This window comes from Vidua chalybeata, chromosome 10 (genome assembly GCF_026979565.1).
Source record: "Vidua chalybeata isolate OUT-0048 chromosome 10, bVidCha1 merged haplotype, whole genome shotgun sequence".
Lineage (NCBI taxonomy): Eukaryota > Metazoa > Chordata > Aves > Passeriformes > Viduidae > Vidua > Vidua chalybeata.
In genome coordinates, this window is record NC_071539.1 from 11006130 (window position 1) to 11149004 (window position 142875).

At 48.2% G+C, this 142875-nt stretch overlaps 3 protein-coding genes across 6 annotated transcripts in view; 1 reads left to right on the plus strand and 2 right to left on the minus strand.

Annotated features, from left to right (window-relative positions):
* Positions 1 to 14405: 14405 nt before the first annotated feature.
* On the minus strand, positions 14406 to 77281 carry P3H2 (prolyl 3-hydroxylase 2). The gene is made up of 15 exons (XM_053952258.1): positions 76826 to 77281; positions 29220 to 29366; positions 27961 to 28150; positions 25130 to 25261; positions 23894 to 24036; positions 22352 to 22441; positions 21846 to 21886; positions 21268 to 21362; positions 18465 to 18592; positions 17854 to 17949; positions 17611 to 17761; positions 16970 to 17087; positions 16733 to 16808; positions 15675 to 15815; positions 14406 to 14613 (listed from the first exon to the last, which is right to left on the minus strand). The coding sequence occupies exons 1-15, from the start codon at positions 77279 to 77281 to the stop codon at positions 14521 to 14523; spliced, it is 2097 nt and encodes a 698-aa protein (XP_053808233.1). The 3' UTR covers positions 14406 to 14520.
* Positions 77282 to 117123: 39842 nt separating this feature from the next.
* On the minus strand, positions 117124 to 128662 carry CLDN1 (claudin 1). 2 transcript variants are annotated; one of them, XM_053952249.1, is made up of 4 exons: positions 128392 to 128662; positions 120108 to 120272; positions 119568 to 119652; positions 117124 to 119079 (listed from the first exon to the last, which is right to left on the minus strand). In XM_053952249.1, exons 1-4 carry the CDS (start codon positions 128612 to 128614, stop codon positions 118917 to 118919), a joined length of 636 nt encoding a protein of 211 aa, XP_053808224.1. In that variant the 5' UTR covers positions 128615 to 128662; the 3' UTR covers positions 117124 to 118916. The 2 variants fall into 2 exon arrangements, with proteins under 2 accessions (XP_053808224.1, XP_053808225.1); XM_053952250.1 differs by lacking the exons at positions 117124 to 119079; positions 119568 to 119652; positions 120108 to 120272 and adding an exon at positions 127134 to 127455.
* Positions 128663 to 133706: 5044 nt separating this feature from the next.
* Positions 133707 to 142875, plus strand: part of CLDN16 (claudin 16) — a 15849-nt gene continuing 6680 nt past the window's right edge. Inside the window, exon 1 of one of the 3 annotated variants that reach the window (XM_053951907.1) lies at positions 133707 to 134036. In XM_053951907.1, the coding sequence (XP_053807882.1) occupies positions 133974 to 134036 (63 nt within the window). In that variant the 5' untranslated portion in view covers positions 133707 to 133973. Of the gene's footprint in view, positions 134037 to 142011; positions 142129 to 142875 lie in introns of those variants that run through there. The other 2 variants (XM_053951908.1, XM_053951906.1) reach the window with 2 other exon arrangements.

A 142875-nucleotide genomic window follows, 5' to 3' on the forward strand; every position in this document is an offset into this window, starting at 1 on the left:
AAAACACATGGCAAAACCCATGGGAAAACCATGAGGGCAGTCCAGCCCTGCACCGAGTCAGAGCGTGGGCTGTTTGCCCTTCTGATTTACGGAGCTTTGGAAAGTGTGCCTCTTGTCATTTGCTGGGTGGGGGTTAGTGGGGAGCCATGGCAGGCCCTGCAGGGCTGCCCTGCCTGGCCCCTGTGGGCCGTGCCTGAGCTGAGCCTGTGCAACAGAGGTTTGGCAAACAGCTCTCTCTGCCTGCCAGGCTCCAGCTCGTGGTTTCTGAGTCCTGAGTTGTTTTGCCTCTCTGTGACCCATGGCAGAATTGTCTTCCTGAGCACATAGCAGAAGGTGGATGCTGGAGTTTTGGAGCCTTATTGTTGATATTTGGATACACTGGCCATGAAGGTCAAATAAATAGGAAGGAAGCTAATCTTTATGCTCTGCTGGCAAGGACTGGCTGTAGCTTTCTCCCAGCTTGCTTCCCTAAGATGAAGGAGCCAAAATTTTATTCAGAGGTATATGGTAATTGTCCTTTGTCCTGCTTCTGGGTGAGTGTTGCTATGGACTTTCTTGGCTCAAACTGGTCAGTCATTTTTTTGGGGGAGGGTTTGGAGGATTAACAGGTTTTGTTAAAATGTTTTTACTTCCTTGCAAACACTCCTAGTGTCTTATGTTTTATTCTTAGGAACGTCAGCTCTGCCTTCATGAAATAAGCCAGGTGCCTGGGCCCACAGGTGAGTAAAGGAAAGACTTTGTGGGATTAGGGGGCAGGAGATGCAGGAATTGGGGCAGGATAAGGGATCTGCAGCTACAGGTCCAAGGCATGGATGAGCACTGAGAGGTATCACTGAGGGTGGTATACAGTGGCTGTGTACCTGTAGCATTGAAGCCAAGGCCAGAAGTGTCCCTGCTATGCCTGAGGACATTGATTGTGCCCAGCATGCTTCTGCCTTGGTGGCTGCAGTCACAGCAGTGCCATGCCCCACCCTGCTCCCACAGCAATATCTGTAAGAGGCCCATGGATCACTGGATTTCGATTTGAGTGCTCTAAGATTGTTTGGTGAGGGTCTCTATGGACCTTTCAGCTGATTTTCTCACCAGTGTTGCAGTGCACTGCCCTTTGCCTTTGTGGTAATGTGGGCACAGCAGCCAGTGGCTTTTTGGCTGTGCCACTTCTCCGGATGATGGGGTACGTGCTTCAACAGGAGGTGTGTGCCTGCTGGCATGCTCAGCAATTACTCACCAGCAGCTGGGCTGATACCAGCCATTACAGCATGCAAGGCAGATGCTTACATTGTCTCTCCCAACAGCCTAGGGAAGGAGATTAGGCTCTCTGCATCATCAGTGGCAAGAAAGTCCCTGGGGAGCCATTCAGGGCATATTAGATTCCCACTCTGAATCATGCCCTGGAAGATGCAGTCTCATTATTACCTGCATCAAGGCCAAGGGAAGACTAAGCTTGTTTGTTAATATTTAGCAGTGTGGCTGTGTCCGTGCAATCAGCTTTGCTGAGCTCCAAAAGCTTGTGGCTGTGCTGCGAGAGACACTGTCATGGCACAGCCGTGTGCAGCAAAGAGACTGGTGTGAGGCTAAGGGGAAAAGGGGAACAATGAAACAAATCAGCAGGCCTGGGGAAGAGATGGTGCTTTTCCTCTTCTGTTCAGCTGCCAGCAGTCTCACAATGAGTGTCTTGGAGCAGGAGAAGAGAAGAGAAGAGAAGAGAAGAGAAGAGAAGAGAAGAGAAGAGAAGAGAAGAGAAGAGAAGAGAAGAGAAGAGAAGAGAAGAGAAGAGAAGAGAAGAGAAGAGAAGAGAAGAGAAGAGAAGAGAAGAGAAGAGAAGAGAAGAGAAGAGAAGAGAAGAGAAGAGAAGAGAAGAGAAGAGAAGAGAAGAGAAGAGAAGAGAAATCCAAACTTGTATTAAAAAAAAAAAAAAAAAAAAAAAGAAAGAAAATAAACAATTGAGACAAAGTGAGAGCTGGCTGCACAGAAGCCAGGACTCTCCCGTGTCCATCGTGTCCCGCCGCGTGGGTTCCCTATCCAGGGGATTTGCGGAGAAAAAAAATCACAAAAATCACAAAAAAGAGGGAAGAGCCCAAAGCGCTGCCGGGCAGGCACTGCCCCCCGGCGGCCCCGCGCGGCCCCGCACCTAGCGCGGGTGCGGGGCTCCGCTCCAGCCCCGGGAGCCGCGTGTCCCCCGGCCCCTCCGGCGCTCACAGCGTGGGCACGCGTTTGTAAACCCGCCTCTTCTCTTTTCACCCCCTGCACCCCACGTCCAAGGGCGGCAGCAGCAACTCCTGTTTGTTTATTTTAAATGGGAGGAATAAGCAAGTGGCTTGGTGTTGCGAAACCAATCTTCTGCGGCCGCCTCTTGGGAAAGCTGCTACTCTCCCGCCCTTTGCTGTGCACACAGGGAACCCCCCAGTGTTGTGCCCATCCCAACCTGCTCCAGCACAAACGAGAAATTCAGAAGATGAAGACCAAAACCCATCACCTGCCAAATCAGGAGAGAGGACTCTTCTCACCCCATGCAGCCCTTAGGTGCAAGAAGCCTGAAGCTTTGCCCTTAGTTGGTGAATCTCTGCCCAAAGATGCCTCCAGAGCCAGAGCCCACCCACCCCAGGAGGCACATCGGAGGCAGCAGCCCCGCATGGGTGCCCCGTGCTGCAGCACCCCCCAGCCAAAGCCAGCGTGCAGCAGCGCCCTGGGCTGCAGCACCGTGCGTGCCGTGCCCGAGGGCAGGAGGGCTGCTGCGCCTTCCCTTCACGCACACACACAGAGCCTCGGCTGCAGAAGCGCTCCCTGCCAGAGCGATACACATCGCTCTTCCAGCTGAGAAAACACCACCGGCTAATTGCCGAGAGCGCACGCCGCAGCCAGGAACTCCCACGGCAGCACCTGGCTGCTGCTCCCACGGCACAGCCGGGCTGGGTGGGGAGCCCGGCACCCCGCCAGGCCCGGCCCGGCCCCCGGCACCCCGAGCGCACCTGTGCGGCTCCGGCTGCTGCTGCCGGGGCTCGCCCGGGGGCTGCTGGCCCGGAGGCTGCGAGCTGGCTGCGCCTGTTTGATGGTGTGTCTTTGAGAGCTCGCCCTGGCACGTGTGGGTCCTGCTCTGGGGAGGCCAAATGTGAGAAGAGCCCCAGTGCTGGGCAGGCACCTGCTGCAGCTAGGGGCTGTGCCATGGAGACAGTGTGCAGCCCCCAAGGAGAAGCAAGGATGGCACCCACCTTGGCTGGCAGGTGGAGAACGGTGCTGTGCTGGCAGCTTGTGTGGAGCAGTGCTTGTGTGGGGCCACCTCTCTGCTCGGCAGCAAGTCACCCCCACTGCTCACCCCTGCCCCAGTCCCCAGGTCCCAGTTTTCCTGGCTGGTGTTGCCACAATGTTCAGGGAGCCTGGAAAGAAGTACCCATTTGCACTCCGAAGTGTGGGAGAGCTGCTCCAGCTCTCAGGTGTGGACAGGCGTTTTTCAGGCACTTCTGTTCAGGTGTTCAGCATTCGGCCCAACCATCTTTACCTGCACTTCGCTTTTGCCCATCAGCAGCACCAACATGAAGCTGGGCAGAAGGTTTGAAGGGGAAGATGTTATGGTGGCCTCTTGGAAGGGATTTTCAGCTCTGTCCTAGAACAGTGAACTTTAGCAAAGTGTTTCCCAGTTTTTTAGGAGATTCTCTGATGTTCTCCAGTTTTTCCTGAGCTTCCTAAGTGAAACCCCAGGAAATTTGCTAACTTCTTCCTGTTTTCTTCCTGAGGCTGTTTTCATTTGTTGGCTAGTTCTTTTTTATTTCTGTTTTGTTTTCCCAAATCTCTTTGTGAAGCTCTGATTAATTCAGCTTCTGATTCCTTGGCAGTCACCTCTGGAGACAATGCTGAAGATTTCCACACATGTGATCCATCTTCTTCTTGGCTGTATAGCCCTCAGTGCTGGAATTGGGTAAGAAATGTTACAACAGACCCTAGTACACCAGAGCAGGGACATTAGGAAATAAAATATTGCATAGTGCTGCGTGAAAAACTCTTTGATTAATTAAAGGCGTGGGCAGCTACACAATTGCATCGAATTATCCACGCGCCGTGGCAAAATGTGAGATAAGCATTGATTTCTTATTCCCAGGACATGGTCAAGCAGCCCTTGCCGAGCCTGCGGAGAGTTGCTGGCCTGAAGGTGAACAGGAGTATTCCCACTGAGATGTTTTCCACAGAAACAGGAGGTAAGGGATGGCCTCCACCACCAAGGTGCTGCAATGCTGTGTGTAAGGAGCCTGGCCCCGGAGCAGTGCCCAGTGCCCTCCCCTCAGGGCAGTATTTGCCCTCTCAAGGCTGATGCTGAGCAAATACCCAGCCCTGAGCACTGGCCTAGTGGGGGCTCAAACTGGGGAGCCTCAAACCCACAACATCCTTTGAAAATCCTGATCTGGGCTTCCCTTAGCTGGAGGAGCAGCCTGTGGTGGTTTCTCCCAGCCACTGAGGGTGATTTGCTCTCCTTAGAGAAAAGTTTTTATTCCAGCTTTAAATGACTGGGTAGCAATACAGTTGCTTCTATTATGGTTTATATTCTAGTTTTCCTGCTGCTTAATTAGTGATTGAACAGGAGGAAGTCAGTTGTTTAGGAGCTATCAGTGGGCAGGATTGTGCTGTGCATTGGAGGTTTAGGGCTCCCAGTAAAAATGCATGCACCAAAACCACACACAAACTTAATTTTGCACAACTCTTACTGCAGAGACTCAGTTTGCCCCGAAGATGAGATATCTGAATGTGTTCCACCTGGCCCAGAACCTTATCATTTCACCCAGGGGTAAAATATGAGCAAGTAATCATTAAGCCAAGTATGTTAGTCAGGCCATGGGCAGCAGCTGTCTCAGATGGTTTCAGCATTGCCTCGGAGGTGAGGAAGTGGGACATGACTGAAAGCCCTGCCAGGGCTGCCAGCAGCCACATGAAGATGGGCAGGTGAGGAGGTGAAGGCACCCTGGATCCTACACAGGCAGTGACCAGCTGCTGTCTGTAGAGGCTCCAGGAACCAGAGAGCTGAATGAAATTGGATTTTGTTTGTTTGTTTGCTGCTGTTTTTGTAGTACTGCCCCCACGGCCAGGAAGCAGAAGAGAGATGCCAAGGTGTTTCACAGGAGATGAAGTCCATGGAGAGAATCTAACTGTAAAGAAACTGTAGCTCTTGAGTCTTACATCTCCATTTGAAGTGTGGTGGTGTTGGGCCCAAGGAGCACACAGATTAACCCTTGCATGCCTGGTTAGGCCAGGACATCTGGAATGGCTTTGACAAGGTTCTCAGCTAGTTGAGATAGGCAAATCAAACCCAGAGAGGCTGCAGAAAAGGATGCCCAAGACAGACATCTATACTAATTCAGGCAAATTTCCTAAGCCTGATTTTCTTCCCATTCATGCTGCTGTAGCATCCCCCCTGCAAGTGAGAGAAGAGCAGTGCTGACTGGGAGGGCTAGGCATGATAGAGAGAAAAGGTCAAGTTCCCAGGCAGCACTCTGCCCTTTTCCCCCTTCCAGGGTGGAACAGGATGATCCCTTTGCTGCATTTATCCCTGTTTATACCAAGTGTGCCTGCAAGGCAGAGCTGCCTTCAGACTACTGTGGCCTGGGACACAGTAACTATTGGCTTGCAGAGCTACTGAAGGAAGGGAAAACAAAAAGTCCTGTTGGGTTTTCTCCAGAAGCTGCAGGTATTTGGAAGGAGTTAGCAGCATCCATGTCATTTCTTGGGAAGCATGGAAGTGCTCAAAGTGAGATGAAGTTTGAAGGCAGCAGGGGAGAACCCAAGGCAGTGCCTGGGGTGTGCAGCACGTGGGTCTCCCCAGTACCATGCAGTGCTTACAGTGGGAGTAAATTGGGATTGCAGCTCTTCCCCATAGCCTGGAGCATGGGCTACCCAGCAGGAGCTTCTGACCTGGAAATTTCCTTTTGCTGCTAGGCCCATCACAAGAGCAGGAGAGATGTTTGTTATCTTTTGTCTGGTGGCGCCAGCAGTTGAGCAAGAGGAGTGGGAGGCTGGCTCTGGTTCCTGTACCCATGCCATCAGGAGCTCCCACCTCATCCCACTGGGTGGGGGACTCGCAGGCTTGGTAGCATTCCTGGTATGGTGCATCTCCCCTTTTGTTTCAGTGTAATTAGTCGGAAAAGGGAGAAAGGATGTGGCATCTTCCACCTCAAGGGGAACTAAAGACTCATTAGCAGGGTGCAGGTCGTGGCTGCAGGGGCAGCACCGCGGCGAACAGGGAGGGGTGCACAGTGCCAGCTGAGCAGGGCAGGGTGTGTGCTCACCAGCCAGGATTTCTCACTCCCTGCAGCGCCTAGCTTTGGTGCAGGCACGTTTACTTTCCCTGCAGCCTCTCAGGAGGCTCCAGAAGGGTGGGCAAGCCCAAGATGCCAGGAAAGCCTTGTGGCAGCATCTTGTGGGCTCGTGGCTGGCAGGGTGGACCTGGCAGGTTGCTGGGCACAGAAGAACACGGCACATCATTTGCTTGTGGCTGAACTTTTGCAAGACGCACATGAACATCTGTCTCTTCATAGCCATGAGCAAGATGGAAAAACCCTCCTGGGCTGGGCTGCTTGCAGAGATGTTGTGAAGGCTCTGTGAGTCACCTGGGGAAGCACAGGTTGCAGCCAGGCTCCAGAGAAAGTCCAGATGCACTTCATCCCATCCCTGGGAGTCACTGTCTGGGACACAGTTTGGTGTGGGGATGGGTATTCTGTGTTTGCTCAGAGCACCTCAGGGTGTCAACCACACATGGCTCAGGGCTTTCCCTGGGCACTTCAGGGACAAACCCCTTCCCTACAGCTGTGCAAAATGAGAGCAGCGATCACCCCACTGCTGCTGAGGAGTTCATAGCCTGCCCTATCCTCTGCCAGGGCTATGGGCTGACTTCATTTTTCCTTTGATCTGCTGGTCAGAGAAAGGGAGGAGGGGCTCACACAACAGCCTTTTCCAGTGTACTTGGTGGGGAGAAAAATGCTGTGGGACGTGGCTGAGAGCTCTCCCTGAGACAGGGAGACCATCCACCCACACCCAGTTCTTCTGCTTGGAGGAGCCAGGCTGTGCTGTAGGCAGGTAACTGTCACAGAGTAGATAGACATGAAACTACTCAGCTTCTTCCGCCTCACCCAGGGCCAGAAGGGTTTTTTTAAAAACAAAAATAAAGGGGAAAATACAGTCTCCACCCTTCCACCCATTTTGGTTGGCAAATCAAATAAAACAATCTCAGAGCTGGCACCACAGGAGCAGTGAATGCCAGCTCCCAGCCTCTCACATGAGGTGTTGAAATGAAAGGAGCTGAACAAACAACCCCCAGGTGCCTGGGGGCTGCAAACTGGTTTTAAGATGCTGGTGGGTTTTTTTTTTTTTCCTGTGTGGTGGTGGGAGCAGCTCCCCACAATCACCGCATGACTGGGAAAATGTCCCCTGTAGCAGCTTGGTCACCCCTGGGCTATGGGCACACGTTGATTTGGCTCAATGAAAAGGGCTGAGTGAGAAATGCATGTCACCACAGATGGTTTTCCTGGACATCCCAGCCTGGGGCAATGCAGCCAGTGACAACATGGTGAAGAGGACATCAGGCTCAGCCATCACATCAGGCTCAGCCATCACCTCAGATATGCCCAGTGGTGGCAGGGAGCCCTGCAAGGATAAGCCAGGTGCCAAGGTGCCCCACAGCAGCTGGAGCTTCTGCCCCAGATGGACGCACTTGGCCCACGCTTGTTTGGTTGCTGTAACTAATACAAGTCTTTAAAATACAGGTGAGGGGATTTCAGTGGTTTTACAGACAAAATTCCCCTGCTTAGGGCTATGAACACTCAGAGGTGGCTCTGGGTTTGCCATGAACAGACCTTGTCATGGGTGCTATGAAGATTTTTTTCAAAATTTGTCATGGGATCCACATTCTCCTCTCAGGTAGGGGAAATGATAAGACAGCTTCTTCTCCACCTTTGCTGCAGTCCAGTGAGAGCACTGTGAGCAGCTAGGAGATGCTCTGCAGGGCAGTCACACTTCTTCACAGCTTCTGCCACAACGCAGTCAAATCAACCACTCTCATTTCTTGCACTGGGGCTGCCCAAGGCACATTGGTGGCCAAGTGGTAGCCTCATATCCCAGCAGTAAGGCAGGGACAAGCGTTTAACCTGATGCTTTCAGCTGACATCGGGTGCAGAAGCACTGCAAGGAGGGGATGTGACACTGGGCTGCCCAGGGATACCAGCACCACTCCTGGCACTGCCAGGATCAGGCTGGCCAGGCCGATGCAACATTTTACCCCTGAGCTTAGGACCGTTGCAAAAAGGCCCTGTGTGATGGAAGGGTGGTTTTCCCTGCTGTTCCACCCCCCCCCCCCGCCTTGGCTCAGCTGCTGGGCTGGCATGCAAGGCTGGGCAGGAGATGCTTATCAGCTCACACCATCAGAGCAGCAGGCGAGGGTGCCCCGCCATCTCTGCTGCTAATCTCATTACAAATAAAGGAGGAGTAGGAGCTAAACTGGGCTCATATAAATTTCCCCCTGCCCTGCCCTGCTCAGCTTCAGGAAATACCTACTAGAATTGCCATTCTCATTATCCAAACCATCCCTGGAAACAATCATTAGCTGACTTGCCCCTTTGCCAAGTGTGTCTGCTCACCAGCCTGCTCTGTTTGCCCACAGGGCCCCCAGAGTGCCCGCTCCCAGCACGGCTCCCACCAGGGCTCCACACACTGCAGCTCCTGCACTTGTGCTGTGCCACCACAGCCCTGCACGCTGCTGCCCGGCCGGACCACAGCTACACCCTCTCCCCTGAAATTCAGGGGTGCTTTCAACCAGAAACAAGGTGAGGGTGGCCAGGCAGCTCTCTGAGTCACCTGTTTAGCTTTCTCAAGTTCCTCTGGTGTGCTGCAGTTATTTTTGGTGGGGTTGGATGCTGGCCAGGTGGTTGGGACGTGCTGACATTTATGATTTTTTTTTTTCTGCATAACAAAAGTTTTGCTAAATGAGAAGGAAACAAACCCAGTGCCAGCTATCACCATGTGTTTAAAACAAGATAAAAGCAATTCTGGGCTGGCCGTGGTATCCTCTAGACCTGTGGAGACAGCAGTTTCCACTGGGGGGATGGTCAGGTGCCCACACACGCTGGGCTCCCGGAGGATACTGGGGAGCTCTGTCAGTGACATGTGTTGGACCTGTCCACATGGAGCCCCAGGCCCAAAGGGAAGGCAGGGCTGTGCTTGGGGTGAACAGCAGTGCAGGATCTGACTGTGCATGGCTGCACTCCGTGGGTTCTGGTCCTCTCTCACTGACACCAAGGCACCTCCTCCACCTGGGTGCTGGTGTGGAAATGGAGTGGTGGGAGAGAAGCACACATGTGTGGGGCCATCCACACGTGGGGAAGAGCACACTGTCTTGGAACCTGGCCTGGGTCATACCCCCAGTGCACAGACAAGCAGGAACACCTCCCCCAGGAAAAAGTGGCTCTTACAGTGGGGTGTAGACATAAGGAGCAGTTGTGGAAACAAAAGACATACATACTTCTTTCCTCTTTTTATATAATTCTTCCCCAAAGCAGGACTAGCCCATTTTTATCTCACTGCCAGCTGTTTTGTTCTTTTTTCCCCCAGGCTGGGCAAGGGTGTGAACAGGAGGAAACAACTTTTTTTTTTTTTTTTTTTAATGACAGTTTTTCATGGGAAGATGTTCAGCTGCCTGTGAGTGCCCAGGCTCTGGCCAGGTGTAAGCAGGAAGGATGAGCAGGGCTCAGTGCAGACCCCATCTCCTTGCTTTGCCCACTCTTTTCTCTGGCAGAGCTGCTGCAGCTCTCAGGCACTCAGCAGCTGCAATGCAAAGCTGACAGACCAGGGCAGGCTCCGCTTCCACCCATGGCCACAGCACCTCTGAGGTGGGGACACCCTTGCACAGGGACTGCCAACCCCACGGTGGGGATGGTGCCACCCAAATTGTCCATCAGCAGGTCAGAGAGCCAGCAGCAGGGTGGGGATAACAGCAGGAGGGACACAGCTGTGGGGTGGGATGGAGTGGCAGCAGCAGAGGATTTTCAGCCAGGCTGGCTGCTGGCAGAGCTTGTCAGTGGGGCTCACTGGGTGATCAGGGCTGCTGTATCTGTTTCCCAGGCTCTATCAGTCTAGAGCCTGGGAAATAAAGAAGGCATACAAAAAGACTAAATACACCATATTTTATAACTAGCTTGGACACAATGGGGATTGGTCATCATCCAGTGGAGTTGTTGGAGACTGACTGTCCACATAGCCCTAAGCCTCCACAAGAACATTGGCAAGGTCCAGTTACTTTAAATTAATGCCTCAGAAAGTCTCTCAGGCTAATGCCTATGGAATGTCGAGGTTCCTTTAGACTGTAGTCACTGGACATAAAGAGCTTTAGGTATTTCAGCCTTGATTATGGATCCAGAAATTTTTAAGTAGCCACAAGTCTTATTTTCAGGTGAGGTTTCAGGGGTGAGCTTTTGGCTGCAGAGAATCTTTCAGCAGCCACTTGGAGTAAGGCATTTACAGCCTAAGGGGGCTCAGCCTTAGGCTTTCTGCTGGCCTTTCTTGGAGGTTCTTTGCTTACACAAGGTGTTTTCCATGCTCCTACCCTCTGCATGAGCCATCAGGTGCCTTGCTGGGCTGTCATGAGTCCTGTTAGCCACTGCTCCCCAAGCCTTGGTGCTTTTGCTGCCACTGGCTCTTCACACTGTTGCTGCATCCCTGACTACAAAGTGCAGTCTTGTCCTTAATGAAGGCATCATTTCATCTGTATTGTCCTGAAATAGGATGGACTTCCCTTTGCTGAGACATGCCTGTGGCACAGAGCAGGCTGCCCCAGTGGCCCCACAACCTGCAGCAGCTTTGTGCAAGGGGTGAGTGAACTTGGCTTGGGCCCACTTGGACATGAAAGCAAAACAAATCTCCTTGGGAGTAAAGGTCCCCTGGCATGGATTAACAACACACAGGCTTCACTTTCAAAACCACATCCACACCCAAACACACACACACAGAACCACCTCAGTTGTTGTTTTAAATACTTTTAAATTCCATTACGTTTCCTTTATGGGTAGGTTGTTTTTTTCCTCAATGACTGTCATAAATCAACCCTGCTAATCCCACTCTACATATATTATTGTTATTATTATTATGGAGGGCACAGCTGAGTGAACAAGGAACTAAGGCATGGTTCAACCACCTCCATCTCCAAAAGGCTCCTGTTGCTGGTGATAGAACTGGGGAATGTACAACACGTGGCCAACACCTAAGTGGGTTGTGCTTCCCTTTGGTGGGCAAGCCTTGGAGCTGGCCTGGGAGCCATGAGGTGTGCTCTGAAATGCACATCAGTTTTGAGCTCGGTGCTGTGACTGCAGGCACTGCCTCCCTGGGGAGCTGCTTCATGATGGGGCTTTAGGAAGCAGCAATTACCAGACTGGCAGGTCAGGAGAGGAGTAGCAGCATGAACCAAAGTAGGAGGAAACAAAAATATAAGTGCACCAGGTTGTCCCTGGGGCATATTTAACCAAGGAGGAGTGTATACATTCAGTATTGTTGTCAGTTTTCTTTTAGCAGGGATGCAGGTGCCCTGCAGGTACTCTGGATGTGACCCTGACAGCTCTGGCAGATGCCAGGCCCCTACATCAAACCCAAGAGTTAAAATCACTTCTCAGCCCAAGCCACCTTGGTGGCAGCCCATCCCACTTGGATACAACAAATTCAAAACCTACATTGTATTTTGGTACAAACCCCAAAGAGTTCTGCAGCTTGATCCTGTGAGGCTACAGAGTGCCAATAAACTTGGCACCCACCTCTGGTGTTGCAGCAGAAATACAAGTCCACTTCTGAGCTAGACTTTGCCAGAGCAGAGATCTGGAAAAACAAACAAACAAACAAACAGGAAAAGTGCCTTTGACTCACTGCATTCCCACGTTTCCTGGCTTCAGCGTGGTCCAGGCTGCCAGCAGGTCTCACTGGCAGAGCAGCATGGTGAAAGGCATGGCCCAGGCAGCCCAGAGTCTTCTCCTTTCTTGGGGCAGGTTTGCAGTGAGTCCTGCAGTGATGCATCCCCCCGAGGCTGCTCCGTGGCTCTGCAGCAGAGCTGTTTCACCCGAGGTGGCCGTGGCTCTGAACACCCAGCAGTGCACAGGGGGCTGTCCCTCCTGCTCACCACATGGAGCATGTCCATGGAATGGGAGTTACTGCACAGCTGGATACACAGCTAGGCAGATGGACAGGCAGCCAAAAGCACACACAGTCCATGCTCCTCCAGCATGGAGAGGGGGCTGTGCTCAGGTCTAAAGCAGGAAACCCCAGAGGCACAGGTACCATCATGAAGCAGACGCCAAATTCCCCAGTCTCTCCTTCTAATACTTGACTGAAGAAAGACAAAGACAGGCCCAGATGTGTTCAGTTTATTTTCCCTGGATTTAGACACAGCTCTGGCTAACCACCACAGCAACAAACAAACCATGACCTGTGCCAGCCCCTGCACCTCCTTGCAGCAGAACCAGCTGGTGGGATCCCTGGGAGGGCTGGGGCTGCACCGAGGGGCAGCTCTGCAGGATGCACTTGGGCAGTGGTTGTTGGGGGATGGCAGCACAGGCCCACATGGAAGGTGCAGCATTCAGAGTCAAGCCTTGGATGCAGCAGCATGGTGCAAGTGGAGGGACAGTGAAATGGGGGTCAGCTCTCCACAGTGAACAGCTCCCCTCCCCTTCTTCTCCCCAGCTTTTCCTCTGGCTGTTTTGAAAAGGAGGATGGAGTTTATTATTTACAGAAGAGGCACTTAAAGGAGGGAAGGCTCTTCAAAGGCAGAAACCTGTGGATAGTTCTTTGGGGAGCCAACTTGATGAATCTTTTCAACAATATATGAGGAAGGGAGATAACAACAAAGGAATAAGCAATGCTGGTAGCTTAAGAATGCCCAGAGCCTTTTCCTCTGCAGATGCAGCATTGGAGGAGATGCAGCAAATAACTCTTCCAGCATTTTCTGGGTGGTAATATTTCCCTCTTCACAGTCTGAGCGTTTATTTTACCAGATGCAGAGTTTCCCTCTATCTTGCCCACGACCAGCTTTTGAGGAAGTCTCTATAGAAGGACAATCTTTGTCTACAGCCTTTGCAGTGACTGGCTGGGAAGAGGAGGCTTTGGAGCTGCAAACAGGCACAAGCTACAGGAGCAAAGAGAATTGTCTTTCCCTATTGCAGATTTTAAGTCCTGGGAATGCCAAAACTCACAGGGGGGAGCAGAAAAGGACTGACAAAAGAGCCAATGCAGCAGGGAGCTGAGCAAAGCAGCTCAAGGATGTGAACTCCAGCAAAGGTCCCTGTAGTGTTTTCTGGGACAACCAGAGATTGCAGCCATGCAGTAATTTCTAGTGAAGATTGCTGAAACCTGCCTTTTAGGAACTGTGTTCCAGCAGCAGAAGCAACTGATGGGTCAAAATAAAAGCTGCCCTTATGTCTGGGACAGAAATCCTGTGACTCAGTGCCTGTTCTGACTGAGATAGGGGTTGCTCTGATCTCACATACAGGACTAAATTTAATGGTTGGGGAGGAATGATTTACTGGCTTAGCAGCAGTTACTTGACTACTTGCTTTCACTTCAACATCCTCAGGCTGGGTCAGAAATACTCTGAGCAAATAGATAATACCACACCATGAACATCTGCTGCTTCTGCACTGCCAGGATGGGAAGATGCAGCCAGGACATCCAGAGTGCAGAGCTACACCATGACCATCCAACACCATGGCACCGTAACTTCCTAAGCTGCTTTCCAACGGGACCCAGAAATTATGACTATAAACTTTGGGTTCTACCAGCAGCAGACCGGGCTGGAAGCTCAAAGGATGCAGTGTGAAGCAGCATCCCTCATGCTCCCAGGCCATCAGCAAGAGAAGGGACTGAACATGAGTGACAGACCCTATTTCACCAGAGTCAGCTGCAAATCACACCCCCTCATGCCTGTGCACAGCTCATGCCCCTGCTCAGCAGCTGATTTCCAGAAGCTCTGCTCAGAATGAATGCCCAAACACCAGCTTCACATGGCTACAGAGAAATCTCCATTTTGCTAGAACTTGGGTTTTCCTTTGTTTTTTTTCCCCTAAAAGGCATATTTCAAACGGTGAGAGACAGTCATAACACCAGTTTTTGTGCTCCAGTTTCCCTCAGCAGGAAGCAGGAGCAGGAAGACTGGTGCATTAGGACACCTGAGACTTTTCTCCAGCAAATGCTAAAGAGAAGCAGCTACTTTTGGCTGAGAAAGAAAAAAAAAAAAAAAATAGGTTCTCCAAGGGGGTAGAGTGGGCCTGAATGAGTCCTGAGAAGTGCTAGAGAAAAACAGGGAGTGCTGGAAGCAGAGGCAGCCCCACCAGGAGATGCTGGCACAGGGATGAGGGTTCCAGCAAAAGCTGTGCTAAACACAGAAGAGGCATTCCTGAAACTCCACAATCATATTAACCTGTTAATTTATACAGCATCTCTGTACAAAAATAGAAGGGTTCTAATAAGATTAACAATATTAAATAAATATTTAATAGAAAAAGTCTTTGGCCTAGTTCATAGCTCATCCTTTGGGTTGATGTTCATTTCACTGGGTCCTAGATGCTGCTGGTCCAGCATTGCAATCACTTCATCTGCCTGGATTCGTTCCTGCAAGAGGGGAAGGGAAGAAATGGTAACACAAAGCTTCAGGGCCTGCTCCAGCTAATTCAGTGAGGCTCAGGCTGCTGGGAGGACACACAGCAAGGATTTTACCCCAGAACCATCAGGGTAGGTGAGAGGATGGGGGACAGCCTGGGACTCAAGCTAAGGATTTGCTGGGCAGAATTAATCAAATCCCTTTCCACCTCAGTGCCTGATTCCCTCCTCCCTGCAGGGCTGTGGTTGGGCTGATGTTCTGTAGTTCCCTTATCACACTCCACTAGCAGCCACTGCCACAGCACACCCTCCTCCTGTCCCCTCTGCTTGTTGTTGATTTCCAGCTCCCCGGGCAGGGCTGATCTCCTACCATACAGGCACCAAGCCTGGAGGAATTTCTGCTAGTGCAAAAAAACTGAGAGACACTGAATTACATGTCTGAAAATAAGCTTTTCCCCAAACCTCACAGACCACCTTCATCACAAGGCAAAGGAATGAGGGTTTTGCATTCTCCCTGCATTTAGTTTTGCTCGGTCTTGTATCTTTTATTTTTACAGAGCAGAATTGCTACCAAAGGGAAGCAGGGGCTGGTACAGCAGCTTTAAAAAACAGAATGTGGAGGGTGTTTGGTGAAAAGCATCACAGCCCAGATCTTTCAAGGCATCTTGGGTGCCCAGAGCCATGGACTTCAAGTTGCTGAAATGCCTATGAGAGGACTTAGCAGCAAGACTCACACAGCACTCTGAGCTGCTCTGGAGGAGTTCCCATCCATCAGGCTGCTGCCACTAGGTGTCAGAAATGGCCAGCCCAGCCCTGCACGGAGCCCTTCCACACCCCACTCAGCACCCAGCCCGGCACTGCACCCCACTGGCCCAGGGCAATGGGTGCCCAGGACCAGGACTGGCAGGAAAAACCTGCCCTGGGGCCACCAGCTCATATCATGGGAGTGCTGCTGTGGGGCTGTAATGGGAGGAAAACAGGTGAACTGGGACTGGAGAAAATAAGATGGTCCTGGTTCCTGTGGGATGCTGGGTATGCCCCAAGTCCCCTCACATCACGATGGAGCGACTCACCAGCTCTCTGTACAGAGGGTCCAAGGTGAACCAGAGAGCCACAGCGCAGCGCTGGCCTTTGGTGACCGCCTTCACCCCGTGGGGGTTCTCGCCGCCCGACGAGAAGCTGATCATCCTCCCACACTTGGGCTTGATGGAGGCCTGCAGGGAAACAGCACAGCCAGGCTGGCAAGGGACTGCACACGCTGGCTGTGGCTGGGCTCACCATGCTCCAGGGCTTGGGACCTCACTGGGCATCCCCCTGCATCGCCCCAGGACCTGGTGAGCTGCTCAGGGGGGGACATGTAGAGCTCTGGGCACAGCTGGCAAAATGTGTGGGGTAAATAGGGAGGTGTGCAGCTTGCTCCTGCTGTGCTGACATCGTGCAGAAAGGACATAATGGCATGGAGTCTCTGCAAAGCCTACAGGTGACCACCTAGAGCAAAATGGGGCCATGGCATAACTCCAGGGAGGTCCAGTGTAAGCCTGGCATGGCTGTGAAACACCTCTTTCTTCTCTTGGCAGAGTTGACAAGAGTCCTGCAGGACCTCAGGAGCAGAATTGCCAACCAAACCAACCCTCAGGCACTTAAGTAGACACAATCTACCCTCCAGCTTTTCCAGAGACCCCAGCATGGTGCCCAGACCTCTGTCCAACCACAGAGTGGGTGCCCAGCTTCCTTAATGGCCCCAAACAGAGGTGAGGGCTCATGCCTAAGCCACATCCCTCTCAGGGTCTGATGTCCATCACTGTGACCCACTCTGGAACAAGAGACTTGCATCTGTATGGAGACACCAGTTCATGTTTGACCACGAGATGGGGTGGCAGCTCAGCAGTCCTCCAGGCCAGGGACAATGACCAGCCATCCCTCTGCCTGCACTGGGGGTGGGGAGAACCCCTAACCCACAGCTTTACTGCTTGGCACGGCCTCTAGGGAGGGAGCAGATGGTCTGTGCACCTCTGCAGCAGGATTTTGTATGGGCTGTTTGCAAGGTAGGAGCCACAGGCTGCCCAGGGAAGCCCAGAGCCCTGAGCATGGACTGCTGAGGAGCAGCTTTTGACCCACAGCACCAACTCACTGTCACAGTTTTGGCGTCCATCTCGGTGAAAATGAACTCGCCACCTTCAAAATCTGCGTTCATGTACAGGAGGGCACTGGGGAAGGAAGTGGGAAACCCCAGTTAGGGGAGCACTGGGGAAGTCTCAAGGCTGATCCCCACCTCCTGGACAGATCCCACATTGCTCCACTAAGACATGGGTGGGGGACAGCCAGAGGGAGACAAGTCCCTAGAGAGATTCCTTCCCTTCCTTCCTACCTGTAATCCCGAAAGGTGTAGGCAGGAGGCTCCTTCCAGCACTCGTTGGCTTCGGGGTCCAAGAGGCAGTTGTCAGCATGGATGGGATGGCTCAGATCATTCCTGCGCTCCTGCTGGCCTAGGCAGGACCATGTGGAGGAAGGGGGAAGGAGAAGGGATGGATGAGATGGGAATGTCATGCTCTGTGGGGTCCCATCATGGGGTGGGAGCCTACCCTGACCCCACTCCAGGTGGTGTTCACAGGTGAGGAAAGGAATGGCTGGGGGGGAAAGGCAACATCCTAATGGCTGGGGAGAAAAGGCAGGATCTGCACAGCTCCGCCTGTTCCTGACTGCAGGGAAGTGAGATGGAGGGCTGGGGCTGGGGTGGAAAGGAGAATGGACAGACAAGAGGAGGCAAGAGAAAAGGGAGGAGAAAATAGGAAGAGTTGCAGATATGAAAACCCGTAGACATCCCAGAAATCACTTTTTTGGGGACAACAGTGCCCACTTTTTGCTGCTGTGGGATGCTGACTTTGCCCAGGCCTTGGCCATCAATTTAAGCATTAAGCAAAACAGAGCTACTCTGAGCTCATAAACCCCCCCACGGAGGGCTGAGCCCCTCCCATGCTCCCTGCTCCACTGCCAGCCCTGACTCCTCACCGGAGAGGGCGGTGCGGCACACCAGGTGGGTGTAGGAGAAGTAGAGCGTGGAGTTGAGCAGGAAGTAGGACTCGACGATCCTGCGAGCCTTCTCACTGATGTCGTAGAACAGCCGGGCACTCTTCAGCGGGACACGGCCCTCGTAGCCATACTGGGCAAGGAGAGGGGCAAAGGGAGGTCAGTGTCACGTGCAGACTGGGAGGGAGGGCACAGGAGAGGAGGAAAAGAAGGAGGGAGCTGTACCTTGAGGGCTTTGAGGACAGTGGCTCCTTCAAATCTCTCATTCGGGGTGTGGGGGGAGGTTTTGCCCCTGTAACCATCTCCAGCCAACATGATCCCCTGGAAAACATGAATACAGATGAGGGGTGAACTGGTTTGTCAGGAGAGAGGGATCTGCAATGGAAGTACATGGCACCCTCTTACCAAATCCCCCAGGGCTGCATTCACTGGGCCAGGTGAGTTGGGGTGGAAAGGTGCTGCAGCTCTCTGTGAGCACAGATGCAGGATATCAACCACCCACCTCCTTCCTAACTGGGGATGTTCAAGCACCCTCAGTCCCTTCCAAGCTCAGTTAATGGTGAATGAGAAGGCTCACAGACTTGTGGAGGAGCATCCTTTGGGGTTGTTATAACATGGGGAAAGAGCTCTTTCTGCACAGGCTCTGTCCTGCAGCCCAGGATGGAGCAGCAGCTCCCGTGCTGCAGTTATGGGTGTGCATTAGGGACAAGCATCCACCTGCTCTCCACAGGCATCCTGCCATCAGCTGTAACACTCAGCAAGGCATGAACCCATGGTCTCCAGAGGCTGATCACACATTCAGCTGTCCCACTCAGCCCAGGGCCATTGCCACTCACACTGGCCACCCTGTGCAGCTCCCGGCACTGCTCCTCTGAGATGACGTTATCCAGCAGCACTCGCTGCGTGCCGTTCAGCTGCTGAGAGTTGTAGACAAACTTCACATCGCTGTAGAGAAGAGGGCCCCCTGAGGAGAGACACAAAACCATCCTGCTGAACTTGCCCTGGCCTTGTTGACATCTTGTACAGTGGCTGGAGGCTGGCTGAAGTCACCCAGGTGTGCTGACAGGCAAAGAGCTCCACAGCAGAGAGCAGAGTGTGGCCTCCCATCAGTAACAAAAGAAACAGAAGCAATGGGAACACAAGGAGATGAAATCAATTTGCTGCAGGAGCATCATCATTTTCTACCTTCTCAACAGCTGCCTTGCAAATGCAGGGACCACAGCCTGGAAACACCAAACCCCAGTGGGACACAGGGAGAGACAGGGACAGTGGCTACCTTGGCTCTCCAGCCCAGCTGTCAACACCAATGTAGGTTCCCATTGCATTTGTGCTGTGTGGATGCTGCTGGCTTGGCATGCAAAGCCACCCTCTGCAACTGTCATCAGTGTTTTTTGTCTGATATACACAGAGAAAACCTCACATGGTGCTGAGCTTGCAGCAAGCATTGCTCTCCTCCAAGAAGGAGGGCAGGGAGTGGGTGAGCCAGAGAACTCTCAGGATAATCCTCCTCCACTGAGGCAAAGGAGATGCCATGGCTGTCCCTGCCATCCCTCACATCCTGCCTCTGAGCTGCCTCCCTCTGCCTGCAAGCTTTTTATGAGAGGTTTCAATCCATCCCCATCAAATTTGACTGATTAAAAAACCAGAGCAAGGCCCCTAAACCACCATCTTTTGAAGCCTCTTTCACACATCTCCTCAAAGAAAAGAAAAGAAATGGTAACAATAAAAGCCTAAACCAGATGTTTCTCCAGGAGAAAAATGTAATACATCTAAACTGTGAAGAAAATTATTTGTTGTCAGAGACAAGCAAGGAAATAGAGGAAACAGAGCTGCAGAGTTCTTCCCACCATGTGGCACAAGGAAACTTCTCTGTGACAATGCTTTTGTAACTTTTACTTTTCCTGTCTTTTGAGTCAAAACTGTGTTCTTGGCAAGTCTCCTTGGCCTATGGAAGACACGTAAGCCCCACCAGCCCTGTCATTAGCTCACAGCTTTATTTCAGAAGAGTTATGTTTCTTGGAAATGGAAAATATGGGATGTTTCTGGTGTTCACTGTGCTGATTTTGTGTTTGATAACCACACTTATTGCAAATGCAGCTGGATCAGAATCAGAATTCTCAAATCCAAACTCCAGGCATGCTCCAGCACAGGGCTGAGTTTTCCAGCTCAGCTGTTGCTCTTCCCCAGCCATAAGCACATGAGGGATGAACATGGAAGGCATTGCTCAACACTTCCAACATTTCTTCTTGTTCCTCCCAGGGAACTAGTGGGGCAGCTCTGTGCCATGGACACTGAACCCTTGTCCCACACTGACAGTGTGCTCCCACCTGCTTTCCTTGCCTCTGCCTGCTCTAAGCACCAGCAGAGAGACAGACCTGTTTCCTGTGTCTGTGCTCCATGAAAAACACCCCAAAGAAACTGAGGAATTCTTTGGACTTTTGGGAGCGAAGGAATTAGCAGAAATGAGGAAGGGGGCAAGGACAGAAGTACAGAAGAGTACAAAAATAAAATAGACTTTTCTCTTTCAGCCTTTTCTTTTTCCAAGTAAAAAGAGAGAAAGAAAAAAAGACAACAGAGAAAGGCAGCAGCTAGATGGACAAAAATCACAGTTTCTTTTTGATGGTTTCAGTTTTCTTTGTAAACAAAAACATTCTGCAAGTAAACTAGAATAAGAGCATGGAAAGAAGTAAAAACAGAAAGAAGGACTCTGAAATTACTTGGTTATAAACAGCAAACAGGCCAATAAATATAATTCAACCAGCTCTTGGCTTAAGCAAGATCTTTGGTATCTTCTGTGGTATTTGCCTATTTTATGTACAGCTAGAGAAGGGATAACAACACTCTGAACACAACACTGAGCAGATGGACACAACTTGGGCTGGGGAAAGCTGTGAAATTCCGCAAAAAGAGCTACCACCCATTGCATTACAGGGAGGTTTAATTGCCTGCTGCTGTGGAGCTGGCTCACTAGAGACACAAGACACCTCCTGGCTTGAGACCCTGTTGTTTTGCAGCAAGGACTCTGCTTTGGTGCTTGGCTACAATATTGTTTTTCAAAATTGTTAAGGGGAAAAATCCTGTCTTTAGTAGAAGATGTGATTCTGTGGTTGCTGAAAATGTGCTGAAATCAGTTGAAATGTCTGCTGACAGGCTTATAAACAAGTGATTTCATGCGAGCTAAGACACAAAGTCATAAGCTTAGTCTGCAAAGAGAAGTGGTTGCTAGTATGGTGTGATCCAACACATCTAGCAAAGCATCAGGACAGGCTGCTTCCAGCATCCATCCTTCTGCAGCCTGGACAACAGGGAACACACTTTTCTTAAAAGCACCTGCACAGAAGACTACTGTTTGCTGTTTTGCTTTCCCCATGGTGAGGAAGACCCAGCCTCCCAGCTCCACATCTCAGGGCTCTGAGTAGCCCAGCACGTGGAAAAACAAGTCCAAGGGCGCAGCAGTGCCCTGGGATCCACAGACCCAGAAATGCTGTAGCAGCACTGAAGACTTGTCTCTTAAACAAAACTTGAACTCTCTTACATAGGAGTGGCCCTCATTGCTCAGTGGCCAGCCTTTGCAGTCTGTAGTCTCTAGCAACAGGAAAAAAAATCCCAGTTTTGTTGAGACATGTTTATCAGCCCTACCCTCCTTCAGCTCTCGATCTGGCTTTGGCATGGGTTTCTTTGTCAGGGACAGCCGGGGCCCATCCTCTGGTTCACTGCTGATACTTGATGGGACACTGAGGAGCAAAAGAGAAGAGGAACATCATGACTTTGGCCACAAGTTCTTCAGCTTGCACTTTTGCTCCCTTTGAAACTAATACACAAAACCCCCTAGTAAATCAGTACTTTGTACAAATGTCACAGCCATACAAGTTGAAGGCCTCACACTGTCCTGTGGCAAACATTGCTTTTCTGGTAATGTGAGCAACAGTTGCCACCAACAAAGCACAGACACCAACAAATTTGACCAGCACCACTTGCCTCAGCAATCAAGTTCCCCCTAGACCATTGCTGGTTTTGAGGCACTCAGCTAAAATAAGGTTCTTGTGGCAATGTTTGCAATGGCAAGGGGCAAAGGGCCCTAATTCAACCAGGATGGTGTGCTGGGTGGGTGGGCAGTACCCCTGAGTGGCAGGCTGGTACCCCACCATGAGCACATCCCCTTGATCCCACCGTGGGAATGGTGAAGCTGCAGCTCAGCTGGGGGGACTGTGGCTCACCTGTGCTCATCCTGGCGGGCACCGTACCTGTTCCAGTAGTTCTGTGGGAAAAGAGAGGACAAACTTCTTAATTTAATGCTCCAGGGCATTACCTGCCCTGCCTGACCCCCAGGGACATCAGCCAGCCTCTCTGGCTCCATCCCACATAACTTTGGGCAATGGCCTGAGTTCACAGATTGAAAATGTGAACCCAAGCTGGCACAGTGTGGTGAGCACCTAGGAAGCCCAGCTTGCCCAGGCATCTGTGTCTCACCCCATCACCACGGCATGGCTGAGACTCAGACACCAAGGCACGAGAGCTGGATGAGGCTGCCTGTGCCTCTCCTTCACCCCAGGAATGCCTTCTTTGCTTTGCCATCACTGTTTTCCTACAGGGAACACACCAGGCCAAGACCCAGCACCTGAGTCACCTCCACAGGGCTGGATTTACAGGAGAGGGGCAGGGGGGAGCTGGTGCTACAGCTGTGAACTCCTGAAGGTGCTGGGCACAGCACAGCAGGCGTTACCGGCTCCGTGTAGGCGTATCCCAGGCCGGCCGCAGCCACCTGCAAGAGGTGAGACTCCAGCTTGTGGCGCTGCAGCAGCGTTTTGGCCTCCTGGAAAGAGAAGGAAAACAGGAGCAGTTGCACATGGCCCAGCTTTTGCAAGACAGTGGCAATGCACCTCTGCCTCAGAGGGGTTTGGTGTCCATGCAATGCTGCAGATTGCTGTGGGCTGAGGGGCGCTTGGAACAAGCCCAGGCACAAGGCTGAGCCACTCAGTACATGACAGAAGGTGTTCCACAACCCAATTAGGAAGCCTGAATCCCCAAAACATGTCCATAGCTGGCAGAAACTCCTGAGCACCTTGGAGAGCCTCAAAATATCCGGGCAAAAGGCTGGCCAGAGAAACCCCAGCTGCAGAATGAGGGCAAGTTCAGGCTGGTGGGGCGGGGACCCTGGCTGGGCTGTGCCTCAGTTCCCCACATGAAGCCCATGGCCTGGCCCTGGGATGCACTCAGAGTGCTTGGATGGGGGCCACAAAGCATAGCCAGCTGGAAACTGTCCATCAAAGGGCTTTATTTTGAATGAAAAATCTGCAAACAAAACACTGGTATTTCTCCCAGAAAACTATGGTGCAAAGCAAAAATAATTTTATTTTACAGAAAACTTCAAAACACTGTAAACAATTAAATGTTTTTGTCAACTTCAGGGTTTTTTTTTTTCCTAGATTCATTTTGTGAGGGAAAACGACATTTTTTCTTGTTTTCCTTTTTATAATTTTGCTTCTATTTTTTAGTACTTTACCAAATTCACCTTGATTTGCCTGGAAGTCAAGGAATTCCCAAAGGAATGGAAAAACCCGTTCCTGCCAGTTCCAATGAGCAGGGATGGGGTGGGATGGGATGGGATGGGATGGGATGGGATGGGATGGGATGGGATGGGATGGGATGGGATGGGATGGGATGAACTTCTGCATGGTGATTAAGGCAGCCCCAGGGCCACAGATAAGGGCTGCCCAGACTGGAGAGGAAGCCTGTCCTGCTGGGTGAGGGAACACACACTGTTTGGTATTTTGACCCCAGCCTAACCCTGTGATAGCAGAGCTACTGCCTGCAGAACAGGCTGAGCCCTGAACTCCAAGCTAAGAGACTTGAGAGTAATGCTGAGATCCCAGCCTCCCCTGGGAAAGTATTTCTCAGCCCTGTCTGAAGAGATGCTGCCCTTTGCTCGGTGTTTCATTGCATTCCTCCTCTGCATGTCCGCCGGAGCACTGGGCAAGAGGAGGGTTTACACTGCTGGTCACCGCCCTCCCTGCCCTTGCTCAGGCTTTACTAGGCTGAAGTCCCCATTTAAAGCAAATCCTGTCCACCAGCTTCTCCCCCACACCAGCGACTCTGAACTTGCACCCTGAAAATCACCACCTCAGCATCACCAGCAAGCCCAGCACTTCTGCTTCTCTGTTGAAAGTGGTCCCACTGGGGGAAAGCTGCCAAGCTGCTTTTATTTCCACCAGATTTCTTCGCTAAAGCCTCCCACCAAGAGCTCTGAGGTGTCACTCACTCTCACCTTTCTGGGCTTGATGGTGGCTGGATCCACTGTACCTTCCAAGAGCCCCTCGTAATACCCTGCATTCTCCAGGACATCTTCATCGTCCGGGTGGAAGAGCAGGTAGGACTTGGCACACTCCAGGGCTTTTACGTAGTCACCAACTGGGGGGCAACACAACAGTGGTCAGGGGGGCACAGGGGCAGAAGAGGCTCACACAGAGCCCAGGAGGGGATTCTGCAGGGAGGGAAGCACAGCCTGAGCTCCCCGTCAGCTGAAGAGGCAGCCCAGGACTTCACAGGGCTCTTTTGATGCCACTTTGTCTTAACCACTCCACTTCACCAGCAAGGAAACTGAGGCACAGAAACAAGACTTTTCTACCATCATGCACAGACCAGATGGTATCCAAATTGGATCCAGCTGGATGGGCATCAAACTGCTTCTCATCTGTGCAGCATCTCTCAGGGCCCAGGCTTTTCACCCTAACCTCTAACTGAGAAGAGGAATAAAGAAGCCTGTACAACATATATGGACTCCTCCTACTTTCTTCCCATTGTGTTGATGAATGAAGAATCTTAATGTTTTAATAGCAATTTTGACCCTTGCACAATCTCCCCTTTTCAGTAAAGAGTTATTAGCAAAAGCCTGAGAGAGCAGATTTCTGCAGATTTCTATTTTCTTTTATGCAACAGAACATAATAAAATAGCACACAGAACCACACAACTGGCATAATTTTTAGCACTGCCAACCCCTGACATTTTGCCATGCTGCTAACTCCTGCAACTTTACTGTAATATCTTAAAATATTTGGTAATTGGCAAAAATTGGCACTTTGGGATAAGCTTGACCTAACTCATATATCTGTTATATATTAATTTAGAAAATGTATCAGTTCATTTCAGAAAATGTGAAACATATAAATCTCAAGAATTTTAATATCAAAAGGTAAATGAAAAGACCCTAAAAAAAGCATGATTTATTTAAAGAATAGTAATGTTTAAGCTAGAGGTTGTGCTTTTAAAACCTGACTGATGATCTAAAACACCTTCATAAAACTACTTAATTGTATCTCAGTCAACCTGACTTTTGAAGAGACAATTTCCAACGTCCTTTGCTTCTCTTTCAGACCATGCCTCTGCATCACTGTAGTGTCGACATCAGGGGAAACAGCCTTACTCCCACATGGAACAATTTGAACTTGCACAAAATGAACAGAACTCAGCAGGAGCTATGAGGAACAGTCCAAGAGCCTTTACCTCTGTAATAGGCAAACTGCAGGTAGTCGTAGTGGAGGGGAAGGAAGTTTTCGATGGGCGAGATCCGGCCCGAGCGCGTGGCGAGCTCCCGGACACAGTCGTGCTTGCAGGCCAGGACCTGCATGTAGTGGTCTGCCAGGAAAAGAGGGAGAAGGTGGTCTGAGCTGAGAGGGATGTGATGGTGCCTGGACAAGGACAGACAGAGGTTCAAACTCCTGAGCTGAAGGATGTGCAACTCACACTGCTTTGGCCTGGCAGGTGAGTGTGCACTGAGGGAAAGAGCTCAGGTGCCTCCCCAAAGCCAATCTGACAGAGTTGTAGTTACATTTTTGCCCCCTATAAGAAACGCCTTCCTCCTTCCTCAACTGCAGAGGGAGCTTGAGCATCTCTTTGGTGTGGCAGGAGCTGCTGCAGCGTGCAGGGACTGCAGGTGGCAGGTAGCACTTCAACCCCAAGAGACAAACCCACAAAGCAAGCAGAGAGGTGAAGACAAGGTGGGCCACATGTGCTGCCACATGAAATCCAGCTCCAGAGTCCCTTCCTTCAGCTCATCTTTAATCCTCTCCTTTTGCAGCAAGAAAGCTCTGGAGGGCACAGGGAGGTTTAGCTAAGAGGGGGTGGTGCAGATTCTCAGCACGGCCAAGCAAGGCCAGTCTGAAAGGTCTGAGGTGCAAATCTGGGCAGCAGAAATCCCCATTTTTGCTGCTTCTCAAAGATGAGGCATCCCCCAGAGCATCACAAGCACATGGTAAACATCTCCCATTAACAAAGTTTCTTAATTACTGGGACTCCACAATATAGGCATTGTACCAGCTGTACAATTTCAAAGTCAACACTGACATCTGATTCCATTTTGGAGCCTTTGCTGCAATGTACTTACAAATCTAATTTGCTTGCCCTGTCTCTGCACACCATTAAAAACCTTAAGAAACAAACAGAGGCTTGAAAATAACCATGTGCTCAGCTACCAAAGCATTTCTTAGAGCTGCCATAAAAACCGCCTTAGGAATTTGCAATGAAATCAAGTGGAACCTCAGAACAGTGCCTATGTGCTCTTGACAGGTAGTCTGAGTAGTTATCTGACTTATCATGCACATCCAGGGAATTACATTAGGAAAAGCAAGAAGGGAAAGGACATAAATCATGAATCATATTGTTGTAATTTAAACCTGTTTAAGCATCTTAAATCCGAAATAATCAATCCATCACTGAGAAGCACTACTTTTTCTTGGTACTGTAATCAATTCACTGAAATGTATTTGTCCTTGGGGGGAAAAGGTGAGAGTGTTTCAACCCCAAGCAGCAGCACAGCAAATCAGTTTGGGATTAAAAAGAGAATTGAGTTTTGAAGAGACCTAAACTCTCTTTTCTTGGTATATTACGTGCTCCCACTCCCTACTGAAACATCTGGGCCTGAGTGCCTGGACTAGGGGTGAACTTTGGATTATGCTGTCCTGGAAGGAGCCACCTAGTTTCCTACAGAAAAGCAGTTGCATCAAGGATCTTATTTTCCTCCCTCAGCTCCATGTCCCTTTGGGTGCCTGAATGGTCCCAGGGTTTGGGGCTGTTATGGCCAGGCACACATGGCAGAGCCACAGCGCTTGCAGGGACCATCTGGCTGTTGTCCCTCCCAGGTGAGGTCCTGCTCTGAGCACCACCACGCCATGACCCTGTCTGTGCTCAGGAAGGGCCAGCACAGAAACACCTCAGCTCACTGGGGCTGCACTCGATTGCACAGCACAGGAACAGCTTCTGTTTGAAGAGCAGCAGATTTCAGTGAGAGGATGCTGGGTTTGCTTTGCCACTGAAGGCTGCTCTTGTGATGGGTGTCCTGGTGTCCTGGTCAAGGCTCTGAAAGCAGGTCTGATCAGCTGAGAGCCACACTGGCACCAACCAGCCGTTCCAACACTTCTATTTTTTTGCATGGGTAAACAAACCCCACCAGGGCAGCTTCCCATCCGGTATGCTGGTGGTTTCTCCTCTTGGTTGTTTCAATTAGATTTCCTGTCTCGACACAAACAGAATTATGCAAACCCAAAAAACATTCTGCATCTGAGTGAAGTATTTTCCACATAAGAAGCAAGATTTCAGGGCTTGATGCAACTCCAAGACCATAAGAAGATAAATAAGATTTCTGTCACCAAACAAACCCTTATTTATTGCTCTTCCTTCCCTTATGACTAATTAAAAGTAATCTCATTTCCACTGAGAATGAACTGTTTTAATCCTCTCTGGCTCAGAGCCACACATGCAAATCTGAAGATTAAACGGCAATGTTCAATTCTCTCCAGAGATTTCAGTCAAGATCATAATTAGGTGGGCCTCCACTAATGACAAATCCATGCTTTTGGATGGGGAGAAAATCCATGTTACGAGCCTTTTTGGCAACTTTCCTGGCCACCAGGAGCATGGCCAAGAGAGCTCTTCTGCTCTCTTCACATGCCCTCAGAAACAGAAAACATAAACAAAGGCCAGCAATGTCTAGATTCCAGGGAGGTGTGCGAGACTGTGTACAGGGGAAATGGAAGCAATTTATGATAAAGTGCCTAAACTTCCAGCTTGAACAGAAAGCTGCAAATGCTTCACACATCTGGAAATGTAATTCGTCTACCCCAGCTTCTGTTCAGGACCAAAATGAGATATTCTAGTTCACTGTCCTCTGAGTTTGCACTTTCTGGGCTTCCAGGTGCCTCCTGCAGCATTACTCACCAGCAGCAGAGATGGAAGGGAAGACACTTCAACAAATCCAGCCAAAGGCCCAAACTCAGTAACTAAAAACATTTCAAAAATGGGCCAAGGGTGAGAACTCTAAAAATGCAAAAAGATCTCACCTGCAATAGCTTCATAGAGACCAGCCTTGTAATCCAGGTACTCGTGCTCCTCAAACCTCTGTGGTCCCTCGCACATGACCTGGCAATCCTCATCCTCGGAGTAGTATCCTTTCAAGGCACGCTCCAAGAGTTCAATGGCCAGCTCGTACTCCTCCCTGTCATAGTGCCTCACCCCAGCACTGTAGTCCTCCTGCAAAGCAGGCAGGCAGAACACAAACCATGAGCAGGCCATGCTGCCTGGAGCACAGCATCCTGCCCTTGCCACCTGCAGATGCTTCTCAAAAGGAGGTACAAGGGGACTGGGACAGGGACAGAACTGATATCTTCATATCAGTTGCATCTGATATGCCTATCAGATATAACCACTTGTACCAAACCATGCTTAAGCCATCAATGGCCTTTCGGACCAGTGGAACCTAATAACTTGCCTAAATGCCCTTCTGAACTCCTCCATACTTAGAGAATCCTCAGTGCCACCCCTAGATTATGCATTATATTAAAAAAAAAATATTTTTTTGTTTTTGGTTTTGGTTTTTTTTTGGGGGGGGTTTGGTTTTTTGGGTTTTTTTTGTTTTGTTTGTTTGTTTGTTTGTTTTTGTTTTTACCTTCCCACCAAACAACAACACTGAATGCCAAGGGAACAGACTGGTCCTGACCTAGAATGTTTTAATTTGTTATTAATTGTTTCTAAGAATGGCCCCTAATGAGCACCTCCATTAATTACACCCAACAGCCACTCCTGCTCCCCTGAGTCTTGTGAAATTGGGAAGTTGGGGGTGGCCCTGGCATTTGACTTGGGCTTTTGCTTCATGGAGGTGGAAACAGCTGACACTCTCCTGCCTGCCACTTTGCACCCTCACCACCACAGCCACCCATATGCTTGTACCCTGCCCAGGTGGGAGAACTCAGGTCAAAAGAAACACACAGGAGCCAAGATCTGCCATGGAGGAAACACAGAGGATCTGAGATGTCCTGGAGGCTTCTATCAAAGCTGTCTGCTGGTGTGTGTTCACAGCCATGGATAACCCCAGAGTTCTCTGAATAGAGGGACCAGGCTGAGGATGTAGCAATCAAAGAGCAGAGTGCCTAGAGAAGGCAGGAGCAGGCTTGCCTTAAGGGAAAATACTGAAAGGGAGAGTTTGTTTTGCTGTATTGGTAAGAATTTCCCCATTCATAGATTAATCTCTTTTGGCCTCCTAATCTCTCCTCTCCAGACTTCCTGATACTTAAGCTGGGCACCTCTTCAGCCTCACACTCACCATGTGCTGCCTGGCCTCCTGGTCAATCAAGCTGACCTTCCCTGACATGGTCTTGTAGTTCTCGAGGTCCTGCTGTATCTCCATGTGCTCAGGGTTTGCCATGAAGAAGGTGTGAGCTGCATTTGCTGCCTCCTCCAGCTTGTTCAGCTGTAACAAGGTGAGAAAGACCAAGTGAGATTGCTGATGTAGAAGGTGAACACAGCAGCTTATGCTGCATCCTCTGACATCCTTTTGGCACCATTGGATTGGGAAATGATGGGATAACCAAGGAAAACCTGAATGCAGAGGCTAAAGAAAAAAGCTGAATTGAGAGGAAAGCCCCATATAAGTGAAATGGAAAGAGCTGGAGCTCCTGAGAGCCAGACAAGTCACTGCAACAGGGTCTGTTGGTGATGGGATCCAGACTGTTTTCCTCTTAACTCGGCTACTCCAACCCCCTGCACAGTCCCAGGTGGAAAGATGCTCTCATGAGATATGAGATGGAGAGAGGAGGGGAAAGCAGCTGCAAAGACTGCTCTCTCTACAAGCCTTGGAGGCTGAGCTATGTCCAGGCTGAGGGCTTCTGCTTGGAGACAGGGACTGAGGACCATTTATTAAACTTAGCTGTGTATAGCTGCAAAAGGCCAGACTCTGCTGATGGTGACAGAGGTATAAAGAGAAATTTATTTTGATATACCAAATTATTTTGGGTTTAGAGATTCAGAACTGAGACCAGACATCAGTTTCACCCTGGAGAAAGCCTCATAAACAAACAGAACTGTTAGTGCCAAACACATCCATGGCAGCTGCTGGGAGCATCAGGAGCAGGACAGATGTTCAGGTGAAACCACTACACGAGCTAGCAAGAGAGAAGTCACTAAAGCACTTGCTTCTGAAAGAAAGCCAACACCACTGAGTACCAGCAAGCTGCAGTCAGGTCCTTGGGAAACATCAGCGGTCCGACCCAAACCTGTCAGCCAGGACCAGGCTAATGCTAGCCCAGGCTAGCCTGTGTCCAAGTGCTCTCCTTGACAGCAAAACCCACACCAAGCCCTGTGCCACTGCTGCAAGGCTGCTCCTGAGGCACCAGAGCCAGCAAGCTCAGGCACATCCATGTGACATGTACAGCAGCTCACCTGCACTGCACCCAGCAGACAAACCCTGCCAGCAGAAAGAGAACAGAGACCTGCAGGGAAGCATGAGCAGCAGGGCAGACAGGCTCCAGGGCAGAGCTAGCCCAGGAAGCACACAGGAATATCCCCAAAAGGAAGGTGAGAGCCACAGCATCCCAGCCTGCCCCAGATCTGCACACCAAAGCACAGCTGGGCTGCAGTGCCCACAGAAATGCAAAAAATTTGCCTTGTGTAAATTTCAGAAGTTTTTAAGGATTATCTCTGTACTGACAACATGTCCAGGGAAGCCAGATTTTACTGCAAAAACAACATCTATTCCAGTCTTTCATTTGGAGTTTTCCAAAGGACACCACTCTCCATAATAATCCCTTGTCTTTCCAGCAGGCATGAAAAATGACTATAAGAAATTTTGACCCAGGACAGCACATACAAAACCAAAACCCCTTCAGAGTAGAATTTTTTTTGGTTTTTTTTTTGTTTGTTTTTTTTTTTTTTTTTTGTTTTTTTTTTTGTTTTGTTTTTTTTTTTTTTAAGAGACATTCCTCTTCAGAAACATATGTTCCATTTTGAAATGTATCATTTGAACATAATCCTACTCTGGAAAAGTTCATTGCAGCTGGACACCATCGGATGTGGGAAAAAGGACTGACCAGAGCATCTCACAAAGGGAATTTTCAGGTCCTGCTGAGTGTCTGTGGGAATGCCACTGCAGCTGGTTATTAGAGACAGTCAAGATGGACCAAAAGGTTTGTTGGAGTTGTGAGCTGCTAACCTGACCCAGAGGACTGCTAAGAAGTCACTATTTGAGCTGCCTGGGGGAATTGCATTCTTCCACACCACAGATTTCTATTCACAAACAGCACCCTGCCTGTGCAGATTTAAAAGGGACTAAAGACCTCTCAAAAGGGGAAGTGGTCCCTCAAGGACCGACCTGCAAAAGTCTGCTGTGGGATGTTCTTTTTCCCCTCAGCTCTAGATCCTTTTCAGAAAGCTGTCAAAAATTGTCAGAGATCCCAGGATGGGCTTAGTTCTTCTGGATAACATCCACCCCTGTGAAACAGGACAAGCCTGATTTCTAGAAAACAGAAAATCCCTTTCAAACAAGGCTCACTCTGTGTCTAGTCCTGCTGGCTCTACACAGCAGAGATGACCTTTGGTGTTTGCTAAGTGGACTCAAAGCAGAACATTTCAACTCAATGCTTTTCAATTTATCATGTTCCATATTTGCCTTAGAAAAATACAAATAACACAAAGAAGCCAACAGCTGCTAAGTTTGGGGGGAGTTTTTAAGTCAGTGAGCGTATATAAAAGCAAAATTCCTAACTGGTAAGACACGTTCAGCGTCTAGCTCTGACATTAGTTACGAAACACTCTGGGGAAACTTTTACCAAAACACTCTGAATTAACAAGGAGCAGGATATTTTGGTGCTTAAAGGTCTGGGCTGGGACTCAGGACACCTGGACTCAGTTCCTGGCCCTGTCACAAGCTCACTGTGCAGCCACTGGAAAAAAAAAATTGTTTTCTTTGTGCCTGATTTTCCATTGTTTTTGACTAATAACAATAAAAACAATAGCATTTCTCCCACAGAGTAGTAATTTTGTTTATTTGGATGGAAAGCAACTTGGGGGCCATAAGCATGTGCAAGTATGTAACACAAGGAGATTCTCATCTTTGCACAACAACTGCTGAATGAAAATCAGCAAGGAAAAAATGACAAATGTAGACTCACAACCTCAGTATGTGCTCTAAGGTCTGCTTGCTCACCCCACTGGAATGAGATCGCTGGACTGCTGCTGCAGCTTTGCACCAAACCCTGTGTACTTCAGCCAGAGAAGACACAAGAAATCAGAGCATCAGCACAGAGAGAGCCCTGGGAACACCCTGCCCTGTCCATTTTGATCTTAACATGCCAACACCTAGAGCTGAGAAGGGGAAAACACAACACGTAAGTGATGCTGGGTTCTGATGCTGGAAGATGTTTGTTTTCCTCAGTGATATTTAGGAGTGGTTCATTTCACAGAAAAATAGGAAAAAATATTTTAAGCCGCAGAACCTCAGATGAAAGAATTTCAGCAAACTGCACTTGTTCAGTTTCACTCCCAGCTGGGACAGTGCTGGCCTGGGCTTCAGTGGGATTGTGGCTTCCAGCCTGCAGAGGTGGCTTGGACTAGGAAGGCTGCTGTAACTGGAGCATTGTGCAGGAACAAACACAGGCTGGAGAAAGGACCTGGAGTGAGCATCTTGATCATCACTAAACAATTGAACCCAATTCTCACTGATAACCATTGAGAAAATCCTTTATGGAGCCTTCATGGGCTGCATGGTGACACATAACACAATGTTCAGAGACCCTTACTATTCATTGTCATTCTGGTACCTGTCAAGGTATATTTAAGCCAGCAAACTCCATGCTGAGCAACCTGATTTGTACCTGTGATGCTACAGTCACCAGCCTGCTGGGCTTAAAGAAAAAAGCTGTCTCACTGAAACATGTGTAACTTGCTGCTTGATTTTACCCCCACTTCAGCTGCTGGGTCCCCTAAAGAGAAACAGAGAGGATTCACCTCATCACTGACACCTGCCCCAAACACCTCAGACTGGTTCAGCTCTATGTGCAGGCACATGTTCTGAATTCACACTTGCCTTCACTCCTTGCAGACAAATGAATTCTGACCAAAGCCCCTCTCGTGCCAGATGCTCAGAAAGTTGGCACAAAGTCCTGTCCCCTTCCCTAGGGAAAAGGCCTCGCAGCAGCACCATGGCTTCAGCTACAATGACCCAAAACTCGCAGTCCTTTAAGTTTGCTCTCTGGAGCTTGGCAGTGGGGATAAGGAAGTGGAACAGGCAGGGTGCCAGGCCTGTGAGACAAGCACTGCACAGCTTTACAGTCGGCTCACGCAGCCAGGACTGCCCTCCCACCACCACTCTGCTTGTGCTGAACACTGACACTCTGCAGCTTATGGGGGGAAGCAGCTGTAACCAGAGCAACTACAGGTATTCAGCTGCTTCCAGCTCATCCTGAGCTTTTCAGGGCAAAAAACAAGGATGAAAGAGGTGTGAAAGTCAGAGGATTTCAGAGAATGTAGCCAAAGCAATACAGATTCTGACTGCCTGAGAAAAGAGGTCACAGGTGTGATATAACCAAGACCTCAGACTATTTTTCATACTGAGTTCCCATTGCATTGAACTTAATATCAGATATTGGCAGCTGTCATGCATTCTGTGCTGACTGTCCTAATCCTATCGGTTTCTCGAGGTCAGGATTGAAAGCACTTGAGACGGCATTCCATGTTTGGACTCAGGTGTTTATTATTTCTTATCAGTGAAACAGTCTCACAACCATGAGTTCGGCAGCTTTTCATTAGCAAGGCACAAATAGCTATCTCTTGTTACAAGGTCTTTCTAAGACTAAACTATCCAATTAAAAAATGACACCTAGATTATTTTCCCTTTTAACCCAAAAACTGATCCCTCAAAGCTCACAATGGGGACTTTTCTGTCCAATCACAAAACATCACCCAAACCTATGAAGAAGAAGGAAGAAGAAGGTAAAGAAGAACCTGCCTCCACCCTAAAACCTCCATCTTGCTTCATATTTATTTTTATATTCTAAAATCCCAAACTCTAAGTTTTTCACCCTGTGATATTACACACTTCGAACCAACTCCACACCCGTAATCCCAGTGCTATTAATCAATATCAAAAGCCTGTTCCATTACTTCAGGTGAAATGCAGTGCTCTCTTGTGGGTCTGTGCCTTTAAGCACTGAAAGTTTAAAATTCTCAGCATCCCGGATTCCAACATAATCAAGTCTGCTTCTACATTAAGGTATCTTCATCATATAAAATATAGTTTCAATTAAAACTTTTCTTTTGAGGGGAACAGAAGTAAGGTTTATATATTGGAAAACATGTCAGATCCCTCAGCATTTCTTGCCATGCCAGGACTGGACCTACCTGCACATAACCTCAGTTAATTGCAAAGCATATGAACCTGGCATGGAGCTTGTGATGAAAAATTTCAAACCATTCAGCTGACCTAGAAACCAAAGGTTCCAGCCTCGCAGACAATCCCTGGTTTGCTGAACAGATCATGTTTTTCAAAACTTTTCCACAGCTCCACTGCTGCTGTGTTGTATTGAAGGCTTAGTGCACTGGGCTCTGCAGAGGAAGGAGGCTCTGGAGCCTGCAAGCACAACAAGGGAAATAAAAGGTTCAGTGTCATGAAGGATTAATCTCGTTGTGTCTGTGCAGAGCTTACTGCCCAGGCGAGAAGGAGCAAGGAGCGGTGAGATGGCTATAAATAGCATCTGACCTTGTCTCAACTATTTTATTATTGCAAATAAGAAGGAAGAAATTCTCCAGAGAAGTTAATTAGGAAATTTTCCTTCTGCTGATGGGTCACATTTTTGCAGAATGATGCTTGAAGTGTTTGCAGCTCACTATGGCACCAACTGGCCCCACAGAACCACCAAAATCAGAGAGCAAGGCAAGCACACAGCAGGAAAGGACCTTAATCAAGTGCAGGGAATAGGTACCAAGAGCCAAAGGTGTGAGGCCATGTCTAAGTTCAGTACCACACTGTCCCCTGCTCTCCAAACCTTTTACCAGTTTCTTGTCTTCCAACTCAAGATAAGCAGGGCTGTCTCCTATCCCTGCTACTGCTGTGATGGAGGGCAATAATGATGCATTTCTGGAGGCTTGACATGTATCCTTTCAGAGGTTTTTTAATTTTCAAAATGAAGACAACCTCCAGCCTGCTAGCCTGCTTTGGACAGTTCCTCTTAGACCACCCCAGCTTGTGTGTTGCTGCCTACCAATCACTCTGGTAGACCCAGATCCAAAACAGAACAAATTTGCAGAATTGGGTCAGGGAAAATCTCTCATGAGAAAAGAAATTTAGAAACGGCTTGGGGTTTTTTGGTATTCCAACAAGCAATTTTCAGGACACAAACATATGTGGATTGGTAGGTGCGTGGTCAAATGAGCTAACTAGATGATGAATTAAGTCTCCAGGAAGTGAGAGATTCTTGGAAATCTAAAACCAAACACCACTTCAATATTCTTTATGGAAAAAAAAATTCTTATAATTAATGAAGACATAAATCATATTTCTTAATGAATCTCTCACTTGAGGCCATGCTGGCATTATTTTATGTGTGCATGAGTCCATGCTGAGCAGACTGACTGGATAACCCTGTCTGAAAGGGCCATTTGACATTAAAAAAACAAATTAGATTGACCCTCACATTCTCCCTTCCTTCCCTCTCTGACATGCTCTTCTTGAACTGTTCCCAGGCATGTAAGAATGAAGATTTCCACACGTTGCTGGCTGTGCATTATATGCTTCAGTGCCCACTTGTGTAACAAATCCTGCACAAGGAGCAGGGCATTTACTCACAGCAAAACCACTTCCCAGCAGGAAGGACCCTTCCCATATAAATCTCTCACACACTGAAGCACTGCAGGATTCATTTGCAGAGCAAGCAGTGGGAAATGTGTTTGTGTTTACTGAACCTTCGATGTGACTGATTGTGAAATACACTCTGAGCCACATTTTGTCCTGTGCAGACACTCAGTTCTGCCTAACAAACTCTGAGAGCAGCTAAGTTGTATGTGAAACAGTATTTTCAGTGATGAAAAGGTGGGATACATTCAGCCCTCAGGAATTTGTGCAGATGGTTACCCATGAAGTTCCTACACCCCTAAGTTTTCCTTGGCCAGGTAGTTAACCAGTTCCCTTGGAGATGAGTAGCATGGGAGAAGCAATACATTCACACACTAATGGCAAGAAGCAGGGCTTGGTACTAAAAGGTGGAAGTATAAAACCAGCCAGGCTTTCCACGTCAGAATTTTTTCTTACATGTCCTTCCTCCTGGTTTCCTGGTTCCAGATTGTTCACCTGGAAAATTATCAAAGATTAGCCCATGCGTTTTAAGCTAATGAAATCGAGCAGCTGGGAACAAGCAGGATGTGACCATCCCCTCCCCAGGGATCACCAGCACTCCTGTAGGCCACTGCCTGTTAGACAAATAATGAGCTTTCATCTGATATTATGACTGATAACTGAGATGCAGGTGGTCCCCAAAGTCATGGAAATACCTGGGAGAAGAAAGGTGAATCTTACTGAAGACACTGGTGAGGAGTGAGGGAAGCCTTAGCTATCAACAGAGGAGGGTCTCATGCTTTTAGAGGAAAACCAGAACAAAACAAACTTGGCAGGCAGTTAAAAGCAGCTTTGCAGTTTAGATGTGAATTTTCTCCAGCATCCTGCCTCCCTGGACACTGCAGCTAATCAAGCTGCACTGACTGATAACTGGGTCAGACTCCTAACCCAGCTGTCTCCACATGGGTATCTCTATGGAAGTAATTACTAAAACACTTAAGAAAAACACAACAGAAAAATCTGAGACAAGCAGAAAAATTCTTACAGCAGAAACTTTCCTCCCTCTCTACCATTTAGCAATGGCTCAGCACCTCTTAGAGGAGTCAGACTTGATGAACTGTTGAATGCCCTTTGGGAGCCAAAGTTTCCTGTGCAGATGTATATGCTTGTCTGCTGCTACTTAACAACATCCAAACAGCTACGTGTGTCCCTAGAAAACGCCCTTCTCGGAAGACACATGGTTTTCCACCACCATCCTGGAGCCAGGAAGCCACAGCGACCTGGTGATAAATGATACTTGTTTTTTGCAGCCCTTTTATGCTGTAAATGGAATTTTGTCAACAGGCCTGTACCAGCCTGAGGACTGCCTCCCTACCTATCCCTTGAGCAATAGAAAGGTCTTCTCCTGAAGAAGGTGCTGGCTGACTCGGACAGTCACCATGGTTGGTTTATGGTATTAGCACCAGAGCTTCAGTTTGAAAAGCAGAGTGCAGAGCCCTGAGGGTGGGCTGCAAACAGGATTGTCCTATCTGAGGAAGAGGTTATCTCTCCCTGCCCTAATCTGTGATGGGGCAGCAAAGGGAGAAGCAAACAAACCATAAATTTCATGAAGAAAACACACAGCATATCTATGCATTGTCCCCTCACCCAAAACCCTTGACAGTCTTCAAGGAAATGGTTTTAATTCACGTTTTTTCCAGACACAATATTTCTTGAATACCTTTTCCAGGGCTCAAGTCATAAACCAGCAAATAATGACTGAGAGCTGCTGAATTCATGGAAACCATCATGATGGTGATGGACATTAGGGCACTGCAGATCTGATTAAATAAACCATCAGATTCCAATCCAAGCATTTTGCAAAGTCTGTAGAAGATCTACAGATTGAAGGCGGGCTTTGCTTACCATGAGGGGAACTGATAACACCAAGGGAAGGCAAACTCAGCTTATGCCAAAGGTGGGTTTGAAAAACTGCCATATTTGAAAAGAAATTTCAGTGCTGATTGGCCACTACTGGGCCAGCTCAAAGGCACTGGAAACAAAGTTTGCAGAGAAAGGGAGAGAGTACAAGGAAGAAGTGAAAATATATCCATAGTTCTGCAATTTAATCTTGGTTGGTCTGAAAAGCAAAGGAGAGGTCTTGCCAGGAACACTACCTGTATGGGTCGCCAAGTTCAGTCCAAAGGTTTGATTATCGCAGGAATCTTCCCCCAGCAGGGGCCAGGGGTGGACACTTGTGGGCAAGCCATAAGTACATGGCAGGTACACAGTGACCCTCACACACAGGGCATTGTCAGCAATGTCCACCAGCTTACAGGCTTCCTGAACCAGGATTTGCCTCTGGACCACTGTGCTTAAAAGCCACTGATGGCCCTGTCCTCCTGGGAGTTGTGTAATCCCTTCTGGAACTCATTTATACAGGCTGCAATAAACAAGGGATTTGAGAGATTTTAAGACATCAGTATATTATTTTCACCAGAGCATACGTGTGGTAGAGAAAGACCTACCACGAGGCTATGTCAGAGTTTTCAGAAAACGTGGAACTGCAGAGTACACATTGACTCATCTGGAAGGCAAGAGGAATTGCAGCAGCGCTGCTAAACTCCTCAGTTTCTCTAACGCTCAATGTTCATAAAACTCAAACCCATCTGAATAAAACAGGGATATGGTTTCCCACCAAAAGGCATCTTCTGAAATTAAGGGACACAAAACAGGGCAGGGGAAGAGGTCCACAAAGCACCTTCTCATCCAGAACACTGAGAGCATGTCAGGTCTCAACGGTTGTTGACAGGATGAGTATGCTGGTATGGACTGTGTTGACTTCACAGCAGACTCCAGACATGTTCCCTGCAAAATCTGACCCTGAAATTTCTGGGGGAGAGGCTCCCTTTTTTAAGGGTTGACATACAGAACAAAAGCATGCTGAAGAACCCACCTTCCTGCATTGCCACATTCAGTTTAGCCAGCACCACTGAAGAATACACCGCGTGTATTTAATTTGGACAGGATGTAATTCTACCCTTGCAAATGTGCTTCTTACCCTCCTCCAGCTCCCCCAGCTTTGATGAGCACTGTTACTAATTTGAGAGAAGAATTGCTGGCTTTGAGAGCAGAGTTTTGACACCAGTCCCCAGAATGACACCTCTGACAGCCATGGGGCACTGTATGGAGATGTGTGCTCTGCTCTCAGGCTCTTGGTGCAGCTCCAGAGGCTCCTGTGGATTTACACCAGGGCAGATTTGGCTCGTGCTCCAGCGAGCGAGGCCACATACCATTCGGACAATTGTCTGCATACATGACACACACCACAAGTCTCAGCTGGATTTGCTGCTTCTGAAATGAAAACACTTTGCTTGCTTTCCCCAGCCTTGGCTTGGTAATCATTACTAAACACTTATCAGCTAGACAGCCTTCATTTCCTGAGAGCCTGGACCTAATTACACCAGGAAACGTGCCGCTTTTTCTTCAGACACTGAGAAATGCTGGTTTCTGAGCCCTTCTACTACAAAGTTTAACTTTGTTCTGATTAGTAGAGGGTAGGGGAGGGCAAAAACACAGCCAGATCTCAAGAGGCAAATGCAGTGATCATTCAGAGAGATGCCCTAGCTTCACTCCACATCATTAATAGTAACAACAAAATGCCACAGATATTTCATCTCCCCTCCCTCCCCTGTTAATCTTAGCTGAACCCTGAGAGGCCCCTGCAAAGAGGTATCATTTTCCCTGAATTGCAGGTAAGGAGTCTGATGTCTCACAGCAAATCAGAACCAGACCTCGGGGCTGCTGGCTCTTAATGTCATTCCTCGAAGGAGTGAAACAAGCCCTGCAGCTCCATCCCCTTATCAGGACATTCGATCCAGCGGTGGGATGAAGGAGCCTTTGCCAAATGTGCTGCACACAGAGCAGCGCTTTCAAACCCCTCCTTTGTGCCACGGGGCCCCACTGGGATGCTGAGTTACAATTACTCACTTGTAATAGGGCCCAGAGTATCGGCATCAAATCAAACTGTTGGTTAATTAGTGTATAAAAAACCCCCCTACGAATGCACAGTAATGGAGTGCCATTAGCACCAAATCACAAGATCTGCTGCTGCAGCATCACTTTTACCCTGTGAGCTGCCCAGGAGCTGCTGCTCATCCTGGAGGGCTGCCAAACATCCCCATCCAATGGAAGAGACCTATGGCAAACCTGCTTGGAGAACAAAGGCAAGGAGACTTGAGCTAAGAGGTTGTGCTTCCACCAACTGAGGCTTATAGGCATTTTCACTGATTCTATTATCCTGGCTTGGTAAAGAATCTACAGAAATGCAGAGTGGGTCCTCCCAGTGGTGCAGGTTTCCCTTCACAAGAATTAGTAGAATGACATGGATGGGATGTGTCAGCTCCCAGTTTGACCAGTCCACATGTGGCCAAAGGAAGGAGTGAATGACCCAAGGGAAAGCAGGTGTATGTCTGTCCTTGAGAGCAGACAAGAGATGTGCCCTCTGCCAAGGGCTGATCAGTGGCACATCCCACATTTCTGACTCTGCGTGCTCTCCTACAGGTGCGTACCTTCACCCTTCCTCCTCACAAGCTGGAAATAAGACACAACCACTACCCTGGGCAAGAGCAGTGCACAGACTGGGCACTTGGTCTGCACACATTCCTGTACTGGGGCCAGGTGTGGATAGAGCCAGGCCACAGCCTGGATGAAGTTAATCACAGACAGTGTTAAGCTCCATCTTCTGACACTCTTGTGGCCCTGCTTGCTGGCAATCCTGTACAGACACACCCCTCCACAACCTCCCACACATCAAGGGCTGAAAAGCATCTGTGGTGATGGATGACCTTCACCGTTCTCCTACCCAAGCACCAGCTCCTCAGTTTCTCAATTCTCAACTGGCACCGGGAAGCAACATCCTAAAGGATGCACGTGTCACTTGAGGCAGGACACAGGTGTTTATTCCATCACTGCCTGCGTTGCTCTGCCTGCCTGAGATGGAGAAAGCATCTGCTTGGTGCAGCTCCAGGGAAGGATGGCTCCCTCCGCAGAGGGAGCCCTGCCAGCCGCTGCAGGACGATCCGCAGCCCGGAGCCCGTGGGGAGCTGGACAGGAGCGCAGCAGGATACCCTGTGTGTCCCACAGGGATGCTGTGGGGACCCCCCTGAGCACAGGCTGTTATCACTCACAGCACTGGCACGCTCTGTGCCCCTGCTGCAGCCCCAGCACTGACGTCACCCCGAGAGACAGTACCTGCTGTCTGGGGCAGAGCTGTGCTCGACTATGCAAAAAATGAGGAGCTGTGTGCCCTTGCTGAGGAACACATGAAGTCATGCTCCTGTGAGAAGCCAGAGTTTTCTAAGCACTGGGGCTCTGCTTTCAGTTGCTGGCCCTGGGTCTGATTTACTGAGAATTCTTCTGCTAGGCACTAAGTACCCCCATGACTCAGTTTCCCTGTTAAACAGGAGCACAAACCTTTTGGCCCTGACTGCTGGGAGGCTGAATGACAGCATTTAAAAACCTCAGATGACACATCAGGGCTTAAGACATTGCAAGATTTTTCTGTTGATCTGAAAATTATGCAGTGGACTCCTGTGAGTCCACTCAGTCCTTATAAGTGGCTCTTTGTCACTGTTCCCATCCACACCCTGGTTCCTCTTTGAAAGGCAAATACTATAAAAAGCTGTTTATAGAGACTGAGATCTAGAAAAGAGAAGTCAAATAGGGTCAGGATCTCTATGGCTTTGCTGCCCTGAGCTGTGGCCAGGGGCTGGCTTCCTGCTCCCACCCGTGATTGCAGGGAACACTGACCCATTTGTCTGAGGAGCCTCCGTGGGTGGGTGGGTGTCTCCTGCCCCTCCACAAAGAAACATTTCATCTCCACTGGAAATAGTTAAGACGGAAAACGTGGATGATGCCAAGATTAAGAAATAGAATTAGGGAAACAGCAAGCGTCCCTAATCAATCATGCTTGGACAGTGAGGGTTTTATGTGCATAAAGGCTTCACTTGCATTCTTTTTTGCGTTTATCCACAAAAAAGAACAAAAAAAATATAGTGGCTAAGGAAGTTGCCAGATGTTGATTCACCCTTTTGCTTTCTGCAAATGTTTCCATTTTGTTGAAAATCCTATCAGCAAACTCAGGAACCCTTAAAAATTATTTATTTAGAAAATAAAATCTGCAAGCAGCTCCAACGGCAGCACATGACCTGGATGAAGGCAAAGGAACTCTGCCATCTAGCAGACTTCATGCCACTAACTTTTTTCTGGCCTGGAGCAGCAGAATCGAACTGGCCTCTCTCTCACTGGTACCAAGTCTGATTTTCCTTGGCGCAGAAAAGATAAAGCTTGAAGAAACAGGTATGTCAGTGCAGAGATTTTTAAAAGAAAATATAGCTAAGTATTTTAAGAAATCTTCTGGTAAGGATGCTTATCATCATCTGGTTCACAAAGATCCTTTAACTTGGTTAAACACAATCCAGGGTGACAACACAGACAGGCAGAGACAAAGTCACAGAGGGCATCGAGGCAGGCAGGATGTAAAGATATCCTATGGGACTCGCCCCAAACCCCTGAGGGGAAACTACAAAACCTGAGAAATCCCTCACAGCCAATGAGAAGGATCTGCCACCACACACCTCTAACAACAGCTCAGAGCATCCCAGCCAGCGTGCAGGAGCTGCAGCACTTTCCAACATTTCTGTTCTAAACAGAGATTTACAGCCAACTATTGATGGATTAAATAGGGTGAAGACTAAGTCACAAGTCTGTTGTTACATTTACTCAGCCTCTGGCACGTGCACATAACCATAATACCGCATCTAATTTTGGTTTTGTTTTTTAAGAGAATCAGTTTGGACTTAGTTTCCACAAAACTCTCCTGTTTGACTTAGTGAACAACAGCTGTTCATTTCAAGAAGCTCTTGGAGAAACATTAATCTGCTCCCAGATCAGACTACCATTAAAAAAGCAGAGCATCCTTCTAACACCACCAAAAAAAAAAATTTGTACTTTAAAAAGTACAAATATGAAGAACTTTTGAAAAATGTGTTTTTCAAAAGTGTTTTTGAATCTAATTCAAAATGTGTTTTTGAAGCTAATTCAAAACATAAACCCCTGCAGGTGTAACTTCACTGGAAACATGTGGCTTTCCATCCAAAATAAATCTGGGGCACAGAATAAAATCTGCATGACCTAAATGGTGACTTGGCAAACGGAGGCATGGGCAGACTTGCAGAGTTTCATCAGTGCTGCATTCAGCTCTCTGGGTTATTATTTACAGATGCTGTCTATGACAGCAGCATCCCTCTCCTCCGGCTCTCCGGGAGCGCTTCCCTGGAGCTCACGGTGCCGGACTGTGGCACAGCCACTCGCAGCAGAAACATTCCAGGAACGACGTAAATGTAAAAAAGAACACTGGTTTCCAGTGACAGCAGCAGAAAGTTCTCTGCTGCCAGACCACAAACAAGCTGGAGGCGTTTTCCTCCCTCATCCTACTTGACACGAGACCCGAGCCAAGCTCCTTCAGCAGCTCTCCGAAGGATTTGCCATGAGACCGCCCATATGTCCGACTGCAGCTGCACAGGCCTGTCCCTGCCCTGGTAAAGGGAAAACGTTCTGCTTTGCAGGACACCAGCAGCAGCAAAAGCTCTATCTTGTGATGGGGCAGGAGAGACAACAACTTCCAATTTTCCATCAGCTGGATTTTACAGCTGGATTTTACACCAGACCAACATCAACAGTAGCAGCTTTCGACTGCTGGAAAAAAATAGTTGCTCTGAGTGAAGCACCAGGGAGAACCAAAGCCTCAGGAGCGTCACCCCTTGGTTTGCCCAGGACAGGATGGGCTTCTCTCTGCAGCTAGAGATTCAAACTCATCTTTGGGTATGGGCTGAGGGCTTCCCACCATGTCCAGATGCTCAAACCAGGGCTGTAAAGCAACTACTGCTTCCCAAGTACCATATCACACTTTTTTGTCTCATACTCAACAGGTCAGCTGGCCTGGTGGCATTTCTGGTCCCAGGCTGTTCAGGCAAAGAGGTCAGACTTAGGTACCCATTAACTGCACAGAATAGTCCTCTTTGTCAGCAGATGACAGCAGTCCAAAGAGATGGCTCAGAGCAGGGCCAGTGCAGCCCCAAACATGTATGAAATATGGGTAACTCCTTTTCTCACCTCACCCCAGAGAGCACATGAGTGAGGTTCAGGAAGGGCACCAGAGGCCAAGTCTGGAAGAGGAGGACAATGAGAGCAAGAGAAATACAATAAAGTTTCTCTTTTGGAAAACAGATGGGACCAAACCATGCAAAAAGGCTTTATGATCCCTCAAGCAGGAAATAAGTGATGACATACTGTCATGTTGCTGTGTCAACAGCTGACACATCGCAGCAGGGTAATTTCACAGACTCCCACGTTAGTTTAAAAGCTCTCTTTGAAAACACAGAGCTAGGGGAGAGGCACTTCAAGTCTTGCACAGCAATGGTTCTGCAGCAGACCTGCTGCTGAGGATTCAGTGCCTCAGGAGCCAGCCCTGCACAGAGAAGCCACAGCCAGCCCTGCCATCCACTGAAATCATCTGCGGCTCACCACAGGCGGCTGCTGATACAAGACCAAAGCACCAGCCTCCCTTCCCTTTCCCCCTCCAAGAAAACAGTACCCTGACCCAAAGTGTGTTCAAAGGGTTCATTGTTGTCTGGCCAACACACACGATGCTTGAAGCTGGCCTGGAAGTCCTCAAGGTTGTGGACAAAGTTCTGCACGTCTCAAGCAGGCTACAGCACTTCTGAGAGTCCCCTTTATCCCTAAGAGGGCTTTTTGTTTGCTCTTAACATTATACACCAGAAACAAAATATTGCTCCCTCCCTCCCTGTCAGAAGCAGGCACTGACATTTTCACCAACAAAATTGCCAGGCAGTTTTGCTAAGGGTCTGCATATTCACTTTCTCTGCTTTTTTTAGCAGTGGGGTGCAAGAGATGAATCCTTGAGGACTGGCCCACAGGATCCTGCCATTATGGACACCAGGAGGGGTATCTCCAGGAAACCCTGTATTTCTTTGTGTTGCCAAGTGAAACTGCTTTTCTTCTTCCAGCAGTGGGTCCAGCACAAGTCAAATAGTCAGATACCAGCAGACAGAACAAAACCTGTGTTCCCTACAATCCTCATGGAAAGGTTACCTCGGTTCAGCACAAATTCTGCAAAGCCCATTCTATCTCTAGGGACTATCTCCTTTTAGAATCCAGTTTCATTTCCCAGCCCATGATATTAGAGACAGCCTGTGTGTAAATGCATCTCCCACACACTTTTTCTTTTGAGAGTGACCCTGCCTTTGGGAGAAGTTTGCTGAAGTTACCAAGTGAGTGTACACAACCCTGTCCTTGGAAAGCAACACATTAGATAATGGTCTGGGCTCAGACATCAGAGTAAGTGCTTTTGCTCATTAACTTATCAATTTACCCTCTCCCCTGCTCCAGGTGAGTGCCTCCATGCCCTGCAGCAAGCAGGCACACTGGAGCATCAGCAGCAGATCTGCTCTGCCCCAGCTGCAGTGCTGCTGGCCAAAGCAGGAGGCAGGATCCTGGGCCACGGCCGTGAGTCACGCTCCTGACCCTGCCAAGTAAGTAGTTTGGAGCAAGGAAGTGACAGGCAGACTCAAACTAGAAAGCTTGTGAAACAAAATGAAAGAAAATCCTCCTCAGCTCTCCTTGCTTGCATCCAGGGTGTGCAAAGCATGAGAGGTGTCAGGGCACAGTGGTGCTGCATTGACACACAGATGGCCTCTGGCCCTTCTTCTACAGAGGGAAATGCCCTTTCCAGCACTCCATCACCTGCTCCAGTGAAGTGATGGCCATGTCCACATGTTTGGCACACAGCAGGCAAGCCAGTGCCCTGCATGGGTGAGTATGGGCACCACACTTCATAGAGTGCTGCCAGCCACACTGGTGCTAGGTGGGTTTCCCTGGCTACCCTCTGCTGTAGAACACCAGAAGAGATAATACATGCCCCAAGTATTTCCTCAGCCACTGCATATCAGTGGGTGGTTCTGAGCTCACATACATGTACAGGAGAACATCAAAACTTAGAGCCATGAGAGTCAATGGCAAATCTCCCAATGCTAAGGGGAGGCCAAAATACAACCTCAGGTAAAATGGCCCAAAAAACAGATGCTCCAGGTTTGCCTGGTTCTGAGCAGCTTAATTCACAGCTTTCTTGGCTGGTAATAGCCAATCTGCAGATGGGGAGAGGGGCACTTCTGAAGTCTCCTAGAGAGAAATCCATATTTCTATGACTGTACTTTGACCACTGTAATGAATGACCCTAACAAGACTCAACCATGTGTCTAGCTGGCAAGAAGGGGTCAGAGGCACACCAGATCAGCATGAACCACAGCCCACAAATACCAGTGAAAGAAATCTGAACTAGGATGAGTGCCCTGCCCATAAATCACATTGCTGTGAAGAAATCTGAAGGCATGGTCATGATGACCCCTCTTGCTTATGTCCCTGACCCAGGTGGCTGCCTACAGGAAAATCTACAATATCCTGTTCCACACACACACTTTGCCCCAAAACCTTCTTTGCCAAGTTTCAGCCCACGGCTGAGATTTGATAGTCCAGTTAATGACTTCAGTATGTGTCAGTTCAGAGCAAGGAGGATGACAAAGTCAGCCTGACTCTTTCCCACAGCCCTCTGTGCCTGGTAAATAGGAAAAACACCAAGAAAGGGAGGAGGATGCTGTGCCACAGCCCTTGGGAAATCCTGCTGCGTGACTGGCTGGGCAGGGTGGATCAGCTCTCAGGCAGGCAGGGCAGATATTGTCAAGGAAAGAAAAGGGCTGATTAGGCTTTCTAGCACTAATAATATCAAAACAGAATATTGTTTCATTGGCAGTGAAGCAGAAAATGAAACGATGCAAAAAGGAGAAGCCTCAGGTGAAGTGGACTGGAATAATGTCAGGTCTGCAGGAACAACAGCCCTCAAGTGCTCTTTATACTTGAGTTTTTCTCTTGCACATCGGGAGGTCTGTGAGGTACAAGCTATCAACTCCTACTCACCACCCCTTGGGAATCCTCCCACACTCCTGCCTTTGCAGTGCTGGTAAATTGGCAAGTGTCTGCAGGCTAAAGCAAGCCCCTGGGAAACACGAGCCAGATGGTCCCACTGCCCACTCGGATGGCTGGGGGAAGAACATCCTCACTTGCTACCTCTGAGAACAATTTCCGTTCACTTTCTTCAGCACAAAGGGGACCAAAGATGCTTTTGCAGACATTTAACTCCAATAATGAATTTTGGTTCACGAGTCTGACCCAGGCTGATTTAAGGCTCTCAGCTCTTAAATCAAAACCTGCAGAGGACATCTCCTTGCTGCTACACAGAATGACAGCTTAGGCATTGCCAGACTTTGGTGCTGTGGCTCTCCCATGCTGTGTTCCTCACACTCCACCACCCCACAGCCCAGACAGAGCCCTGTGCCCTCCCCTTCTCTGTGATGCTCAGACCCTGCAGTTTTTGCTGCTTTCAGTAGTCTGTGCAAAGAACAGACGCCTTTTCCATACACAAAATGAATTATTTCCTTGCTCTCAAGGGGGAGACACTTCCCTCCTACACATCCATCAGGTTAATGCACATTTACAGCTCCCCCAGGGGAGGGAAAGATCAGGGATCCCCACTGCACCTCAGATGTTCAGCACTTTGCTTCCAATAAGCAAGAAACCCCTTTGCTGTTGGAGGGCAGCCTGGCAGAGCAGGGTCCTTGAGAGTGGAAGAGGAGAGCAAGGAAATAATTCATTTTGTGTATGGAAAAGGCATCTGATGGGGGCCAGGATTTAGGTCTATCTGGCTGCTGGAAGCACTTCAGCTGGCTGTGCCAGAGAGAAAAAAATAAATTAAATCAGTAAAAAAAAATAGAATGCTGGGGAGTTAATGTCATTAAGTATCTGACAGCTGGAAAATGTGAGCAGCCATTTTCTGCAAGCCCCCACAACTCCTCTGGCCAAACCAGTTTGCTGAAAGCAGCAGCAATAAAGCGTAAAAGGCAAGACTGGAAACAGTGACCCCCCCCTCCCCGCCCTGCTGCCCTCACTGAGGGAACAGAACAGCTCAGAGGTCACCCTGCCCCAGCTCGTGGCTTCCCTGCACCCCCTCCCCGACCTTGTTTCCCCAGCAGCTTTGAGGCAGCAGCTCTGGGCTCGGTGCCTGCAGGAGCTCTGTCATCGGTCACCCGCTCCAAGCAGCTGTGCTCCATCTCCACACACAGCACTGCTGCTGTGCTGTCACCATGAGGTGAGCAAACTGCTTCGAGCTCTGTCCCCACTCAGCTGCCATGGGGAGGGAAGGAGCAGGCCAGCTACAGCCCACACCACCAAAGCCTCAAAAACATTGCTCCTGCCCCTTCTCCCAGCTCCACTGATGGGAGATGCTACACACCTCAGGACCTTGCAGCTGAAACAAAACTGCTGCTCTGCAGCCTGAGAGATCTTTACCCTGTTTCTTCAGTGTGCATGAATGTCTTAGCATTGGCTGCATGAAAGGAGAAAAAAATCCAGAGCTTCAGACACATGCAGCATCTTCCACCAGCCAGCAGTGGCCAACAGCTCTAGGCTATCAACAGCTTAACTATTCCTTAACCTCCAGGCTACCTTACCTTCCAGCAGCTGACCCTGAGCCAATACCACCTTCCCCAGGCACAGGCTGGCCACTGATCTGCTCCCAGCAGCACCCTGAGCCTCCTCCAGTGTCAAACCCATCTGGTGCCAGCATGAGTGGGAGCATTCTGAGAGCACTGCTGGAAGGAACCTTGTCCTGGGGAGAAGATTTGATGGTAAACTGGATTTTTCCCTTTAAAGCGTGCAGAGAAATTCCATCAAAAAATCTTTACAGTCTAGTCCTGAAAGTACTCAACTCAGGCACTGAAACTACATCCCACTTCACCTCACAGAATAATGGGCAAACAAACCAAAGATTCCATTCCAGGAGGTCCTTTGAAGTAACTCCAACTTACGGACAAATTTGTGGGACTCCTTTTCCTCAGTCCATGTAGCAAGCTTCATGTTTTATCTGATCACAGGCAGGCACTGAACTCTGCTGTCCCACCAGTCAAAGGATTTGAAGTAATTTCTACTGGTCCAGATCAATCCACTCCACACTTGAACAAGAAATGAAGAATTGCCTTCACAGCAGTGTGAGAATTAAATCTGACCTGAGCTTATACCCAGATGCTCCCTTTCACATACACACACACACTCTGAGGTATCTTATAAGTTACTCTGGTGCACCAAATCCTGCAAAACACTGAAAGACACCAATACCCCTTGGCCTGAAGAGCTCTTTGCTCAGCACCTCATCAGATGACACAGCTGCAACAGATCTAGAGCAACAGCACAGCATGTTCACACTCCTACAGAGCAATAACCAAGATCCCAAAGACATTCATTTCCTCACCACTTCCCCTGATGAGTCCCACGCACTTCTGCAACAAACAGGAGGATTCTGATCAGGGCAATTCACATGGGTATAAGCCACGTTTTCCCTGGCATCTCCCTCACTGGATGCTCATGAACTCCAAAAACCATATAAGAGCACCTCACAGCAGCTTGTTCCAAAGTCTTTGTGTTCCCTTCCAGGCCATCTGCCTTCCTCTACCTTGCCTTCGCCCAGCTGGGAAACACACATTTAATTACATTCATTTATGTTCAAAAAGGCCTATTGAAAAGTAAGTGGATTAAAAGCTGGTCTGGAAAAAAAATTAAACTCTATTGCAGCAGAGCACAGGCTGTGTATTTGGGCTGCCATGTAGTGCAGGCAATGGGAATTCTCCTCTGCAAGAGGCATTGGGAATTTAATGTTGCAGCACAGCCAGTTGCAATGCACTTAGCAGATGTCTGAAACGTACAGCCTCATCCATCTACCTTTGATCTTATGTTCCACTCCTTCCTTCCAAGTCTGAACAGCCATTTAACCATGGCAGAGGCTCAGTGCACTTCTGCAGATGGATCTAAACCCCTCTCTGAACTCCAAGGGCAGGAGCTGCACATATTCATCTGCAGGCAGCAAAAGAACACCCACTCATTCATACCTTCACCCATGCCACAGTCATCCAAGACCCACAGAGGGATATTCTGCTTGAACGTGGCCTTTCCATTGCAGCAGACAGTTAATGCTAAAAACAGGCTGGCTGGGAGCTGCTGACTGAGCCTGAACATCATCGCCTTCCTGTTTGCGCTTCCCACCAGGAAGGGCAGCCAGACCAATGCTCCCCAGGCTCCAGCTCGCCAGGAGAGGACCCCTGCACAGGCAGCCAAGAGGAAGAGATTATGTAAGCTTTTCCTACCTCTGTAAGCCCAAGTCCAGTAGTGCAAGACAGTAAAATAGTAAAATTTAAAACAGAATCAGGTGACATTAGAGCCGAAGAGTGAGACGGGTGAAGCACCGGGCTTGTCCACCCCACGGGTGCAGAGACGGCCGAGTGCACAGCGTAATAGAACCCCTCTGCTTCCAGCCCCTGCTGGCAACTCTGCTGGTGCTGCACTGCTGCACGCTGACTGGCTGCCCCAGATGCTGCAACCAAGGACAGCCACGCTCCACACACTCAAAACAAACGTGGGGGTAGCAGAAACAAACCTCCAGGACAGGCCATTCACATAAGAGTTGGCCTCAATGATCCCTGCGGGCCCCTTCCAACTCAGAACATTCTGTGATTCTGTAGCTTGTTAAGCCTAACACCTTCCCTTCCAACCTATACCATACCAAGCTGCCACCTCAGGCTTGGCTCCGTGTGGGGAAGAAGGCACAGGAGAAAGAAAAAATTGTAACAGTTTTTTGCAGCCCAGTGAAAAAGTTCAGCAGTGCTTGGCAGATCATTAAGACCTGCACAAACCTACTGTGCTCCGGGCTTCCTCTGAGCTTCCCCCTCCCAGTTTTGCTTGCCTCCCTTCCCTGGCACAGCCAAGATGCAGATCTGGCATGCTCTTACCGTTAATTAAGCAACAGCAATTAGGCAACACATTTTTAAGCGGTTCTCTCACAGCCGAGCTTGGGAAAAGGCTGGCTTCAGCATTAAACCGGCAGCTGTGTACAAAGTGCCAAATCAGTGCATCATAACGAGGGAACTTGATATGTAAACAGCCTTGTCAGTAATTACCCCAGTGCTTTCCAGTGAATTGCTGCAGCTTCGCTCCATTAGAGCCTCGACTTCTCGGGGGCTGAGCGAGCACACAGGGATGCTGCACGCAGCAGGGGTTAGTCTGATGCTTAAACCGAAACACTTGACAGGAACAACCTCGCTGAATATTCAGTGTTGCACTGACAGAGCCATGGTGACGTGGAGTGGTCCCTCTCAGCACAGTCTTGGAGGATTTATCCATCTGTCCCAGGCCCTGGGCTGATGTTTATTACAGCAGACTGCATAGGACAGAGGCAGGTTTTCTGCAGCCCCTCGGAGCTGCATTCAGATATTGCAGCTCCCTTCTCTCTCCCTCCCTTGGGAGGGGCCTAGCAGACAACAGGGATGGGCAGGTTTCCATCCCAGGGACAGGGAATTGGACCTAGCTTCATGTGGTCCACGTGGTGCTTCAAACACGTTCCAAGATCGCTGAGAAAAATGCGGAGCGGCTCTCCCACAGGCAGCGTGAGCAGCTGCGGAGCGAGCAGTGCCGGGGCTAAGGCTGGGATCCACCGGGAAGCACCGCAGGAACAGCAGTGCCAGCACCGCTCTGCTCTCCCTGCCTGCGCCTTTCACTGGGACTTAAGAGCATCAAATCTGAGTGCTCAGGGAAGCAAAATTTAAAAAGATTTCCTGCGGGTGTTTTTTGGTTTGGTTTTTTTTTTTTTTTGGGTTTGTTTTTTTTTTTTTTTTTTTAATAATGGCTATTCCTGCTCTGCTCCAATAAACAGGCAAAGGTTGCCAAGGACACCCAGTAAATCACACACACGCTCCACTCCTCTCAGTTGAATATTTACAAACTTCCCAAGTGCTGAACCTCTTCAAGCCATTCAGCTTCTGCTTTCATCTGATATATCTATCTCAGTGCTTCTGAGATTTTCCTGCAGTTATCCTAAATTAACAAGGATCGGAAACCAGGCTTCATTTGTAACCCTAAAGGTCAATCACATCATTTTGCTTCAACATGCCAAACAGACAAGACGAAAACAAACATGAAGTTTCTCAAAGGAATATGAGTGGGAGAGTGAAGAGCCGTCTCCCAGTGGAACACAAAAGCCCTAAGCAAGAAGGATGATTTAAAGTATTATTTCTGTCTGTCTAAATAGTTGTAACACATGAAGTGCCTGTGTGCAAGACACCCCAAGCTATGTGGGTTTTCCTTCTATTTCCAAGAGATGATAAAAACATTCCTTGCTACTTTATGAGAATGACACTACAAAAATTCTGCATTCAAATTTAAGTGTAGTTTTGCATATCTGAGGGGAGTTTAGCAGACCCAGGTCAGGCACAAGCAGTTTGTCCCCACTCCAGCTCATACCACCTGTGCTATGCTGCAAGCATGCAGGAATCCCACTCCAGAGAACAGGGAGATCTTTACAGCCTGAAACCCCTGGGAACACTAAATTGCAAGTTCCAGATTAAAAGCCACCGCACAGGATAGCCCTGATTTCACCAACATGGGCAACAGCAAGCACTGCATGTTCCTGGGCTCCATGGGTTGCCCCATCTGGCACCACTCCTTGGGTTCAATTCCGCAGGTGACAATGGGCACTGGGATCATGGGGGACCTGCCTTAGCTCTGAGGAGATAGCTTGCAGACTCCCAGCTGTCCAGGGATGGTGGGATGTGCCCCACTATCAGCATGTCAAGGATCCAGAACCAGAAAATGAAGGCAAAGCCACATCTCCTAATGAAAGTGGCTGGTTCTTGTGCTGCCCAACACACTTTCACATTCCAAGAGAGCTGTCAAAAGGTCAGGTGAAGAGAAAAATACTGTCATTAACAGTTCTGAGCTATAGGGCTGAAGGTCCAAGCATGTCACAATGATTGACAATGGTCTGAAGGGACTGCCCACAGCTGGAAGTCTGAGTTTTCTTGCTCCTGCCAAGGCAGAAGAAAATCCAGCATCCCAAAGGTGGCTTCCAAAACAGTTTCTTTCCCTAATGCCCCCATTTCCACCTACATGTGACTTGTGGGAGAAGTGGTTGTGTGTCACCACTCATGGCCCACTCCTGAGCTCCAGACCCTGTGCAGGGACTCGGACCACAATTCCCACCAGCACTGCTCTGGCTCTCAGTGCAAGAGAGGAAATCATACTCCAGGTAAACGTGGACTATGGATTTAAACTCCATGTTTGCAAGCTGTGTTTTCTCACCAGTTAAAAACAACCAAATATAAAGAAGTATCACAAAAGCTTTTCCAGGGACCTTACTTTCTAGCCAGTATTCAACTTTCAAAATAATATCCCTCTTTTCTAATTAATCTACTGCTTCATTGCCTTTAATAGCACTTTACCCCAAATCTGCACTTTCTCTTCTGCCTAATGCACTAATTTCCATTACCTCAAGAGTTATCAAATTCCAAAATTTTGCTGCAGCTTCAGGTTTTCACACTCGGGTTACAGACACCTCATTAGCCTCCCCACATCTGGTTCAGGCTACAAGGTGCTCATTCTGTGACACGCCAGAATCAGTCAACACGACTGTCTGGTTACGTAGAGGCTCCAAAATGTCTCATGTGTAAGAAAAAAAAATTAAATTAAGCAGATGGCCCACAGAGCTCTGAGATTTGCAATTTTCTTCCTGGAAAACTTCTGGTAACCCCAGTTCCAAAAATAATACTAGGAATAGCCCTCCGTGTGGGAAGGAAGAATTTTCTAAAAACCTTTGATCTCTGTGTTCCAGAGAAGGGAACTGACACATTAATCAGAATATATTGCTGAATGGGGTTACTCTCTCACACCACAGGGCAAAACCAAAGCGGGTATTTAAACACTGGTGTCCAGCTTCTGAAAGAATTTTACTGTGTTGGTTTTTTTTCTCCCTGGGATATTTTTTTCAATTAACAAAGCAGAAACATATCAGTTCAACTCTTCCATAATCCCTACTATCATCTCTCCCCTAAATCACTGCTCATCTCCTACTAAAATTTCTTTCTAACAGCTCTCACCCAGAATTTTATGCAGGTTTGTATCTGGCCTTTTTTAGTATGTATGTATTATGAAAATTTCCAAATAGAATGAATTTATCCATGGCTACAAGCCTAATTTCACAGGTGTGCACATGGTGAGAACTTTGGTGGTTACACTGAAGCGACAAATCCAGGTAGTCAACACTCCATAATAACCTTGGAGCATCCCAAAACTCTGCGGGATAAATGTCACTCACACACCTCTCCTCCCACCTAGGGTTCATTGCAATCCAGAATTTACAGGAAAAACACTTTCCAGATGGGACCCCCAGCACAACTTATCACCCCTCACAGAGGTCACCTATGGAGGATACCCACACGTGTCCATCTCCTCCTTCATGTGAGCAGTGTGAAGGGCCCTTGTCATCTAATTGTGGATATTCTCAGCTCAGTCAGAGAGAAAAGAAAAAGGTTTTCTAACCAGGCGACAGCCTGGAAAGCAGTTGGAAAGAATGTACATAATTCTCTAATCTATCTTGTTATTCATATTGTTTATAGATATGTCCTGCCTCTATGCGTCATTCACTGCCCACCAATGGTGTGGGATGTTTTTACTCTAAGACCAGTGAAATTAGCCTCCTCAATGTTCTCTATATATAGAACGGTGCATTTGAAATAAATCAGAGTTCATTTTCTTAGCCTTCTGATCTGGAGTTCTTTGTTCCCATCCTGCTCAACAGCATCATCTAATTCCTCCTTTTAAGGAGGCTTCCCCATTTTGGAAACAACATCTTCAAGCTCCCACTGGCCCTGCTCCCCATCCTCCAGCAGCAGCAGAGCCAAGTCCCTGGACACACGAGTGCAGAGCCGAGCTCACGTCCCCTTCCCAACTTGTCTCTGTCTGTAGAGGCCACAACCTGACAGCATTTGTTTGGATTCCATTCCTGGACAAGACTTTGCTTGAAGCATTTGATTTTCTCCACTTCTTCCACTTTCCTTCTGTAACATGAAGCAATACTTTTTCCCCTATAAAAACTGAAATTTGGAGCATGCAACCTAAATTTCAAGGTATTTATAATTTTTGGTCCATGCACTCTCAGCATTACCCTGCCAAGCACTACTTGCTGTTGGGAAGGCTGACAAAATGTGATCAGCCATAAACAAGTGAACTTTAGCTTCACTATAGGATGGAAAATGGAAAAGAGAAAAAGGGAAAAACAAATGGTATCAAACACTTGTCACTTTTGCAGTGGTATGGGATGATAACCCTGCTCTGTGACAGCTCATCACAGACTGGTCTGCTATTGTCCATCAGCAGTTTATGGCAAGTAAAAACCCAGGAGGAAGGGAAGACAGGTTATCAGCTCTCTCTGCAGATAACAGAGTGAGGGGGAGGGGTGGAAAACACATCTCCAGCTCTCCAAAGACAACTTGAGCCCAAGGAGCACACATTCTGTGTGGCTTTATCCATTGACATGATTGGAATAGACACGTGTTGAGCTGCTTACATCCTATAGGATGTGAAGGGATAGAGGAAAGCAGAAAGTCTGCTACCCAGTTTGGATAGCTGGGATTTGGCACAGCTGTCTGACCTACATTAACTTTCCATCCACTGGAGTACTACTTGGAGGAGATTCTTAACCACTGTTTTTGTATCCTGTGCTTCTAGTTTGTAAAACAATTCAAAAAGAATCTGTGTTACCTCAGAGGAAGAGAATTATGAGAGACTTCCTCTGTCTGGATCTGATAATTCATAATCCAGTGCAAGGGAATTTGCTTATAAGTAAAACACTAAGGAACTGTTGTCTTCACCAGCAGTTGCAGCTTCACGGAGCTATGGAGCTGCTGTGGAGCTGGCTCAGAGCCCGTGCTATGACCTTATCCTGTTCACCAGCTCCCAGCAAGGCAGGAGGCTCCCTCAATGCCAGCTGCTTCCAGAGCAATACCCTGCAGTTCTGCCCCTGCCCTCCAGACCCCTCCTCGTGAATCTGGCAGTGTTTTCCAGCCTGACAGGCAGCAGCACCCAGCATCTCTCACATCTGCTGGCGTGGGGATCACGTGTGGCCGTTGCACTGCACACCATTACACAAGGGCTCAGCACCGTGACCTCTCCTGACCTGGGAACTGCAGAATCCCACTGAACAACAGGAAGTATTAAATCCGCATCTCCTCTGGAAAAGCACTGCAAGAAACCACCCAAGGGACCCTTCTGCTCTTGCTCTTTTGGCCCTGAAACCACCTTCCTCAGCAAATGAACCTACTCTGACAGGAAATGCTGCCTTTGTCCATCCCATTGTCTCCAGAACATCTGCACATGCTGTCAGTGTTCTCGGGTGGGCAGCATCCCCCCTGGCCCGTGCCTGGGACAAGGAAAGCCTCCCTCAGCAGGAAAGGCCCTTTCACAAGCACTCTTCCCTTTAACTCAGCCTTGCACCTACAAACACGAAGGCCACACCTGCCCTGCAAATGATCTGATTTCTGCAGAAATGTGAGGGCTAGAATAACCTGAAGAATGTGGGCTGCTCTTGCAAACAGCCTATCTCACAGTAACATCAGTCCTGGCATTCCCACTGCAGGACACCAGCAGCCAGAAATGCCAAGTCTATACTTGGGGAAAGTGGAACCAAGTTAAACACACATCCAGCAGAGTTGGGGCAGGGATAGGATGCAAGAGAAAATGACTCTGGAAGGTCTGGTTCACAAGGGAGGACTGAAATCATTTGGCTTTCTCACACTAGAATCGAAAACACAGAGGGGAGCTGAAAACACACTTCAGATGCAGGCTGACATATAGAAAGAAAGGTGGTGAGGAACCAGAGTATAGCCACTGGCTTAATTTGTACCATGTAAAAATGTTTATCTAGATATCAGGAAAAAAAATACCCAACTTCAAGGTCATTTTCCTTTGGGAATTCAGGATTCTCCTCAGGAGGATTTTAAAAACACATGTAATAATCTGGCATATACCCATCCCAAGCAGATGGCTGGACTATGTAAGTTTTTTAATATATCTCTCAATGCAGCAGTCACACAAATCTATGATCTTTGAAAATTGATTACAATTTCTGAAAGATCTTGAGCACTTTTAATTCAGAAAATTTGCCAGGCCAGATCATTTGCCCCAGTTCGTAATGAAGCACTGCAATTGCTAACTGCATTTTATATTGAAAGCAAGCATCCTGTTTGTGCTCTGAACATGTTTTTCTGTCCCTCCTTGAGTGCCCAGTGCTGGCCACTCTTGGGGACCTTTATTGTAACTGGATACAGCTGCTCTCTCTGTCAGTTGCATAAAAACAAAAACCGAAAGCAAACCTCCTCCTCCCCCAATACCATTAATCATGTATTTTCTAGTGCACACAAATGTTACTAAGAGGAACAACAGCAATAACAAAAAGCCTGGGACAAATAGGTCTTCTCACTAGAAAATCCAAATGTAGTTTCTGCACTGTGCTGCATGTCCATAGTCTGTTACTGCAAGGAGCTCCAAAGGAGCAGAATGGCAGGCAATAGTTTGTGACACATCTGGTATTGGGCTCAAGTTTATCTGGGAATTGAAACAGAAAATTCGTAATTAAGGTTGGAATCGCTAACAACCTTCCCAGCACCCAAACAGGAAATTCCAGGTAGGAAACTGTTTCTCATCCAACTCTGCCTCCTCCTGAAACCAGAAGTCAAAGGAGCCCTGTGTTGGTCAGGCACCTCTGATTTTGTGCTGCCCCTTGGCACCCAGTTGAACCCAACGGTATAGACAAGGGAAAAGGGATGAAAAAGAGCTGGGGACTGATATCATGGACATCTTTGAAAACAGAGAAGAAAATCAATGTGTAGAGCAAGATCAGTGTGTCAGGGGCAGGCAGGTGGCCACTGGTGCACCACTGTCTCCATCATCCTTCTCCTCAGCTGGTACCTCCTGCTTCTGCCTAATTTACTGCTCCCATCCAGGGCCTCTGTTTCCTCATGCTGGGAAACATGCCTCAATTCAACTGAAGCATCTATTGCTTGAGAAGCATCAACAAGTCACTTGGTGAAATTTACATAAGCACTTGACACCTTTTTGGATAAAAATAGCCAAAGGACACTGGGATTCATCCCAAAACACACTAGACAATCCACATTATTCAGATGGTGACATACCTGCCTCATTCCCAGTCCATCATCTCCTTAAGCAAGATAAATGACAAAGGAAACAAACCAACACCCTCTAAACTTTCCTTCCCCAAGGATCCAGTTTTCATGAGACTAGCCTGCCTTGGCTGTGAGCTGGAAAATAATAAACCAGAGCTCTGTTCTTTCTCAAGGGCCAAGATGAAGAAGCTGTGCACAACCAAGAATGAAAAAGCTCATGACTCTTTACATTTTCCAGGCTCTGCTCCAGGCTGGCTGCTTATCACTGAAGTTGTGACAGAAGCACAGCAGCTCTCTTCCTGGAAACAGTTTGGTCACATGTCACAATACAGGCATCTTCCAGCATCTTCCCCATCTGCCTCCCTGAATCGGCACCACAGCCAATTCCCAGCCCAGCAAGGTTTCCCATCTCTAAGTACCACAGGAGCTAGCACACAGCCCAAAAAGGAACAGTCAGAAAGTGTCCCGAGTCCTCAGGAATGAAGCAGGAAGCCAATCATCTCTCCAAGAGCCAACACCAATGTTTGCTTTTGGAACTTCAATTCCTGCATGGAAAAGACATGAAAATCCATGTCATTCCCCTGCTCTTTCCCTGAAGGATGAATCAAGTCCCTCAATTCTGTTTTTAGCTGGAAACAGAATGGGAGATCTGCAAGGGTGGAAAAACCTGGGAAGTCTGAGATGCAGCCTACATCATGTCTGGGCTGCATCTGTGTGACTCAGCAAGCTGTGAGGGGGTAAGATCAGCATCTGTGGTAAACAAGAGCCTCCCCTTCTCCTTGCAAAAATGTGCAGTTGTGGCAGTTTGAGCCAGATTCTGAGCAAGCAGTGTATTTGGAGGTGAAATAAAAATACTTTCCTTATCTAGCAGATTACAGCAAGGCTTTCTCAGCAAGGAGAGTGAAATGTCATCTGTCTCAGGGAAGCAGCCCTAGCACCACAGCTTTTATGGTAAAATGGTTTCCTGGATATCAGCCAGAGAGGGACCCGGGGCAATGCCAGCATCCACTCAAAGACATGGCAAACCTCTGTCTTGGAAACATTAAGAAAAGACCAAGAGTGTGTCTCTTGATCTCACCCACTCACAAGTGTGTATGCACCAAGAATTTTTTCCCCTCACACCCCACTTGTGGGTTTGGTTAGGTCTAACCAGAATGACAGGCTGGCCAAGAGTGGCTTTACTGATGAGCCTGACAGCATCTGTCATGGGAAGGACATGAATTGCAGGAGTCAATTCACAACTACACATTTAGAGCAAACATTCACAGCTTGCTAATGAAGAAATAATTCTTTTCCTCCTGCCAACACACAGAGCTCAGCCCCCCTTGTGGTGTGGTGAAGCCTCTTTCCTTCTGCAGTTACTTGCAATGAAAATGTGCAGAGCAAAACCTCCCACCTGCACAAGAGTTTCAATAGCTACACCACAGAAATTAATTAACAACTTAAGAAAGGGATGGATTTCACATCACTGGAGAGGCTTATGCTCCCCAGAGCAGGGCAGAGAAGCCCTGTTGGTCCATTTCCCACTGCCACCCTTCCGGCATACATTGTTTTTTTGTTTCTTTTTCTTAACTTTTTCTATGGAAGGCAACTTACTGGGCTCTTTTAGTCTTCTAAACTGAATAATTCTAACAATACATGGTGTGATCTGTGGCAAAGAACATGATCACACTTCTAGTGCCTTCATATCTTCTCATCTTAGCAGGGTGGTGAGTGCCTGATGCCCAGCAGATTCTGACCATGGGCAGAAACCAAGAGCAGGAACTCTCCTTCCTGCTTTCACCTTGCTGAACATGTCTCAGTAATTAAATAAATTACTCTCAGTAATTTATTTACCACATCAGTGCAAGCACTCCAGGCTCTATGAGATGAAAGAACTCCAAAAGTTTGTACACTTGTTATTGGCTCTGAGCATCCCATCCTCTAGCACAGAGCAGAATCCCACTGGCTCTGTGCAGGTTACACATGAAAAAATCATTAGTTAGAAGGGGGGAAAAAAAGCCATAACCAGCATGAAAGAGGAAAGCTGTTAGATGGGGGTTTTGTGATTATTCACTCAACTAAGATAAACTTCTTGCCTTGGATCTCCCACAGCACAGCCAGAAGCAACAGCTTTTCTTTCTCAGGACCGAGAAGTCTTCTCATGTTCTTTCCTTGCTTCAACAACTTTGGATTGCATATGAGCAAATAACATCAGTCATTTCTGCCTGATTGCTACCTTGCTGCTTAAGCAACAAATAATGTGATTAATGAAATTTTGAGGGAGAAAACAAAGGCTTTGCTAAACACAAAACATCAGCTAAGCACAGTGAACTTTTCCTAAATTCCCTAGAAATGAAAAGCAGCTGCCTGGCACCAATTCCCCCAGCAGCAGTAACTGCAGCATTTGGAGCAGCTCTGGGTGCTTCTGAAAATAGACATGATCTTGTGCCAAACAAAATAATCCCCTAATTTTATAGGTGTCTGAATCTAAAAAAGGCTGAAAATGAGAGTGTCTGGGGAGGCACATATAACGCATTGCCTGGTGTCTAAAAAGGTCTTTCCTTTTCCTCTCCAAGCATCAGCAAGTGGAACTAGACTTGATTTAAACTGGTAACTTCTGGGTTTCAAATAAAAAACCTTTTCACTTGATGTTCAGTTTGCCATCAATTTCAATTGTTTGGGCTTAAGCTACTCAAAAAAAAAAAAAAAAAAAAAAGAAAAAACAAAGGCAAAAATTAACATCTTTCCCAAATTCTGGCAGTATTCCACAGCAAGGAAAAGCCCTCAGCAGCTACTCAGCTACTGGCAAAGGTTTGTCTCAATTTTTCAACAGGATATTTTAGCTTCTCTACATAGCAGTGGCATACACTGTGGTTGTCTCCTTGGGTGAAACCAGATGAGATGAAAAATTGGCAAAAAAATACATTTTTTAATTCCTGGGTAACTCTTCTGATCTATAGTACAAGTAGCAAGAGGAGTCAGGCTAGAAGCAACCTGGATGGGGCTTGGTAGTGAATGTGGGAAGGGGATACTTGTGCTGAGGAGGATTTGTGCCATTCTGGGGAGCGCTGAAGTTCCTCTGCCAGGAATACTGCCCCTAAGAGAAGGAGCAATAGAGAAACCTTCTGACTGCTCACACCACAATGGCCTGCTAAACCAATGGTGAATCAATGACTCATTACACAAGGCTCTGGAACAAATTTTAGAGAGAAAGTAGGGAAAAGTCTCACCAGAGCACATCACGAAACTCTGGAGTTATTTAAAGCACAGAAAATACCAAGAATGGCCCATGAAACAGCAGCTGCTTGGGATTGGTCTGTTATAAGCTACTCTAAAGAAAGTACTGAATATCCTAATTATGTTGAAAATTATACAGGTCACCTTCCATATTTAGTACTGAGTGGCACAGAGATAGCCAGGGGACAGGACACATTCTTACTTCTTTAGCATGGTGCCACCCACATCCATATGCAGTCTTGGCCTTCTCCCCTGCTATTTAAACTACAATAAGCTGTGCTCTGCATTCAAGGAAAAAGGGGGGTGAGGGAATGAATCCAGACCTTTGTGGGGAAGGTTTCAGTGAAAAGGCTGGCTGCTTTTCTGTGGTTACTGAGGTAATGAAACTTCAACAGGGGCTTACACAATGTCAGAGTGGAAGAAATTCAAAGCATCTACGAGAAGGGTTTTAAGTTACTCAAAAGCCTTACTGATAGGATTTCAGAGCCAGCTACTCTGGACACCAACGTGCAAGTGAACACATCTTTCCAAGCCACATGCAGCCAGGCTATTCATACTCCCAGTCCTGTCCCAGCCATTCATAAGCAGGAGTGTGAAGCAGCAGGGCAAATCAAATAAATGACTTCATTCCTCTGGAGATATGAGCAAATGAGAACAAAGAGAGCAGTTACAACTTCAGGGTGCCATATTTTTGGCAAGTTTTCTTCTACTGAGGAACTAGGAAAGATTCAAGGAATACAGCTGTTACACTCGTTCCTAAGGCTCTGCACTCATGAGTGCACATGAGTGTGCATGCACAAGCAAGCTCCAGGAACTCCCAAATTTACAAACCTCCCTGCCCAGCTCTGTTTAACACAGAAGATACCACACAGAAGTTTAACACGCTAACACTTGTGTAATTGGATACAAAGATGTATGTCTGGGGTAAAGCAGGGTTTGGGGTACTGCATCCCATGCCAGGGAAGTGTATCCTTTTTGCTAAGGCAAAGGCCAAAAGCTCTTGGAAAGCCTCACTTTATAGTAGAAAAGGTGTTTATGGACAGGCTATGACACTCCCAATTGCTAACCTGGGGCCCATCAAAACACCAATCATTGTGAATTTTCTTCTGCAGCAATCCATGTCTCTGTAGTTCAGAAAAGAAATGTGTCTATGCTTGCTGCTGAAGACTAGTATCCTACTGTAAATATGAAATCTTCTACTATGAACTAAGAGAAAAAGTAATAAAAATGTTTGGACATGTTTCAGTGATGTGAAAATCCAATGCACACTACCTGAGAATAACCCTGGTTAAATCTCTCTGCCTACCTGGCCTGGAGGATGAGTCCCTCCTGAGGAAGGACCAAATCCCCTGTGAGACAGTGCTGGCTCTTCCATACACCTGGCACACAGGCTTTAGGGAGTGAAAGCAGAGCTACATGGCCTTCAAAACCTTCAAAAGTGACAAGTGAGAGACATCAACAGCAGCTGTTTGCTTTGTGCAGGGTTGAGACCCTGTGAGATATCACCATCAGCTCCCTCTTTCCCAGCCACAGTGAGCCTGCCTGGCTGCTTTAGCCCCAGCAGGAACTCTTGCTGCAGTTTTCTATAGGAAGAAGTTCAAATCCAACCTTTTGGCAAGTTCCTCCTTTCAAAACAAACCAACCCATCGCTACTTACCCTCCTCAAACCCTAGTACAGGCAAGTGCCCCTCAATACAACAGCATCCCCATGACCTCCTCCTACAGTTTGGCACAGGAGTCTGCCAAACACATGACTGTGACTCCTTTCCCTGATTCCTTTGCCACTTCTCTTCCCTGCCCCACTTTTCTTCTTACACTTCTCTTTCAGCTCTCCATGGGTGGAAGACAAAGCGAAATATGCTCCAGAGCTGAAATTTCAGTTCACCTCGTGAATTTGAAATCAAGCAGAGTATCAGCTTTCCAAAACAAATCTCAGTGGATGTTGAAATAATTATTTTTCCAGCAATGATTTTTTTTGTTTGTTTAAAGTAAAACAATATGAAAAATAGATAAAACCTTGCTGGAAAGGGAGAATCCCTCTCAGCAACTGTCCTCAAGCAGTGCAGCTGAGACAGGATGTGCTGTCAGCCCTGCTCAGCCCTATGGCTGATGGGTCTGACTCTCCTTGCAGTAGTTCATGCTGATTGTAGGGGTCTTGCTGGTGAGGTTCACCAGAAAGAAGTAGGGATGTGGGTAGAAAAGATTCACAGGGTAATTTATGGTGAGCTATAGAATGGGATTAATGACATTGGGCCATAAAGTGATGTGACAGAGGGATGGGATTGAGCTTAGGACATTAGGACATTTAGGACACTTCATCCTTCATCCTCAGCCAGATGAGTCCTGTGAAATGAAAGCTGCTGCCCCTGGACAAGGCAGCTGGCTTTCCACACTCAGTCCAGGTCCCAACCAGAAAATGTTTGTCACTCAGGAACCACTCCAAAGAAAACCCTTGAGTCACATTTTTTTACAATGATCCTATCAGACTTTGAAGGCCTAAAACAAGGACAACCATTATTCTGCAGCCTGGTGATGATTTTGGACTCCCACTCATCTGAAATGCTCGATTTCCCCAGGTCCCAGGGATATTATCAGGTTTTGAGGGTCCTTTAAACAGCAGCAGCAGCAGCTCAAGGTGAAACATCTGGAATAAAAATACCAATGGTACTGAAGCCAAGGAGATCTCTGCAAAGGTAGTAAAGAACACCTGACTGCAAATGTCTGCTGTATGGAACACAGACACTGCTCTACTGCCTGTGGAGCAGCTTCAACAAAGGGTTGGAAGCTGACCGAGCCTGGACCTGCATGGCTGACATCCACATCTCCTCTTTCATGCACAGGACAGTTGTGACAGCGAATTGCCACAGCTGTATGACTGCTCTCCTCTGAGGGGGCAGTCAGCTCATGCCCTGCTAATAAGCCAGGCAGCACTACTGACTCGGAGCAAACTGCTCCATAATTGGCCTTCTGCAGAACAGGACATCTTTAATTAATCTGCTACTGTTTATGTGTGCTGTTCCTGCTGGAACTGACTCACAGAGCACGGACACCACGCAGCGCATCTGCCATTCCCCAAACATGTGATGTCAGCCATGTCTCCCAACTCCGAGTGCCTGGTGTGTAATTACTGCACATCAAACCCATTCCACAGATGGGCAAATCAGGGCATGGAGTGCTGGGCTGGAGCAAACCCAGCCATTCCTGCCCTGCCTCACGGACTGTTCTGGTGTCTGGGTCACACGCTCCCAAATAAAACACAGTTGGGACCATCAGGCTGTTGCTACGTCTAAGCCTGAGGTCTGCCAGATCCCATGTGAGCTCTGTGCAGAACAAAAATCCAACAGGCTGGATTCAACACACACACTTCAGTGCACAAAGCAGCTGTGCTTTAGTAAGTCATCAGGCATCAACCTGAGTCATTAGAACAGATGTGAGTCCACAGCAAATACAGGCACCACTTCAGCTCTTTTTCTTTCTGAATAAGCTGCGTCACACTCCCTTCCATTTATCCTAACAACCTCCATCTCAGTGCTCTCAGATTAAAGGACAGATACACCATTAGACATTTTACACAGCTTTATTGCTAATATCAGCAGGTCTCAAATCCAGACACCTGTGAGGACTCTGCTAAATCCATCACCAACTTACAGTGCAGTCCATCAGTCAGAGCAGTTGTCCTCAGAATGGACCAAGATCAAAGTGTGCAGCTCAGAAGGCTTCAAACCCTGCTATTTTCAGCAGCCTTTGGTACATATCTCTGTCTGAAATTCCCTAGCACTGACATCCTTCTGTTGTCACCTGTCACTGGTTGGACAAAATCTCTGACTGCGCTCAGCAGCACCCTGGCTCTGAAACAAGAGATGGCTGAGTGCTGCTTTTTGGCTTCTAATGCTAAGTAAAAGCAGATCTAGTTTTCCGTGTTCAGGACTCCTAAAGCACTAAGTGTAGATAAGAGCAGAGGGCCAAGCTTGCTGGCACATAAAAGGGAGAATACAGCTCAGCTAAAATTCTACTGCAGTTTTGCAACAGGGGATAACCTCCAAAACACCTGATGATCCTCCTGACACAGAAAACACTTATAAAAATAAAAGCAGATTCTCCCTTCCTTGTCTTCCTACAATTTTTACCTTTCCAGCCCTAGGACTCAAGAGCAAACACCAAAATTAAACACAATTGAACTCTCAGTTGTCTGGCCTTAGCTCTCCCCCCTCAATAGCAGAGAATAACTTCCAAAGCTGCCATTAAGTGTATTAAATAAGACGGACAGTAAAGTGGTTGATAAAATGCACTGTTGACCCAGCTGTGCCATTGACCAACTGGCACTCAAAAGCACTGATAGTAACATCTGCATTCACTTGGCACAGTAATCCTGATCACTTCCCAAACACAGTCCTTTCTAGGCTTGAGTGCATTCTTAGCCCAATGAAATTATCCCTCACTCAGGGGCTAAGCACTGCCAGCTCTTAGACCTGAGCACTCCCTCCCATCTCAGGTGTGCAGCACAAGCAAACACCAGGAGGGTTTTCCTGTCCATCTCCCCAGCTCCATGCACATCTGTGCACACAAGAAAAGCCAGTAACACACACCTAGAGCATGCAAGAGCTCAGCTGCTAATCCTACTTAGCAAGATTTTGCTATTCAGCACAGGTTGGCTGCAATACCAAAGCAACCCCAAAGAGCAGCACAGAAGATCCCAAAAGACCTGGAACCCTTTCTGAGCAGGGCTCCACCACTTAGGAGCTGAGCTGTAACATCCCCCATGAAAAACAGCAGTAGAGGGACAGGAATGTAAACAATAAGCCTGAAACATGCAAACCTTCACTATCTAATACTTCTCAAAAGCATCATGAAGGACACTATGGCTTCTACACTGTGCTTTTCACGACAGCTGAGTGTACTGATTGCTGCAACTCAGTGACAACTTTAAGAGCTGTAACTTTCAAAGAGAAAGTCCAGATGAATGGTCATTCAGGTCTCTCTACCTGGTTTGGTTTGATTCAAAAACTATTAGAAGCTAAAAATGGTTTATTTATGAGTCTGTCATCTAGCCAGATTTCACAGCAAGGATCCAAAAATATATTTGGAAAACAGAAGTACAGTGATCAAAGAAACAGTGATTTGGAGTTAAAAACGCCACCATGGGAAGCCTTGTGCTGCAGTGCAAAAGTAATTTTCTAGGGACTGTTTTGTTGAACAACCCAAACAGTAATCAGGTTGGAATGAGTCTCCCAAGATGGGAAAATCTCTTTTGTTAAGCTCAGATCTGAGTTTGGCAACATTCAAAGAATCATAGCCTACTCCAACTCCCAGAGCTTCAGCTATCACAGGGAAGAGTCCAGCTGCCGAAACTTTAACTTCCCTGCACATCCCAGGCCATCGGGGAGCTACAAGCCTTGTCCTCTACAGAGCAGTGCCTTGCAGAGCTGCCTGCTCTCACAGTGCTTGCACTGGGGAGCAACCAGGCACTGATGTCCCATGTTGAGCTTTTGTTACACCCAAGTCACTGAGGCTACAGGAATGAGACCTGAATCCAGCATTAAAGCACTGAGTGTGCGTAGGATCTGCCCCTTTAGAGGGTGGTGAGTCTGGTCAAGGAATGCTCAGGGTACAGTGAGAAAGATTCTGCCAGTTGGGATAGTGGAGAGCAAACCCCAGCAGCAGGAAGGGTGGCTGGGAAAGCACACAAAGATCATGCTGATGGCAGACAGGGGTGCAACAGCTTCAGCTCCCCCATGCAGGTAAAAGTGCTGCATGAAGCCGGTCCGAGCCTGGCTTCAGCTGGAACTCAGCTGGAGACTGCAGCCCAGACATGGATATTACCTGAGGAAAGAGCTCTGGGGGAGCCTGAGGATGTCCTTTGCATCCTCACAACACACAGCACAGGCCTGCAGTGAGCTACCACAATCCTGCAGCCAATCTAGGCTGCAGAGAAGGGACGTGCAGTTGACAGTTGAGTGGACAAGCTGCTTCTTCAAGTGGCACTTCACTGTTTTATTTGGTATTTGCCTGCCTTGTAGCAGGATCCAAGCTGAAACCAGGTTTTACTGAGCAGCACCGCAGTGAGCCAAGGTAGCTGGCTGGAGGAGTCTGTGACTGACCCTGGAGTGACAACTTCAGGGAAGCAGCAGAGTCACCTGTGTACCAGGGTGCAACACTTATGTTAAAGAAAATGGAGTAGGGCTGGAACAACCATGTGCCAAAAGACATTTAAAAGATATTTAACACCACTCACTCAGAAAACCCTGCCCCAACCACCTGCTCTCAGCAGCACAGGTCAGGACTCTGCATCACCATGCAATAAAAGCCTCTCCCGAAGCAGCATGAGTTCCCTCTACAAAAACAACCTTTCCTCACCCACCTCTGGAGCTCAGTGCATCTCACAACTCTTGGTTAACAGATCCTGCAAACACATCCCCAGGATCAGTGCTGCCCACAGGTAAGAAAACTGCCATCCATTCTCAGCCCCTGCAACAGAGAGACCAGCAGCTCCATAAATGGGAAAAATGGGGATAAGACAACATTTTCCTCCCTTTCACTAAAATATTTCACTAAAAGCTTCCTTTCAGACTACTTAAATGAAACTTTGCAGTTTCTCATCTGCTTCCAAAGACATAGAGTAACTCAGGTCACAGATGCCCCAGAATATATGTAAACCTTAGAACAGGCAGTGCCTTGGCAAAACCACTTTAAAAGCAGCTTTCTAAGCAAGGCAACCAACAGACTGTGCTTCAGTCTCTGGGCAGTCACAGCAACACGTTCGGCAAATATTCTGAAGGATGTTTTCCAAGCTCTTTTCTCTGTACACCACTGATCTTTCCTGGGAAGGAATATGGCTGGCTCCATCTTCAAAAGAAGTTGCACTCATAGCCCTGGGCAATGAACTTCAGCATATCTCCCCACTGCACCCTCGGGAGTCCAGCTCTGACCTCACAGAGCTGTGGGTGTAGGCAGTGCCCTACTTGCAATACTCTGAGGCAGGATTTACCCACCCTTTTTTTTCAGGCAAAAGGCTCTGTGGATTCATATGCTCCCACCTCTAACATTGACAGGACACAGGACGGTTTCAGGCTCATCTTTCTGCAGGGATATGATGTGAGATCAAGGCCAACATTGCAGCTGCTTTGGGAAACCCATGGTGAAAAGCAGCATGTTGGTGTCTAACAAGCATTTTTATGATGTTTCTGATTTTTTTTAATTTGGGTACACCAGGTACATTCTGGTGGTACAGACAGTCAATTTCTGACAATGTTCCTTAATTTTCCTCTCCTTCACAAATTTTGTGCGCCCTCCCAGATGTTCCCATGACCCTTAATAAAACCTTTAGTGCTGCAAGGACAGAATTCTCTCCTGTCTGTGGCTAACCCACATGTAAAACCTGCTGACTGCTCTGCACCCCTGGTGCTGATGACATTCTCCTGAGCAGCCTGTCTGCAAACTCTGCCTGACCTGAGAAACAGCATTAGGGCAGGGAGCAGGGGACAGTGGCCACTGCCACCAGGCCACCTCTCAATGGCTGCGAGGGGACACGTTCCCCATCACAGCAGCACGGTCAGTGTGCTGTCCCACAGCCTATCTGCTTCCCATCCCAGCACGAGCACAGACTCAGCCTTTCATCCAACCCTGAAAGAACGTGTTTTTCTCCTCTTTTTTTTTTCAAGTGAACAAGAAGCTACAAGTGAATATTTGGCCTTCGCAACTTATGGACTGCAGCCAAACCCTGCCATATGTTCCAACTAATACATGTGGGCTTTGCTTCTCATCCAAGAAAGAAAAAAAAGGACATTTATGAGTTGGGATTCAGCAGGATCATGTGGGAAGGAAGGGGTGGGGAAGTGATGCTATTTTTGTTGCTATAATTATTTGGTGGCCAAATCCCTGACCCTTGACGTCAGCCCTGGAGGGTCTGTTTAACTGACCAGTTGTCATGGAAAGGAGAAGGACTGGTTGGGAGGTACAGGCTGATGAGGAACAGCTCTTTGCTGCCTGAACCCACCCACAGGCAGACCCCCTGCCTTCATTAGTCATCACCAGCTCATGGCCAAGAAATAAAAATGTCAATACCTTATTGCTGATACATTGGCTGGAAACAAAAGCATCCAGGGAAGTTTGTGCCCTCCTTCCTGCCATCCCTTACTGCTGAAACACACTGGCCAAGTCCTGATCTCAGCTTCCCCAGTGCTACGAGAGAAACTCCACGGCCCTCAGCTGGGTCACTCCGGGTTCACATCGATTTATCCCAACTCAGCCTGGCCTCAGTCCAGACTACACACATGGAAACATGCCCTGTGCAGAGTACAGGGGTTCCTACTCCTTGGGAACAAACCCAATCACAATGACTAATTCATACCACCTCCAAAGGAAAAAACTAAGATAAATAACCCCTCAGTTCCTTGCTCCAGACGTCCAGCAGTGCTTTGAGCCCAGAATCCTGCTAGCAAGGCTCCAGCAGGGCTCAGGAGGTTGGCAGTAAAGCAACAGCTACTGACAGGATGGTTTCTCACCACTGCTGGTGCCATCCACGATGAAATCACCAGTTGTACAAGAAATTGGAATAATCCTTGCTGAAACCTCAGCCACAACTCAAGAGTACTGGGCATAAGTTTGCTTAGCAGGGCTAAGCTGCATTGCTCATTCACATGCAGTTCATCATCAGCTGCCGTTTGTTATTCCTGTGGCCAAGGACAACAAAAGGGCTCTGCAGAAGCCAGAGCAGAGCTCTCGGACGTATGGATGAGATTTAACAGGCAGCTCAAAAAGCCACTTAACAAATCCCAGCACACCAAGGCGCATGGACAGGGCAGTTCAGCAGCAAGGCTCTGCCAAGGAGCAGCCAGCAGGGGAAAGTGCAATGACCACGAGAAACTAAGGAGATGCAAGAACAGGGAAGGGGCAGGTTCCTGGGTCCCATCCCAGCAGCAGGAGTCTGGGCTCTCATGCACTGTTGGTGCCCAGTTTTGTTATCCCACTTGGGATATTAACCTGCACTGGGAGGCCTTTAGATCAAGGTCTCAAAAAATCCATTCAAACCATGTGAGTCACACCTGTCTCATCCATCATCCAAGCCACATCACCAGACATTGCCAAGAAATAAGGAGGAATTCAGGGTTACTTTGTTTTCTCCAAAAGACTGCAAAATATTGCAGGCTAGGATCCACTGCACTGGGTCTATAATTAGTATGTTTTTCTATATTATTCTGTATAGTATATTTTGAAGCCCTGGCACAACTGCATAGCTATGAAGTGAGAAAGAGGAATTTAGCAAGACAAAAAGAGTAGCCCTGGCTATCAAATGGATGGTTACGAGGCTGTATGAAATGAACTTAGTGGGTCTAAGACCAGTAGGTGTTTACTGGTTGTGTCCTGATTTGCTGGGCAGTGCTGTGCTAATTTACTACCAGTTGAAATGATGTGGCAAACTGCAAACACCTTAGTTTTGCTTTTGGATTTGCTCTATTAAAAAAAAAAAAAAAAAAAAAAGAAAACAACCAAATACTCTAAAAACCAAAGAAACCAACAGAAAATCACTATAACCAGCTAGTCCAATTTTTAGTACATCACAAGCCCATGCTCAAGTCCAAAAAGTCAAGACTGAGAGTCCTGTGAAGACACTGAAACACCTTCATGAGAAAGATGCACCTAGTCTGCATTTGCTGGCAGCAGAGTTGAACCACTGGGTCACCTCTTTCCCTCTCTGACAATACTTTCAACTCTAAACATTTTAGAAGCATTTCATTTGAAATTATCAGCAAGAACAGGAGCAGGGGCAGTTGGGTCAGTGTCCTGGGCTTAGGGCAGGACTAAATATCCTGCTCTAAACCCAGGACACTGACCCAACCATCAAGACTCAAAAGTTTTCCATCCCCATAAACTGAGTTTATTTTTGTCCTAAATAATTTTAACATTCTGAGCACTAACATTTACCCTCTGCTGAGGAGCAGGAATGCTTTCTCAGAAAATCTAAATAAAGAGACGTTCCAAGAGATTAAGTCTCAGATCTGTTTATTTATCCAGTATCTGAGTAATACCAATTCTCAAGATTGAAGATAAATAAACACCACTAATAGTAAAAATCCAAATAATAATGATTATATGACAGTTTTACTATAGGTCTTCATCTGAGATGTCACATAAATCCTGCAAAAACAAGACCAACTGCACAGGCAGGCCTTGCAGGACAGGTGGTGCCTGTGGTGAGAAACAGCTGCTCCCCCAAAGACTTTAAAGTAAGAAGTTTTACACACTATCTTGTGTCACTGCCCACGAGATGCTGCACGTGAAACCACATTTCCCCAAAGGCTGTGGCTTATCCCAGGACAGGACCGCATTATCTGCTTAGGTCCATGCAGCATTGTGGCACAAAGGAAAACTGAGCAACATGTGCATGGAAAACAGCAGTCCTTGAGTGAAACAAACGAAATTCCCTAAGCAACTACACTGGTGTGAATCCAGAATAACTCCACAGCCCCTAGGTAGGTGATTCACATCTCTGTCGTAGTTACTCGAGGTGGAAAGGATTTGGTTGAAGTGTCTCAACAACCACTGTCCCGAGGGTTGGTACAGGCACTCAGACACCCAAATGTGGCTCGTGGAGAGATCACATAAGCACTGGCAGAGGACAGAACCACCAGAGTGGAGAGGTTAAATGCTGAGGTTTACATACACAGCTCTCCTCCCTTGGGTCTGGATTGTCATAAATAGGGAGTTTACAAAGGAAGAACTGGAGTCAGACAATAATCTGTATCACAAGTGTTTCTGAAATTTGGCCTCCCACTTGTCCCACTTTTGTTTCTCTCCTGTGGTCTTTTATCAAGTGATTATTGTGCTTGTTGTATTTCATCTTGGTGGTGTGGGTGGGCAGGACAGCCCAGTGTGACCAAGGACACGGTGCCTCCAGCACTGCCCCATCTGCTGCAGTGTGGAAAACCCAGCATTGAAGATGAAAGTGGAAATTTTCCCTAAACAAGACCTTGTTAAAAAAAAAAAAGAATCAGCTTTAAAGAACAAATAAACAGTCTCTCCTACAATGCGGAAAACCTAAACATTGTTTTATGCTTGCAACACATGAAGTCATGATGGTAACAGAATTGAAGAACATCTCAGACATGACAAGGGAGAGCTCAAGCCAAAGACAGGATAAGCCAGACACAGTCAGGCTCTTGCCCCTTTTGCTCCACCTACAATCTGGCATTACTAAGAGAGAAGCAATGTCCAACGTGCTGGGGACTTCTTTTATTTATTGTTTTAAACCCAAGCACAGGCTAAAAGGCTTTTTCCCATCTAGATCCAAGGCTGGTGATTACAGACTACATACGTACAATTCCTGCCATGCTTCACTGATGTGCAACAGGGCATTCAGGCATGTGGGGAGACAAGACCACTGCAATTCAGTATTTACAAACTGGGAGGAAGTGCTCAGCAACAGCACACCAATATCCACAGAAAATTAAAACAGGCTATAGCCATCAATCCAGCAAGCAGGCCAGGGAATGCTGGAGCTGGTAACAGGATGAGACAAAGGAAAGAGACCTCAAGAGGAGGGTCAGTAAGTAGAAGAGAAACTAGATTTGGTTTTGCAATTGACACAGTGATCAACTTTTCCAGGTTACTTGTTTTTGGACCAAGCTGACTTGTAGAAGTTAGACTGGGGACTGGAAGTAATGCTCTGTCACAGGGTTCATAGCAGACCATCCAGGGCAAGCTCCAGCACAGCTCCTGAGTCAGCAGCTCGCAGCAGCAAACACTGTCACGCTGTACATTGTGTACATTTCCTCCTCCACTCACTCTCAGAGCTAGAAAAACTCCAAAAAGCAGGGTTAGGAACGTCATGGCCTGCAGGCTAGGTTTTTACAGAAACAAGATGACTACAGCAGCAAAGCAAGGAGGACATGACTAATAAAATATTTAAGAGGGCAAAGTGATCCAACCACACCCACCTCCCAAGCCCAGAGGTTATTTCTTTGACAAAGACCAAGCAGCCAGCACAGAACTGAGACTCACCAGCATTTGGCAAAATGTCCAGCCCATGGGGCATGACAGCAGAAACCCACTGAAGAACCTTTTCACTGTGGGCTGGAGAGCCCACTACATGCATTGCATGTTTTCACCTCCTTTTCTGTTTCCATACCTTCTCACCCTGACTCAAACAGATGCACCTACTATATTTCCAAGTTACCTGAAAACACCAGCTCTCCTAGGAAAAGGAGGAGTCTTCCTACTTAAATACATATTGAGAAGCCACACAAACACATTTGGACTTAGGTTGCTTGTCCAATGCAATCTGTCTACAGTCCATAGAGTCTGCAGTCAACTTCAGGAGCCTGACCCCAAGCCCAAAGCTGACAGAAACCCTTAGCTGAATCCACAAGCTGTCCCATTCCTGCAGTGCATCACAGCCTCCCCTCACATCATGCCAGAGTCACCAGAAACACTCAGATCATGTCGGTGAAATAGAAAAACGGCCTTCAGAAGACCACTGTTTCTGTTTCAGAAAAGTATGGATAAATTAGGAAATAATTGATAGGATGATGAGGGTGATCACACCAAAGGCTGATAGAATATGTTTTTGTAGAGGGATAGCACTGGTATTTCACTTACACACAACATCACCTCTCTGCCCTTTTACAATGCTCTATGCAAGAATACCTTCAGCATCTACTCAGAAGCAGGAGCAATGCAGCCCAGTGCACCTGCTGCCATCATCCAGTTTTAAAAATTCCAAAAAAAGCAAAAAAAAAAAAAAGTAGCAAAAAAAGTCCAAAACTTCCAAATCTAGCACCAGTTTTCCAGCAATTCACTGCAGAGTCTCATTCACATCATCACAATGGGGCCAGGCTGTGCTGGTGCTTGCTCTGCAGTGAGGGACCAGAGGCAGTGGGAGACCCCAGCCTGTTCCCAGGGCACCAAAAGGCAGTGGGGAGCCCTGCCTGCTCCCAGGGCATCTGGGTGGCTCTGCTGCTCCCACAACAGCAGAGGCACACACAGTGTTTGGCTGTGCATCTGTCCAGCAGGACTGAAAGCTTTTGCTTTTCCTGCCCCACAGGAGTGTTGCAAGAATTAGTTCATGTATATTCAGCACCGTTTTTCAAAGCACTGCACAAGAGCCAAACCCTTCGGTTTTTTTCATCTGTTCCTTGCTCTGTCACTGCCTCCTGACGGGATGTATTTCTCCCCTCCTGAGAAACAAACAAGTACGAGGTCAACAAGAGTGGGAGGTGGGAAGCACATTCCAGGCTGCTGCTCTTCTCTCAAACCACAAATGGCACCAAACCCTGCCATCCTCCCAGTGCTCTGTACTAGTGCTCAGCATCCTGGCCTCGTGATGCAGCCCAGGGAGGAGTTGGACAGGGTACACAGCAGGGTGTTGAACCTCATCTCATTTCCTCTTTGGTTTCAAGAAGCAAAACACGAGGGTGAAGTGGCCACCCCCGAGCTGTGCAGCCTGTCTGTGCACCCACAGCACGGCAGGGGGGCTCTGCAGAAGCCCCACTTTGAAGCTCCTCTTTTCAGACAAAATGTGGAGCAGATGCTGCAGCCAAAGCCAACCCAGAGGGTGTGGAGCTGATGCATCCCAACCCCCAGGGAACATGCCAAAGCCTTGGCACTCAGCCTTGGCATGAGGGGATGGTTCACATCCAAGTGTACGACAGTAGACCTCGTGTTTGGTGCAAGTGCAGGCAAATCCCATGGGGGGATATTTTCTCCTGTGCACAGACTTGTTGAGCCAGAGCAGAAGGGCAATCCTGGGAGCAGAGCTCAGGTACAGGCAGCAGCCAGGTGAGGACGTGGACAAATCACTGCAGGGTGCTGTGAGGGACCAGGTTGGTCAGAGTGCTGCTTACAAAACCCAAGAGCATCAGTAAGGATTAAAGAAAAAGGTATTAAAAACATGAACAAGTCTAATCAGAGAGTAGCATCCCTTGGCTCCAATGCCCGACACTCAGACAGCCATGCAGATAAGAACATCCACTACTCCATCTGAGAGCAGTGAAATCAGCGTTAGCATGAACATAAAATCCCCAGATGTTGCAAAAGCAAGTTAAGATGAGTCACACATAAAATAAATTTTAAAGGGGCTGTTTTCAACACATTGCTTTGATAAGCTTAGAATGCCATTTTAAATGAGGAAAATAAACTCAGTCTCAGTAGAAGCATACATGCAAGAACAGCCCATACCCTAAAATTTTCTGGGGTTTTATATATCAATTTTACTGAAGTGGGACACAAAAACTCTATTATTTAATTTAGAGGAAAGTTCTTCAGTGAGATTGACATCAGTGAGTCTGAAAAAGGCTTTGAAATCAGATTAAGAAATCACTTAATTTTTTAGCATGACAAATTTTGCGTCACTTCCCACAGATGCTGACACTACATAGAATATCTTTTATAGTAAGGACCATCAGCTGCATTAGCACTGCACACAAGCCAAATTACAGTTCCAGTTCACCCCCAGGATTTCTTTCAGGAACTCTATGTATCACATGGCCACTACAGTTTAAGCCAATGCAGTTCTAGTCCCTCACTTGTAAAACTGACATTAAGGCAATGACAGAAAAGGAAGCATAGAAAAAGCAATGTAGCTATGATTTTCCACTGGGTTTCAGAGTGCTGACTGTTTGCCTCCTTGGTGTGTTGCTGTGTAAGAACTGCACCACAGGCACCAGCACTGCCTAGGAAAGATGTTTGTTTCTCCACCTAGAAATGGATTTCAGCAGAATCACCCTCGCTAGCACATAGCGTGCTCTGCTACACAGGTCTTCACCTATTAAGTTGCCTATAGCAACTAAAAGGTTATGAATGTGCTCAAATAAAGCAGAAATCCACAGGGAGATGTTCCAGAAATGCTTTAAACATTCTGCTTGGCATGAAACAAAATTCCCAGAGTTTCTGTCCTTACTAGTCATGAACAGGAAGACTTACTACAGGTAGCTGGCTTGGCAGAACACAAGTCTTGAATGAATAAGAAAAATACCATTATCATGGTGTGGGTTGGTGAGAGGAGGTTGGGGTTTTTTTCCTCTGTTTTTTTTTTTTTTTTTTTTTTTTTTCTTCTTCTTTTTGGCAAGGAAGTTCAAAGAGTAACACCATTTTTCTCAGGGAAGGCACCAGTTATAAGGCAGAAGTTACTGGGATAAGAGGATGATACTCAGGATGTCAGCAGCTGCTAAATACTGACTGCACACTGTTACTTTGCAGAAATACTGTGAAGTATTTCACATCACATCGGGACAATGACCATCAGGTCCGTGGAACACAAGTTATGTACCTTCCAGCTTCACCTACAGTCCCAGCTCCTGAAACATGGAATCAGTTCAGGCTGTCTGAAAGGGAAACACTTGTGGCAGAGGGCATTGGGAGGTTACTGAGGGGTTTCTGGGGCTTTCCTCTGCAAACTGAAGGCAGACAATTTTCATAATTATACTGTGTTACAGTAAAACAAAAACATCCTTTCCCCAGAGTAAATAGAAAAACTACTCAAAACAACACAGGAAAAGCACAGGTTAACAAAAACTGGAGAGAATCTACGTTGCCATCCAGGATTCCCTGTCTCGGGAACTAGACATGACCACTGACCGCACACACCAGAGAGAACGTCGTGGGGAACCATACCTGTACGGCTGGGGAGAGATGGCAGAGGGGGCACACCTGGGATGTTCGGGAGTATGGAAGCGGGGGGAACCCTTTGGAGAGGGCGGGTAAGGGGGGCCGGGCAGTGCCTACCTGGATGTATGCGCGCTGCAGGTAGCTGTAGGGCACCCTGCGCTGGAAGTCGGCGCGCACCTCCTCGGCGGCGCGGTGGCGGGACACGGCCCCCAGGCGCGGCTCCTCGCAGCGCCGCACGCAGTCTGCGCGCCGCAGCACCGAGCCGAAGAACGGCAGGTCCCCGCCGGTGCCCGGGCCCGGCTCCGCCAGCCGCACCTGCGCTCGGCACAGCCGCCGGCACCGCAGCCGCGCCGCCCGCAGCTCCCGCCGGCTGCGCAGCGCCCGCTCCAGGCACCGCGCCGCGCCCGCGAAGTCCCCGCCGTAGTACGCCTCCACCCCGCTGGCGTACAGCGCGTCGAAGGGCTCCAGCGGGCCGCCCTCCGCCGCGCACCCGCCGCCCGCCGCCGGCAGCACCAGCAGCGGCAGCAGCAGCGGCAGCAGCCGGGCCCCCCCGCGCCGGCTCCCGGGTGCCATGCCCGCCGCGCCGCCGGGACGCGCCGTGGGCAGCGCGGTGCGGGCGCGCTCGGGGCCACGGGGTTCGGCGGCGGGATGCGGGAGGGTCCGGGGCTCCGCGCAGTGCAGCTCGGTGTAGTGCGGTCCGTGCAGCGGCGCCGTGCAGTGGATCCCGGCGTGGTGGGATGCGGGAGTGCGCGCCGTGCAGTCCGCCCGGCGGGGTCCGGGGATCCGTGCGATGAATCTCGGTATGATGGGACGCGGGGGTCCGTCAGTGGGAGCGGGGCTCGGTGCGGCGGGCCGGGGCGCCGCGGGCTCCGGGGGCCGTGCGCGGGGCTCGGCTGCGGTGGCTGCGGGGCCGCGGCTCCATGCACGCCCGGCCTGTGCCGCCTCCCGCGCCGCCGGCACCTCTTAAAGGGCCCCGCGCCGCCGGCCAGGCCCGCCCCGCCCGCGCCCCGGCCCGGCCCCGGCCCCCCCGCAGCGAGCCGGGGGCGCGCAGGGGGCGCGGCAGCAGCCGGGGCTGCTCGGAGCATCCCCGCTCCCCGCGGCCGCAGGGGTTTGTGAGTGACGTCGGGAAATGTGAATCGTCCCGGGGTGATGTCAGCGGCAGCAGCGGCACCAGGCTTTCCTCCCGCTTCTCCCTGCCGTGCTCTCACCTCCTCCTGCCGCCCCGCATCCCCGCGCTGGCGGCCTTATTCAAAGGATGCTTGGTTTTGTCTCCCTGCGAGGCTGCTGCTTGGAGCCGTTTTTCGCTGGGTTCTCCACCCCACTCGCCTTTCTTACCCCGGCACCCTCCTGCCTTCGGGGATTCTGCAAATAAATAATCTGGGATGGGCACAGTGAGTGGCTGGCGAAGCTTTTTCAGCTTCCAGCTGTGTGTTTGTCTCGATTCCTCCAAGATTTCTCTCTTCCAATGCTGCAATGCCTTGCCCTGCCCTGCCAAAAATGTTACTAATTTTTTTTTTTTTTGCATGAATTTTAATGCTTTCTTGTGACGAGATGCTTGGCAATGCAGACTGGTGACACATGAAAAAAAAATCTTAGTTGGCATTTTAAATAATCTCAGTGTTGAACACCTGTCACCAAGAAGTTTTTCATATTAACACAGTTAATTTGGCTGAAATCAGTTGTTCCTGAGTGAGGGGGAATGACCAAACCCTGGATTTGGCTACATACTTCACTGTAAGATGTTCTGCTACTCCAAAGTCTGTGCATACAGCGCTGTTCTCAGTAGGGTCTCTCACAAGGCATTGTGGCCTGATTTCTTTCAGACATTTCAGTGATATCTCTACAGATATTGCCTATCTTCTCATAGACTAAAACAGCTGCAAATGTGAGATGCTTGAAATCCACTTGGTCCAGACTTTGTTATTGCAATAAGCCAGATGTTCCTCACGGTCATGCTGTGCATCCCCCTCTGCTGCTCCGGTGACTTTGATCAAATCATGCCTTGTTTATACTGCTGTGTCCTGGATGAGAAACAGGGCTCAACAGCCTCTCATTGGGCAAGTGATCAGATTATGGAGTCAGTTTACCACAGTTTCTCATAAAGGAAGTTTTTTTCCACATTACTAGAGTTCTTGGTGAAGATCTTTCCCATCTGGCAAAGATTTCATAACAATTGTCCTTGTTGCTTTCTTGCAAATTGGCACAAAATGTTTTAAAGGTTTGGGTGTCCCTCCACCCTTCTCTCTGCCTGGCTGGCATGCTGGGGAGGGTATCACAACAGGAGAGCCCAGCCCTGAAAGGGTATCTGAAGTGGAAGGGGTACATACTGTGACCATTTGCCTGTGCAGAACAAAGGTCTCAGGTCCAGATAAAGCCTTTTGCAAAGAAAAGTTTATCAGCACTCCTCTGGGAGGAGAGGCGACATTATGAGAGGGCCACTTAAACCTTCTCAAGGGTTCCAGAGGTGCCACTGGTGAGTGCAGAAGTTTAGAGCTGGGGAGAGCTCTGCTCCAAATCACAGGGATAAAATGCTTGGCTCCCTGGGTGAATGTTCTGAAGGGTACATCTCAGATGATCTGTTTGCAGAAGTGCTGTACCCAATTCCACATTGCTTCCAAGTCAGCAACATCTCTGTGCTTGCAGTGGTAACTGAGGCCCTGCATAGGAAGGAATGCAGAAAGAACCTGAGTGACTGGAGAGAGAAAGAAGTCAAACAAAATGTTTTATTTCACCCTGCTGCATGTTCTGGTCCAGATCTTTATTTTCATTAAAAGTCTTTTTTAAAACAGCAAAGAAAAAGTTATTTGTTCTGACCCATTCTGCTGCCCTTCTTGCAGGGTTTTCTCTGTAGGCACCCACTCACTTTGGGACCAGACTGCCACCGCCCCAATTTGCAGTCTCCCTGCCTGGAGTCACATCTTCTTTGTTCACAGACATTTGGCTTTCCCTCACCTTGGTGGTCTGTTTTTAGCTAATTGTAGCAAAGAGCGCAACAAGAGTTGGCACATACGAGGCTCTTAATCCAGGGTATCTCTCCAACATTCGGCGCAGTTGCTTGAACAACCACTTTCAGTTCATGAGCCTGCTCGCTGCCAGAGCTGCGAGCAGATGGAAAGAAGTTTGCTGGTCCCTTTATTGTGAGTCTTGTTCTTGCAGAAGATCTGCACCATAACATCCAGCAGTGCTGCTGCTACAGACATCAGCATCATAGGCAAGGTAGGATTGCCTCCATGGAGCTGGAAAGGAACTGGGTTTGGAAGCAAAGCTTCCAAAGCAGATATAAAGAGAGGGTTTCACCCAGCACAGCAATTACTGGTTTAGGATGTCACAACTCTGAATCAGGCCCCAAGATGCCTGAGATATCCCTCATGCCTTTAATGAAAGGAATAATTCTAAAAATGTAACAATTCAGCCCGTGTTCAGATGTTGATCCTGGCCCCTGTGCAGTTCTTTTGAAAAACCTTTTCCTACGTAAATAGGTTCATCTGAAGCTTTATTTTTTTTTTCTTGAAAACTCTGATTTGTGAGTCAAACCACTGATGATTTGGCAACAAGATAAGAGCAAAACTTAAAATTACTTGCAAAATGGCTTTCCAGCATGCACTGTAAAAGCAGACCTAGGTTTCAAGCCCTCTCTGTTTCATTTGTAGACTTGCTTTCATATTTAATCATGGACAAACTTTATAATTCCAGATGAAACACAGGTGACCTTTTCAGCCATGTACCTTAGTGAGATAGAGAGCTTTGAGTCAGATGGAGAAGTACAACATACCCTTATTAAAGGGCTTTGGGTTTTGCCTCATGTGCAAAACTGAAAGTTAATTGAATGTATCACATCCATTAGTTAAGTACTTCATGATTTAGACCCAAATCTGTACCTGAATTCCATAGAATGCCTCCATCTACCCAACACATTTTTTGTTCAAGGAGGTGTGAGAGTGGTTGTGAATGTCAGTAAATGTCAGGAAATTAATACCAAATGAAAAGATGTGCTGCAGTATTAATCATGCACCATATTTTGAGACTCTCCTTCCAGGAAAAATCCATCATCAGAGTTGTATAAAACTAGTCTGGGTTTGGGCAGAGTGAAAGGATGAGTGACCAAGGAGGAATTTTCTCTGTAAATTTTTAATCTTGGTGTAGCAAGATGTAGCACATTGCAACAGTGTAGAACTTGGATGGAGAGAACACAAGGTGCCTGTTGGGGATGCCTCTGCATCAGCTCCAGGCTTTACCTGCTGTTTCTTTGCTGGTATCTTACAAATCTGCTTCCCCACAGCTGTCCCCCGTATGTTTGGGCCTGTCTCTGATGCATTGCTCTGCACAGGTTGCTGATAACTTGAGGTCAGCACAGGTGAACAGGTCTTTAACTTTTCTTCCAAAGCATTTTAACTTTTACTTCCTTCTAGCAATATTTCTGTTGGCTCAGGACCTGGGAGCAGCTATCACTTTCTCCCAGACATCTGATCTGTGATCAAATGCCGGCTGTTGTTATTTCATAAACTACTGTCTCAAGAACCTGGAATGTCCTCTGTCCTAGCAGCCCTCTATCCTGACATTTCTCCAATGCATGTCCACCTCATATCTTGCTGATGACAGCCTCGTTTTCCTTAATGACTTCCTCTTGACATTACCTCTGCAGGAGCACAAAATGATTGCCAGCAAAGCTTTGCTTACAGTGTTGCTCTAAGTGCATGGCCTGCTCTTGTATCCTCACTCGGACTGTCAAGGTCAGCTCATATCTTCCTAGGCAGCATGCAGCAAAGGTGCCTTCTCTCAGCACTTCTCTCTCTGCTGCACACCATTATTAATACCAGCCTTGACAGCTCATTCTTTTCTTTGTCCTTGTCTGTCCTGTCTCTCTGCTTCATTTTATGGGATTTACTGTACCTCTGCCTGTTTTGAACAGGGTTTTGTATTCTAGATTTTGCCATTGCTTCTTCACTGCAGCACAAACCAAAACTAACTCCCCAAAGCCATCTCTGCAATCATCCCTCCATTGTGCCTCCTGAAGCTTTGGACATGTGTGCTTTAGTTTGCAAGTGCTATGTGATACACAGAAACCCCTGTGCTGCATCTGTTATAAAAACCTTGATACAAGAGCACAGACAAATACAACATAAGGCTTGCTGTTGGCACTCTGCAGAGAAATACAATCCTATAAATCACATAAGCAGAAGATCCTTGTGTCTTCCCATGTGTAGACAGTAGTATGAGCCTTATTGAATTCCAAGTGCCTTCACACTTTTCTTACTTGGAAACTTGGACTTGACTGCTGTTGTAAATTAAAAAACAATAAAAACAAGTTCAAGAAGTATAAAATACAGAACCAAAGGCACACTGGTGTCTTGAAGGAGTTGGCTCCATGCCTGTCACATTTGAGCTTGGACTTAAAATACTTCTATAGTCTATATTATTTGGGATGACAACAATTAATAACACTAAAGAATTATTCTATTGTGTTCTACATACCACTTTTCCTACACCGACAGACAAAAAGTTTTACATAACTAGAGTTGCTGTTATGAACAGGAAGGTACCTATAAATGATATAAACTGGGAAAATTTAATCGGAGACTCATATGACACAGTTATTTTCAATGCATAGTCCGGAGTTAATGAGACGTTTGAATGGTTCCATTGTGTAACTGTCTGAAGTTTAGCTGTGAGCTGTGGCAGTTTCAGAGCGTGAACAGGGTCCAATTCATGACTGCTGTAATTGGACCGAAGTCGGTGACATTGCCAAAATGATGGGTCAAGTGTAGAGCGTGCGCTCGCACAGCCGGAGCCTGGCTGCAGCTCTAGGAGGCCACAGGCGTGGGTGGATGGTGACACAGGCTGGTGAGCTGGCCTCTTTCAGTGGGGTTTGAGGGACACAGAATTCATGTGGAGCCACAGGTGACACTTCTGTCGGATAAACTGCAGCCCTCTGCGGTGGAGTGTGAGTGGAGAAGAAAGATGGGATGGCAGAGAGAGGCCACACAGAGCAAACCTCCTCTTCTGCCCAAAATGAGGTTGATGGAGATGTGTGTGTGCAGATGGAGTGGCCCAAGTCCCGTGCAGCTGGTGTGGGCGTTTGCAGACTCACCACCTCTCCAGGGAAGAGCTTCCCATGAAAATCCTGCCCTTCAAAACCTGTGGGGTAAACATCAGGTGAATTTGATTCCCAGGTTTCCTTGTGCTGGCAGCTCTGCTGCCTGTAATGGGGCTGCTCCTGCCAAAAGTGTGAGGCCTGAGCTGCCTCACCTCAGCTGACTGAGGACTTGAGTGACATGGAAGAATCAGAGTTTGTGAAAGTCAGATGTGGGCATTGAAGTGGGACAACAGGGAAATACTCAAGGGCCTCTCAAAAGCTGTCTGTGTCTTTTTAGTGGAAATGGCAAATAAACCCTCATTAAAATCAATATAACTACCTATAAATCCAGTGTGGCCATATATTTCTTCTGTATGACCTCATGTTTATTTTTTGTATGCATTAATTTATAATCTGAGCACCTTGATGCTTTTTTTTTTTTTGGTTAGGTTTTGTCATTCCTCTTATCAGCCCTTTTCTGGTTTCAAAATATCATTCAGGGCTCAAAAGACATTTTAAAATAAAATTATGCATAAGCCATGGGGCAGCTGAGCCAGCTCAGGTAGATGTTGCATCCCATCCAAAATATAATTTGCAAACAGCAAGGTTTTATCCAGAGACTTTTCTCTCTGCATTGCCCAGCAGTGAGAGACTGTGACTCCCAGAGTAAATATTTGTCTTCCCCACAGAGCCCTCCACATGAGCCAGACCCCAACTTATTGAAGAAAGAAGGAAATGTCAGGCAGGGGGAAGGGGCCCACAAGGAGGGCAACCCAACAGGAGAGTATGGAGAGCTGTCACAGTGGGAAACCCAACATCCTGCCACTGAGGAAATGAAAAAACAATCTGGCAGTGGCAGGACACACTCAGCAGGGAGGAGCTCCCTGGTTAAGCACCAGCAGTGATAACTGTGATCCATCCCCCTCTGGGCCATCCCCCACCAGGACCACAGCAAACACCAGAGGCTCTCACCAACAGTGGCATGGCAGAGGTGTAGAGGGGACTCCTGTGTTTTCAGCCTTTCCCAGTTTTAATTTTATGATTCAGTGAAAAAGTGGGGGGCTGAGAGACTATGAAAGACATTAAGCTGACTTCTTTCACAAGCACTGGGCTCTCTGTGGCTCCCCTTTCACAGTCCATCTTTCCTGTACATTAATGCAGTTCTGACTGAGCTGCATTAATGGTGCAAATAACATCTACAGCCCTATCAACTGCAGCACAGGGGAAAGCAGAAGAAATTATGTACATTTAAGTATAAATTTAAATAGCTTTTGATCTCCTTAAAAACCTGCCCTGGTTAAAAATCAAAAACCTTCATGAGGGTGAAGTGCTGTTGGGGCAGATCACAGACACCTTCATGCAGAGAGGCCCAGAGGTGATTAAAACTACACTCCAGAGCACATTTGGCTGAATCATTTTTTCTGTAAGGTGTTAGGTTTATATGGCCATAGTTTTCATCCTAGAGAATCCTAAAATGTTCTGCTAATGCTATACACATAAAACTCACTTCACTACAGCTGCTAGGCAGACAGATTGCTGGCACACTGCTTCCCACCCAGATGTGGGAAGGGAATAACCAACACAGGACATCTCAGCAAAATCCTGTCTTAAGGGAAATTACTCCCGAGAAAGGAAGAAGAACTGGAATTCTTAACATTTTGTGTAATGCAGAGTCCTCTGGGGGTTCTTGGTCACTCTTTACAAATGTAATACTGGAGTCAGAGTGCTAGTGCCAACTGTGCGGCCCTGGGGCAAATGAGAGAAAACACAAAGATTTCAGAGTTGTGCTGGGAGCCTGTGATGGACCACGCCCAGATTCCCCTGGCAGTGAGTCCATAATACCTACATTGCCATGCTTGGCACCAGCTTGGGAACACAGAGCAGCAGGGCTACCTCCTGCCCCCCTCATGAGAAACCTCCTAACACTCGGTCAGCTCCAGCTGAAAGGAATAAGGCAGCTGAGGTTCTGTGGCCAGCTAAGGTGTGCAGGAGATTGCAGCACCATCCTTCCTCTCATCCCATCCCTTGTACCTGTATCAATAACTGGGGAGAGATGGATGCTGCACAGATACTCTGTAGGGCCATTGCTGCTGGAGAAAGGGCTGGAAGGGGTGAATGGAGGAAGAAGATTTTGGAGGAGTGGATTCATGTCATTATTTGTTGAAAACTTTCAGTTAGGAAAAGATTCTGCCAATCCAAGCAATGACATGTTCCCTCATTCTCTCTTTCCTACTCTTCCCCCATGGATAACATTTAGGCTTCATTAAAGTTGAAGTAAAGCTGGACAAACCCCCCTGCAGCAGCAAACTCACTCTGGTTTCACAGTGGTGTAAATTACAGAAAGACTGGATATGGAAACCATGGGATATGGTGGAGCAGTGGTGTAAGGACAAATCCTTCCTGGAGTCCTAGAGTGACTCCAGTTTGCTCAAGAACAACACTGTGAGATCAGATCTGCCTCAAGCTTCCCTGTGCCACCCTCTCTTACCCTTCTAAGGGATGCCAAGCTCCAGAGCAAACAACTGCAAACCAGCCAGCAGTGGAGGCACAGAGGGTGACTGTAACATCAGCTGTAGGACATATGGTGAGAGCAGCAAATCCAGAGGGTGATAGTGGAGAGGAGCAAATACCCTGTCTCATTGAAGTGTTCTCTGTAATTATAGAAGTTGAAGAATAGAAACACTCTTGAAGAGTGGGAAGGGAAATGGCCTCTGTGTTCCCGTGGTGGAGCACTCTGTGAAAGCTGATGTTTCTCTGATTAGTGGCTGTTTCTCTGAGGGGAGCAGCAGAAGGCTGTGGAGGGAGCAGATTCCCAGCATACCACATGCTGTGCACCCAGGCAGGGAAGCAAGCAGCCTGAAATCACCCAGGACAGAGGAACCAGCTCTCCTGACTCCTTGCAGGGGACACCCATTGCTGGCTCAAGCATGGAAGGTGAGCACCCCAGCAGAGAGCACAGCCTGTTCAGACAGCTTCAGCAGTTTCTCTGGGGCCTTTTTTTTTTGGCTGAGGATGGACTGGGCAGAGGGAACAGATTTCAGCCTTACTGTAATCACTAAAAATAGACCCTAGTGTGCATTTGCTCCCTCTCTCCTACATTGCATTACCTCTGGGACTTGTCCAAAAAAAGATTCTGGAGGGTAGCCAAGAGGAGATGATGTCTAAACACAGTAGCAAGGACTCAGTTTTCGTTAATTTTCTGGTTTCTGTCCCAGCTTTTAATGGAAAAGAAGTAAGGCACAGACAGTGCTGCTTTTGTATCAGCTCTTTGCATCGAAGGTCTCAGCTGTTAGAAATTAGACTGTGGTTACTTCTTTGACCCCTGTCATTTCTGCAGAGAGCAGTGATCTGGTCCCACAAGCATCCTCCTGGCCAAGCCTTCAGGACTAGGAGTGAAATTTGCTCTGTATGCCAGGTCAAGAGTGTTTTTTGAAGTATGTGTCCAAAGAAGAACAGCTAAAAGCCTCAGCAACCTTTTGCTGCATTAATCCATCATACTTTGACAAGCTGATGGCTCAAATGAGCTGGATCCTTTATGGAAGGAGAAAATATATTTCTCATGAGAAGCGAGATTTTAATGGCAGAAGAGATATAGGAAAGCTTTAATCTTAGTACCAGAGTGTGTTTGTATTTAAGGAGATTCTGACCTTTTTTTGTCAGGAGAGATTGCTGTGAACCTGGCTTCACAATGGGCCAGATTGTGTATTTATTTCTTTAAACAGCCTCCATTGTTGTAAGCCAGGAAGGTCACTCAGAGCAGCAGCTGCTGCAGAGGCTGGTGGGAGCCCCAAAGCAAAGGTCACCAGAGCACTTCCAGAGGATTAGCAGTCGCCTGGGTGGAGATGCAGGCCTAAAAATCATCTCAGAAGGCCCCTGGCCACAGCTGGATGATGCTCTGGGGGTGCCTTGTGCCAGTAGGGATAATGCTGTTGTGATTGACTCCAAGCTTTTAACCAGCACATGCTTGGGTATGCTGGGCTGGATGGGTTTAGAGCAGGGGATTCACTGGGGAATGTGGGGAGTGTGTTCCTTGCTGGCTCCCAGCTGGAATCTAGGGCAGTATTACTGTGAGAGCAGTGAGAGACTGTGACTCCAAGAGTAAATATTTGTATTAAGTCTATATATATTATATTATATATAAGTATTGCTGTGAGTCTCCACCATCCTTTTTGCCATCCTGTGCCTCAGGGCCTCAGTTTGCTTGGCATCTGCAAAGGTAAAATTGAGCCTTTATTTATAGGTGGTGCCCATGCTGCACTGCCAACAGCAACGCTTCCAGTACAAATTGCTGCATAGAGGAAAACCCAAAGCTCAGCTTTGTTGTGGCATTTCCCACTGGAAGAGCCAGCAGAAACCCTTTTCTACTGAAGAGTAAAGTGCTGTGTGAGAACAAGCAGGGAGTTCTACTCCACTTTGGGCTCAGACATCTTCTTGCCACTTTAGTCATGACAGAGTTTGAAATCTCTCCTCTATGGCAGTCCCTGAATGGGCAGGCCAGAGCATCCTTGTGGCCAGGAGGTCTTTCAGATGGAGCTCCAGGCAGGCTTTTGAAGCCCAGGACTCAAATTGAGGTAAGACACATAACAAAACACTTCTCAGGGAACAGGGCTCTTACTTCCCTGCTACAGTCTCCATGGAACTCCAAAATTCTCATTTGCTGCTACAGAAGAAGCAGGCAATGCAACAAGAGCCCACCCTGAGAGCTCAAGGATGCTCTCAGGCCTTGAATAGAGATGCCAGAGCTGTTCAGAGGGCAAAAGGTCAGCACAGGCTTCAAAATTTTCTGAATGCTGGTGTGGAAAATGCCCTCAAATGCCTGAGCCCTGCAGCAGAGAGGGTAAAGAGGCAATTCCTTACATCACAGGGGGTTCTTCAACGTTCCACGCAACCAGGTGGGGCTCAAAGAGTGACAGAGCCCAGAGAGAAAAGAAATAAGGGATTGATGGGGTATGTGATCAAACCTATGCCCCTTTGGAAGTCTTAATGAGTAGTCAGTCTGTTGTTTCACAACGTGTCTTGGGACAAATTCTGCTGATACGTTATAGGATTTTCAAACACATCTTGTGCTGATTTTCCAAATCTCTGGGAAAAGGAGAGCGTATGGGGGATTTTGTACCCAGTTAATTTTATGGAGTGCATTGAGTAAGGGTGGATTTATTTTCTGAGCTAGACATGGTTTCAAACATGGCTTTGTGTTTCTTCATTGAGGAGGCAGGGTACCGTTTTATTGCCATGTGTAAATTGCTTGTTGTTTTATTGAAGCATAAAAACACTTGGCATGGCTACAGCGTTCCATTATCTTTCAATTGGGTGGGCAATAATTCCCTAAACAAACACAAGACCTTATTAAACCCTCAAATACCTAGAAATCAAAACAACATAAGAACAGGGACATCCAATATGCTGCAGGTAGCAAAGAAATGAATGTGCTTTTTAACTACTGAACACAATTAGATCTGGAAGACCACCTTGAAAGCTGAAATAAAAGCATGTGTGATGTTAGCACTGCCTGCAGTTTTTCCTTGTGTTTCTTTGTTCTGCGTCTGCCTCTAAGCCTGCTACACTGCTGGTTATAAATCCCAAGGAACAGCTGATAGTCTGCTTCCAGATGAGTTTGCAGATACTAACCCAGTAGGGAGAGGTGGCAAAGGGGAGGCTGGCAGAGATCCTTGCATTTGCTCAGCCGCTGGAGAGGGATGTGTGCCAGTACTGGCTTCTGCACCAGGGCTGTTGTGGCGTCTCTTTGAACACACACAGGATGGAGATCAAGCCATCAGCTCACCCCCTTCTGCAGCAGTCCTGCTTCTGTGAGAGCTGACCTCATCTCAGAAAAACCTCAGCACATTCAGGAATTTGTGAGTCATCCCTGGGAAACTTTTCTCCCTCTGCACTAACATCTGAGCAGAATAGCTCACACTGCACTGGCCAGAGCTTCCCTACCTGGTAGGGCTTCAGGAGATTTTCCCCAACTTCATGAAATCAGCTTGCAGTCAGGATCCTGTGGTATATCAGTGACACCTGGAGTGGCTGTGCCCACAGCTTTTTCCTTCAACTCCTCTCTCCCCAAACAGCAGCATCCTGGTGGAGATGGAAGGAACAGTCCCTAGGCCAGGGGATGGTTCATGGACAACACAGCAGCCAGAGACAGAACCTGAGGAGAGAAGACAGCAAAATCCAGCTGTGATGACAGTGCTGAGGGCTAATATTGACATCAGGGTCAGTACCAGATAGCAGCAACCAAGGGCACCTCCCAGGGCGGTGGATTTGGTGACCCACCCTCAAGCCCCAGCTGCTTTAAAACTGTCATTCCTTGTGGCTCCTATCCTCAGCATGGCACATCTCAACCAGAGGTCACCTGGGAGCAAAGAAGCCAGCTTTGAGCACTGCTCCCTGTTCATGAGGGATCAGCAAGACCTGTTAGAAGCACTGTGCTCCAGTGGAAGTGAGATTTTTCAAGCTCATGATGGTCAGGTTGACAGGAACACCAGAAGTCTGTGGCCTTCATCCTCCCTCAGCAGTCACGGCAGGTCTCTGCAGGACATTAAATGTGGCTCTGCAGAGGTCCCAGAGGACCCTGCCCTGACACCTGAAGATGTGGATGCAGTCTGGAGAAGGACACATGTAAAAGCATTCTTCAGCTCTGGGACAAACTTGACAGGAAGAAATAACAAGCAAGCAGAGAACCCAAAGTAAAACAACTCTGTCCTTTTTACACTGGGCAGGTACCAAACTGCCCATCAGCTGGTGCTGGATTTTCCCCAGCTGATGCTGTATCCATCCCACACAGACTTTCCACGGGGGGAAACGATGCCTGCTAAAGGAGCCCAAGGGAGGTGCTTGGCTTTCCAGGGGACCTGGAGCTAGCATGTTTGTGTTAAGAGAAACCCCTCAATATCTGAAGCCATTCCCATCTGCACAGAGGCCCTGCTCAGTCAGATGTCTTCCCCAGATGTAGCATTTAGGAAAAAGGAGGCTAATTCCTGCTCTGCAATGGGAGAATGGTGTGGAAGGAGTTCGGACAGCTGGAGGAAATGGCAGTAAAGGCATGAGGAATTCTCATAAATCATCTTTGACCATTTGGATGCTTCATTTTATGCTTATGCCAACATGCTCACTCTCTGGGCCAAACATCACTGATTTTGTTGGAGTTTCCCCAGTGAGGCTTGGCTGGGATAAAATGGGACCTTTTTTCTTTAACTGTGTGTCCACTTTTTCATCACAAAACATCACAGGAACTCATTCTTTCCCATGCTGCACCCCCAAGCACACAAACATTCCAGTGCGAATAGAATGAGTTTCTGTGCTCAAAAAAGCAATACTTGAGGTTTTCCTGTGTACAGCCCAAAAGCTATGTCAAGGCTGGGTTTCTTCTGCCCTGAACAATGAGCAGGGTCAATGCAGAAGTGGCCAGAGTTAGCCCCAGATACAAGAGAAACCAGCTGCCCGCTGATGCCAAAACACTTCATCTCTGCAGTGGTTTGGCCATGGAGATTTCTTCTGCACTTAGCACAGAAAACCTGAAGTCTGAGACATTTCTGTGACATTCAGCAATGTGACACCCAGACAATAAATTCTCACATATGTGAACTGCCTCTCAGCATGTCAGGGAGAAAGTGCCAGGCAGGCACCCATGAATGCAGCCCAACCTCTTCTTCCCCAGGCCTCCAACCGTCCTGGCTGTCTTATTCTTGTCTTAGCTATATTTTCACTCCTTTATCCAAACAGCTAGGAGAGAAAAGACCAAGCTATCCCGCCCTGAAACATGTTTTGAGCTGTACTTTTGTCATGTTTCTGTGCTACCCATGTATTTCAAAAAGGTTCTGCTGATTTCCAGCACAGACTGTAAGGTCAGCAAAACACAGATCCAAGATCATCGCCCTGGGGCAACTACTTCCCTCTGAAGGGCTGAGATAACTAACAGTGTCCTGCACCAAAATTATCTCTCACAGTGACATGTGCATGTGAGAAAATCAGGAGTCTCTCCACACATGGAATATTTCAGTGGCTGTCAGGTTAAACTCTGCTACCACAGAGCAAGAAACAGGCAACTGTTGGTTTACACCAGTTATGGAGCTGGTCCAAGCATTAGATGCAATGTTAATTAGGCACCTCATCATGAGGCCAGGAGACAACATAACCTATTATATACACAGGAATTTTTACGTAATTTATCTGTTATGACAGCACTGAGGGTTTGTGCAAAGTTCTGTAAAAATCCAGAATAAAAAAAACCTCAGTCCCCCTCTCTCAGGATCTCACAATATAAAAAGAGAAAGCAGGTAGACACAGAGAAAAATGAATAAAATAGAAACTGATGAGGACTAAGTTCATGACAAAAAACAAACCTAGGGAAGCTCCCCCTTACCTCATCCGATCCAGCCCCCAGTTATGGAGAAGGGTCCCAGCCTCCTGCTGCCTTCCCTGCCCTCAGCCCCAAGCTGGCACCTTGCAGATGGGAGAAGAAATGAACCCCCACTGTGAGTTACAGGATTAGGTGGGTTTGACATCCATCCAGTAATCCAGAAAGATGAAAAGACATCCATGTTGAGCCTGGCCAGGTTTCTGAAAGAGGCATAGGAGCCCAGAGATCCACAGGAGTGATGCAAGCCCAGGTGAGGTTGAAGAGCCAGGGACACTGAAGGCAAACCACAAATAACTGGCTTTATCAGGTCATGCAAGGAAGTTCTCTGTTCCTAAAGTGGCTAAGGAAAATGAAGGATAATGTGAAGCTCTCTGAAATCAGAGGGTGTCAGAGCTGAGGGTGCTTTATTTTGCTTTCTGCTCTTCCTGTGAGCTGAGTGCTCTACAGGCGATCTCCAGGGCATATTGTCCATTATTCACTCTTCCTTTCTCCTTCCCCCTCAGCATTGTGGTTTGCTCACACCACAGAGTAGATGTTCATGTCACATGAAACAATTTCATCCTTTGTTTTCTCCTCTTCAGCTTGTAGCTTCAGTGCAAGTGTTTAAATGCTGCTTTGAGGACACAACTTCACTCTCAAATTTCTCTGGCTGTTTTGTGCTGTCTCTAAACGTTGCTCTGACATTCATTAATTTCCTTGTGCAAGAAATAAATACTATTAGCTTCATGTTAATGTATAAAATTAATCCCCACAAAATGAAATGAAATATAGCAACAAATTTTGGTGTGCCCACTGGGGCATCAATGTGCTGGTTTTTCAGGGTATGGCATATTTGTTCTACCTAGAACACAATTTAATATTAACATCAGCCATATCAGTGAGCATCTACCAGCCCCATCACACTGAGCAAGTGCTACAAGAAATTTTTCAGACACCTGTGACTTGTCCAGTTTGGGCAAAGCAGAAAACCTCAAAGTGGGCACTCCCTGCCAAACCTCCAGGCTTGGGCAGCACTTTGTTCTCGCAACAAACCAGAGGCAAGAATGCACAGAACTACATATCTGTCCCAAACCTTGGCCACAGAGAATAGGACAATTACAGCTGAAACCTTCCAAAACCACAGAAATGCCTGAGATGGACAGATCACATGGAAACCTTTAGCTCAGAGTGCTTAACAGAGTCACAGGAGAAGGTCTGGAAGGTGCTGCCCACAAGTGCAGGTGGGCCCCAGCCCATGCTCAGTGCCTGTGGGGACAACTCTGCAGCAGCCACCAGGGCTGACCCTGCTGACAGACAGGGTCCTGCATCTGGCATCTCTCCCAAGCCAGATGTCCCTGTGCTGCTGGCCCTCGCTGGGACAGAGCCTTGAGGAGCATGGCTAAGCCTCATTAAAAGCAGCATGAGTAGGAGATGGCAGTGGAGGCCATGTGCAGCCTCTGCATTCTCCTCCTCTGAGGCTGAACAGAAGCCCAGATGGATTATTTTCAGTATCAACAACTATTTACTGGTCTGGGAGCGACTCTGCAGGATTGTGGCACAAGCTCTGTTGTCACAGCACCCAGTCCCTGCTCCAGTGAATAATTAAAGAGTAACTGCTGGAAAGAGAGAGAAAAACATGCAGAGTGGCAGAAGGTGGTGTGCAGCACACTGAGCTGGGGCCAGGCTCCTGGCAGGGGCTGTGTGAGGGTGGCTCTGTGCCCAGACAGGGCTCGACAGGAGATGCACAAACAACTGTGCTGCTCTGAGGCCTTGGCATGGATGTAGAGGGACTGTAGGACTGGACATGCCGTTTTCCCCTGAACTGTAAAACCAATTCTGGCCACTCTTGCTCCTTTGAAATAGCAAGTGTTTGAGTTCTGGGCAAATTCCAGGCCAGATAGCTTCATTATGCCTAGTTAAATGGTCACGGTGGGTTTTAATTAAGCTCATAATTCTTTTTGATTGCCTGCTCTAGGCATTTGTGCAACATCACCAGACACTACTAGGCAAGTGTGAGATGGAATGTAGGGAGCTCTGAGCTCCCTATGGCCATGCTGTAATTGTCATTGTTAGGGCACCTTTCACAGACAGGTAAACTGTCACTAAATCGCATGCACAGCAGATGTTTGCTATTCTGACTGCAAGCAGGTGCATCTGCCAGGATGGTTAACCTTCTCCAAGGAAATCTGAAGGATGATGGCTCCAGAGCAAGATGTTAGGAATCCTGCTTGGACTGTCCTTGCTCTGGCTTGCCTAGAAGTAGGGAGAAAAGACAGCAAAAATTAAAGTATTGGGCAGGTCCGTGTTTGACTCTCTGGTCCTTTGGTGGCACTTGAGTCCAGCAAGACAGAGGTTCAGCAGTTTCCTGCAGTCTGTGTCCTCCTTGCCCCTGTCAGTGCTGGGCTGGGTGGGCTGATCTCCTGATCTCCTGAGTCACTGGTTGGTTTTACTGCTGGGACTGCCTGAAACAGCCATGCTGGGCATTCCCTGGGCAAGGGGAGCTGCTGTGTGGCTCCAGACCAAAGGCACCATGCTCTCTTTGGCACCATGCTCTCTTTGGCACCATGCTCTCTTTGCAGAGCAGGCACAGCTCCTTCCTGATGGTCTTGGTTCCCATGGAGATCCTAAGAACATCAACACAACAAGGGCTTGAGATAACCCTTCCTCCTCCCCATCCTGCACAGATTACAAATAGTACAAGTAATGCCCAGCCATTGTGAGGTTCACAGCCCCACTTTCTAAGAGTAGCCTGTTTGTTGCATGGTACATTTGGGGTTGTGGAAAAATTTATGAAATGTGCTTGTACTTGACAGCTTTTTCCAGGAGGGCTTTGAGTTGTTTTTCTTCCAAGAGTCTGCATTCAGTTACAGCCCGGAATATGTGATCTCACAGTGTTTGTATTTATGCCTCTCACAAAACCATTTTTACAGCACCAGTATCTATAGGTTACTGTGAGGCACCCAGTGAAGTCAGTGCAGGGTCACCTCAGGGTCACCTGCCTCCTACGTGCAGCACATCGCTTTGGCTGCAGGACAGCTACAGCTGAAGGTACTTTCTGTAGCTGTGAACTGAAGAAATACAAGCAGGGGATATTAAACTGATGAAATAACACAATGTGAAGGGAAAGTACACTATAGGGAAAACTGTCCTGGCTGGGGTCAGTCATGAGCATTTGATAATGGAAGGAATTTCCATCACCTGTTCCCAAATTAGGAAAGCATGCAGTTCCCTGAGCAACAAGCTCAGAGGGCTGTGGCTTTCATGATTTCTTTAAACAGCCTCTGATGCCTCATGATGTAAGATCTCCATAGTGAGATACTTTTGTATCTAGTACAAGAGTCCTCAGCTCTCCTGGGAATATTCTCCCCAGTACACAGGTGACACTCTTGTCACCTATCGGTGTAACTGGAGGCTGTGAATTGTCATTACACCATGCAAGGTATATGGTTCTTGCATGGAGGGCTCTTTTTGCCTCTGCTGAACCTCTTTTCAGAGGTTCTTTACTGGAGGAAGGGAAATCAGGGCATAATAGAACAGAAGAGGTGCAGCAAAGATTTGAATCTCAGTCTTTAACTCCAACCTTACAACATTCCCTGGGTAGCTGAGAAGGAGGAGGCACAGCCTTGGTGAGCTGAGTGCATGGAACACCCATGACGTGGGAAAAAAGCAGCCCATGGACACTGTGGAACTCCTGGAAATCTACATCTCAAAGGTCATCCTGAAATGAGCTCTGCTGCACACACAGCTGTGTGAGTCTGTGGAGTAGGAGTTGGACCTTGTTGTGTCATAGAAATGGGATAAACACAGGCCTTTTGGGTAATTTGGCTCATTTGCCAGATAAGATCTTTGCTCAGAACAGAAATACCAGGCTGCATATTCCCACAACGAACTGGGGTTAAGAAACACCCTCATTTTCAAACTGATCCCTCCACTAAGATGGTTCCCAGTGCTCCAAATTCCCAGAGCTTTTAAGAACAAACTGTTTCCTTTTTCCCTCTTTCAAGACTTTGCTGCTGTTGTTGGGTTTGGTCTGTTTTTATGAGAGACCTAAGTGATAACACAGCCATTTCCAGAGCTCACTGCTGCTGATTGTTTTATCCTGTGGAAAAAAAGCCCTCCTTTACTCATTAAGGCAATCAAATTTATTCTGCCAAATAGCTCAGAGGCATTCCAGCACCCACTGGAAGCGGTGGTAGCTTTCCCACTGACTTCAGTGTGCACAAAATATTCCCAAGACTGGAAATCCCAAATTACCTGCATCTGTTCTGCACATTTCTGAAGCCTTCCAGCTACTAACAAGACCATCATGTTGGAAGAAAAAGTACAGCTCTATGAAACATTAGTGAGAATGTGTGTCTCAGTCTAAGTCCTGGTCTACTTCAGTTGATTGGAAAACTGCCATAAATCAATTGGGATTTGGCCTCACAAGTGTGCTGAAAATCAAGGCCAACTTCAGCATGCTGCATGTGCAAGGATGCCTTGGCTTGGGCTTCATGGGAGGCTATTATTCAATGTTATGGTTTCTGTGGCTGCCCCAGGAGTTTGGATGCTTGTCCACAGCCCCTTGTCCTCATCTGCTTGGCTAGGATGAGTGCAGGGGGGAGAATGGGGACACAGTGCCCTGTAAACTGGAAGAGTGAGAGTGGCTTCCCTTCTCTCCTTGGAATGGGAGGCAGGGCAAAAAGGAGAGTATAGGAGTGTTAAAGTACAGGACTGTACAGGCTCTATTTTGGGAGCCGGAGGGTAGCATGCAAGCAAGGGGTCTGTATTGCAGAAGAAGTTTGGGATGCAGTGAGATTGTGGGGGCATGTGAGGAGAATGAACCACTGGAAAGAAGTTATGACCACTCTGATCTTTCTCTAAGTCCCACCCCAGCTCCTTGTCTCATTCTGCTGCCCTCCTCCCATCTCTTCCTTTGGGGCTGGAATGCAGAGAGGATAGCTGAAAACTGAAGCAAGAGCAGAGGAGAGACAAAGATGGCCAAGAGGAACGTCTGAGGGTCATGCTGGGTGCAGACAAGCCTGAGGAGACAGAAAACCTGCCAGAGATGACCACAAGGGAGTCCTCCCTGCTCCTGGGCGTGGGAATGCTTGCCCAGGCTCTCATCCTGCTCTAAAAGATAAGATGGGAAAATATCAGCCCATGGTGGAAGATCCCTCTCTTTCCCCTCCCATGCACTGTCCTGTCCCTCCAGAGGGCTGATAACCTGTCCAAGTGACACGCTGCTCCCCCTCACATCCCCCTGCTCTCTGGTGTCCCATCCACTCCCACCAAAACACAGCAGTGCCGGAGCCCTCGATCCGTTCCCTCTTGGAGGAGGGAGCCCTTGCTACCTGAAAAGCATCTCCCTTTACTAGGGAAAGGTAAAAAGGAATTTTAATTTGGCGGAAGTATGAGGATTGATTTTGCATAGTTCTTGCTAAGAGAGTGAAGATGTACAAGGCAAAGAAAAAATAAATGATAGCACAGGCGAGGCACAGAGCAGTTCTGCCATCCCATTTTGATGTCTGAAGTTATAGCTGGCAGCCTCTTGAAAGGGACACTCAGCATTTCAGGGACAAAGTCGCCTGGCAGTACTGGGAAGGCAGAAAACACGCTTTGGGAACAAAGTCAAACATTTCAGTGACAAGTGTGAGCTCCAGGGGATTAGCAGGGCACAGTGCCTTCCTTCTGATCCACCCCTCGGCCCTTCATTCCCTGCGAGGCAGGTGAGCAGCCACCCCTGCATTCCAGAGGGGAAGAAAAGGGCAATGGAAGGAAGGTCAGAACCAGTCGGCTCCTGGGAGAATTCCTGCCTCCATCCTGGGCGCATTCCTTCCTCCATCCTCCGCGAGGCCCCTCGGCCGAGCCAGGCTAACAAAGGCCGGTATCCAGCAGCACAAATGAGCAGCACACGCGGGGCTGGGTGCGATGCGGTGCAGTTTCGGGGCGTTGGGCTCCTTGCAGCCGAAGGCACGGTGCCGGCAGGGCGGGGTTCGGGGGAATCCCGGCATCCCCGCATCCCCGCATCCCCGCATCCCCGCATCCCGGCATCCCGGCATCCCCGCATCCCCGCATCCCGGCATCCCCGCATCCCGGCATCCCGGCATCCCCGCATCCCCGCATCCCCGCATCCCGGCATCCCCGCATCCCGGCATCCCCGCATCCCCGCATCCCCGCATCCCTGCATCCCGGCATCCCCGCATCCCCGCATCCCCGCATCCCCGCATCCCGGCATCCCCGCATCCCGGCTCGGCTCCCGCCGCCCGCGGCGCTCCCGGCGCCGCAGCGCCACCTGCCGGCCGCTTCCCGCCACCGCCGCCGGGAGTCCCCGCGGAGCAGGGCGGCTCCGCTCGGATCCTCCTCGCTTTGCCACCTTTTCCAGCTCTCTGCAACAGCTTCTTCCTCATTGCCCTCTCCTGATGCTTTAAGTTTTAGCTTTCATATTTTCCAGATTCTGTATTGCATTATTATTGAATTCTGTATTGCATTCTATACTGCATTAGTAGGTAACTTTGAGCTTCGTATAAAGTGTTAGCAAGTTCTCCTCACAGTTTAATTAGACAAAACAATCATTTTCCAGCCTGAGAACAAAGGACAGTGTTGCAGATTCAGGCTCAAGAAGTATAAACAACAGTGAATTGAGGAGAGCAATTTGGGAGGATGGGGTTTCATAACCTGAAGCTGTAATTGGACAGTTAACCCCAATATGGAAATGGACCAAAACTTATAAAAGTATGAAAACTCGTGACTTGGAGTTCATCTTGAGTGGAGCCATGGCCAGGCTCTGGTACTGCCCAAGGTGTATCCTTTGAAGGCCTTTTTAATAAATACCTACTTTATTCCTTTAACTGTGTTCTAGGTAGCTTCACAAGGCATCACTCCTAGCTCTGAAATGCTCAAGGCAAGCTCTGCTCTAGACAGGGCTGCCGGGATTTACCATGTGGGAATGTGTAAATGGATTGATGCTCTTTATGTGCTTCTTGCCAGCTTACTCAGGACGGAGAGCTTGCAAACCTGCAGGTGAAGCCAGTCCAACACCAGCCCAGCTGTGCCAAAAAAGGCACCAGACTTGGTCCAGGAACCTGAAATCCCAAGTGTTAGTCTCTGCATCAGACAAGTGAGCTGATGAAAGAATTACACTTGCCTGCTAGAAAAATGAATGGGATTGCAACAGCTTATTTCACACAGACTGCTCATGTCATTCCTGACAAAGTCACATAGACAAAGAGTTTGTAAAAACTTTTCTCGGAGTCTTAATGAAAGCAATCTGCTTGAAGCTCTCAGATGAAGTGAACACTGTGTGCCTGTGTGAAAGGCAGTAATCTAACCATCGCACTTCAGATACCTTCAGCATTTTGCAGCATTAACTAGTTAGCCCCCATAATCACTCTAAGCAACTTTTGCTGAGGCATCATTACCCCCCATTTTATATATCACAAGTAGTAAATTTTCTCCAAGCCCAAAATTCAGAGCCAACAGTTCCCAGACTCTAGGCCAGTAGTCAATCTAACTGCCCTTGCTGCCATCTTCTCCAGACAGAAGGATGAGCAAGGCCCATGCATGTAGGCACAAGAAACAGGATGCAAAGTACTCATCTGGATGACAGGAGGGACCGTGTACTTCATTTCTTAGGTTAAAGGAACAACACACATCCCATGAGCAGCCCAGGCTGAACACTTTGCTTTAAACAGAGTGGGAAAACTGATGGACTGACCACCTCCAGCTGATTTTGTTTTCATGTATCAAGGAAAACTGTCAAGTTAAAAGCCTTGTAGGCTGGTGTTCCTCTTTATTTTATAATCTTGTACAACAGCCTCCTGAAAGCCTCCTGTCTTACTTGACAGTGAGTCAGCCCTGGGCAGAGGATCCTTTTTCTTCCTGGAAAGTAAACCCAGAGTCTGCTCCAATATCTCAATATTCCCACTTGTGTAGAGTTTGCCAAGCTCTGCCCACAGATATCTCAGAGCAGGTCTTTCACAAAGCACAGCCAAAATGACATGAATTGTCTGTGTAAACTCCACACGAAGTTTTGTAGGATTTATGTTATTAGTAATGCAAGACCAAAGGCCCCTCCTCAGTCATGACTGCTCCTGAGGTATCAGTTTTATCTGGAGATATTTTTTTGTGTTTAAGGCCTTCTCAGCCCTCATATCCTCTCCTTGTAGATCCTAACCTGACTGTCCACTACCTGGATTGATGGACAGCCCTGTGACTGTGGTTTCAAAGGTGTGTGAAAGCCTCCATCACAACTGCTGCAGCCAAAGGCTGCACAAAGCTGGGACAGGCTGCCACATTCCCCTGCATGCCCTGAGGAGCACTGGGTGAAGAGGGACACTGGGATGATGAAATGTTGTTACAGGCTCTGCTTTAACTGCTGCTGGACTTTGCACTGAGGCCAAATACACCCTCCTGCCTTGCCCAGGGACAGTTCCTGTGACACAGGGTAACAGGGGCAGATGGGTACAGGAGCCTTGCACACTGCCTGGACCACCTTCCCAGGACTTGCTGCCTTGGCTTTGTGATCCTGTTCTCCAGAGACTGTTCTCACCCAGCACTGTTGGGTGTTCTCACTGCTGGACAGTTTGAAAATGTGGTTTTCAGCAAATGGGTCACATCACATCAGGAGCCAATGTCCCAGCAGGGATGGGAGATAAAGATTCCACCCCACACCCTTCCTCTCCTCATAGCTAGACAATGAATTTCTCATCATTGTCCTAGAGAAATCCTCTCAGGGAAGATCTGGAGTAGGATAAGAAGGATCTTACAGACTGGTTCAAAGAGTTTGGAGGCAAGGCATGAGAACTCACCACGTGGAGAGGCAGCCAGTGGGGCAGCCAGGAGGAGCGGCACCCCGGTGTCGCAACCGAGGGCAGGAACCCGATAGAAAGGGACAGACAGCAAAAGACTGTGCAAGGCCAGCATGAGCAATGTAGTCTGGTTGGAAATCCACGCTCTGGGGAGCAGCTCAGTGCAGCCACAGCCTGAGTGAGCACCTGCAGATGGAGCTGCAAGAGCAGGTCCCGAGGAGGAGCGGCAGCATCCCCTGCCTGCAAAGCCCCGTGCGTGGTGCGGCCAGGCAGGGCTGGAGAGGGACACAGAGACTTTCATCTGGCCACAGATGTTGTCTCAGGAAGGTGGAAGCTCACCAGGCTGAGAAATAGCCGTGTTTAGAAAAATCTGTGGTGATCTGCAACTGGTTTCCTAACTAGGGTGAGAGATGGGGACTGGACAAAAGTGCCCTGCCAACAGCAGAAGCACCCAAATCTTGTTAGGGCATTTGCTGGGAAAATAAGTTGAAAATGGTGTTCAGCACAGTTTAAGGCAGGGAGTGGGACTGCCATACCATGAACCTGTAGAGCCAGCCTTCACCTTGCCAGGCTTTTCAATTAGCATAAATATTCAATATTCACTGACCCAGAAAGACTGACCCTGTCCCCAGGGCCTGGCTGTAGGAAATCCTGCTAAACCTTACTCGGATTTCTGCCTTTTCCTGCAAGAGCTCCTGTCAGAGGAAAAGCCTACATGTCACCTATTGTCACTCAAAACGCTCAGAGACCTCATCCAGTTTTGTGGAAAACTGTTCCTATGAGTCCTCCTTGCACACAGCCTCCCCTGGAGCAGTGGCCAGAACAATGCCCCCCAGCTCCTCACGGCTCTGCCTTGCCATGGGCGGACACGGGGCTCCCTGCACATCTCCTTTTGGTGCCCCATGGCCCTTCCCTGTGCAAGGGCAGCTGCTCCGGGCTCTGCAGGGTGCTCAGTGCCTCTGCCAAGCGCGGTGCAATTCTCCGGCAGCTCGGCTGGCTGCACTCTCTGCTCTGCTTAGGAAGTGGCAGGGCTAGAAGAGGAAACTCATCTCGGAGCCATCCAGGAGCAGCAGGTTCCTGCATTCTTGGTAAAAGATGAAAAAAACCCCAACAACCCAGCAAGTGAGCAGAGCTGGGGGAGTTCAGCTGTAGCTATGTTTGTGTCAGTCCATGCTGGGGGGGAACACTGGGGTGCTACAGCCCCAGTGGAACGCTCTGCTGGTTGGTAAAGGAATCTCTCTAAGCCATTGCACTTTGAAAACAAAGTTCATCCCTATGCACCCCTCCTGGGTGAGGCATTGACCCCATTTTACCCGGGAAATATCTATTTTTTGTTGTTACTTGGTGTGAGGGCAGCCCGGAAGGGTGGGGGTGTACAAAGAGATGGTCAGCCGGTAAAAGAGGAAAAAAACCCAGAAAACTCAGCAATACAGAACAATGTCTGCAGCCCAGTTCATTTCTCTGCCGAGCTCCCTACAGCCCTCTGAGCCATCTCCTCATCTCAGCAGCAGGATGCTGCTCCCAGCGGGATGGGAGCCCTACCCATGGCTTCATTTCCCAGGCTCAGCTGCTCCGAAGTGACCCCGCTCCCTGGGAAGGGGCTGCTTGATCCAACTATCTGGGAGGCCAAGCAAGGAAAGTCTTTCTTGGCAAGGGAGAAGGACCTGGGAGGCCCCCTCGGCTCAGGTGACCCACCCGACCCCCATCGCAAACAGCTATAAATCCTCCCACTTCCCCGCCGCAGCATTCCCGGGCACTCCCCCCTCACTGGAGCCGGGCCTGGCTCTGCAAAGCATGTCAGTGCTGGCCAGCCTTGGAAGGTAAATATGCAGCTGGCTGACTTACTACTTATCAGAGGGTTTTTCTGGCTGAGAATGGAGCTGACTTTAACCAGTGCATAGCAGAGCTGGGTACAAGGTGTCAGGTGGGCTTTGCCGGGCTCCCTGCAGGACCAGTTCTCCCAGATCCCTTTATCCAGCTTCATCAAAGGCTCGGTGTGGCCCTGCTGGAGACCCGGGGGTGTGAGGGTGGCACGGGGCACCCTCAGCCGGGACTCACTCAGGCTCTGCATGCACTGTGTTAGTGGTGAGCAGTGCATTTCCATGGGCACAGGAGGATAAGGATCGGGAGCGGCACCACCGTGGTATCCCGCACGGATGCACTGCCTGCTCAGCAAGTCTTTAAAGAATGGTTAATTTGATAGAGATTAGCTGAATCTCCCTATATATCCTCAGAGCCTCTCCCACCTCTGTTCATTTGCAACAGAAAGCTGGAAAACACTCTTGCCTCATTGCCCTTCCTCCACTGGTTTTCTCCCAGCTCCATCCCATCACTCCAGCAAGGCTGCTCTCAGAGTCCCCACATTCCACTGTCACCTCCTCACCCTACACCTCCACCAGCCTCTCCTCCCCAGCCAGGCCTCCAAGCACTTCCCCCTCTCCAAACCAGCCCTCCCTTCCAGGATCACCCCGCTCTACCTCCTCCCCACCCCAGCCTCTCTCTCGCTGGCTTTTTCTCCCTCCGTGTAAGCCTGCCAGGGAGGTTTGGGTATCTGTTCCCCACGCTGGGGAAAGCCCTCTGGCAGGGCTGTTGCCTTGGCTCCCTGCCACGCAGCATCACAATTTTGGCTAGCCTGGGGCAGGGGGGAGCCCATGGGTGCCCCTGCCAAAGACCAGAAAGGTCCAGAAGCTTCCCGAGCGCTCTGCCTACGATGTAACACAGTTCCCAGGTGCTCAGTACCCTGGAACCCGGTTTATATAAGTGATTGCTAATCGCCACCACGGGGCTTACCCATGGTAATGGCACATGAATCACACCCGGCGCAGGTTTCAGCTCCTGCTGTGGCACACAGAGAAATGAAATGCACAGCTGAGATCACGCAGATAAGGGTGACACAAACTTGTTCCCGTTCCCAAGTGCCAACAAGGGATCGGCCGTGCAGGAGGCGGGGCGCTGGTTTGGGGGTGCTGCTCCGCATCGCGGCTTCTGCCCCGTCCCGGCTCTCGGCACAAGCTGCCAGCAGGGAGATGGCAGCGTTCTGCCCGGGCCGGGGCTTCGGGGGCCACCGAAGGGGACACCTGGGGGTGCGGGTGACAGGCAGGGGAGTGCCGGCACAGTCTGGCAGAGCGCTTTCCAGGCAGGAGGGCTGCGAGCCGCGGGGAGCCGGGGCGGAGCGCCGGGCAGGTGGGATGAATCACGCTTTCCTCCCAGTTTCTCCCCATCGATTATGGAAGGAGCCGAGATGGCTGCTACAGATACTGGGGTGTGGGTCCTGTCCCCCTGTCCCTCGGCTGCACAGAGATCCAGACCCAGGCCACTGAGGATTTGTAGCCCCTGACACAGAGACCCAGGATTTCTGAGATGTTTTTAAGATGTTTCTGGTACTTTGGTTAGGCAACGTCACTGCCTGCTCAGCATAGTTTGCAATGCAAACACCACACAGGGACCACCTCCTCTGGAGCTGCTCAGGGGAGCCAGGACCTGCTAAAACTCACCATCACTTTTTTTTTTTTTTTTTTTTTTTTTACCACCTCAAGTCCTTAAGGCTTGCCTGCCCATGCCTGATTCCCACCGAGCTTTCTGAGATTCAACAATGCAATGGTTCATCATGGTCCTTTGTTTTAAATGGATGGAAGGAGTCATGGCTCCTGTACAGGGGAGTATTCCAGCCAGGGACACATCCTTCACCTCTTTACCCCTGTGCAGTGCCTGCATTGGAGCCGGAGAATCCCCGTGTTCAGACATCCTCTCTCTCTGATTTTTCTTTTTTTCCCCTGCTTTAAAAACCATCAGTTTCCAGTAGCAGAATATCCCCGTGATTTTAGGCAAGACCTGTGCTGAGAGTTATTGCTTAGAGGGTGCCAGCTCTCAATTGCTCCACACTTCAGTCAGGAATGCCCTTCTTTCTTTCTTCTTTTTATTTTTTTTTTTTTCCAGGAATGTTGTAAGTAAATTCACAGCTGAACAACAGTGCGAATAGAAGCCCTCAGAGCTGAGGGCTGCCTACGTTACAGGTATGGTAATTCCAAACTGATCCTCCTTTGTGCTGATAACAGGGCTGGCTATTGTTTTCCTGAAGTCCACATGTCTGAAAACACCGCAGGCGTAGATAATTGCAATGAGCATGTGCTTTTGAATCTGTTTCTAAAACACGCCTGGGATTTAAGCTTTTTAAAAATCATGACCCTGATTCTGCTTTTTTCAAACTCAAAAGCAAAAATTCCCTTGGCTCGAAATGAAGAAGGGTCTAGCTCTTAAATACAACTTACAAAGGGGAAAACGTGCCCCTCTTTTCCTTTTTTGTGATGAAAGAACAAAGCCTGAAAGCTTTCAGCACTTGCCCAGCCTCTTTCTCACCCCCACTCCCTTTAATTTTACTTCCATTTTTACGTGTAGAAAGTCAGATCTTATCTGAAGTGCCAGGACAATTTGAAACTCTTTTGCTTTCATATTTTTCTCTGTTGATCATGCTCATTAGGTTTTGTCTTTGGCTATAACTGGTTTCTTTCAGCTTCTGGTGGGGCACTTGGCTCCCAAGGGCCACCCTTTCACCCTTTCATGTTGTGCCATTGGACAACTGAGACTGGAAACCTCATACAGCTAAAGATAGAAAACGAGTTAGGCATAGCTGAACGAGCAGGATGTTCCCACAAGCTATTTTCTGGTGATAACCAAGGTGCCATTTGACTTCTTTATTGTCTAACAGGGCAATAGAGTTTTGGAGACCATTTGCTTGGGCTCTGAACTTTCATTTTCTGTTGTTGGATGTGAGCTATTGCTCTGCAGTTCCTCCATCGTTGAAACACCAGCAAAACACAAGACACACAAGAGAAAACAGGGGGGAAATCCTGAATAAATTGTTCTATATTTAATATAGTTAAATATTTCTAGGATAGGACACATGAAAGGAAAAAAGAAAATTTGACCTATGTACCTATGTGCCTCTTCCCTATCTCCTTTTACACCCCTAATAATTTTTGCCTGACCGAGGTATAAGGTGCTCAAAGTTGCATCTTCGTGGGGCTGGCTCAGCCAGGACGAATATGAAGTTGTAAACAAGTCGTTACTCAGGCCCAGTTCCCCCTGGTGTAGCAGGGCTGCATGGCTGATGTTTGTGTCCTGGGTCCTTCGGCTCCTCCTAGTGTCCCAGCTCAGAGGGATTATAATTACATCTCACCTTACCGATCTTTTTGGCTTGCCTGAATTGCTTCCACAGACCTGCTCAACTTGTTTGGCTGCTGCTTATTATTCAGCACAAGCCCCCACCCACTGTCCTTTCATGTGCATTCATGTTTGTGTCTAAAAGCCACAGAGGGACATTTTTTGAGAGGGAAGGTGATGAGTGTTTGCTGCTGCCTGGACCCCCGACTCCCCAGAATTCTGAGGCCAGTCGTGGGGCAGGGGTGAGTCCTGTGCTTGTCTCAGTGCACAAAGCAAGGACAAAACAGTGGCTGGTTTGGTGAGAGTGAGTCACTCCATTTCAAAATACGGAAAATTTAATGAGACGCTTCCTGAAACCTGAGTTTTGCTCCCACAAGGCACAGGACAAAATGCAAACCAGGATACAGCATGAAGCTAAGGTGAGGGTGTAAATACAGACTCGATTAGGGACAGAGTGGGTCCCTTCCTGCTCCCCCATTTATAACTTCAGAGTGGGTATCACACAGGCAGATGCAGGCAGTGCTGATGGAAAAAGCCTCTCCAGGTAAAACTTTGCTGTCTCTGATGATTCCAGATCCCAAATTCACACTGGCCCTTTGAGCAACATGGCTTGGACTCTCCCAGTGAGAATACCTCACTGAACATGGGGCTGCTTCTTCACTCTAGACTTGATCCTACCTGTTGCAATTATGTATAGAGGAACCTGATAAGGGCTAAGGATGACACAGGAGATTTCAGACTGCTCTGATTCTGTGTGAAGAAATATCTGCACAGCTCCATCAGCAGCAATGAAATGGAGGGGGGTTCTTGCAGCAGGCATCTCACTGACTTTGCATTTTGACATTGCCCTGTGGCTGCAGCTCTCTGGCTACAGAGAGTGGCACACAACTTTCCCAGGCATTGTCCTGGGGAAGGCTGTGACAAGATCAGAGAAAAGAATGAGAAACAATTCTTATCTTCACTTGCTGCACCTGTTGTTGTGGACATGTGGAATGTGTTATGGAGATTTGTTTACCAAAGGGTGATTTCTTAATTAGCCAATAGGGATGGTGGTTTGGAATTAAGGACCAATTAAATAAAACTCTATCAGACTGTCTGTAAGGGCGATGGGTTTCTTAATAACTATATTATAATAAAGTGATTGATCAGCCTTCTGGAATCACAGAGTCAATACTAACTATTACCCAGCTGGGGACACCGTACTACAACATTGCCCTTTAGACAATGAGCTCAGCATATGGCCACAGTTAAGCTTGCACTCAAATCCATAAATCCTAGAGTGACTCTTGATCAAGTGTCTGATTTGCTGGACTCTGAAGTCACACCATGATTTAGAAGCTGCTCCTCAGTAAGGTCGAATGGGAGAGCTGGGCTGAGTCAGCCGCCAAGACTGATCCACTGGTCTCAGCTGGGAATGGGATGGGCTCCTAGCCTGTAGTTCCTAACTCAGGAGTGTCCTTGTACACATCAGGATCCCAAGCTTTCACCAAGCTGTGCCAAGGTGTCCAAGAGCTAAGTTCCTTAAAGGGAGCAGCTCGGGCTGGATTCCCTGAAGAGCCGATGTGCACTTCCCTGTCCTTTGCCCTAGATAGGCTCAAAGCCAAAGCCAGGGCCACCTTGAACTAAGGCAGTCTGTGCTGGTGCTGACCTTTGGCATATCCATGGGAAAGAGGGAAGATTTAATTAATGTTCCTGCTCTGGTCAGTTTGGAGGCTGCAACTGTCCCCCCAAGGCAGTGCCCTAACCTTGAGCTGGTGGCTTCCTGTCCTCCACTCCAGCTGAGGTGTGTCTGGGTGTGAAAACACTCATCAGGACAAGCCTCACATGCTCCTGGTGAGTCAACCACCACTCTGGACATCTGAGTAACTCTGTACCCAAAGGCTGGGCTCCAGCAGGTGCCATCCCTCCATTCCTGCTCTTCATGCACTGCTGTTGGGCCAACACTGTTGCAGGAAATGGCTTCCTGGCTTCTATTTGGATGGCTGGACACAGGCATAGAGGGGGAGAAGGGATCATTCAGGTTTCATCAGACTTCTGAGATACTGCTGGCATTGGAGCAAGCCTGAGCATGACTGGAGTGAGGCAGTTGGGACAGCAAATTCCAAGGGAGGAGAAACTGCACCAGAACAAAGGAAGTTTGTTTGGGGACAGAAACACAAAGAAAAGTCCTCATTGTTGCAGCTCTAAGAGAGAGATTAAACTGTTTCTAAAGTTAGGTGACTGCTCCCTGCCCCTAAGCCATTCCTCATTTGTCACCCAAATTATGTTTAGACCTGGGGCAGCACCTACCTGTATTAAACCGAATTATTTGCATCCGAAAAGAGTTGTTAAAAAACAAGGTTCAGGCAATGCAACTTATCTTGCTTATCTGACCTCCTCTGACATTACGGTGTTGTATCTGTGGCAGAGGCAGATGCAGAAAATCTTCCTCCACCTGGACACTGCTGCTGGTGCTGCCAGCTCAGCCTGGAGCTATGACCAGGCACCTACTCCCAGCTAAAGCTTCTGCTGACCTTAATGGAAAAGGGGAGAGCCTTTTTTGGTGACTCACAGCACTGAGTATCACGTTGGGAAAAGAGCAGCTGAGATCAGTAAATTAGCTTGCTTTCATTCACAAGAGTGAGTGTTCTGTTGGATGGGGAACAGGGAGGCAAAGGGTGGTTTGTTTATCCAAAATGAGAAAGGACTCCGTTTAAGTTTCGGTGGCTGTTGGAAGTCCAGAGTCAATAGCTGAGGATTGCCTCAGGGCACTTCCAGGTCGGAAAAACCTGATGGCATTTTCAAATAGTACAAGTCTGCAGAGGTTATCATCATTTCTGGATTAGAACTGATGTGAACACCCAATTGAAGCAGGAGTTCACCATTGGTTTTGTCAGAGGCTTGTCAACCACATTTAGGATGTTTTATTGTAACTCAAGGGCTTCCTATTCAATCAGCTGCAGTCACAAGCTTCTGTGATCGGAATCAAGGGAGACCTTTTCCTAGTGGGGTCCAATCCATCCCTTCCTGCTCCAGCAAAAGGAAAGGTGAACCTGTTACATCTTCAATCTGCTGCCTGCTTAATTCAATCTAGATAAAAGCTAGCTGTAGCTCGTTACTGTTTACTGAATGGTAGCTATGGACAAGCTCTGTTGGTTTGAATATGGATCTCAACCAGATGAGTAAAGGGATATGATGCCAAAGGTAGCTGTTCTAGCAGGATAAAAGGAAAACCTCTTCCCTTCCTGTGTTGTTATAACAAACAAATGAACTTAACCTTTTTCCCAGTGGGATCTCCACACAAAAATAACAGAAATTGCCCCACAAATGGCAGCAGTTCCAAGCTTTCATTACTCTTATGATACTGCTAGAAGTCTTTTTCAAGCAGATGATAGAATCAGGTCTAAGGCTTTGGCACTGGCCTTTGCAAACAGTCCAGTGTGTGTGTGTGTGTGTGTGTGCCACCTATGGATCTGCATGCCTGCATAAACACACCTTTTCTCCTGTTGGTCCTACTCAGAATAGATCCCCATTCTCCTCTCTACTGAGCAGTTAAACTTTGCCCTGCTGGAAGGCTCTCTGTGCTGGGCTGGGTTATGTTACACTGACATACACACACAACTTTTCCAAAAGACAGAATTACCCTGAGAGCCTAACTTCACCAGTCAGCTTAAAATTTGACTGCTCATCTGTAACAGAATCTCACTAGTTGGTTTTCACAAATGAGAAAGAACAGCTACTGCTGCTTTTTAAATTGCTTCCATCAAGCTTAATGGGATGTTGGAGCTGAATGAATGTAAATATACAGAGGCGGGTGTGGGAATGTGTCCCAGGTTGCACCCACCACATTCTTCTGGTCTTCTCTGCAAGAAGATATCATCACTACAGTAACAATCCTGAGCCATCCCACAGGTTTTGGGACGGATGGAGCCCACATCCTCCCTTCCCCACCTGCCCTAGTCAACCAGAGATAAGTTGTGGGAAGCTGACACTGCGCCCAGCCCGTTCCTCTGATCTGTGCATGCAGCTGCCTCCACAAACAGAATTAAAGCCACATGAGAAACATCCAGCAGGAAAAAAAAAATCTCTGACATGGAAGAGATTTCACTGCCAACAGGAGTCCCAAGGATCATGGGGGTGAAGAGTTACTGGTGTTAGGAACAGACCCATGCTTGTGGGGAGGGACATCTTCTGCCATCCTAGGCTGGGTGTTATGGCACATCCAGCAGCAAGTGCACAGGTGGTCTCCACAAATATGTGCAGCCACCTATCCTGGGAAGAAAAACACTGCTACTGGCACTGGGCAGAAACAGGATTTCATAGGAAATCGCCTCAATTGCTCTTGAGAGGAAAAGCTATGACTCTGAGAGGAAACTTTCCATTTTTATTAGCTACATGGTAAGCTGTTTTGCAGTTGAATTCCATGGAAAGAAGGAAGAGTGTATGTTTAGGTTTTATCAGCATTTTTTTTTCTGAACTTCTATTAATTCTGCAAAAAGATAAAACCTCAAATGTCCTGAAAGAATCTCCTGTGGGAAGTCATGCATGTTGTAATCATTACTTTTAGCTCCCATTTGTCCAAGAGATGTGAATCAAAATTACCCATGTCACAGGGGAGTCTCAGACAAGCCTTTATCTAAATCTCATCATGGAAGAGATTAGCAGATCCACTGCTTTACTTGCACATCTGTGCTGTAGCAGGAAGGGAGCAGAGCTTGCCATCTGCAGCTGTTCTGTAAGAAATGCTTAAGTGAACTAAACAGGGACAAGACTATGGTCAGTTCCAAGACCCTCTGTGCTGTATTTGTCCTATCATTTCCATAGGTATGCCTTCTTTAAAATGAGTAGGAACAGCCAAGTTATGCCCCAGAAGGGAGTCCAGGTGCTGCAGGCTCAGGGACACTGAGCTCAACACTGGCTGCTTCACTGGAGCTATTACTGCACTCCAGTCATGCATGAACAAGTTAAGTGTATATATTTTGTTCTGTCCCACCCTTAATATATTATGTATTTTTCCAAGCTCTGAGCTGTTTGTATGGCACCTGGCACAGCTTAGCTGAAGCCACTGCTCAGAGGGGCTGAGGGCTGACACCATTTACGTAACACTGAAATAATTTGGGTAGAAGTCCACCAATGGAAACCTCTGCAAGTTTGTGTGCACTGTGTGTCACTGCCCCTTTCGCACAGCAGATTCCATTACCCAGGTGAATAATAGGAGGAAAGGGAGGGCTAAGTTCTGAACACCAGGACACAGATAAGCAAGTTTGTCCATATTAGAAGGGGGTAAGCAGGCTGAGAGTAGATACTTTACAAAACAGTTTGAATCCCCTCCAAAGCCCTTGTATTTTTGGGTCCAAGCAGATAAAGCAATGCAATCCTTCAAGTGTTCTTGGTGTTGACACACAATGCTGAGCTCTGTGCATGCCAAGATAAAGAGGCAGCCTCCAGTAGTCCATTATTCAGTGCTAGACAACTTGATTATGATAGAAACAAACCGCTCTTTTGCAATATTGACATTGTGATCTATGGCAACAAGTTCGAAAAGGCCTGACACATTTTGAACTACTGCTACAGCTGTAATTAATGTTTTTAACTTATTTCAAAACACCTGATACGTCTTCTTTGAAAAAAGGTTCATGCCAAGTGCAATTCTGTAAGAGCAATTTTCATCTGCTCTGAACTTTGGTCGTCATCTTTCAAAGCTGTCCTGAGCCTGGCTCTGGGAACAAATTGTAAGGAAATTCCTATTAAAACATTGTCTTGCAGTGATAAGAGCTGCTCTGAATCAGGACTAACTCTTGCCTTCAGTAGAAATAGGTGTGTGCAGGAAAATTTCATCATTCCTCTGAAACATTGGACTCCAGGCAGTCTCTTACTTAATCTTCCAGTTTCTGAGGAATTCTGTGGAAAGCCTGGGAGCTTTGCTGACCTGCCTTGCCCAGGGAGTCATTGATGCCAGAAGTGTGGTCCTACCCCACCACTCTGCTTTTCTCCCCTGCCTCTGAGCTTCAGGGTCTCAGCCCAGCTCCCTGCTGGCCTGACCACACCCAGCAGAGAGCTCTTCACCCAGCTCAGTGTGAGTGAAGAGAATCCAGAGATGGCAAAAAGAAGGACTCAAGAACATATGGCTGGCAAGGATGGAGCAAGGGATACTTCTCCCTTTCCAGGGCAGCTTGAGGACCGAGTGGTCCATCTGTATCCTGTGCCTGCAGACAGAGTTAATAACCCCTCACGTCTGGGTAGCCTCACACCAACACACACAGAGCTCCCTCAGTGTGTGGTGGATTTGTGGAGGAGAAGCACCAGCACAGATGTCAGAAGACACAAGTCCAAAGCCTCCTGGATCTGTAGGCACTTGGTTTCAGCCATTTAGGGGTCAGGCCTGCTGCCCATCTGTAAGCAGAGTGAAGACACTGTCCTAACTCACTTGGCTGCTCTGAAGATGATGAAGAACTTGGGTGTAAAGAGCCACGTAAGTCTTGTGGAGAGAAGTACTTGCTCTGGAGTTAGCTGAATTTCAAACAAGTGTTTTCTGTATCTGCAGGGCTTAGTCCTGCAGTCTTACCCTGAAAGATGCAGCAGACAGCCTGGAGCAGTCCTAGGAGCTCAAGCACTGCACAGGTGTAAGCAATTACTGCTAACAACTCTACTAGGCAAACAGAGAGGTGTGTTTGAGCCAGGACAATGTTGTATCCCAAAGCAGGACCTGACCACAGAGCAGTAATTATTTGCTGTCTGGTTAGTATCACCCTGGCACCCCAGTCTGTGTGTTGAGATCATTTGTAGTGTTTCTGCTATCTGCTACTGTTGGTTCTGACAATATTCTCACCTTCATTGCCTGGACTCAAAATCAGCACTAGCTAGAGGAAAAGTCATTGATAGGGGGATGGAGCTATGTTTTCTGACACTGCAATCAGTGATTTGGGGTCAGCTCAAAAGCATTAGGGAAATCCTGCTTGGTCCTGTGCTGACACTTAAAGTCTAATTAACCTTGGCAGTAGTTCTTAACGAAGAGTGAGTGTCACTGCAGCAGGTGCTGGGCTGTCACATCCTACTGGGTCTGGAGGGTTCAGGGGGCTGCTCCCACCCACGAAAGCCCCAAGTAGCCCCAGCTGAGCTACTGCCCGTTATTTTCACGGAGATGGCCCAGCCCCAGCCCTGTGTGGAGCTGTTTTCCATGTGGATGGAACACACCACAGCTCCAGTGTGAGTGAACATGTTAACATTAACACAGACTTCTCCCCAAGCTAAACACATTATGGCATCAGCAAATTACAGGGCACTGTAAATTAGACTCCCTCTTGTGCAGACTCTGCTTGCTGGGCCAAGGCCACATCCCTCCCTGAAGGAAGGCAGTTGGCCGAGGGTTTCATTCCTCCTCATCTCCCCTGCTCAGTGCACAGGGCTGCCTGGGCATGGTCACATTTCTGCTCATGCTCCCAGAGCATCCATCCCACGCATACTTCCCAAAGGATGCTTTTGTCATGTTACAATATGACAGTGACCAGTAAATCTCAACAAAAGTGACTACCCATAGGTCTGGGTCAGTTCTGAGGCATTTTTACTCACTGTGGGGGGAAAAGCACATAGGAAGGGACTACCTTCCCCTTTCTGTCCAGAGTTCCTGAAGTCAGGAAAGGTTCAGAGAAGACTTCAGAGCACTGTGTTGAAATCCTGGAGTCAGGTAAACAAGCGGACCTGGCTCTCTGACAGATGTGTTTTGGCCAATGTGTTTTTACCAGACCTTTTCTAGAAAATGCAGTTTGGAGAAATGTTATTGTGGGTCTGGGAAAACAATAATTAAAAGGAACCACTGAGTTCTTTTCCCTGAAAAAACAACAAATGCAGCCCACACTTCCATCCCCCTTAGTGCAGCTGCCAGCTTTGCTCGCAGGAGTAGCCTGGGGCTCCCAGCTCCGCCTGGTGGGACAAAGCTCTGCCAGCCCCGGCACTGAGGCTGTGCCATGCACACCTCCAGGAGCTGCATTGAATGAGAAAAGCCGTGAAAGAGGAGCAGACACAGGTAAATGATTATTTACAGCTGCTGCGTGGGGAGTGTTACACAAGGGGAGGGTGGAGCGCGTTCCACCGCCCTTCCACGGCTCGTGGGCAGAAAAGCCGATCGCCGCCGTGAGGCTTCTACTCCCCCAAGACGGAGCTAATTCTGTTTACCTTGTAATAAGAATGCTATTTCTTGCTTTTTTTCCCTTGGCTGGGTTTGTTTTCAGGCTCGTCGGCTGCTGTCCTGCTGGGGCAGCTGGCTCCAAGGGCAGCCAGGAGTGCTGGGCTGGGAGCAGCAGCATCCCATGCCTCCCACCTGCTGAACCTTGCTGTGTGGTTCAAAACTAAAAGTCAAAGCCCTTGGCTGCAGTGGGAGGTGAATCTGTGGCAGGGGAGAACACTGGTACTAGCACTGAGCAGCTTTCACATAGCTGGGACTTTTCCAGGAGCTTAGGAAGTAAGAAATCTTGGCACTAGCTAGTTCACATTGTTCTTCCCTCACTTTCTCCTTTTTTTTTCCATTAAAACCCACCTGCAAGCTACAGGACATTGGCAAAGGCTGTCTTTGTACCCCTCAGTCCTGGGGATCCTCTGCCTTGATGTGAAAACGCAGTTTTTTATGTCAGTCACATCCTTCACCTTCCTGGACAAGAGGCAAGTGTGGGATTTTATGATGTGGTAGGTGAAGTACAAAAACACCATGGTAAGAATGCAGACTTGTGCAATGTCCCAGAATGTGCCACCCAGCCCGGCTGTACCAGCCAGCAAGAGCCTGGAATGGTCAGATGGACCTGCCTGGTGATGAAAACACTTTTCCCAATAGTCCTTCTTCTAGCAGAGGGAGGACCTGTACAACTACAGTGAATCAGGAAACAATGGAAGCAGAGCCATTCTAGAGCAAGGCAAAAGTATGGGAAATGTAACATCAAAATTCACGTTTCTGACATGAAACCTGCTCCTGGGCCTGGCTGATGAACCAGATCAGAGTGGAGGGCGGCTTCTGTGCCTCAAGGCAAACCCAGCAGATGTGTTATCCAGGTGGGTTGCCCAGGGCTTGGCCAGCCCAGACAGGACCCACCAGCTGAAGGCTCCCTGTGGCTCCTGTGGCAGCAAAGCAGGAGCACCCACAGGCTCCATAGCTCAAGGGGCTCCTGGTATCCACAGCAGGTCCCTGGAGGAAATGTAGACCCTAGGAACACAAAGTCCCTGATGCAGTATGCTAGGAATCCAGGCAGGGCTTTTCTGGAAAAGCTGTAGGAGTTGGGATGTTTTCCAATCAAGCATATGAAGCTCAACAAAGGAGTGATTTTCCCTTTCTGCTCAGTGATGCAGATGCCCAAGCACAGGACTTCAGGAGCTGCAGAAAGGGTCAAAAGCAATATGTTGTAGAAGAACAAGCTCCTTGTCGCAGGCTGGACTTCTAGAAGAAGAGAAACAGCTACAAGGCAAATTGAAGAACCAGTGGGAGTGGAGGAATGAAGAGTCTAATGAAGGGGGATGGGGAGAACACCCTTGCAATGCTGTTTGTGCTGCAATCCAAAGGCCAGTTCGGAAAGCTCAGCTCAGTTGGATGCAAAGCCCTGGCTGAAACACGTGGTTATTGTGAGCCTGTGGCTCCTCTGCCCTGCCTGACACCAGCCATCTCCTCTGCCAGCTGGTAGGTGCTAAGGTGGTGGGCAAACAACGTTGTGGGCGAGTAATCCTGATGGATTACCCACACTAGCTGCCAGGACTTTGGCCACTTGTGAGGTCTGACACTGCAGGATTTATTCAAGATGTCCCCACCCACTGCAGGGGCATGGACAAGGTGACAAGTAAAGGTCCCTTCCAACCCAGGCTGTTCTGTGATTTGACTGCAGCAGTGACACTGTGCAAAGGGCTGACCACAAAATAACTTTTCGGGTAGACTTAGGTGTAAGACCCTGGAAGATGCTGCTACCACTGGCAGCTTTTAGCTGTCCTTTGTGAAAGGACTGAGACAATTTCACATCACTGTCACTTCACTGGCTGCCCCAAAGCTACTCCAAATGTCTCCATGCTCGGGGACAAAGGCTCAAGCTCTGTCTGTCTGGTTACTCATCTAGATTTGTAAATCTGCTCCTTTTGAGCAGCTTCAGGTTACTGATATTTCTGGGGTTTTCTCTTAAGAAGAAGTCCTTCATTAACTTCATTCCCTCAGTAATGCCATTATTTCTGCTTTTGCCTAATATTAAAAAGATTCTGAGCTTGTTTAAGTGTTTCACAAACAGCTGTCAACAGCTGTCACTAGGTCTCTTAGCTGTTTCTGTGATCTTAAATGTTAGTTTTCAGTGCTTTAATACTCTTTAGCTATGTGTTCAGAGCAATACAGAAAACAAAGACAAATTTATTACAAGAAGCTCATGTGCTAACCAGAAACTGAATCTGAAAAAGGCATTGGGCATGGATGATTTCTTAAAATTATTGAGTTGGAGAAGCCAAGAAATCCAACAGGCTGATGCTATTCCAAAATCATCCTGAGGTCTCTTACTCCTTCAAAATATCTAAGCAATATAAATGAGCATGTAATTCCCACTGACAGTGAAGTTCCCTGCATAGTATACAGAGCTCTGGCACCATGTGAATAATAAATATGATATGGAAGAAGGTGCCAAAAAGCAGTCAAAGTTCCCATTGTCTGCAGAGACAAATACCATCATTTCATTGCAAGATGGCTTGAGCAGCAGGAATGTCAGTCACGTGCAAAGACTGAAATCCAGTGAGAAACTCCCCCAACTTCCAACCCATGCTATTTCCCACTCCTTTTCTATGCAAACTACAGCAGAGATGGCCAAAGGGTTGTTGGAAACATGGCCAAGTAGAATTGCATGATCATGGCAGAAAGGGAGAGGAAATGAAAGTTTGGCTTTGAATTTTAAAGCCAAGTTAAAATATAGCAAACAAACAAACAAGGTAGCCTCTGGCTCCTGCCTCTGTGCCAGCCTCACACACTGATCCTCATCTCCTGCAGTATTCCATTTTTGCCAGCTGCTGAGAAGTCTTACTGGCCATTTTGTAGGTGGGATTGCTTTCCTCTTTTCTTCTGCTCAGGAAACCTCAGAGTAGAAGTTGCAAGAGTCCTTGGAGAGGGAGAAAGCATGAAAACATGGGAAAAAATTAATCTCTATGGAAATCCTTGACTAATTGACAGGTTGGAATAAGAATGACCATAGACCCCAAACTATGCCAGGCAACCAGCCTGCTCCAGGCACTGCAAGCTCACTCAGCCAGCCACATGCCTGGCTGTTTTGCTCTGCCAGCTTTACAAGGCCTAATTAGCTTTGCTTCTATTGTTTGTAATTACAAAAGCAAACAGCCCTTGGAGAGTGAGGGACTAGAGGAGGCAGCTCCTTGACTGAGCTTAAGAAGATGTTTTAAATACAGTTTGCCTCTCATCACAAGTACTTAAAAATTTGAAAGGGATGAACTCAAAACCCCGATGAACAGAAAAAGGTTTCCAGGGCAGGTAGAAGCAGGGGGATAGAACCTTGCTGTCCTGGCCAGGTATCAGTGCAGGTTGTAAGACCCCATGCCCAACAGGAACCATTCTCTACCTGGCCTACAAAAAAGGTTGTGCTGTCACAATAGAAGCACAGTATGCTCCCTGAAGGGCCTTAGAGTGAGATGAAGAAGTCACACTTGGATCAGCAGGACTCTCCCTGCTCTGAACCCAGAGCACCTCTCCTACACCTTGGCTCCATGCCCCATCCCTTCCCCATTCCTGCAGCTCCCACTCCCCTGCCAGGGACAGTCTGCCTTGCCCCTGCCCCTTCCTGCTCCACCCAGGGTGCAGCCTGCCTTGCCGAGGAGCAGAGTAGACCTTCTGGTTCCTGGGCTGCAATCGGAGCAATTACTGGGTGAGTTTCAGCCAGAGGCCACAACTGCCTGACTCACTGCAGAAGATCTGTCCCCACCTATGTCTGCTGTAGATACACACAGCTAAACAAGCTCCATCCTGGCAGGCAGGCTCCCAAAAGCCCAAGTCCCACTCTTCACTTCCCATGTGCACTGTTCCAAGTTCTGCTCAAAAACAAGAAATGAAGTAATAGTCTGATTTTCCTTAAAAAAGTCCATTTATTGAAATTGTTTAAACACTTTGTACAAGTTCCCAGTACAAGCATCTGCTCCCTGGCTCAGGGTTAATGCAAATACAAAAGCACAGACTTCAGCAGCTCTTTAATGTGACCTGAGCTGCCATCTCCCAAGACAAGAGGTCTCCCGAGGCAGCTGCTGTGCACAGGCAATTCCCCATGGAGAAGGGGAAGCCACATGGCCCAGCTCCAAGAACAGGCCAACATCAACTGAAGCCTGAAGCAAATGCTCTGGTTGGTTTCTTTTAGTAACTTTATGCTGCAGGAGTCAGGTACAACAGAGGTACAAGGCTTGTACAGACCACCAATGTGGTACACAGCTCAGCCAGAGGCTCTCCCTGTCTACAGAAGGAAATCAAGAGATCTGATGCCTCTGAACATAAACACAATTATAAAGCCTGGTCAGAAGCACCAGTTTCCTTCTATACAAAAAGGCTGAGCTTTGGAGAAGTGGCACCATCCCTCTAGGAATCATAAGACAACTCCCAGTGTCAGCCAACACCAAGTGACTGAGTGGGTGTTTCACAGAAGGGGTGGGACCCTTTGATGAACAGCATTATTTTTTTCTTTTAGGTATTATTTAATATGTAAGGATGGCTATATCTTTAAAATGTTTCTTTCTTCCTCTTTGGTGAGCTTGGATTACAAGCAAATGCCATAACCTTTGGGTCAGTTTTCTTGGAATTTGCCTTCATATCATCACTGTAAGTGTTTACAAGAAATAGACAGGATGGAATGGCAGTGTGTGAGGTATCCTTGGGGGAACATCAGGGAGTGGCAGTGCATTCAGTTTGGTTTAACACAGCTAGCTGCATCAGGCAAACAGATTGGGAAACTAAGCCCAAATGAGAAAGCCTCGAGGAAAGAGGAGAGTGTAAAAGGTGACCTGCAACACACACAGGGATAAAGCTTCAAGCTCAGCTGCCAGGATGGGAACATGGAGAAACAATCACTGGCAGCACTCGGTGTCTAAGGAACAGCCACAGCCTCACCAGAGACACACAGTGAAAACAGAAGGCAATCCTTTTTCCTTGAGCTCTTCCCTGGCACCAGGGACACCTGCAGATGCTTTGGGAGTCTGGTAACTTCTGTGGTCTCTACCTTACACTGCATCTTCCATTAGCCAACAGCATGTGCACAGACAGAGCGGATTTCCACTTAAGCCACAGCAATTTGTTTCTGACCCTTTGTCTGCATGGAAAGGAGGGTGCTGAAGATGATGCCAATAAGACAGTACAAGAGCATTTTATGTCTCTTCAAACATTCTTACATGTAAAGTCTTTTCCCCAAAATTATGTTTCCCCTTAAGCTATTGGTTTCATCATTTTGTATATAATATATGTTCCTTTAATTTCTACACACACCACACTGGGCTCTAACTTAATGGGATATGGGACTGAATTGTTACCATCTATTTAAAAAAAATAAAAACAACCAACTAAAAAAAGCACCAACATCCGTCTATAAAAACAGTATCAGTTTCCCTTTTACTCCCAAATACTAAACTTAACCCAAGCTTGGAGGTTTCATCTTTCCAGTGGCAATACCTATGAATCTAGGCTAGCCTTCCTCCATGGGCTGGGAGAGAAAGGAGAAGTTACGTCCAGTAGCAAAGAGGATTACAAAAATATACACATTTTTGGGTGAAGAGGAAGGCAGAACCTAGAGCCTGGACTCTGCTCAGGACAGTGGCATTGTAGTGTCCTCTCCAAAATGCTTTCACTACCAGTGCTGGTGGCTCCTCTTCTTTGTTTCATTATACATAATCCTTCCCTGTGGAGGAGGCATTCTTTGGGTAGCCTCGGGTGGGTGGATATGAAGTTTCTCTCCGTGGACAGGAGCAGCAGAGGAAGGATCCCCCCAGTATGGCCAGAGATGAAGCTGCCCAGCCAATGAAGAGAGCTGACCCAAACTCAAATCTGGAGAAGAAAGAAGGGAAAAAGTGGGAATCACTGTAATCCAGAGGTATTACTTGTAGTTATACATTCACACAAAGCAGAAGGAAGCAGAAACTGGGATGGATGTGGCTTCCTACAAAGCAACAGCTTGGAACAGTCAGGCTTTGTTGACCCTCAAAGCTCAGAGCTGGGTTTCTCCAGTATTTTGGGTCACCCCCAACAGCTGCAGGCCAAGCTCTGTGCAAACCAGTCTTTTAGCATGTAGTGGGGTAAAAATCACAGAAGTCCCACCAGTGAGGTCTTCTGGCAGTGATGTTACCTTAAAGCCAAGACCCAAGAGCCACATGGATAATGAGATCTGGTCCCAGCTCTTTCAAGGCACAGCCTGAAGCTAACCCAGCTAGTTCAGAAAATTCCCGTTTTAGTTTTGAGTGACTGCTACCCAAACCTAAGCCCTGTGAATATTTGTCATGCTAAACTTCAGTGTGTTACACCAAATGGGTCAGTACCTGGTGTTGACGGGGGTGAAAGGGTCATAAAAGGCCCGAGCCACTCTGTTGCCATACCATGATGTGGCCACCAGCGCTGCCAGACCTGCACACAAAGAGAACAAAATGTCACGGCTTAAGAAAAAACAATCAGCAAAATCACCGCAAAAATAAGGATGCAGCAGAATCAGCATCTGGAGTAAAGCTGAGCTGCTGCTAGCCTGGAAGTTCTGAGCTGTTCCATTTAGTGCTGGCTGGGAGAGAAGAACAAATTTGAGGCTTCCCACAGTTACACTGCAGCAAAGGCAGGACTGCTCTGCTGATGGCCTTTTCTCACTGGAGCAGGGTCAAACTCAGCTCTGCCAACAGATATGGAAAGCGTGAAGTCCATACAGAGATTGTAATGCCAGTGCCAAGGCATCTCATGTAGCCTGAACCAAAGCCCTCTAAGGAGTTCCCAGACCAAAATGCTCTTGGAGCAACACATCAAGCCCTCCCACATCCTGTACAGGATATATGCCACCTAGGAAGCAGCACTCAACACATCTGTATGTTACCAACCTGAAATGATGAAGATCACCCCACCAAAGACAGCCATCCTCATCTTCTTCACCTGGTCATCTTCCATGCACTTCATGCATTTCATGCCTGTCACAGCAACAAACATTCCAACGAGCCCCAGGAGTATTGAAGCCACCATCAAAGCCCTTGTGGCCTGCAGACTGCCTGGAAGACAATAAGATTTGAGTTACCCACAAAGTAAACTCAAGATACAAATCAAAACTCAAATTACTGGGCTCAGCGGATCTTCTATCTAAATATTCCTGCTCCCTAATACACAGGATACAGCCAAGCAAGACATTCCTTCTCAGCTTTAGTCCCAAGGCTAAAGGATCATGCATCAGGATCAGAGGACTCTCTGCCTCTTCTAAAATGCATGGCAAACAAGGGCATGCAGAGGCCTTTTGCAGGAAATGACCTGGGAATTGCCCTCAGACATCTTTTGTTCCTTGATCATTTGAATCCCAATTGGAAGGACACATCTGTTTATCAAAAGAAGTATTCAGATTTTGGCTCTACCTTAACAAAGTACTTAAGCACATGTTTTAATATGAATAGTGACATACATATGAATAGTGCCACAGCAGACAGCAAGGCCCATTTACTGCTCAACACTTCCAAAACCTGTTTTTTATACAAATAACTCAGTGCTGAGTTAATGTTTTTTTGTGCAACATTCTCAGTTTGAGTCCTAGAAGGTACAAAAATACAATTGCAAAAGAAATAGGAGTTTCCCAGACAATTGAAAAAATACCTTGATTTCTTTTCTATATAAAATATTTAGCTTAATTGACTTAAAGGTACTCAAATGTTTCAAGAGCTTCTTGTGCTTTTGAAGAGTTGGAGCATGAGGTGATGCATCCCATAGTGAGTTCTCAGCAGATTTGCCGTACCTCGGATTTGGTTTTTATATGGAGACATCTGAAGGCATGAGGACACACTAACCCTATCAATGTGAGCTACTGAACTTAGATTTTCTTGATACCAAAGAAAAGTAGTAATGTAAATTAAGGCATTACTTAAAAAAAATCCTCAGGTGACAAAACACCTGACTAGCAGTGAAATAAGAGCCTGAACTTTATTGTCTGGCAAATCAGGTTTGTTTGAACAGAATGAATTTTCATATACAGCCCTGAAAAGCCCTAAGAACAAACAGGGCTGGTTAACAAAATGAATAAGCTCCAAGGAGCATGCTGTAACCAAGGCACAGGCATCCCCTGACACAGAAGCTCAGGTCTGGATTCACCCCTCAAAGCACCCTGACTGCATCCTCACAGAGCTCTGCAAAGCATTTCAGGCTTGAGCAGCAAGATGTAAGGCTTTAACAGAGCACCTGCACACTCAGGGCTGGCACGGTGAACCCATCTGAGTCTCTGCCACAACAATGGGCTCTGTGGCCCAATCTGAAAATCAGAGCCCAGACCTGGCACTGGCCAGAAGGAGAGCAAAGCCACAGACACCCTCTGCAGCTTCTTTACTACATTTTGTCACACAGAACCGCTTGTGCAGGAGAACTCCCGTGACCCATACCAACACCAGGCTCTAATTCTGCTCTAAAACAGATCTGGATCTGCCCCTTCACGCACAACCTTACTGTTCTGCAAACACATTATGAAACCAGTTACAAAAAAACACAACAAAAAGACAATCGGAGCAACAGGAAGGAACACGCTTTCATAAGATGAGTGTTGGCTTTCTTGGGAAAAATTCCTCAATCAGCTTGGTTAATATCAGCTCTCACTTCCTTCAAAAGGGGAAGGTGACACACCTTGGCACCACCCATGTGTTAATCAAAACCCATCTGCTGCATGTACAGAAACCCATTAACAAAGCCAGTTGTCACTTTAGCATAAATCACCACTGCAGTATCCAAACTCGTTTTTAATTGATTTATCTCCAGTGTCAGAGATTACACTCCAAAAATAATTTCTACCTTACAAAAGGGATGCCAGTGTTCAGAAAGGCTTCAGCTGACAGGTTGCCACCCAGGCAACCAATTCAGCTGCCATACATTTAAGGCTAAATTGTGCCCTACAGCAGAAGCTCTGGAGAGGCCCATGGCTGAATACCAGTTTGTACTAGGCATGGGAAACCAGATGTTCTGCAGAGGTACCAAACTTGTTTTATCAAGACTACAGTAAGTTTGGCTCAGTCTTGTTGCGGAATAAATTACTTTATAGGAGAGGGTTTTGAAAGTTCTTTCATGAAGCTCAAAATAGGCAATGCTATCTCTAAAAACTAGAAGAACAGTTACAAGGGTGGGAAGAAACATTTCACCTTCACACACAGTGCCAAGGGACAAACACAGGAAAATGCTGGAAAAAGTTTCTATGACCTCTAAAAACCCAACTCTGAAATGCACCAAAATCTCAAGATGTATAAGTATTAATTGGATGCATGCCACGACAGCTTTGCAGAAGCAGCTGAACAAAATACAGCATTGTGAGCATTCCCCAGGGCTGCCCACTCTCAGCAGATGCTGGTGGGACAAGTCCTGGTGCCCTTGCCCCCTCCTCATGCATGGCTCCATGGCACAAAGGGACAGAAGCACGTAGGAAACTTGCAGTGGGACAGCAGAACAGGTTGGAGCCTTTGCAGAACATTCTGTTCCTTTGTCCCAAGAAGCTGTAATGTGACATGACTGTGTTAGCCAACCATCCTCCACCTGCACAGCCTGGGAGGCAGCGCTTTTGCAATGTGTGCAGTGCACTGGCCACAGTTAATCATCATACAAGCTACCAGTTAGTAACTACACATTAACAGACACGCTGTCAATGGAAGCTCCACATCCAGGGGCTGGGAAAGCTACTTTAATAATAGTGCTGTTGTTCACACGGGCCTTTCCAAATGCTTTAAAAATCCAAAATTATACAATATTGTCTCAACCTGCTAAACAGGACAGGCTACTGACAGCAAGTAGAAGCAATCCACAGCAATTTAACTTTACAACTTCTACTATATTAGAGGGAAAACAGGATTTCCCCCACAGTCCTTGCTGCTGCAACTGTCTTGCCAACAGGAACAGGAAAACCCAGGCAGTCTTGGGAGCCCTTGGGGAAAAAACAGTCCGACACAAGGTGAGACAAACTGTCCTGGCACCAAACAAGAGCTGTCAGATGGCAACAGTATTTTGTCAATACAAACCAGTATTCAGGCTGAAGCCAAGCCTTTTGATTGCTGGTTAGCAATGAGAGACATGGTCTGAAAACCCTATAGCAACAAAGCAGCAAGAACTGAAGAACAGAGGCTTAAAATGCCTGATGACAATTAATAACAAATGTGCATTCGACAGGGCATAAAAAACCCTAAAGTCCACAAACATGCAGCTGCAGCTCACACCTGTTTCACAGAATAACCCCCCGTATCTTTTAAAAAAATACTAACAAACCATTCACAATTATTGTTAGTGGTTTTAGACACAAACAACCTTATTCAGTTTATCTGAGGCCTAAGTAATATGCTTTCCTTCCCACAACTACCATTAACTGAGACAGAAGTAATTGCTGGTAACTGCTTAGTTATATAAAAAAATACTTCAGTACTTCATCTGCAGATGTTTGAAGGTTTTCTCTATCATCCCATTTCCTTATTCAACCTGTTTATGCCATTTATATTACAGAAAAGCTGTTGGGAAAGTGCCATGGGATTTTTGTAATGCCTGTTTGTAAAGCAAAATTGCTGTAATGGCTTCGTGTGCAGATTATTCTCTGATAGGGATGCTCATCAACTGCCTTAATTTAAAATAAGGACTTTTCCTTGCCTTCCCATGGGCCTTCATCCAACTAACCGATGACAAAATACAAGTGAAACAGATGCTGGCAGTTCCCTCTGATCCTTATGAGGGAAGTTCCCCAGGAGTTATAAGCACCCCTGCAGTATAGGAAACACGTTCCACTGTCCACCTCTGAAAGAAGCCAGCAGCCTTTAAAGCCTTCCTGCCGGGGTTTCATGAAAGCTGGATTCCCTGAAAGCAGCGAGAGCCACGATCCTGCCGGTCTGCCCTGCCAGCATGTGAAAGTTACTTTAGTGCAGTAGACGGGACTGAAGATCTGAGCAAGCAGTAACAGCTTCAGAAGTGGCCAGCAAACATCTCTCACAGTTTGCAGTTGTTCTCACTGTACACAAAAGTTACTAATGGCTGGAGGCTTTCAACCCCCTTACCAGACCCTGCAAAAGCCCACCTTGCATACCCATCAGCACCAGACTCCAGTCTGGAGACTTTCAAAGCATCTCCCTACAGGTCTGAAAGATCTTACCAAGGTACCCAGGCAGGACAAAGGACTCTGGGCCCTGTTGGTTTTTTTTTTTTTTTACAATATGGGAAGGTTGGGAACTCCCTACTGCATGTCCAGTGCACAAGAGGCAAGTTCAGTAGGTAACAGTGACCTTGTACTCTGCATATCTGAAAGCAAGTAAGGTTTGATGCCCGCCTACCCTACTGACAAAGAAAGACTGGTAGTAAGACAAGCATGATATCACCATTTCCAGATTCCTGGTCAGAGGAGACCTGGGCAGCCTGTTTTCCCACAGAGCCTGGAAATTCCCTTACCAAGAGATTTAGTAACACATAGTAACACCAGCTACTAAAAGCTGCTTAGAAGCTGCTTGTAGAGCAATAAAGCCAGTGTATTGCAACAGACTCCCATCCATCCCCTCTTGCAGACACACCAGGGCACTGCACAGGAACAGCCTCGGTGGCATTCCAAGTAACCCTCTACCTTCTCAAAGCCAGCACAAATGAGACTGTTTTATCACTCAATCACAATTTTTCATCAGGAAAGAACAAGGATTGAGAAATACGGTAGCAAATTAACCCTTAACCCACATGAAAGCACAGATACCAGCAGGTTCTACCTGCTTAATCAAGATCTAAAGATGGAGAATTGGACACATGTCCCTCATGCCTTGTCCTTCCCTGGGCTACCATCCCAACTCCCCTACCATCAGAACTGAGCAGCAGTAACCTGAGCATGAACTGTTCCTTCTCCCCACCCATTCTCTTCCCCAGCTCCTGGAACAGGCTCAGCCAGGGTGGTAAAGGTGTAGGAGGGAAGATTTCACATTTCAGCCATGTTGCTTGACCCAGAGGGCATTCAAAACCTTATTTATTTTCTGGGCTAGGGCACAAAGGCTCATTGTGGATGTACTAGGTTTGGTGATGAAGTGATAGATGAGTCTCAGCTTGTCTCAAGCACAGAACCTCTCCCAGCAAAATCAAACAGGTCGATGATTATCTTCAGCTAAAACAGCCTAGACAGGATCCAGAACAACATCTGTCCTGAACAGGAGAATGTGGTTAGGTGGGGCTGGAAACTTTCAGAGACAGGTACCAGGAGCTGTACTCCCTCCTGTCTGAGACCATCCCCCTGAGACCCCGAGGAGCACAAAGCTGGGCTAAGCTCCATGGACCATGCTGGAGGGCCACAAGAACAATGCTGAGGCTGTGCAACAAAGCCTCATTGCAAGGGTGGCATTTGTTGCCTCTATGTCTGCGTGTGGCCACGCACTGCTTTTCACGTAAGCCAGCAAAACGCAGCCTTTCTGTTGCCTGAATGGGAGCAGTGACATAAGCCCTCAGCTGAACACAGCTGCGGGAGGAGTGCCAGCACGGGTGCACTCCAGCAGTGTGCCCACACGGGAAGCTGGAGGCCCCTCGTTTGGCTAATGGTGCTCATCAGCTTGTGCCAACCCCATCTCTGCCTTGCAGCCAAACACTGACACATCCAGAGGAATGGCAACAGCTACCAGATGTTCCAAAACTTGCTGGCAAAGCCTTCCAGCATTCCCACAAACACGAGATACTGCAGGTGCAAGAAGGTTCAGTCCTTTCTACAGGGACAAAGTAATTACGGATCTGAGCCTCTCCCATCAGTGCATGCAGCTCTGACATGTGGCCCAGAGCACCTGGGACACGTGAAGCCCTGGCAGGAAAGCATGGCCAGGTAGAAGTTCTGCCCACACAGCTGTGCCACCTTCACCAGGACACAGATGAATGCAGTAAGGGAGCTCTCCACTGCACCTGTCCCGGGGTGTGGCTGTTGAATTGGGTATAAGCGGTTTGGGGGTTTTCTTTGGTTTGGGTTTTTTTTTGGCACCTCCACCCAAACCAGCACTGCTGCTCCCTATCCAGGCCTATGTGACTGCAAGACCTTGAGGGGACATCAGGAGGGAAAAGGAAAGATAAGGTGTATGTCCCCTGGCATGATCTGCCTAAAAGCGGGCAAGGCACAGCCTAAGCAAGCTGAGGGAACACAAGAACGAGGAGCCCTTTTGCCAGCCCTCACTGATTTTCCCTGTGAGGATAAACATAGCCTATGATCTCCCTGTTATTTGAGAATTCTCAGGCATACTGTTCTGCAGAGCTCGGCGAGAATAGAAAAGGCCACAAGCTCAGCCTCGGTCCCTGTCACCTCCCTTCCCTGCAGCCCTGGAAGAGAAAAGCCCAACCCGTATTGTTCGCCGGACAAAGGTGAGGGGAGCAGCTCGGCCATGAATGGTCAGGTCAGGAGGGCCTGGGGCAGGTTTTGGGGATCCAGTTCAGGGCGGGCTCCATTTACAGCACAATAGGCTGCACACAACCCCCGAGGCAAGGATACCTTTCGCAAGCCATCCAGGGGGTGGATGGAGATTCCTCAGCCACTGCTGGCATCTTCGCCCCCCACCCCCAATGGGAGATAAGAGGATTGAAGCTGAGCTGACGCATAATTAGCACCCCAAGCACTCCGGACTGCGCGCTCAGCCCTGCCCCGATGAGCGCAGCCCCGCACCCCGCGAGTGCCAAGCGGGTGCGCAGCACTCCCCAAGGGCGCAACCCGCACCTCCGCCAGCTGCGGGGCCCAGGGGGCTCGGGGCAGGGGAACGGGAGGGACAGACGTGGGCTGGCCGCGGAGGTGCGTCCGGCTTCACCGCGTGACACACGGGCAGGGCTGGTGGCAATCGGACTCGGGGACACTCCCCGCGGGCCTCGGTTTCCGTGAAACTGCCTGCTCATTCTTTTGGGAAAGAGAAGGTGACCAAGGTGGCAATTATTATTTTATTAATTAGGGAGGGGCGAGGGTGTTCCAGGACTCGAGATGAGACAAGGGGTATTGAGAAAGTAGTACATTTGTTTTAACCCCTTTGGGTGTCAGCCTAAGTATTCTGCCCCAGCGCTCTAGAAACAGCTCTCTCTGAGGCTCCAAGCCTGACCACCCGAATGACACCCCAGCCGGCCAGGCTGATGCCCCAGTGCCAACCCAGCCGGCCAGGCTGATGCCCCAGTGCCAACCCAGCCGGCCAGGCTGATGCCCCAGTGCCACCCCAGCCGGCCAGGCTGCAGCTCCTGCTTGCAAGACATGGCTTCGCCGTCCTAGGACAAGATAAGAGACCCAAATATTATTTTGGCATACTGGCCTGCCTAAAAACTCCAGACCGCGCTACCTGGGCAGGAGGCCAGCTCACCTGCCAGCCCTCAGTTTAAAAGTCCCACGGGAGCAGCAGCGACTTTCCCAGAGAACAAAAGACCAAAACAGTCAAAGGCAAACAGGACCCGTGCTTCAAAAGCCCATGCTGGCCACGCTGCTGAGCTCTGCTGCCGCTCAGCCGTGCCCAGCGAGGGCAGCCCAGTCCCTGGCTGCACCTCCACAGCCAAAAGCTCTTGTTCGCAAACACGGCGCTTTCCGGAACGCACGTAGAGAATCTCACCCTTCCTCCCCCCAGGACATTTTTGGGGGGGGGGGCGGCAGCGCGACGCGGAGCAGCTCCAGCTCCTGCCCGAGCACTGCCCCTGGAGCGCCCCCGCTCCCCTCCCGGGGAGGCGGCACTGCCGAGGGTGCCCAAAGGACACCGGGGAGTGACCCTCAGCTCCGGCGGGGAGAGCTAGCGGGGAACCCCAAGAGACGCGCATCCGACCCCCGACAGGATGAGGAGTCATGAAAGAGATGGGGGACCCCGAGTCCTGCACCTTCAGCCCTGAAGGGACAGGCTGAGTAAATTCAACGGGACAGAGACCGTGAGACCCGACAGCAGCGGCATCCCCAACGCGACAGGCACCAGAGCGGGTACAAGGGCTGTGGGGACGACACGGACGACGACGGAGATAGGATATTGGACGTGCAATAGGGCTGGCAAACCCAGTCCAAGTATTTCAGCCTGAACTTCGGCGGGACCGACACGGACGCGGGGCAATGACCCTGCGGGACTGGTACCCTCCGCCCCGACCGCAGCAAGAGGCGCCGGGGCGGAGGGGACGGCCCCGACGGGACGGACACCCCGACATCCTCACCACCTCCCAGCCCCAACTTACCCTCCAGCTTGAGCAGCGAGTCGTACACCTTGCACTGGATCTGCCCCGTGCTCTGCATGGCGCACGACATCCACAGCCCCTCGTAGAGCGCCTGGGCCGTGACGATGTTGTCCCCCGCGTAGGATGCCATCTTCCACTGGGGCATGGCGGTGCTGATGATGATGCCGATCCAGCCGAGGAAGGCCATGACGAAGCCCAGGAGCTGCAGCCCTCCGCTGGCCATGTCTGCGGGCGGGGGGGGAGGGGGGACGGAGGGCGCGCGCCGCACTGCCCCGCGCGCTGCTCTGCCGCCCGCGCGCCGCCCCGCGCGCCTCTTGAACCCGCGCGGAGCGCGCCCCCTGCCGGCCGCGCCCCGGCCCCGCCCCGCGGGGGCCGCGCAGCCCCGGACGCGGCCGGCGGTGACCGCTCCCTGCCTCCGCCACCGCCCCTCCCTGCCGAGGAATGATCCCTTCTGTCCCCCGCGCGGGGGCTGCCTTGGCACCCCTGGGTGTTTTGGCACCTCGAAAGGGTGCCCTGGTTGCCGCCTGCTCGAGCTGGGGGTGCCGAGAGCGTGAAACCCCACTCGCCTCCCTTGGGACTGGCGGCCCGCTGCTGTCCTTCACCGCCTGGAGCTGCAAACTTGGCTCTCCGGCTCTCCCCCCGTCCCTCCCGGAGCCTGCACAGTGGGCAGAATAGGGACAGGGCTGTGCCAGTTCCACCTGTCCAGCTGCTGTGTGTGTGACCCCCTTCCGCAGCCCCCCTCAGTGCCGCCGGGCAAGGCAGGGGGGCATTTCCCCCCGGCAGGTTCGCTGCTGCCTCCTGGACATGCAGCACACGTGGGATAACCAGCTACAGAGGAGGCGGTAGAGCAGCCATGGGAATTATGAGTGCTCTGATTTTGAAGGGCTTTCAGAGAGGCAGCTGTGCAAACACTCATCATCCACGAACAAATCCAAACTTTTGAACCTACCGTTTTAATAAGGACAGTACACCTCTGCATTACTGGGAGAAATTTCATTCAGTGGTTTGCTAAGGTTTATTGAACCAGGGGATTACAGACCAGGAAGGAGTGTCCTCTGTCTTGGGTGTGTGTTTGTCCAGTTACCGTAGTTCCCCTTTCTCCTGCACGAATATTTGAATATTGACGCATCCGGACTCATAGCAGGCAAAGCGAGGAAATGATGTCTCCTTCAGAGGGCACAGCATGGGCTGGGTGGTGCTGCCCGCCCTCACCACAGGCTGGATGGAGGGGTCCTTCAGCCTGGACCTGCTGTAATCCCAAACTCTGAGATAAACAGGTGATAATTCCCGATAAAGGTCCTGCTGGAGGTAGGGATGGGGTTGCATTGTTTTGACACCGTGTTTTGCTGCATTCTGATGACTTAGGAGATTTTGCTGGAGCTGCTTCCTGAGATTTGCAAACGGACAAACAAACAGACTCGTGATTACCTGACCTGTCCTGTGCAATGCCAGGGGGGTCAAAGGGGAGAAAAGCCACTGCAATCTTGCTCCACCGGCCAGAGACAAAGCAAGGCTGGTTTGCTCTGAAAACACTTGTGGCTGCAGGTCTCCAGTGTCCAGGCAGCAATGCTGCTGTGATGAAATCCACCCCAGTTGCCTGGTAGCAAACTTTTCCAATTATGTCTTTTTTCACTTTTGAAGGATTAGGGAACTGTGATTCTGCGCGTGAATAAGTGGTGTTTTCCTGTGTCCCTGTGGACCACAGTTTTATATTTCTGGGAGTGAAGAAGAAGAAAGCAGCAAAGTTTTTTTTGGCAATGCACAGATAACAAAGTAGCTTCATTTATCTATGCATTCATGAAGAAATCTGATACAGGGAGCAGGGAAACCAGCATGGTGCTGGCTGTTGGAGCTGATTCCTTTGAGGAGCCATTCCTTGCCTGGTAAAGAGGCAGGGCAGAAACTCATGTGGACCTGAGGAGAGCAGAGTTAGGAGAGGATTTAGTCTGGATTTGATCACTGACATCTACGTAGTCATTTCAGTCCAACAGTGTCCATCTCCAAAGGAATGTGCAGTGTTCCTGCTGCTCCAGAGCACTGAACTGACTCACCCCTTTCCTGGCCCTCCTGCCAGCCCCTACCCTGACAGATTGAGCAGCTCCTCACTGACTCCTGCAGTGCAAGGCCAGCTCTGGACAGGGTTAAAAGTTACCAAGACACTTTTAGAAGGTTTAGATCCTTTGTCTACAGGCTCTGAGCAGCCAGGAGGGGGAACAGAACCATTCTGTATGGGAAGGTCTTGGACTTCATACTGAACCTTCCAGGAAAGTAGAGGGAGGAGTCCTGGGTACCAATGATCTGGTACTGGGAGGCACATCAAGACTGATCTTGGGGAAAGGCATGCAACCAGCATGTGATGCATGTTGCAGCACCCTGACCATGCTGCTAGCTCTTGGATGGACTGAAATTCATGGCCACTGTGTCCTTGGGAAAATTTGGCTTAGGATTTATCTTAGAATTTATCCTGGTGGCACTCTGGGGACAGTTTGTGCCAAAATTGTCTGTAGTGAGTCTGACTGCTTGCTCATACTGTAGGACAGCATTTGTGCTCAGTGTCTTCCCCTTCCAGAAGGACATGGAACTAAGACTGGAGGCAGCAATATTCTGTGAGGATTACTGTGGGATTGCAGCCTACACCTGCCTGGAGATGGATGCTGTGCTCCTGAGAGGCAGTGCAGCCATCCCTTTACTCCTCTGTCCCTGATGGTGCAGGTGCTACTGGGTGACAGAGTGGCCTCGTGTCAAACAAAGCCAATTAAAGGCAATAAGGACACATATCCCTGCGCTCTCAGACCTCCTGCAGGCCCTCACAGGCTGCAGCACAAGTTGCCAGTGCTTCTTTCACCACTGAACATCCCTGACAATCTGTACACAGAGTTTACATAGTCCCTCATGCACAGTGCCAGCCTCTTGAACACCCAATTTGTATTTTGCTTTCTAGGGGCAATTTGGGATTGATACTTTTTATTCACGTTTCATGAAAAATTTCAAAACCCAGAAGCTATTTCTGTGGAATCATCACAAGGAATTTACATAGCAAGATAAACACTGAAACTCCACTTTTCCCCTTCATCACTCATCAATGTTCTCAGTGCTCTGGAATTTGCAGTGGATTTTACAGTATCCCTAAGAGCACCTAGCCTCCTCTTCTGAACTTCCTTCCTTTCTCTGAGTCATTAAATATCTGATTTCTTTTCTTGGATGATTTTCTGCTCTGTCTCAATGGGCAAAATAAAACTTCTTTTTACTCATAATCACTGTCTTTCCTCCTCTGCCTGAGGTTCTTTTGGTTTTTTTTCCATTGGAAGTCCCAAAGAGTTTTCACTCTATTTTCAACTAGTTTTTATACCTGACTTTTGGGAAATACCATTCCTTCAGACCATTAATCTCGGCTGAAAGACCTGGGTTTATCCAAGATGTTGCAATCTCCTCTGTATTCTTTAGGCTAAAGGTACTCCCCTAGTGACAGTCCTTAGTGATTGGCCTGCTCTTAAAGTAAACATGCAAGTTGAATTTTTGTTCTTTACAATAGCATGACCAAGTGAGAAGAGGCGTGTGTACAGACAGTCCCTGAAATCAAACTGGGATGTTTCTGTCTGCAGGTAGAGAGAGTCCTCCAATTGTTCAGAGAGATTGTCCTCGTGTGCCACAGCCCTGGCTGCACTGGCCAAATGCTCAACACCTTGGTCATGTTGCTCCCTTGGGGGGTGTGAGTCAGAGAGCAGCCTCAGCGCTGTACTCAGCAGAGATCCCAGCTCTGTGGGTAGTAAACGATACCTGTTTCCTTTTCTGGCAAAAACAAGCTTTAACACTTGCCAGGACTTGCAAGTTGAGCAGCTTGGTTTCCTCTTCTCTCAGACATTTCTCGGGGAAGGTCTCACTGTGCATGCCTGTGTTTGGGAAGCACGGACTCACCTGTGGTTCTCTGTCCTTGCATACACTAAAGCTTGCCCCCAGACTCTCCTGAATTAATCCTTGAGTTAAAACTCATGTATAAGGTTTGTAAGTTATTATGAGTATGGTTATTGTAAGTTATGAGTATGGGCAGGTGCGCAGAGCAGCAGGTGTGCAGAGCAGGCACAGCTGCATTACTCTGGTTTCAGAGTGAAGGCACAAGCTTCACAACTGGACCAGAAAATGGGAATGGCCAGACAGCAGCACTCGAGCCCATGTTTCTGGTGGCAGCTGGTTGTAGAGCCAGGAAATAATGCAAGAACAGTGACCCTTCCCCAAAATGTGTTATAGCCCATCCTGATCCATGTCTGAATACATCTTGAGCTGGTGCCAGTACTTTTAACTTTAATTTTGTTCACTCGATTTTCCTTTCATAAATTCAGCTGTTTGGTTTTTTAAACTTCTGGCACTTGCAGCATTCTGCAGGAAGGAGTTTTGCAGATTTACTCTGTACTTCACAGGAAAGTGCAACACCTTGTTTCTTTTGAACCCTGTGACTCGCTGTTTCATTTGAAGTCCCCAAGGTTCTGGAGGAAAAGGGCAGACCTGTAGGACCACATGTGCTTAGCTCAGATTTACATTGTCTAGAAAAACCTTAAAAAGATTTCGTTGTTTATCTGCAGGCTGCTTTTTCTTCTCTCTCTCCCACTTACTCCTCCATCCGTCCAGGAGAAACACCCCTGCTGAACCTTAGCTCCAAGCTCTGTTTTGCAGGCAGCGCCCAGATGTTTTTGCCCAGATGTCAGGAGGATCTAAGACCTCTGCAAATCTTCCCTGGGATTAGTGAGGACTGTGTCCAGCCTGGTCTGCAGTGAGGAACAAACTGAGTTTGACCATGGTGGCAGCTGAAGCAGCCAAAGATCACAGCTTTGAGGGCTGGGGAGGGCAACAGGACAAGGAAAGCTTAACCCTTCATCTGCTGCTCGCTCCTGCAGGGCTGCTGTTCAGTACAAAGTTTTACAAAAAAATTGGAGAAGACTTCCTTCAAATGACTCCCATTGCCCATAAACCACAGGACAGTGAACAGCACCAAAACTAGAGCTTTTACCTACACAGATGAATTGAAACTATCATTTCCAGGAGCAAAACTCAGATTTCCTCCTTGGTATTGAAATCTGTGGTTGATGGAGGCAGCATCCATTGGAGGGACTGACGGGACTTATTTGATACTGATTACACACAGGGAATATATTCTGAAAATATTATTTAAAAGAGGCTGTAGTAATTATTAATTCTCAAATATTTGGGACAGAAAAAGGCATAAACCTATCTATGTTTGGTCAGCAGACATGACCTGGAATTCCTAATCAGCTGGAGATAAACCAAGCTAATAATCAACCCTCTTCTTGCAGTCATTTAAACATTCATATTTTCCCACCAGTCATAATAAGGTTACAGTTTTGGGAGTAGTTTAATTCCACTCTTCACATGATGGATTTCATCTGTCTCTAGCTAAAATGTGTTTATATGTAACACACTGAAGTTGTGTGAGGCTGGCTGAACTCCTGACTTCTCCTCCAAACCTCTCTCTAGTGCGGGCTCAGAAAGGAATCATGTCTCCTCCCTGGCTTCTCAGTTTTCACCTGTTACCTTTGCTTTTTCTTCTCTTCTGAATCAGCAACCAACAAATGACTGCAGGACCCGACGCTGTGCCTCAGAATGTCCCAAAAACACTGGAATCTTTCTCGTTTGTAAGTAAGTGGTTCTGGCATGTGTAAAGCTGTACTTTGTGTGTCATTACCCACAGCTCTCAGGTCTCAGGGCTTGCCTGTGCAAGGCAGTGAATTGTCGAGGAATAAAGGTGGTCCTGTACTTGGCTGCTCATTTGTTGTTTCCCAAAGCAATACTGGAAGCTCTGATGGAGATTCCATGGCACGAAAATCAACCTTTGGAGGCCAAGAGATTTGACCCATATGGTAGGATTTATTTTGCTTTCAATTTTTCTATTTTAGTATTGTTCTTTCACTGGACATTCTGTACCAGAAGCCAGATAGAAAACAAAAACAGACACGATCAAATTCCTGGAAACAATGAGTTTCATAGTACTAGAGAGGCAATTGTGGGAAAAGCAGGGAGTTAAATGTTGTAGATAGAGGGTAGCTTTACATCATATAAACAACAAATGTAATTTTCAAAATGCATGAAACTAATCAGGGCGTCATGTTGGGACAGGTGTGGTGAGGCATCTGGGGAAGAGGTTCAGCAGTGATGTGGAAAGTGTGCCCTGTCAGAAGGGTCAGCCACAAAGTGTGGCCACTTTCCCCCATGTGCCACGAGGAACACGTGGAGCACAGCACACTGTTCCTGGTGTCACAGTCCCAGGGCAGGAGAGGGGAAACAAGGAGAATAAGTGAGACCCTGGCCCGAGTGAGAGCAAAGCAGATCCACGTGTGTGTGAGTGTCATGCTCAGTCCATGAGCTATGAGAGATGTGCACCAAGGTCCTGACAAGATAAAAATCGTCCCTGGTACCATCCATGGAAGAGTTTTCTAAGTGCATTTCCAGGAGATGGGTTCTGTAAAGACCTAGTCCTTGCCATCTACCCATCCTGTTTGCTCTCATCATGTTCCTGATGCTTCCAAGGTCTTGGTCATGATCTTCCAAGACCAGTTATAGCAAGAGTCACGTTTCTACCCAAATCTTACCAAGTGTCCACCAGGAACTCAATGACGGATGGTGCAAATGCTCATTTATGAACTTGATACCCTAGTTACGAAATGAACTTCCTGAGACTGGCAAGAATCTGATCACCTTCAGAATCACCACTGAAAAATTTTCCTCTTTGGAATAACCTCAGGTTGTTCTTGCTGAAATCAGATTAAGGGAGGAAGAAAGCATTGGAATGGTATTACAAAGAGATGGGGAGGAGAAAAGATGCCTAATGACTACATCTGAGGTCCTCTGCCACAGGAACTGCTGTTCAGACAGTCCTGAAGACAGAGTTACCTCTGTGAAGTCAGAGTTACCATCATTTACATTGCCCAACCACTGACCAAGTGAGCCATCAAGTACCTGTGAGTCTGGTTTTGGGGGCAACCTTCACACGAAGGAAAAGCCCAGCTGTACTCAGCACTTTAGAAATTACTCAAAGATTCTCATCTCAGGGTATGTCTGTGTCTCACCTTTTTGTGCCGGGACCACAACCTCTGCCCTTTTCCTAAGCCCTTATTACATGTCAGATAATTAGTGCTGGGAAGATAAAGTGATCCAGTGTCCTTCCTAGAAAGGCTCTGCCATAAATTCTTGCCAGATTTCTAGGTCAGACTGTTAGGGGCAATGCAAAGATTAGGAGATGAAGTTTCACATCTTTTTCAGCTTGCTGAACTTAGTTCCTTTCACATCTTGCTAGGAATTCCTCTGGGGATCAATAAGACCAAACCTATTTGTGCTGTCCTTGGATATTGGAAAAATTCAAGATACACAGATTACTGTGCTGTAGGAAATCTCATGACATGCCAGAAACAGTTAACAACTGCTCGGCATCCTCAGAGGTACCGTGGCCCTGTACAACCATTTTCCAACAAGTAGTTGTCTCTGGAAACTGAGAGGAGCAGAAGGATGGGATTTGTAAGCATTGACATTCAATGTGGTCATTCCTCTTTAAGACACCCAAATCAGAACCAGGTATTTCTGAAGCACTCAGTAGTCCCTGCCATGACACACATGGCTGGATTTTTTAGTGGGGTTTTCAGTGGGGAGCAGAGTTAAACACTTAGAGAGTATTTAAATGTGGCCGGTTATTCTAATGCCTGTAAGGAAATGAAACTCTTGAAAAGCCTTGGCTAAGTGCAAGACCCATCTGCACTGAAAGCAGAGTTGTGTGTTGGCAGAGGAGGAGGGAAGGAGTTTCTTCCCTGGACTTTCCAACACACCCTTTATCGCTAGGATTGGGAGAGCACATTGGAAACCCCAAGGTCATATTTCAATGCCTGGAGGGAGTTTAAAACCCCAGTTATCTGGCTGGAGGTCAGAGGCTGGGGGTGTTTCTCTCACAGCTGTGTCCCCGCTGGTGAAACTCTCCCTTAAGCCCGATGTACACAGAGGCTTTGCCGATGGGTGTTTCGGGAGCGCTCCGTGAGCCCACGCCCTGTGCTGTTGACAAAGAAGGTGCAAATGAAGCTTTAAGCCTGAGAAGAGGGGAGGGATGATCTCCTTTGGGAGAGCGTGGGTGAGGAACAACACATCTTCATAAAGAACAGAAACTGGGCCCTGCATGAACCAAGACCACCAGGGCAGAATTGGGGCAGGTAAAAGAAAGAGGGAAAGGACGTGCTGTGCTTTCTTTTCCTAGTGCACAGAGAGACTCCAATGTGGAGGAGAGACAGGACAGTGAGTGTGTCGGTAGGGACAGATGCCAGGCAAGTGGGCAGACACTGATTTTAAGAGAGTCACAGACCAGAGCTCTGCAGGAAAACTCCTTGCAGATCCTACACCCAAAACTGGCCCCCACTCATGTAACCACATCTCAAAACTCTCCTGTGTTCATGGTCTGTGAATCACAGCAGCAACTGTTCTCTCTGTCCTCAGCTCTTGTCCTCCTGGGCTTTTTATAGCAGCCCAAACATCCTGTTACCAAACGGTGCATTTCTAACCCTGTAGTTACTTTCATCCCTTTCTCGATGAGTCTTCTAGAGGGTCTTTCGTCACTCTGATAAGCAGGTTGGTGAGTATCAGCGAGAGGCACAGAGGTCTGAAGCGGATATTTCTTGTGAAGTGAGTCACAGGGGGCTGGATTCCAGCCAGGAGAGCGCTGCAGGGCCAAGCGCACCTGCGGCCCCTCCCCTGCGCTGAGGTGTCCCCGAGCACGGACCCCTTCCACCGCGGCACCTTCCTCCTGTGCTTTTCTCTGGTGCTCTGGAGAGTGTTAAATGCCCACACTGCTCTCCCTTCCCTCCCTGCACGATTGCTAGTAGTGGCACAGAGGTTGTGCTTCCCTTGTGTTTAATCACCCTGGTATCAGCGCACGGGAAAGTTCAGGCTCATGCTGGGAAAGACACGCTTGGATGAGGATGACGCCGCAGGGACGTGGCAGGGCATCAACAGCCCCCAAGTGCGTGGGGACGAGGGCTGTGGACTGGAACTTGTGACATGCCGAGAAAAGGTGTGTCTGATTCACTACCCAGCTCCTCTGCCAAAACACACCTGCGTGGAGCTGGTATGCAGTGACGGGCACCGCGTATTCTCCCGCGCTCTCGGGAAAGCCGAGTGGTCACACACGTTTTCAGTGATAGGGATCTCACCACGCCCAGGCAGGGAGTCCTGCCCCGGTGCTAAAGAGGAGCGGGACTCCTCGCTCTCCATCTAAAGGCACTTAGTCAGGGCCTCGTTTTCCCCAGCTCTAAAATGGGGTTAGTAATACATCATTGAGATTATGTGTTTCTCAGGTGTGGGATTTCATAGGCAGCCATAAAACGAAATTTATTGTACTGAGGAGAACATGGTACTTTGAGAACCTGAAAAGACTGTGATGAAATGCTTGTTTTAGCATTTATTGCTTTGTAGTGACTAAAAAAGCTGTTTTAAAGCAGTGTGCGCAAGCATCATACCTGTGTATATAATATACAGACACACACACATGTACAAACACGGTTTTTACTTACCAATCCTTTAAGCTCTCATCTACCAGAACATGCCTTTGCTTTCCTATTTTCCTTTAATCTTATATATTGCCTGCTTGAAAAATCATAGGCTGCTCAGAAGTCTTACTATTTTCCTTGGGGTTACTGAGCTAAAGCCAAGCTAAATTCCAAGGTTTTGTGACTGTATGAGCATGGCTGAAGGGGTACATTACACACTGCTCTGTAATTTATTTGTGTACACATCTCACATCCAAGGAGCACTGCTCTGGAGCTGAACACACTTAGAGGCCATGGATGGCAGTGTGTGAAGCAGGAAAACGGAGTTGGTACAGCTAGGAGGGAGGAGTGGGAAGGGTTGGGCAGACAAACCCATGGAGCAGAAGAGCTCCTGGGGAAAGTCCTTCCGAAGCTCTCCATCACCTCTGACTCCTGAGCCCTTCCTGCTGGACAAGCCCCTGGCCCTGAACACAAGTCACCTCATGGGCTGCTTGCTGTTTGCAGAGAGGTCTGCATTTCATACATGAACGCACAGCATCACCACTTCCTTCTTGCTCCAGGCCCTCTGCTACACTATATATTAGACACTGAGGAAGTAAAGGCAGAGCACCACACTTCTATGTTCATGGGACTGCAACCTCAGTGGGGTGTTGCTGCAAAAATGGTTTTGTCAGTAGACTGGTGACAACCACCTCCCAAGACTGGCAGTAGTTTCTCTTTCTCTAACATAAATAGCTTGGCTTTAACAGAGAGCAGAGACCCCCTTGTGTTAATGAGTAATAAAAGGAATCGACCCGTGGTGCATTTGTCCCTGAGCTGGGGCTGAGTGTAGTCAAGGTGATAAAACTCTTAAATTAGCAAAGTTTTGCTGCATTGATCCCACACTGAGTAAGAGCCTGACAAGGCCAAGCTCTGACAATCAAATATTAGGATACCCTAATGCTTTTGTTAGTGTCAAAGCACAGTTAGCATATGTAGTACAGCCTACAAATTCACTGGAAAGCTACCCTGCGTCATGCCAGCCAGGTTTTGGGCTATACAAAGGCATCTTCTGAGTTTATTTTGGGAGAGCTGTTTTCTGAAGCTGAGGGGACATCTGTCATGCAAGTTAGGAAAGCAGACCGTGATGAGAAACTGCTACAGACTTTGCTTCAAGAAGATGCTGAGTTGTTCTAAATAAAGAGTATTAAACATGTACCTTGCCATTTTCTACTAAATAAAAGAGTATTGTATTCTTTCTAGTAACTACAGCAGATTCTATGGGTGTGTTTGAAGACACAGACCTAAAGAAGGACCAGATATTGGATTGGTCTCTCCACCAGGTGAAAAGCCACAAACCATCTTCATTGTGTTTTACACTCTGGAGCAGCATTACACCAGGGAAAACTGGAGGATCCTGATCTGCTCTGCTGTCCAGGCCAGGATGCTCCAGAGCCCCAAGCTAGATGCAAATGGCTGGAGCCACTTCCTGCCCCCAGTGACTCATGGCCAGGGAAGCACAGGCATCCTGCTCTAGGAAGGGTCACTCACCTGCCCTGCCCCGAAGGGAAGGTGAACACATGGAGATGGAAGGAGCTGGGAAAGCAACACATTGCTGGGCATGTGGAAAATAAACCAGGCATCACCAGGATTACAATAACAGTTGTGGAGAGATGGTGTGAAGCACAGGCAGCATTGGTGCCTCACATGCTGCCTCCACTCCTTAGTGGAGTTTGCCTCTTGGTCTGACATCCATGGACATTTCATGGGCTGGGCTGGAAGAACAGAGTATGATGTGCCCAGCACAAAAGCTTAGAAACATCTCTCTAGCTATTATCACAGGAGATTTTCACTTTTCTACCTCTGTCATGCTTGTATTGAGACACTTTCACCATGCACCAAATAAGAGAAAATGTCCCCTTTCTTTCCACTGGGCTTATCCTCTCTGAAAATGGCTTGCATTTGGGTACAGGACAGAAGGAAAAGGCAATGGCTATAATACATTTCATATGGTTATAATACATTTTCTGGTTAATCCAGGCTCTGTTGCTGTTAAACTCTGGTCTTGACACTGTTAAGGACTTAATGCTGATTGTGGGAAGGCTGTCTCAGATTTTTCAGGCCTTTTCTAGCTCACCACACTGCTTTTTCTGGGTTGCCAGTAATAACAACTTACTAGGATGCTTTTCAAAAATGGGTGCAGACAGAGGTTAATGAACTCAGGACAGGACAAGTACAGGAAGATGATGTGTGTTTTCATACCTCAGACAAATGCAATCTATATACAGGTATGTGCTAATGAAAGTCATGATCCTTTATGGGACCTGTGTGGCCACTGCCATGTCCCCATGGATCAGAACTGTTGAAAACATAAAGGTACCCTTGTCACAGAGAGCCATGAAGTGAAATTCATGAAGGTTTCTTTGACTTATCTGGACATTTGGAGATCATACCCACATAACCACATCAAGACCTGCATCTGGGAAAGATGGAAGAAGAAAAGTTCCTCACTTGTTAGCTTCTATAAATGGAATTAGGAAGCAGAAAGCAGAAAGCTGTAGCAGTAGAGCCTCCTGCATACCCTGGCTTTATGACCTGGGACTTTTGTTCTCCACTTAAGCCTCCCAAAGCATGTGCCGAGGATCTGTTCCACAGGGTGACCTCTGAGGAGTGGAGTGAGGTGAGCCTGGCATCGAGGGTAAAAGTTGCGATCTCTGTCAGCAAAACCACCTCATGAGGTTATGATTGGAATTATACGGGTTATCTTTTGTAAGGATAAACTTCTCATTGCTGTGGTATTTGAAGGGGAATCCCGGAGAAGCAGAAGCTTTGAGCAGTGCTGTAAAGGTGCCGCTTGGCTCCATCTGGAGGTGACAGCTCAGATGACAGACACCGCCAGCTTGGGCAAGCAGCTAGAAGCAAAGCGGAACGCAGAGCAAGAGTCTGCTCCTCTGCCCTGTGTTGAATATTTGCCCATTCAAGGCAGGTCTTCAGTCTGTTACTGCTTCTCTTTATATAAAAAAAAAAAAAAAAAAAAAAAAAAAAAAAAAAAGATCATTGAGGATGCGATGGTTTCTGTGCTTTTGTACCTTTGGGGTGAGAGGAATTTCTAGTCCTACTCCCCTTTGGTTTCCCTGAAAGGTGCTCTGGAGCCCTAATGGCTTTCTCAGCACTGCATGAGAGGAGACATTGAGAAGCCTCTTACAGAGGCCCCAGCCTTCTGCCCCTGGCAGCCTGTGTGACCCCTGCTCACCTGCAGAGTCTGTCAGGAAAACAGAAGTTTGCAATCAGAGCAAGCAGGGAAATTCCAACCAACTGAAATCCTCCAGACTGGCACTAGTCTGAAAACTTCAAGATTTCCACATGGGAGTTGTACTCATGCCGTGAACAAATTGAGGCCTAGGGCATGAGAGGTGTTGAGGTTTGACTTAAATTCAGAATATAGAGTTCTGTATCTGGGATGGGGGTAGATGTTGGCTCTGAAGGCACATGACTGCTGCCTTTTCCTTTTCCTCTCTAGTGACATTTCTGCATTGAACTAGATCATCACTGCACCAGAGACCAACAGAGTAACAACCAAGGGGCCTGGGATCTACACCAAGACACTTAATAATTGCTCCCTGCTAAGGCATAAACCATTGAACAGGAATAAATGTGTGTGTGTGCATATGAGAGCTCCTCTCTGTGTCCCTCAGCAAGGCTCAAGACTTCTGCCCTGGAGAACAAGTTTTGATTCTTTTTTCTAATCCCTATTTTGACAAAACCTGCCATGATACCTGCCTCCCCTGGCAGTCCAGGGCTGCAGTTACCTGCATGTCACTTGTGCACAGCCCCATTTCTCTTCAGTCAGGCATGACAAGAGCTGTAGCGGTGCAGGGCGGATTGGCTGCAGCAGCTCCCGTGGGTGCTCTCTCCCTCCTCCTGACCCCTGGCAGGTGAGCACTGCCCCTGCAGCCATCACTGCCAGATGGCATCTGCACCAGAGAGGAGGTCCTGCTCTTCATGGTCACTGCTGGCCATCTGGGACACTGACACTCTGTCTCTACCCTGGCTTTAGGAACAAGGCTGGGCACTGTTGTTCGCACTCCCGTGGGTGTGCTGAGCACCTGCTGGCATGAAATTTTTCCTCCAATATGTGGGCTTCTTTTTTGCCTTTTTCTCTGCTGCGTTTTTGATAATATCTACCTGGACAGACTGCTGGATGGTGAATGCTGATGACTCCCTGGAGGTAAGACTGGGGTGAGGAGAGCCTGATCACCAAAAACAATGTGTCCTAGAGAGAGTTTGCTCCTGGTATCATTGCTTCACTCCACTCTCATGTTCTTTCTCCCTGTTGTGCTGGATGAAAGTGGATGAGAATGAAAATAATTACTGTGGCAAGAGCAGGAGAAAAGTGGTGTTTTGTGAAATTCTCTTTGCCAGACATTTTTATCCAGACTGTGCTCTTACTGAGTAAGTTCAGGAAAGATCTACAGGTTTAGTTTTAAATGTGCATGAACTTGGGAAGAGTTATCCTGTACCTCCAGCCTGCATGGATATTTTGAAGATGTTTCTAGTTCTATAGTTCAGACTTCTTGGTGGAGACATCCAGCATGTACAACAGTGCTCTTCAAGTCTTTTCCTGACCATTGAGCTACAGGGCTACCAGAAATTTAAGGGGAGCATGGGGACTCAGTATCTCCTGGAACTCATGTGGACAGTAGCACTCTCATATTAGAAAAAGATATTGGCAAAATATAATTGTAATCAAGGGAGCAGATTGCTGCTTACAGGCAAGGTGTGTCCCAAAGCCTCCAGGCCTAAAATCAGCACTGTTTCTCCAGCACTCAATGCTGCAAATTTGTAATTTTCTTCCCAGCACAGCCATTCATTTCTGTACATTTAAGCTGCAGGTCCACAGTGTAGGAATCTGCTCTCTGGCAGGTTGGATTGTTTAGGACAGAAAGTTTGACTGAATGTATCAGGATGAAACTTT

Bases quoted from the DNA above. Each gene is read 5' to 3' on its own strand.
- P3H2 (XM_053952258.1), bottom strand. From the start codon at position 77,281: ATGGCACCCGGGAGCCGGCGCGGGGGGGCCCGGCTGCTGCCGCTGCTG. The intron at 28,151-29,219 runs GTGAGTGTGAGG...CCTGCTTTGCAG, and splicing joins AGGAGGCCAGGCAGCACATG to GAGGACTACAGTGCTGGGGT. The intron at 17,088-17,610 runs GTGAGGAGTCAG...GGTCCTGCCTAG, and splicing joins GTGCCGCACCGCCCTCTCCG to GCCAGCAGGAGCGCAGGAAT.
- CLDN1 (XM_053952249.1), bottom strand. From the start codon at position 128,614: ATGGCCAGCGGAGGGCTGCAGCTCCTGGGCTTCGTCATGGCCTTCCTC. The intron at 120,273-128,391 runs GTAAGTTGGGGC...ATTGTCTTCCAG, and splicing joins CTCGCTGCTCAAGCTGGAGG to GCAGTCTGCAGGCCACAAGG. The intron at 119,653-120,107 runs GTTGGTAACATA...CTTTGTGTGCAG, and splicing joins GGTGATCTTCATCATTTCAG to GTCTGGCAGCGCTGGTGGCC.